The 121,896-nt window shown below is 43.7% G+C and overlaps 5 protein-coding genes, 2 long non-coding RNA genes and 4 other non-coding genes across 22 annotated transcripts; 8 read left to right on the top strand and 3 right to left on the bottom strand.

Moving 5' to 3' along the window:
• Positions 1 to 761: 761 nt before the first annotated feature.
• Positions 762 to 834, top strand: trnak-cuu (transfer RNA lysine (anticodon CUU)). Its single transcript has one exon. It is a non-coding gene; the product is annotated as a tRNA-Lys (tRNA).
• A 295-nt stretch (positions 835 to 1,129) lies between these two features.
• Positions 1,130 to 1,202, bottom strand: trnak-uuu (transfer RNA lysine (anticodon UUU)). The gene has a single exon. It is a non-coding gene; the product is annotated as a tRNA-Lys (tRNA).
• A 195-nt stretch (positions 1,203 to 1,397) lies between these two features.
• trnat-ugu (transfer RNA threonine (anticodon UGU)) lies at positions 1,398 to 1,470 on the bottom strand. The gene has a single exon. It is a non-coding gene; the product is annotated as a tRNA-Thr (tRNA).
• A 551-nt stretch (positions 1,471 to 2,021) lies between these two features.
• On the top strand, positions 2,022 to 2,093 carry trnaa-cgc (transfer RNA alanine (anticodon CGC)). Its single transcript has one exon. It is a non-coding gene; the product is annotated as a tRNA-Ala (tRNA).
• Positions 2,094 to 2,991: 898 nt separating this feature from the next.
• On the top strand, positions 2,992 to 14,645 carry dtx4a (deltex 4, E3 ubiquitin ligase a). Of its 2 annotated transcripts, none has more exons than XM_048971361.1 (9): positions 2,992 to 3,423; positions 4,431 to 4,645; positions 7,272 to 8,187; positions 11,797 to 11,858; positions 12,007 to 12,168; positions 12,254 to 12,315; positions 12,741 to 13,061; positions 13,352 to 13,441; positions 14,349 to 14,645. In XM_048971361.1, exons 2-9 carry the CDS (start codon positions 4,438 to 4,440, stop codon positions 14,574 to 14,576), a joined length of 2,049 nt encoding a protein of 682 aa, XP_048827318.1. In that variant the 5' UTR covers positions 2,992 to 3,423; positions 4,431 to 4,437; the 3' UTR covers positions 14,577 to 14,645. The 2 variants fall into 2 exon arrangements, with proteins under 2 accessions (XP_048827318.1, XP_048827316.1); XM_048971359.1 differs by lacking the exon at positions 2,992 to 3,423 and adding an exon at positions 3,459 to 4,249.
• Positions 14,646 to 25,113: 10,468 nt separating this feature from the next.
• LOC125705324 (uncharacterized) lies at positions 25,114 to 30,095 on the top strand. Its single transcript, XR_007381471.1, has 4 exons — positions 25,114 to 25,183; positions 27,202 to 27,289; positions 28,890 to 29,022; positions 29,752 to 30,095. It is a non-coding gene; the product is annotated as an uncharacterized LOC125705324 (long non-coding RNA).
• Positions 30,096 to 33,139: 3,044 nt separating this feature from the next.
• LOC125705323 (myb/SANT-like DNA-binding domain-containing protein 1) lies at positions 33,140 to 37,110 on the top strand. The gene is made up of 3 exons (XM_048971826.1): positions 33,140 to 34,227; positions 34,823 to 35,110; positions 36,458 to 37,110. Exons 1-3 carry the CDS (start codon positions 33,974 to 33,976, stop codon positions 36,747 to 36,749), a joined length of 834 nt encoding a protein of 277 aa, XP_048827783.1. The 5' UTR covers positions 33,140 to 33,973; the 3' UTR covers positions 36,750 to 37,110.
• A 1,152-nt stretch (positions 37,111 to 38,262) lies between these two features.
• On the top strand, positions 38,263 to 43,505 carry LOC125705321 (myb/SANT-like DNA-binding domain-containing protein 1). 3 transcript variants are annotated; one of them, XM_048971825.1, is made up of 5 exons: positions 38,263 to 38,619; positions 38,931 to 39,033; positions 40,125 to 40,313; positions 42,145 to 42,432; positions 42,808 to 43,505. In XM_048971825.1, exons 3-5 carry the CDS (start codon positions 40,144 to 40,146, stop codon positions 43,091 to 43,093), a joined length of 744 nt encoding a protein of 247 aa, XP_048827782.1. In that variant the 5' UTR covers positions 38,263 to 38,619; positions 38,931 to 39,033; positions 40,125 to 40,143; the 3' UTR covers positions 43,094 to 43,505. The 3 variants fall into 3 exon arrangements, with proteins under 3 accessions (XP_048827782.1, XP_048827781.1, XP_048827780.1); XM_048971824.1 differs by having other exon boundaries at positions 38,265 to 38,619; positions 40,060 to 40,313; XM_048971823.1 differs by lacking the exons at positions 38,263 to 38,619; positions 38,931 to 39,033 and having other exon boundaries at positions 39,373 to 40,313.
• A 3,900-nt stretch (positions 43,506 to 47,405) lies between these two features.
• Positions 47,406 to 76,247, top strand: rgs12a (regulator of G protein signaling 12a). Of its 7 annotated transcripts, none has more exons than XM_048970321.1 (17): positions 47,406 to 47,476; positions 59,371 to 59,392; positions 59,732 to 59,863; positions 59,977 to 60,069; positions 60,570 to 60,713; positions 61,994 to 62,185; positions 64,499 to 64,649; positions 64,735 to 64,820; positions 65,328 to 65,519; positions 66,049 to 66,122; positions 66,273 to 66,399; positions 66,698 to 66,794; positions 67,455 to 67,528; positions 68,625 to 68,736; positions 69,468 to 69,884; positions 74,522 to 74,768; positions 75,609 to 76,247. In XM_048970321.1, exons 3-17 carry the CDS (start codon positions 59,771 to 59,773, stop codon positions 75,655 to 75,657), a joined length of 2,148 nt encoding a protein of 715 aa, XP_048826278.1. In that variant the 5' UTR covers positions 47,406 to 47,476; positions 59,371 to 59,392; positions 59,732 to 59,770; the 3' UTR covers positions 75,658 to 76,247. The 7 variants fall into 7 exon arrangements, with proteins under 7 accessions (XP_048826278.1, XP_048826277.1, XP_048826273.1 ...); XM_048970320.1 differs by lacking the exon at positions 47,406 to 47,476 and adding an exon at positions 53,366 to 53,699; XM_048970316.1 differs by lacking the exon at positions 47,406 to 47,476 and adding an exon at positions 53,368 to 53,699 and having other exon boundaries at positions 59,732 to 59,850.
• Positions 67,903 to 74,674, bottom strand: LOC125704584 (uncharacterized). The gene is made up of 2 exons (XR_007381186.1): positions 74,554 to 74,674; positions 67,903 to 68,688 (listed from the first exon to the last, which is right to left on the bottom strand). It is a non-coding gene; the product is annotated as an uncharacterized LOC125704584 (long non-coding RNA).
• A 565-nt stretch (positions 76,248 to 76,812) lies between the features above and the next one.
• On the top strand, positions 76,813 to 88,349 carry LOC125704583 (hepatocyte growth factor activator). 3 transcript variants are annotated; one of them, XM_048970325.1, is made up of 14 exons: positions 76,813 to 77,018; positions 77,451 to 77,517; positions 77,657 to 77,738; positions 78,296 to 78,369; positions 78,473 to 78,592; positions 79,752 to 79,883; positions 81,686 to 81,796; positions 82,182 to 82,383; positions 82,562 to 82,659; positions 83,959 to 84,205; positions 85,449 to 85,588; positions 86,071 to 86,211; positions 87,323 to 87,465; positions 87,788 to 88,349. In XM_048970325.1, exons 1-14 carry the CDS (start codon positions 76,950 to 76,952, stop codon positions 87,950 to 87,952), a joined length of 1,791 nt encoding a protein of 596 aa, XP_048826282.1. In that variant the 5' UTR covers positions 76,813 to 76,949; the 3' UTR covers positions 87,953 to 88,349. The 3 variants fall into 3 exon arrangements, with proteins under 3 accessions (XP_048826282.1, XP_048826279.1, XP_048826281.1); XM_048970322.1 differs by having other exon boundaries at positions 76,814 to 77,018; positions 77,645 to 77,738; XM_048970324.1 differs by having other exon boundaries at positions 76,815 to 77,018; positions 77,645 to 77,738; positions 83,962 to 84,205.
• Positions 88,350 to 121,896: the final 33,547 nt, after the last annotated feature.

The raw sequence follows: 121,896 nt of genomic DNA, 5'->3' as shown, positions 1-121,896 counted from the left end.
TACTTGTTACTCCGCTCCCCATATTGCACTCTCTGTGTCTTAAGCAGTCTAATCGCTTATTGGACTACTGTTTGCCCTGTTTGCACTGTTTTTTTGTCCTACTGTCCCCTCCCCTGCAATTTTGGAGCAAGAATTTCAGCCTCGTTGTCTTTCACAGGTCCCTTTGTGTATGGATTATGTTCTACGTCATCTATCACAGGTCCACAAGTGCCACAATTGGTTAAGTTACAATCATAGCTACAGTTATCTTATATTGAGTTTGTGGCGACCCCTGCTGGCGTATTGCTATTTATGATTGCAGAAATGACATTGTTGCATTTCTTGCTCATTTTAACTTTACAGCAGGGATTTTATTTTTGGGGTACAGCATCTATAAAGACGTTTCAAGGTATTTAATCAAACTAGGGTTTATTAGCGTCACGATGACGTGGTTTTGTGGTAATGGTAGCTAATGATTTGAAATAGGAAAATATGAAATATTCTTAGCACCGTCATACTTACTAGTAATCCGGTTGTTCATGAAGACCTACATGTCAAAGTTTAGGTTCGTTTTGTTTTATGATGGTTGTTTTATCGGTTGATGCTCCGATGAGAGTGTTTCAGATTGCAAACATGCAGCCACGACACCATTGAATAAAAAGGTAAAAAACTAAACGTCTGTCTACATGTCGGATAAAGTTTATTTATCACCTTATCCGACACCTTTTTAATAGATATTATCTAAGCTCTTATATATGCAAAACAAAACAGCTTTCTCAGCAGCCCGGCTAGCTCAGTCGGTAGAGCATGAGACTCTTAATCTCAGGGTCGTGGGTTCGAGCCCCACGTTGGGCGGTGTTGTTTTTGCTATATGTAACTTCACTTGTAACACTGTTATGAAATTAAATGAGATTGGAAACTATGAAAAATAAGCTCAGGTAAAGGTAAATTCTTTATGAAACATATTGTTTCTTGCTGTTCTGCAACACACGACTTTTGTGTACAGAATTTCAATTATGTACTTGGCTGGAAAACAGACCACTCTATGCAAGTCACTGCTTTCCATGCTAAATACATTTCTTTTTAGGTACATTTAATGGCTGTGTAACCAAGACTCCGGTTTCAGCGGCGTTCATCGCCAAAAAAGGTGCGCCCGAACAGGGACTTGAACCCTGGACCCTCAGATTAAAAGTCTGATGCTCTACCGACTGAGCTATCCGGGCTCTTGCAGAAGAGTTCTTTTGCTGTTGTCATTACCCTACTGAAAGTTCATTCAAATACTTAACTACAGAGAAATGTAGTGATTCATCCAAAAACTTGTAGGTTTTCATTTAAAATATAGTACTTACGTACTATTCACATGTACATTGCTATTTGAACCCAATAGAGAAAGTATACCAGTTTTGGTCGAAAAGCTAAGGCCCCAGCGAGATTTGAACTCGCGACCCCTGGTTTACAAGACCAGTGCTCTAACCCCTGAGCTATGGAGCCAACATGCATATGGCTTTGGAATTGTATATTATACAGTTCAACATACATACGTAAATAACTCATGCGCTAAATTTAAAATTGTTCTATTTTATACACTTATCGAGTATAGAGTCGCACAGTCTTATAAAATATATAAGATATATGCCTTTATATGATTTTGAAATTGCCAAAAGGCTGTTATAAAATGTGGTAGAAACAGGGTCATGAAAATACTATCTGTAGAAATCAGCAGATGTTTTCTCAAAATATATGTGATTTCAGTTATCTTAAAGCTAAGCATCGGTAAGAAAAGAGGATACTAAGTGACATTTTAACTATAAATTTATTTACAGTTGTTCATTTAAGAATGAGAACGCACTTTATCGCCAGTATATAAGAACATACCAGAATTGTATATGATGAAATGCCAGACATGACTGTTTTTTTCGCATGATTGCATTTACGTCGTGGATACTGGTGTACAGTTTAAACGACAATAACAAACAAAAACGAACAAAGAAAATGTCCTTCGGACCTATTATATAACTTCATTCCGATTTTATATCGTTGTGGGGGATGTAGCTCAGTGGTAGAGCGCATGCTTCGCATGTATGAGGCCCCGGGTTCAATCCCCGGCATCTCCACGTATTTTCCTTTTATTTACAACTGAAACGATTCAAAGTTTACTTATTGTGTGAGAGAGTACCCATGATGCATCCGATCAGAATACGAAAAAACACTCCAAGACTGCGAATAGTTCCCCCAAACTGATATATTAAAATAAATTCAGTATTTACATAGTGTATGGTGTGTTTTCTGTAAAAACAACTGATACAGTACAAAATACAGACATATAAGTATGAGCAATAACATTAGAAAAACTAAAATCTATATCCAAACACCTTACAGTCCATTACCTTTGTTTATCATTCTTATTTTAGCACTTATTCTTTTTGTATTTAAATGACTTTTTTACATCTGCCACAACTTCCTTATCCCATTTGCCTGCTTTTCATTGCGTGTGGGGGAGGGATAAGGAATATGACCCGTGAGGTTTGGGTGATCTTGTTACTTATACCAGTATATTATGACGTAAATTATGGTTAGAAGCCTTTTCTTCTGACAAGTAAATAATTTGTCTAAAAATTCGATTATCTAAAATAACACCATTTAGGCCCAGCTAAATAGCCTGTACACTTCCTTTATTTGGTTGCGAGTGGATTGAAGGTTGGGAGTGGCTGGTAATTATTTATCATCACGTCTTATCCTTATATTGCATTGTCTGGTCTTGCACTGTCTTGTCTAGGATTGCTGGGCTCTTTGTCATCCCCCCTCCCCCGAAACTGTGGCAGAAGAATATATGTTTCCCGAATACACGAAACAAGAAAAAAAAATCTGGAAACTTTGAAGAAACGGAATTGAATTGGCACCCAGCCGAACTCGCTGTTATAGGCGATTTCTTAATTGAATTTTAATTTAATGCATGGGCGGGGCTTCTCCGGGGCGGGACTCCAGCTATTGGCTGCTTGCTGGTTTACGCCGGCGGTGATGACAAGGATCTCCGGTCACTCTCACTTTCATTGACCAAAAAAACATGTTCAGGGACCTATGCTAAATCCACTGGCCATTTATTATACATCGCGATGCCATTTTTGCTTATAGCATTTGGACTTTCCCTAGTCCACGATCCCTTTCAATATCACTGGCAGTGAAAGAAGAAATCGCTGGAAGACACAATTGCAGTTTTTTTTCCTAATGCGTGTTGCAGTGCAGTGGCAACAATATACTGCAATAACAAAGAGAAGTATTGCAGCAAGACTGGATATAGAAATCATATATGGAGCAGGCTGACGGAGTAACAGAGAATCCGACATATTTGGTTGTATTGCATTGGCTTTGAGTGGGGGCACAACTTGGACTGGAGCAGAACGCGGTCCCCTCCCCCGCCCAAAGAGGATCTGGTTTAAACTACGGGTGAATATGTTTACTTGTATATGGTGTTTTTTTGGCTATGAGTATTTTAACCCGATGTTACAGCTTGCGTTTCAGTGGCAGATTGTTGCAGATGAGGACAGCTAGGGACACAAATGCGTGAAATCAGCGTTTCTCAATCCCCCCAATCTGCGTTCTTTCACATCGTCTTTTTCCTCCCCAGATTCCCATCGCTGGCAACTTTGCCTGCTTGTTGATGCGCTTCCCCTGTATTGGGTAATAAGCATCGTTTCGCTTAATATAATGCGGAGTCGGATGTATGGCTGATATTTAATAGTTAACCGAAAAAAGAGCCTCTCTTGACACGGTGCCCCTTTTTAAACGGCTGCCAAATAGTTTAAAACCAGACAAACGTGTTTTCATACGTGAGTCACAGTTAGATGCGATGTGGTTTCGCTCTTTTCGCTGCTCCCTCCACCCAGATGACCGAACTGCTGTGGATTTTGGCCGCATCTCTGAGCCCGATCGCGCTTATTGCTGTTTGATGCCTAGGAAATGTAGCTGGCATCGTAAAAAAGAAATAGAATCGCATGTAATAGTGATACGCGCTTACCGTATTTGTGATACCGAGTTTCATTCTTGTCTAAGGCTACGATTGCCGAACAATTAGAGAATATTTTAAAGCTACAAAAGCCAGATTTAGTGTTTTTCTTTGTTGGTATATGTGCAGCTAGCCGCTAAATTCACGTGTGCCCTTTATGCACTTTCTTGCTTATTCGCTGGGGAAGCAATTTTTTGTTTTGTGCGTTTCAACGGGGGTGAAAAGGGGGCGACGTCCAAAGCAGCGGTTCCGATCCCTATCCTAAATGTGAGTCTAATATCATTTCGGCTTTATTAGCACGACAGCCTGAGATACTGGGAATCAGGTTGACCCTGATGTGTGCCGATCGGGGGATGTTTGCAAAAATGCAGCGAGGCACCTTTCATTAACCGAGGCGATCACGAGCAGGAGTCCCAGCTAATGAAGGGGAGGCCGACGTGTCTTGCAGGGACGGCATGTTACTGGCGTCCGCCGTGGTGGTGTGGGAATGGATGAACGAGCACGGCCGCTGGCGGCCTTACAGCCCGGCCGTATCTCAGCACATCGAGGCGGTGATTCGGAGCGACCCCCGCGGCGGAAGCGTGGTGCTGGGCCAGGTGGACACCCGCCTCTCCCCCTACATCATAGACCTGCAGTCCATGCACCAGTTTCGCCAGGACACGGGTAAGCCGTTAAAATGTGTTCTTTTATTTTATATATATATATATATATATATATATATATATGTATATGTATATGTATATATATACCATTTATTATGCTTATGTTTTATGACGTTGAGCTGCTGTTTGTGTCATGCACTGATTGTACTCCTGTATTACATATGCACACCTATGCATTATCACTGCATCTGTGTGCCGGTCAGGTTACGGATTGATCCCGTAGATTGTTACGTTGTTTAATTGCCGAACAAATGTTTTTGATCCCGTGACTTTCTAAAAACTTATTGCCTTACCTCGGTAGAACTACAAAAGAAAATGCATGTCAACTTTTTATAAACTTTATTGATCCCCCAAGTGAGAGTGAATCGGATGATGTAAAAAAAAAAAAAATAGTAAAGAATGATCTCAGGCGATGGAAGTGAAAGTAGTCATCTGTACAGTGGGCTTTAAACGGCTTGAATGTGACGGCTTGAAGCAGATGGTTTGTGGGTTTTCAATAAAGGAAATTCTTTCCAGATTAGAGGGGAAATTCCAAGTGCAGCTGTTCTGCTGGACGATTGGAATGGGAATCAAGAGAATGGATAGAAACAGTATTCCCTAAATGAAACTGACACCCAATTATACCTTTGTTTTGAATTTCATCGTTTTCATTTTTGTCTTATCCGTACTGCAGCACTGGCCTCTAGCCTTTGGTTAACAGTGTTGTTGCAGAAAAGTAGATTTCTAATTCTTGAAAGTATTACGAGGATCCATTTGTCTTAAACCATTATTATTCTGTCGGTTGTGTTCGCATTTTTATACTCTTAGAGGCTCTGAGATTTAGTGCTTGTTTTTCCCAAGGCTGATGGTGCGGTGACTTGCGAAAGAAACAGGGTTTTGCTTTTACGACCTCTCTCATTGTTGGGCTCGTCAGACAGATGTTGGCCCCTCGACAGTGATGAAAGGGCTTCTCGTCTTCGAGGGAATGACGGTGGCCCCAGTTTAGGAGATGGGCAGCCAGGGCTGTCGGCTTTGGGGGGAGTTAACGGGGGCCACCTACACCCACGGGAGTAACGCAGAATGCAAGTTATGGGGAGCCGGGCTCGGCCTGTGACCCCCGCAGGGGCCAATGGTGCTGCGCTGAAGGGAGCAGGAGCAGGAGAACATACACCCACTGGTCCATTGTGTTTGCTTGGGATCATTCAATGTCCCAGCTGGCCCAGCTGTGTGTGACAATCCCACCCAGACAAATGCTTGCACAGATGAGCCCCGGAAGAGGTCAGGGGGTGACGGCCAAGGGCCCAGGGCTAGCTCCGAGTGAGCGGAACCACGCTACGTGTCGGTATCGCCGAGCGATCATGTGGCGTGTGCAGAACAAAGAGGGAGCACATGCGAGCGTCCAGTGGATGGAAGTGGGGGGGGGGGGGGGGGGCATTAACTTGTAGGTCTTATGACATGAGACATTTCATCAAATTTCATCAAATTCCATCAAAGTTGGAGAAGTTTGCAGGATATTACTTTGTAGATAAGGAATTAAATAAAATATTAAATAGAATAAAATATTAACACAACTTTCCTGCAAAGATCTGAATATCTTAAATATTTCTTAACTTTTAATGTGGAATGTGGAGGGGAAGAAGACTTTAGTTTTGGCCCATGTTGGCTGTAGGGGGGCACAATATGGGGGGGGGGTGTGCACTGCAAAGCCTGGGTTAGACTTTTTATTACAAATGAACGTCTGGGTGTCTGTGAAAGAAAAAAATGTTAATGGGGGCCCAGTGAATGGACGGCTTTGGGGGGTGTCTGCAGTTCGGTGCAGAACACACCTCCCCCCACTCGTATAAGAGATGCCATTATAAACATCCCCTCCCCCCCCAGCCAGCCAGAAAAGAAAATGGAGAGAAAGACCAAGACTGGGAACAGCTGACTAGCTATTCATGGAAGGTAGAGATCTAGCTTAGGGGGTAGGTTAGGTTGTATGTGCGGAGTATTAATGAGGCTGTAAAACTTAGACACAGAAATCGTATTCCGGGGTGTCTGTACGAAGATGTGCTCTTGTTGCACAAAAAAAAACATATGGCAGAAGATTTAATGTTTCGTAGCTCTGAGATTCCTCATTCGTTGCTGTTTCTTTGTCACTGGGGACAATTTCCCTAGAAAACAAATAAACTTTTCTGCAGCAAACTCCCATCAGGGGGGTTGGGTGATGCACACCCAAGCATAAAAGTCCCAAACAAACCAGAATCAGACTGTTTAAACGGGGCCAAAAAAATAAAAAAAGTGGGACCTTCAGTTGTCAGGCCAATGGTTAGAAATTGTGTTTCGTAAGTTTGGAGCTACACTAGGAATTACAACGTTAAGGGCTGTTGGAATTTCTCCTTAATGTGTAAATACCTCTCTTCATGTTTATCCATTTACGTTTCACTTATTGTGTCCTCATGTCTCTAGTACTTTTGAGAGTCCTTAGGGTAACCAGCTTAAACTGGACACAGATCTCTGGTCTCTTGATCTGTGGGCCTAAAGTATTTACATTTTGAAAGGATTATCATGCTACGAGCCGCAAGTGTGTTTGAGTGTGAAAGTATGTATAAGCTCCGTCCTCTCCCCCCACACTCCTTTGTTACCGCTGCCTGCACCGCCCCCTGCAGGTACCCTGAGGCCAGTGCGGCGTAGCTTCTATGACCCCACCTCAGCTCCAGGGCACGGCTGGCTATGGGAATGGGAAAACGACTCGGGCTCCTGGACGGCGTACGACATGGATGTGAACATCGCTATCCAAGCGGCGCGGGACCGGCAGCAGCCGTGGTTGGATCTGACGCCCCTCGGCTTCTGCTACCTCATCGACTTCCAGAGCATGACCCAGATCAACCGGCAGACGCAGCGACGGCGGCGCATCCAGCGACGCTCGGACATGGCCTACCCGCTGGTGTCCGGACCCCTGCCCCGGGCCTGGGGGGCAGTGGCAGGGGCTGGTGGGGGCACGGTCTCAGCCGGCGGCCTCCTGGGCGTCGGCGTGTCAGGCGTGCGAGGGAATGGCGGCGCCGGATACCCCAGTAGGACCCTGCCCCAATCCTCCCTGGCATCCTCGCTGGGTCGGGCCTGCACTTGCCCCCAGTGCATGCTGGTCCTGAGCATCAAGACTGGGTCCATGGCTCAGACGCTGGGCCGTCGGCCCTCGCAGAAACCGCCCAGCCCCAAGTCTGCCACAGTGGGGCGCCTCAGCATGGCCAGCAGCCACGCACACACCTTGCCCAAGCCCCTCCCCCACTCCAAGTCCCCATGTAAAAGCTCCACTCCGGGCATGGACACCTCCGGCTCTGCCGCCCAGTCCTCCGCCCGGCCGCCTCCCCCTTCTCTACCCCCTCCCCCGCCACCACCTCCTCCACAGCCAGCCACATCTGCCCCCGTGGTGCCCACTGCCACCCTCATCACCACTGCCACCAGCTCCTCCGCCACTTCGGTCCTCAGCGCCCCCGTGCCCACCCGTGCCAGCCTGGCAGGGCTGAGCCGCCCCGCCCTGCAGCGCATCGCTCTGGCACAGTCCCGGGCCCTCATCGCGTCCGGGTGAGTCCCTCCATCTCGCCGCTTTAGTCACTCTTCTGGGTGATGGGTGTTCGGGGGCAGGGCGCCAGGGCTGGTGTAGAGCTTACGCTACGCTTGGCACTCAACCAGAACCAGAACCGGCTCCCTGTCGCAGACTTTCACTGAGCTCTGGCATGACTGAGCAAGCGTTTACAATTATGGGGTGTGTTTTTCAATAGGTAGGACAATATTGACATGCCCGGAGCTGTGTTGTTTGACATGTTTATGACCGTCTCCATACGCTTAAACAGGTGTGTGGCAGTCTCTATGGCGATGTGTGTTTCTGTGGGGGGTGGGGTGCGGGTGGTTCAGGGCAGGGCCATTGGGTGGGTTAGCGTGGGAGACTGAGGCAGTCTGGGGCAGATAGCTGGTTTCTAAGCAGTGACCATCTGGGAAGGATGGGCCGTACGAGTGAAGGAATTGGTGTGAAGCTGGTGTACGGAGGAAGATATGCGGGGGGGGGGTAGGATTTGGGGTCAGTGCGGTTCAGCCCCTCCCCGCTCCGCCCCCTGCCTGCCTCTTTTTTTTTTCCTTCTAGTACTTCGTTCCCATGATTTCTCATTCCGGGGTGGGGGGGGGGGGGCTTCTGTGATTATTGTGTGCACAAGTCACGTTTCCGTGGAAACCTTTGTTGGCATGCCGACGCCTCATCTGAATTTGCAACACAATGCTGCTCCGCTTGGGTGAGGGGAGGTCGTGCTATTGGGTGGGGGGTGGGGGTGGGGGGGGGTGGGGCGGCCAGCTGGGGGAAGCAGTATAGACAGAAGGTGAGGCAGAGTCCTCATTGTTGGAGCTCCTCCACAGGCATTCGTAGAGGGGTAGGGGCCGTGTTTTCGGGGGGCCGGTTGAGGGGGCTCTGCCGCACGGCAAGCAGCAGGACCTGTGCGTGAGCAGTGGGCTTCGCCAGATGGGAAGGTGGTCGCCACGACAATGCGCTCACACTCCTACGACAAAAACAGACCGACACCGGCCGAGAAAGGTGCCTGGCATGAACAAAGAGAGAAAACAGCAGAAAAAGTATTCAAAAATATATATATATATGTGTCAGGCAGAAATTCACCAGGGATGAACTGTGGGAAGATGAGAGACGCAGGAATGTAAACTCTGGCAAGAGCCTTGACATTAGGCCACTGCCCCTTAGGGTGGATTTCAGACTCTAGCTATAGCCTCAGCTGGTTGACCCGCACTTTGGCTGATGGTCACTAGGAGGCGCCGTCAGGCTATTGTTATTCAGTACCCTGCTCTTCCTGGCATTTACTGTTCACGTGCTGAGCTCCTGGTTGTCCAGGCAGCAAATGGGTGTTTCGAAAATGCAGAGATGTTTATTTGTCACGTGCAGTCGGACTGTAACCTGCAGTGAAATGAAAGGTGACCAGCTGCGCCGTAACAAAAGTAGGATTTTCAATAAAAGGATGAAACGGGAAAAGAATAATAATAATATATATGTGATAAGGAATCAAAAGTTATACTGTAAAAGAAAAACCGGAGAGTGCAATGAAGTGCATGGGGCATATGTATGGAGCAAGTATTAGTATTAAATTATAAAAAGTTTTAACGTGTTTATACGTATAATGTGTGTTGCATAAATGGGGGGGAGGGGGGCATCGCAGAAGTAGAGGCCTAGATATATCCCCTCCGCATGGGAATGGAAAAAATTTGTGTGGGGGTGTGTGTACATAAAGTCAGATTTTTACTGCTGATCTCATAAACCAGAGGCCTGTGTGTGTGTGTGTGTGTGTGTGTGTGTGTGTGTGTGTGTGTGTGTGTGTGTGTGTGTGTGTGTGTGTCTGCGCACATTTGCTCTGGCCAGACCCCTCTTCAGATCATCATAATGTGAACATGGTGACTATGCTTAAATCCAGTCACTCATGGGAATAATCCTGCTATTCTTTCTCCGGAGCTATAGCTCATATCTACAGTCTTTGTATTAGTTTTGCTCATTTTCAACCGAGTTTGAAACGGAGCCTGAGTGGGCATTTAAACGCTGACATATGGGGGTTTACGGGAGCCAGCAGGCAGGTGTAGGGTGAGTGGTCCGGCTTTACTGTGACGACAGCAGGCCCAGTCCCTGCAGCTGGCGTCTCCCCTTCTCCTTTCAGAGCCCCCTGCCCCCACCCTGCCCACTATGTGTGTCAGTAAGGCAGATGAGGCATGTGTTAATGCAGATAGATTAGCTGGGCTCAAATGTGATTAGGCTCTGTCACAGTCTGGCTCCCCTCCACCCCCTCCTCTCTTGTTTACACTTGGGATTGGGAGACAATGTAACTTCAGTATGTTTCCATTTAGCTTTAGTTTGTTAGCTGATACATAACAGTTAGCTAATGCATTTTAATCAGTTTGCTTAGCCGGATTGTCTCACTGAATTAACTTGAAACTAGGGTCAAACAGCAGGGTATTCATTTGACGCAGGTAATCTTCAGGGTACAAGCCACGGCCCTTAACTGCTGTGTGACGTACCGCCGTGAATTTTGTATCCTGGTTGCGAGCAATGCTTAGGGAAAACACACACACGTGCCTGAACACACCGCCAACGGTCACGCCACACTCACAGAAGGGGCACATTCACGAGAAAGACTGCGGTCACAACAGAAACGGAAATATCAGCGAGCTGAATTAACCGAAATGAAGTTTGTAGTTTCTAAGCTCTAAAGTAGATGACACCAAGTACAAGCCTTTAAGAATACATTTTTTTTTGTCTTTCATTGTGATCCCAGTGTTCAGTCTTCCTTCATGGGAAAGTTTTGAGATGTTTGCCCCTGACTTTCAGCAGTAATCCCTGATAAAAAGCTTCAGTAAGTGCAGAGAGCGTATGACTTGGGGCAGGCACGTGCAGCCGTGTGATGCCATGCAGGTAATTCCCCTTCCCAGTGGTGACGCTCGCCCAGCGACTCGACAGATGGAGACCCACGGATTAGCCGTTTAAGAGCCGGAGGCAGTGGCAGGGAAGAGCCATACCGCCTCTAGATACGGTCTGTAGAGATCACAGGCAGCGGCGAGCAGACAGGAGAAGCGGACAGCAGCCCGATGGAATAGAGAGGAACTTCTGGAAGTCAAAGTTATTTATGTGATATTTGGTTCTGCCAGAGAAACAGAAGGGTTTTTATTCTACTCTACGCTTGGAAGAATGACTGTTCTCAGATCATGCCAGTGAGTATTTAGGTTTTCCATAAAGCTCTGATTATGACTGTGAGTTAGAGGATTCCCTGTTTGCTTTCCATCTTCTCCTGCTAACGTGGCAGATAGCGGTGAACGATGATGATGTCACCGGGAATGGCAGACTGGGTAACCAATCATGAGCCTAGGGAGGTGTTACAGGGTTTCCATCACTGCTGAGGCTTGTAGTGTGATTTCTCAGAAGTCAGGCACAGCTTCAGCTTCTGCTTGCAGTTAGTCTGGGTCAATTAGTCATTCAACCCGATGTTGAAGATGTTCAGCTTCTGACCTTCTGACTTGCGGTGAAGATCTGCTTCGTGACAAACGTGCCTGGATGAGCCGTGTGTTATTGTGTTAGCTAGCCTTGATGGTGGTCTGTGTGTGTGTGTGTGTGTGTACATGAGACTCCATTCTGACACTATGCCTGCTGTGTTTCAGGGTGCCCACGGTCCCTGTGAAGAACCTTAATGGCTCTAGTCCCGTCCATCCTGCCCTGGCCGGTAAGAGGGGGCGATGAAATTGGCTGATTAGTTAGCTGACAGAAACGCACTCAGCTGAAAACATGAAATACACACTATAGAAGTCATCGGTCTTAGCTGTGCATGCATGCGTGTTTGTCTCACAGTCTCCCCCTACTGTCTCTGTCAGGTATCACAGGTATCCTGATGAGTGCCGCCGCACTTCCTGTGTGTCTCACCCGCCCCCCTAAACTGGTGCTGCACCCGCCGCCTGTCAGCAAGAGTGATATCAAGCCCATCCCTGGGCTGGGCCACTGCTGCCGCAAAACCACCAAGAAGCAGGCCCGCAAAGGTGAGGCGCCGCACGGCGCCCCCTCCAGGCCGCGACGTGCCACGCGTGCGGCCAGCATGCCGTAACACTCCTCTCTGTGCTGCAGGTAGGACTCCGGAGGAAGTGGTGAAGAAATATTTGCAAAAGGTGCGGAACCCCCCTGAGGAGGTGAGTAATCCTGTCCCAGCTCTTTACCGGAGTGTCTTGCAGGAAGCTGGGAGGGAGCAAAAATTGTCTGGGGGGTCCCCCGACGGTCCCCGACGGTCCCCGAGGACCAGGCTGAGAAACACTGACCTAGGTTACATACAAAGTTTCCCAGTTAGGCTATTATTTAGATAATTATAATGACGAGGTAGAAACTTACCACACAGACGGCATTAATGACAGTACCTGCAAGACACCCCAAGAAGTGCACACATTGTAACAGTCACTGTGGATAAAAATCGTTTATATAAGTGAATGAAATGTAAGTTATGAAATTCTGAATACGGTGCTTCACACTGCCTTGTTTTAAAATCTGGAGCTGCCTTCCATTTAACTTTGGAGAAAGTTCTGAGTCTTACACCCTGTGCTATCACTCTCTCTCACCCCAGGACTGTACCATCTGCATGGAACCCCTGGGGGGCCCCTCTGGGTATAAAGGCCCCGGCGTGGGAGGGGTGTCACGGGGAGAGTCGGTGGGCCGCCTGGTGCAGTGTGGCCACCAGTACCACCTGCAGTGCCTGGTCGCCATGTACAGCAATGGCAACGGAGACGGTAGCCTGCAGTGTCCCACCTGCAAGACCATCTACGGCGTGAAGACGGGCAACCAGCCGCCCGGCAAGATGGAGTACCACGTCATACCCCACTCGCTGCCCGGCCACCCCGACTGCAAGACCATCCGCATCATCTACACCATCCCTCCTGGCATCCAGGTACCAGGCCGGGCTTGCTCGGTTCATTTAAGGAGTACAGGCGGTAGTAATAGGGTGAAGCAGAGTGGGAACGTCTAGATGGGCGGGGCTATCATGTGCTGTCGATTACTCTCAGGGCACTAGCCAATTGGAAGTGAGTCTGATCTCCTGGTGATTGGCCGCCCATGATAATCCCACTCACTGGGTTGTTGAGTGGGATTCTCTGCCTCTTTCACATGCACAGATTCTTTGAGGGTTTGTGGTGGGTCTTTAAAGCTCAATATCTAACATTCCTGTCTGTCCTTCCACAGGGTCCGGAGCACCCTAACCCAGGAAAGCCCTTCACAGCCAGAGGGTTTCCTCGACACTGCTACCTCCCTGACAGTGAAAAGGGCCGCAAGGTAGGACCCCCTTTCATGGGCGTCTCTCTGTCACGCCTTCCAGCAGGTTCACACGTCACTGTTCTGCCTGTGCTTTCGGGCCACGTCCAGTGTGTATAACTTAAATTTCACCATCAGGGGTTTGCGCCGGGTGCATCTATAGTCCATATATATTTTTTTTGTGTACTTCTCATGTGCAAATTAATTGCCAGTGGGTGGCAGCATTGACTTTGAGTGCAGAGGTCAGCCAAGTAAGAGTAGAGGAAGAGTACTTGCTGTTGTAGTAGTATTTATGGCAAGGAGATGTATGGGGAGGAGTAGAGATACCCGCTTATCTAAATATTTCATATGGTCCAGACATTCTACCTGGGTATTTTTAAAAGCAACACTATTACAGAATCTTGGTGATTTACAATTGGCTGGGGGAGTCCTTGGTGAATTTTGTCGTATTTCAAAGAACAGCGGTATGCCTTAATGGGTCTGGGTCATTATCTCCTAACCTAGAATAACATACAAAGTTTACCTGTCTTAATACACTGCTTATATTTGTGTTCGTCGCAATACATCTGCCCTCGGCTGGTCTGGTGGGGTGTCACTGCTGTGTGCCTGTACCGACCACAGCCATCCCTGCCCGGCAATCAATGCCGTATGAATACAAACTGTCCGCAGCCTGAAAAGCGCACACAGAAAAGTGAAGTATGAAACAGGCTTTAAAGAACTGGATTTGTGGACCATCTAGATTGCTCAGTATTGCCTTCAGAGGCTTTCAACTAAAGTGAAGCTGAAAATTTGATTCTTTTATGGAAGCTCCTTGGTTCTTTAACCGTGACTCCCCCTGCTGGCCCAAATTCTAACCATTTATAATAGTCTTAAGAGTGCATTTAAAGCAGTGTTTAGTTTACTGACCCCCCCCCCTTTTTTCTCCTAGGTGCTCCGCCTCTTGCTGGTGGCCTGGGACCGGAGGCTGCTGTTCTCCGTGGGAACCTCCAGCACCACAGGCGAGTCCGACACCGTCATCTGGAACGAGGTTCACCACAAGACCGAGTTCGGCTCCAACCTGACGGGCCACGGATACCCCGACCTGGGATACCTGGACAACGTGCTGGAGGAGCTGAGGGCACAGGGCATCACAGAGGAAGACAGTCTCAATGACTGAGGAGATGCTTATTGATCTCAGACTCTGTCGCTCTATGTTAATGTCTGATTGACGTTCTCGGGGGTGGGGGGGGGGGGGGAGGGGTCACTACACTACACTAAAACTGGCATGCAGGTGATGCAACACCAGTGTACCGGGGTAGGAGGAGGGAGGCTCAGTATAACCACTGCTTACATGCAATAAATGAGCACCAGAGTGGGTGGGATTAGGTTCCAGTACTAACTAACAGTTAGGGTGGGTACTACGGTTATTAGTAATAACGATGAGATGATAGAAAATGGTATGTAGAGAGATGAGGACAGATTTCAGGTAAGAAAGGACTCGGGTGGATGTGAAGGAAAGGGGATTATGAATCCCGGTGAGAAGAGAGAGGGTAACAGATGGTGAGGGAGTGAGAAGGTTTAGGGTAGGTTAGAGACTAAAGCTTTAAGGTTTGTTACTACTGAGCCAGAGACTTAAACTATACTGACCAAAACTCTTTTACTCCAAATGTTGCGAAAGGCCATGGATTCATTTCAGCATGTCTGTTTCTTCGATAAGTACATTCCTTTTTGTTTAACACAAGTTAATTATTATGATTTGTAACATGTAACCGAGTCGTACCATGAATAGTTAACTTGTCTTATTTCTTTCGTTTACTCTAATTTGAGTCAGGTAGAGTGATGTGTTTAACTGCGGGAATCCTTTACTCTCGGTGCTGCGACGGACAGGATGTCACTTTGCAGGCATTGAGGTTTATGAAGGGTGTTAGACTCTTTAGTATTGTGTCAGATGGTGACAGTGCAGCGGGGGTTGGGGGGTGTGAGCATCGGAGGTGCGTCGTCAGAGTTTTTACGTGGGAAAAACCGTCCGTCGGTCCCATTCGAGGCTGGGATGAGGCAGCGTGTGAGGCTGCGTCACAGTTTAGACACAAGATTGAACAGGTGACTCGGTTGTGGACGAGGACCTTGCCACGTGCGTGTGGTACGGCAAAATACGGGCAGGCCTCTAAAGCCGGTCCGGTGCTCTTATTGGCATTTATAAACCGTGCTGTTGAACTGAGGCATGAGCTCAAAGCTGCTTTTTAATTCCGCCTCAGAAGATTCAACTAAAAAGGTATTTAACCGTGTAAAATGTTCTAATTAGTCAGGTGCCTAGGAAAAGCTTTTCGAATGCTTCCCGCGTGCTGACACTGTCCCGTGCCAAATCTGCCTGTAGTCACCTGTCCAGTCTGTTCCTGTTGGGTCTTTTGAAGGACCCGCTTATGAAGATGTACTGCGGCCAGTATGTGTGTGTTTTGTACATGCATATGTGGGCGTACATTTATACACAGTGTATCTACACCAGTTCGCATGAAAACCATGTTTTTTGAGGTACACATTACATGATATGCACTCTTATCATTTATCATGATAAACTGCTTTTTGTAGAATTCTTTTTTTAAATTGTGTTTTGAGTGTAGGTACAGCTCTTTATAACTGTGAATAGACTGTTTCTGTAACGTCATCTCATTCACAACACTTCGGGAATTTGGCAGCAGAAACAGCCAAGACTGGTTTTTGCACCTTTTTTTGTGTACAAAATGACTATAGTTATGTATGTGACTTTTCATTGTGAAAAGGTTTTACTGCTGAGGGTGTGAGGCACCCGACCCATTCGGACTGACCCCGACAGCCCGCAGCGGTTTACCTGATCCCTCACCTCGGGAAGGGCTCCCAACTCGGGCTTCTCATCGTTTCTCAAAGTCTGTTTTTAAATGGCGAGGTTGGCCCTAAAAGGCCAGAAGAGTATGAGCAAACGGATACACTATGTAAACAAGAAGGACGTGTAAGTAAAATATTTGCTTAATTATTCAATGAAACTATGGGCAAAAAATAAAATGTTAGAGGAACGTCTGAAGAACACTTGTCCTTTTGTCTTGAGCACCAAAGGAGGCCTGTGCAATGTGTAAACTCTTATTTCAAACAACTGTTCAGCTGTGCCTGCTGTGGAGCTCAGTTGTTACCTGGAAAGATGCAGAAGTGGAAGCATGTTCTCCTAGGCTATGCTCCTCAAGAAGTTTGCGTCAGATACTTGAAGCTGTCACTCCGTCGGCGGTTGGTGCGCTGCAAGACTGTCTCGATTTAAAGCCTTCTCCCTTAGTAATTCATGTAAATCTGCATACAACACTTTTATAACTGCACTAAGATACCTATGGAACTGAGTAACTTGATACCATTTGCAAACCCCTTAAAAATCCTGATGTTTAATGACACCAGATTGCAAATGCTTCATATGATGCTTTTTAAGTTGAATATTAAAGAGCCGGGTCAGGGTGCATGCACTGGTGCAGCACGTTGCTGCACCCACCACACAAAGAAATATCTCGCCCACCCCCTAGACTGACATGTGGTCTATTCCCATCCTCTGGAAAGGACCATCTACCTGCTGTGTTACGTGGGCGTCCCCTTGGTCTGGTCCAGTTGCAATGGGCCTCAGTAGTTAGGATCCTGCGGGCCGGATCGCCATACGAGAATTGCGGCACACGGTCGCAGTGCTGTAACTGACACTCCCTCACAATGTAGGTAATGTGTCTCTTTCGGACTCCCTGAACAATCACCCCCATACTCTCCCAATGTATCTACTGACTTCATAGGAAGAGTCACCAGAGACATGAATGTCACTGCCGAGGTCAGTGAAACGCTCCATGACATTGACATCATCTCCGCTGACAACTGCCAAAGAGGTCATTGAAGGTCTGGATCTTGCTTTTGATCCAGGACAATCCCAAACAGACACGTAGACTCTTCACTCAGGCTCTCAAGAGCCCAGATCAGAGCCTTCAATGACTCCATGAAGATCACAGCATCACCGCTATAGTCAAGATCAGTAAACCTTTTCTCATCAACAGATGCCTCACAGCTGATGCACCCCATGATCCCTCCCAAAACCCAGTCCATGCAAGCATTGAACAGAGTAAAAATACACTCCTGACAAACCCCAGAATCCAGCGGGAAGAATGCAGAGGTTCTGAATCCACTCTGCACAGAACTCACAGTACCATTGTATGGGCTGTTATGACGTCCAGCAACTTTGGGGGGACCTAGCGGAGTTTCAGGATGTCCCACAGGGCAGCTCGATCGACTGAGTAAAATGCATTACGGAAATCAACAAAGGCTGCAAAGAAACCTTGATGATATTCCTGTTTGCGCTCGATAAGAACCCTCAGTGCCAGGATGCAGCCAGTGGTAGACTTCTTTGGCATTAAACCAGACTTGTCTGGGTACTGCTAGGCGAGCAAGTGATCACAGATCCTGTTGAGGATGACCCTAGCAAGGACCTTGCATGACACTTACACCCCTGTAGTCGCGGCAATCTAGGCGATCACCCTTTCCTTCCCGAGTAAGGACAGCAAGTCTCGTTTGCCAGTCATTTGGGATGACATAATTAGATAGGCTCCGGACCCCCTCCACGACCCAGAAGGATAAGCGGTTTGGAAAATGGATGGATGGATGGTGAAAAGTCTCTGTGGCTCCTGCATGCTGTAACATACAAGGCTTCTGATTGCTGGAAAAAAAACATGAATCGACTGGATACAAGGTTACCAACATTAATGCTCATTGTAGCCTAGTTAATCATTTGTGGGTCAAGTTCAAAAAGCAACCGATATCTTTATTAAGATAGAGAGAAACCACTTAGTCATTATTTTTTAAACTTAATTTGGAGCAAATATACCTATATTAGTTTAGAACTATGATTTTAATGTTGGAAAATTCATTTTAAAGTAAAACCACAGGCCAGTACATGGACATCCGTGTGGTTCACTACTTCTCCTGATCAGGACAGAGATCTAGAAGAGGTGGAGAATAACGCTAAGATTATTCCTGTTCACATGGTACTTAAAGATTGCATATGTATTGTGTTTACAGATATATACCCCCTTTCCTTGTACCTATGAAATCACAAAGGCACAAAGAAAGTATCTGGATTTAGTCTTTGTACGTAAATCATCTGTGGAACAAGTGAGCGATGGAACCTTTGTGTTGGTCCATAGAAACAGGCTGTCCAAGGCCCAAACACTCTGTAATTCTCTTGCAGGTATACTTGTCAGAATTGCTCAGGGTCCTGTTCCTTCCTGTTGAAGGAGGGATCAATAGCATGGTCATCCATCCATCCATCCATTTTCCAAACCACTTATCCTACTGGGTCACGGGGGGTCTGGAGCCTATCCCGGAACCAATGGGCACGAGACAGGGAACAACCCAGGATGGGGGGCCAGCCCATCGCAGGGCACACTCACACACCATTCACACACACAGGCACTCCTATGGGCAATTTAGCAAGTCCAATCAGCCTCAGCATGTTTTTGGACTGTGGGGGGAAACCGGAGTACCCGGAGGAAACCCCACGACAACATGGGGAGAACATGCAAACTCCACACACATGTAACCCAGGCGGAGACTCGAACCTGGGTCCCAGAGGTGTAAGGCAACATTGCTAACCACAGCACCACCATGCCGCCCCTAGCATGGTCATACCCGCCCTAACTTATTAGAATGACAATTGTTACAAAGAATGACTTGAATTCTATTTAAAGAGCAAAATTTATGTTTTGTTTATGCTTTGGGCACCATTATTATTATTATTTCTGTTTAATTTGCAAAAGTAGTGAACACACAAGTCTGTAATTTCAAGTTAGCCGTTTAATATTGGGAAGGCAGCATTTGTTGGATCCACTGTACTGGATGTTTGGTTGGAATGACCCAAAATTAAATATTTGTTTTACGGTTTAACCTCAACTTTCATGTACAGATTATTCATTTCCAAGAAAAAAATCTACTTGTAAGCAGGTAGAAGCTGAATTTCAATGCTTTCAAAAGACTCAACAAAAGGATGGTAATAAGAAACCAGATGGTGTTATTATAAGTAGGAATGTTATTTTTTAATCATGCACCTTGGAGATTAATAGTATGTACCTCATGTACATAAAATCCACACGCAGATTGAAACACTAATCCGGACCACATGTTTGATTTAAAATCTATTTAAAACCTATTGGCAAATGGTTCTAAAAACAGAAGCCTGACCACCACCAAAAGCACACTTTGTAACATGAGATATCTTAAGATTTTAAGGTATAAGCCTCCAATAAAATAAAAAATGCAAATTATATTTTTGGGGCCGGCATGGTGGTGCAGTGGTTAGCACTGTTGCCTCACACCTCTGGGACCCGGGTTCGAGTCTCCACCTGGGTCACACATGTGTGGAGTGCACTTCCTGTTCACATATCATTAGCAAACTAATCTGCAAAGTGTTCCTCTGGGAGGGGAAGAGGTTCCATAGTAAACTTACGTTTTGGCGGCAAATGTGATGGAGATCGTGTCATTGTCCGGATTCGGGGACAGCTCCATCCAGAAACTCTGCGCAGTTCTCACCGCTGAAACGAAGCTCTTATCATCTGAAGCTACTGCAAGAAAAAAAAACATTTTCCAAAAACCCAATTAAAGGTAAATTAATATATCAGCGTGAGGTACGGCCATGAAAAGCAATGCCGCTGTGCTGCATACAGGCATATACAGACAGAAGGGGACAAGGCTTTAGGTTTGGACCCCAGTGAACCCACCGGAGTTAGGTCATTGAGTTCCAGTGGTATCAGCTGATCTCTGCATCCAACTGCGGTACCCGATGCAACATGGAGCAACCAGGCTGCAGCGGCGGTAATCAGGAGATTCGTTTTGGCTTTGATGAGAGCAGAACCCTGGAGCAGCGTAGATGGCTGGTTATTCGGATCAGGACCTGTGTTTCCAAACGGCCAATAAGGTTAGCGTTTGTTTACAGAATCATTCAGAATCGTTCACTATTATGAAGCTAGAAATACTGTTACTATCTGTTAATATATAATTGCATATATAATCCATGAAATATATATTTATGCTTTTTCATTTCCAATGAATAACTGTGTTGTATCTCTTACAGTCATAGTTGTTAAAAAAATCACATTGATTGACTACTGATAAGAATATTACTTTCCTACATGTCTATAAAGTTATGCTGGGTCATGAGTTTAATTAAATTACAATGATCTTATTAGATATTTCATTTTATTATATGCCTGAACAGACTTTTCTATTCATTACAACTTTCAATAAAGTGATGGCATTTTGCCACAAGAGAATCGGAAATGGCTCAAAATGTCTCGGCTGCATTTTAAGTAATCGTAAGAAAAAAAACACTGACAGGAAAAAAGTCTTATTAACAACATTTAAAAAGGCTGTTGAATGGCAGACATTTAAAAACTTACCTCAGTCGTATTGTTATCTCTGTGGGTAGGACTTGTAATATATCATTTGATTGTAAAGCATATAGAAAAGCATTATTATTGCAAATGATGCCAATGATTTTGTTTGGAACTATGAAGTCTATACTCAGATATGATATATATATATATATATATATATATATATATATATATATATATATATATATATATATATATATATATATATAGAGAGAGAGAGAGAGAGAGAGAGAGAGAGAGAGATGACTTGTTAATTATTTAAACCAATGGGATCAAACAGCTCTTCATTAATTCTATTTTCAGTTGGATCAGAAGAAAGGTCTAGAGGTGGGTCTGTAACTCGTATCACACACAAAGACTTTAATGCTGAAATAAATGTTGGTGAGGGACTATTTTAATCTACGAATGTAGGAACATATGAGGACTGTCAGCTTATAATGGCTGCATCTGCAAAGACTGTATGTGTCAGAAACACTCATATATTTCTATACATGAATGAACTCCAGTAAAACTGCAAACTGCCCACATGTGCAAAGCTAATAGAGACTTATTCACAATCACTAGCATAATAATTGGTGTGCACATATACAACCGTGGTGTTGTACGTTTTTTTTCTTTGTAGGCGGCAAAACATACAGAACATAAGAACCAACTTCGCAACGTGTGTAGAAGGGGCAGCTCTCAACTTTGGACCGCAGCTCTGCAAACCCGACTGAGTTCGATGAGTCAAGCTAATTATGCTGACTCTCATTGAGAGTGGAGGCGGCTGCAGACATAAGGAGGCTGGCAGCGAAGAGGATGATGCATATGTGTGAAGAAGCTAAGTGTAGCATGGAAATGGAATGAACCGTTATGGCCGTCGGTTACAGGTTGTTTTCAGCCAGAGTCCGGTGTTTGTTTGGAGAACCATAGAATAGAACGAAGTACAAAAACAGGACTGCCGTCGCGACAAACTAGACCCGATAACTCAGCATCAGTAGGATTATTGATCATCTTAAAAATTATCAAGTTATTACTTTTTTTTTTAAACAGTTGTTATTTAAATGTTGACGTTTAGTTGTATATTATTCCATCCACAAAGGTTTATCTACCCATACAATAATTTTCAATACCTGTTTATACCAAGTCAAAATATATTCCTGTAAATGTATTTTAGCAATGTTCGCTACAAATTTTACGTTTCTAAGATTCTCAAAACTACACAGATTATGATAGTACAGCACTGAAACTGTTAACCAAACTATATTCAATTTACCGTATTTACACTAGGTGGCAATACCGTGCTATCCTGCACAGGGGCTATATTGAGTATAAAGATAACCCTTGATCTGAGATCTCATGCAACATTTTTCGCAGTTGTTTTTCAGTGGTTTTAAGCTGAGCATGTTACATGCATTACAAAATTGAAACATTGAAACATTTCCTGTGCTTCTCAGGTGACTCAGACGATGCAAGTTGCAGCTGAACATGCCGCTTGAGGAATGTGGCATTTTTTAGGGACAGAAATGCATTAGGGTGACAGGGGTGAGTGGGACTAGTGTAGAAGGTGTATTTTAATTAGCATATTGTTGATTTACTATAAGGAAAATGTATTCAAAGCATAAATGGGAAATACCATCACAATAATGCAATATAATATAATATATATATATATATATTTGTTTTTAAATCATTATAATTCCTGATGAAGTGTAACATTAGTAAGCAAACTATTTTTCCAGTGTTCTAAGTAGTTTTTATTACTATTTGACATTATGTTTCTTATATTTGCAATGAGATCATTACGAATGGCACTTTACTTGATAATAACATGTATTATAAAGGTACTTTTCATACATATTTATACATATAACGTCCTGAAGTCAGAAATGGCACCGATTCGGCGGAATGACCCTTTAGGATAATGGGTGAAATATTAAAGAATATTTGAAAGGACAAATGTTCTTAAATGATAAAGAAGTGGGCTGTGGTGAATCTGTCCGTAGAATTATAATCTGTTGCGTTGTATCGTAGTCGCGGCACAGCAGTTGCATATGACCCCCTTCCACCCTCGATTGGAGGAGGGAGGAAAAGGCGTATCCAGGCTTAGATGAAAGTTTTGCAGGCTTAATATTACGCAATGGGGGGGGACACAGTTAACCTGATATGACCAACATCACTGGTTTCATTGATTGCGACCATTGGCACAGGCATCAAATTTTGCAGTGAGTAAAATTCCCACAGTCTGAATGGGATCTAAATATTTAGAATGGAGATTGACCAACACTGCACTAGTGAAAGCAATAGAAGGTCAGCACCGATAAGGGAAAGCAAATCCAAATAAACTGTTAATGTAACAACGGCCCGTGTGTCGGTCCACATGCTGTTCAGGGTGGCTTCTGTAAATATTTGCCTTTCAAAAGATTGGCATTTACGATACGGTAAAACGCGATCTGCTAATTGCATTTTTCCCATGTTCACCACGAAAATGATATTGTTTCAAGATATAGTCAGTCACACGCTACTTAAATGGATAGGCCTATTAAACCGGTCACTTGATCTACACATCATGCTATGAAGTGATACAAATCGAGATCGTAAGAAGTAGTTGTGCTTTAATTATGTTTGAACATGATACCTCTGTTAGATTAGGCTATTAGATATGAGACAATTAAGTAATGACTTAAATGCATGTACACTATAGATGAAATGTCATATTCGTAACACGTTTTACGACATAAATCTAATACACATAATTTGTATGACGTGGATTAATATGGCATTCATGCAGCAAGTATTTGCACTAAAAAGCTAAGAAAAGAAAGATATGTTTTGGGAACGTAAGTTCTTATATTTCACTCAGGCCTTGTAAAGATTATGGAAGGCGAAATTACATTAGAGGTACCTCGGTATAGTGGGCTTTACCTTGGGTCAATAAGGCTCTCCTGCAGGTGCAGGCTCGAACCTCATCTACATACTGTTACCTAGGGATGCACCGATCCGACTTTTTCAATTCCGACACCAATACCTGGGTGTTGAGTATCAATCGATCCCAAGTACCCATCCGATACCCATGTTTAACTAATAAGCTGTATGCTTCACTGTGGGAAGGAGGAAAGACTAGGCTTAAATACTTGACTTAAAAACAGTTTTCTTATCTTTGTAAGACAATGTAACAAATGTACACACATATACATGCGCTGAGTTATTATTAACAATCAGGTGGGGGTTCGTGGGAGCGTTTTGATTTGAATTTACGTTAATGTGCACTTGCTATTACAAAATAGTAAATGAACTATTTTCTAACATTTACGTAACCATTAGCGTTCCAAAGGGAATAAACTTTGAGAATGGGATTCACATCTTATAAAGGTACAGTACGGTATGTACATATAAAGGAACCATAAGAAAGCCACGTTTTTTTAAGGCACTTTTTAACTGATTCATATAGTATGTCTTGAACTTTCCCCAAAAAACACAGTAGAATCTTCATGAACTAAAATTTTCTTACCAATTTTACACTTAAAATTATGAAAACTTATAAATTACTACGAAAATTTAACATAAACACTTCTGTAAGGGTTTTTCGAGGATTTCACAGATGTGTGAAAATAAGTTTGGTTCCAATGAAATTTTCACGGATCCGTGAATTCGCGAGTCACGAAGCACAAATGCACGAGGGCTGACTGTAATGCCAAAAACATAAAGACAAACAAAAAGAATTAAGTATCTAATTCAGTTTTTCCCCAACCCAGTCCTCAGGGAACCCCGGACAGTTCGTGTTTTTGCTCCCTCTCAGCTCCCAGCCAATCAGGAACACCGAGTACCTAGTAGAGGTGCGCTGGGAGCTGAGAGGAAGCAAAAACGTGGACTGTCCGGGGTTCCCTGAGGACTGGGTTGGGAAACACTGATCTAATTGTTGCTGCATGGCATGGTGCAAGCGGGAAAGATGTGATCATCCACTGAGCGGCTCCGAGACAAAGGGGTTTATTAACAAGCTCAAATGTGCTGGGGAAAAGTAGAAAATATAGGGACTATGAGGGGTCAAAAAAGAAAGAGGAAAAAACAGAACAAGCTAAAGAAACTATTAAATAATTTAACCAGGGAACAAGGAAACACCTTTTGGGTTTCCACTTCTGCTCCTGACCTGTGAGCTGTATAATCAATTGACTGTCATTAGACGTATTCCACCTTCAGCTCAAAAGCTGCAATACCTTCCAACCTACCGACGCACCTGTGTGCGATTAAGCTGTAATGGTGCCACTTCTCCTGCCTTTTTGTCAGTTTGTTTTACTGCTGAAATTTGTGTTACGTGTCAAGTGGCAGACTCATCTTTTAGAAGGAACTGGCAAATCTCCAGGCTGGTGGGAGGGTGAGAGGCCATGTTCCATTTTGGTGTTAGTCAGCAACCACTTGGATGCAATGCCCTGTGCCCAGGTTTTCTGATCATTTATTTGGCTGAGAGAGCCAGAGAGAGAGAGAGAGAGAAGCTTTCTGCTCACATCATTATTGAACCTCCGCTTTGAATTATATGCCTTCATTAGCCCTTTATAACGCTCTGTATTTCTGTGCAGCATGTTAAACACTGACTCTTCTATCTTCCATTGTTCAAAAGTTTCAGTTCATTGTATGCTGTTGATTAGCTTGTGCTCTTAAAACCTGTGTACTAGTAGCATCCACACATGGAGTGTATCTTGCTATATCTCCTCACGTTCCGGGAGAACCGTGAGGTTCCATTTCATGCGGCAGTGTCCCGTTAGATTTGGATACCTCTGACTTTTCTGTTCACGGTCCTGTGTTATCTCAGAAGAACTCTGACATTTGTCATGTGCCTTGCCTGGCTAACAAAACAGGTACTTAAATTTAATTGGCAACACCATGTATCATTTATTTGACCACACGTCGCTCTTACAGATGTTTGCTGAAGGGTAACGTGTCTGCACCATAAAACTTGACCCATTTATTCCTCATATCCAGCATTGTCACAGCATGTCCTACCTATGTGAGTGTAGCATCCCTGGCTGAATGACGATGAAACTCTCAATTGATAGTTCATAAAGGGGTTTTACTCAGATGCACATAAACGGTGAACTTACCGTAAGAGCTAAAGGAAAAGGGGTGGGAACAAAGATAAAATAAACATTACGTTCCTTTTATATTATGGCTTACAGTCCTATAAGTTATTTAAAGATAACTTCTCACAAAGCACAGTAAATAAGAAAACAATATGAAAACCTCCATGAAACGAACTTATTTACTGAATTAAGTAATACGGAATACATGAAATTAAGGCAAGGCTGTAGTACGGAGCATCGATCCAAAATAGCAGTTTGCTACCGTAACACTCATACGGTTTAAAGTTTAAAACTCGAATGTAAATAAAGAGGCATTTAAAATTACACAAGTACAATAAAATACTGACAGACCTTGTGCCCTATAGGATCAGCCACGTACTAAAGCAAAAGGAAAAAAGGGTTTCTTCTAACTTAGTAAGCGCCCTGTTTCTGCTCCGTTTCACTGCCACTGTACTGTCATGCCGGTCCGTCGCGCTTATGCTATGGGGTTTAGCGCCGCCGTAATTTCTAAAGAGAAGTCTAGACATTCACAAAGAAAAACCACAAAATCGCTCCACAAAGAAAACCCACATGGCAACAGAAATATGCTTAGCTGCGATGGACCAACCCAAAGGTGATTGGGGACCAACAGTGGGCACATACCCAAACCCTTTAAAATACGTACAACATTTCTTGTCTACACATCTGTGCAAGACCATCAGGATAATTAGATTGAGATTTTATGTTAATCAAATGTACTATAATTATGTAGAACTTGCCTAGCAAATATCAGTTTCAGTTAAGAAAGTATTTCTGTAGTGATGGTCAAATGAAGCTTCATGAACCATTTGCTGTATTTTCTGACTCCCACTAGATGGTGCTCTCTGTTCATAAAAGGGCTCACAGCATGCCCTAAAGTAAACCAAGAGCACCATCTAGTGGGGTCAGCAAATGGTTCATGAGGATTTCACCATCACTGGTATTTTTTTGATCAGACCCTTGCATCTCTCATTTTATTACTCGAAATGTTCACTAGACTTTAAGGCAGAATTCAGTAGTTAACTGGGCATTAAACCTAGTATGAGACAGTGGTAACACATTAATGATAATTAGAATAGTTTGATAAGGCAAAGCAAAGTTCTGCCAGTGTGGAACATACCACAAAGTAATTAAAGCTGCAAGTAATTTAATTGAAGTACCGAAGTAATTGAAGTGTTCCACTTCTCCGAGTCCGTCATTCGGCTGTTGTGCAAAGAGAAATTTCGCACTATGGACTGTAATGCTGCAGAATCACACCTTTGTGTCTTACCAAGCCCGTCTCTCCCCTGCCTCTCAGGATCACACATGAGCACCTCAGTGACGCACTGTTCTCCAGCTACCAGGAGACCATCAACTCGCTTCCTGCAGTGAAAATGGATAGAGAAGTGAGTGCGGCGGTGAGCTATCTATCCTATTTTGTTTATTTCATGACATTTTATTAAATTTCTTTTTATTTTTAGATTCTTCTTCCTTCTTTCTACACTTTCTTTGACCTGTACCTGAGTTGCATATTTTATATAGTTTCTCTATCTTTGTTTCCTATTTGAATTCTATATGTGACGCACTGCACTCTATCTATATGTGACGCACTGCACTCTATCTATATGTGACACACTGCACTCTGTTTATATATGACGCACTGCACTCCATGGATGAAAAGTGCTGTTTGTTATATGTTTCTAGGCAACCTGTGACCAAAACTACCTTCAGGCATTACAGAGTACTAGGGAAAGATGGATTTGGAATGTACTCTCTTTGTATTGTGGCTCTGCTCTTTGGTATCTCATTGGGCCTTTTGGTCACAATAGTTTACTTTGAGTTTTCAGGACCTGTTAATGATTTTTTTATTAAATGTCTTGGACATTCACATTTTGTAAAAGTAGTATAAAAGTAGTACCTCTAGCTACAATCTTAACGTCATTGTCTTCGTGTATAGCTATGCAAATAAAGCGTCAAATAAACAATAGATTTCTTTTAGATAAAATCACATGGGCGTCCTTCTGTGACAGGTATTATTTTGCCATGAGGTTCTGATAAAGGGCACGTGTTTGCTGTGTTGGGTCTCTCCAAGCCTTCTTGCCTGCTATTGGCATTAACCCATATGGGCAGTTGCTACATCTTTCTCACATAATGCTTCATGTGACACAGCAAAAGCTCTGCTTGCTAGCAACCCGCTAACAAAGCCAGAATATTGGGGAAAAGTTAGGTATTGCGCTTCGTGGCAGGACCAGCACCACCCTTTCTATTGTCCTCCCTTTATATCTGTGGAGGCAGCAGTTGAAGCAGCCGTGAGCCGGCAGTGGGCGGCTCTAGAGGTCCATCCTCAGCTCATCGACAACAGCACCTAATGCTCGCTAATGCTGTACCCTGAGCTGTTAGCTAAGTGTGTGGAAGGTTCCTCCACATGGATGTCTGTCGGTCCAGCTCACACATGCAAATGTTATGTGTGCTAGACTGACCCCAATACACTGAGTGGGTAGTGAAGTCTGGAGTAAGCATGCAGGATGCGCCCTTAGGGCTGTCTGCTCTCCCTGCCCCCCCTCAGGTTAGTCTGCCTTATGCCAATGAGATTAAGGATGCCCTTTGCTTGGTCCTTACTATTATGGATGACAGAGACTTACGAGAGTAAAATGTGCAAGCGATTCAAAGGGCTAGGTATATGACCACCAAGGCGCATTGCGATCTGATCACTGGAACAACTTGCTGAGGTGGTCTTAGCAGCACTGACTACATATATTTTGTAGCGTAAAAACTAATGACAAGTACATGTAGAAAACTGAACAAATTTTAAGTTTGTAGTTCATAAAGAGTTACGTTGATCAGGTGTAACGTGCCTGAAGTCAGGACCTATATTTAAGTCCAGTGAATGAGCCACTGTATCGTGATCTGTTGCCTCTCTAAATGATGGTACTTCTGAGTTGCAGTGCCAGTGCCGTTCAGCCATACAGCCGGACCACCCACTCTGCTTGCCTTTTCCTTTTTCAGTGCTGTGTACCTCAAACACGCGTTGGGCATTGAGCAGTTCTCAGCTGTTAGAGGAGTAGACCTGGACCCCGCCGACGATGACTTCTACCACAAGTTTGTCACGGGTAGTGTCTCCATCCCCTGGCAAAATGAGGTACTGCACCTTCCATGAAAACTGGTTAAGCCAGTCTTTATAACTATAGTGTTGTTTTCTTCATGGTTTTAAAAATAGTGGATAGCTCATGTTTTCATCGTAAATCCCTTTTGCACTGAATGAAAAACAGTGTTTTGGGAGGTCAGAGATAGTAAAGTTTACTTAATGTTATTAATATCTGTGCGTAGTTGTTTGTCTATGTTTATATTAACTGGATTTTGCCATTATATACATACAGTATAGCCGACTACTCTTTCGTATAGTCAATAGAAATGAGACCAGTTCCTTCCAGTTTGTCCCTCTGTTTTTACTGGTGCCAGTATTCTGGATATTTCCATTTGCTCACGGTGTCCACAACTGTCAGGGCATTGCAGTTCCCCCAGCCTATGGTGCGCTGTCCTCGTGTTGTGCAATTAATCCAGCCTTCTGGTGGTCACAGATGATTGAGACGGTGTGCCTTAAAGAGATCAACATGTTTGAGACAGATGGTGGCCTCAGTCCCGACCTGGACTTCAACTGGACTGACCCACTAGCCAAGAGGGGTCTCTTCCACAGGCTCTTTAGGAGGGGGGTTACTGGGTACTTCAGTTGGTGGGGAGTCTGAATGAACATGACCGTGGCAGAACCAGGCCAGTAAGTTCTTGTGATCTTCTGGCAACTGGCTTCAGGTTCTTCAGACTGGTTGCTCTCTCTTTGACGTCACATGACCTGTTGTCTTGTCTTTCCTAGATTTGCTTCAAGAGAAGCTATAGCAATGATGGAGAGGATCTATGCTGAACCTGAACCACTGTCTGCCAAAGTGCCACTGATATAACAAAGATAAATATTCTACTGTTTTTGTGAACTGTATTGCAAATGTATTAAAATTAAATATAAAAGACATTTAGTTGAGCAGTTTAAGTACATTTTTACTTAAACTGTGTGTGTATATATATACACACACACTAAAAGGCTATATTTTCCAATTAGCCATATAAGTACCACTTGAATCCAGACTTTTCTTTTATTACAGCCAATTTTAAACCGTTTTCTTTTTTATTATTATTATTTTATAAGCACAGTATGTTTTTTTAAGTACCATATGGCTTGTCAGTTTATTTTTGTATATCTTGGCCATTACATCTTGTCAGTTTTGACAGCCAGTTGGCTGGATGAAGGACCTTACTGCCCAATCAGCCCTTGCCACTGTTTCCGTGACGACGCCGTTCAGACACCTTAAATGGCATCTGTGTTGCTTATCTCTGCCTCATACACCATCCCTGGGGAGCTTCCTTTCCACTACCAGAGACTTATTTATTTTCTGGAAGGAAAACATGTCTTAAAATTTTTTAATGTATTTCAAATTAAGAATCTCATAGCAGTGTGATTTTAAAATTAATGCTTATTTAAATAAATGGCTGACCAGTTCTTGCCCCTGAACATTTCGATATGTGCTACGTGGACGGGTAGCAGATTGGGAATCTTAGGTGCTGGCATTTCACTGCTAATTGGGTGTACCCCTGCTTAAGAAAATAAACAGAAGTAATGATACTGGCATATACCAGTATGTAAATGACACTGGTCCTGTGATGGACTGTTGGCCCCCCATCCTGGGTTGTCGTCCCCCTTGTGCCCATAGCTTCCAGGATAGGCTCTGGACTCCCTGTGACCCTGAATAAGTGGTTTCAGAAAATGAATGGATGGATGGGTGGACAGACAGATAGATAAATGATCACACCGCTGTGTTTTCTTTACTTTAATCCCTTTCATGTGAAAGTATGAAAGTATGGATAGGTGTTTTTTGAACTAGAACAATGTGGTTCTTTTGGTATAAGATGATTTGTCAAGCGTATTTAAAGAAGGCCTGATACCAGGCTTCCTGTTTATATGGGTCACATGATTGTGCTCCTTGTTCTGAAGAGGTATTGTGACATCAAAGGCTGTTAGACATGAAGACACACTCGTGTGCCTGCAAAACAAGGCTTCTTCAGGACAGATAAGTTCCAGTGTTGAAGTATTTTACCTCAGTCAAAGAATCTGTCCCTGAAATGGGAGCTTAAATTGTGCAAAAGAAAATATGTCTAGGTCTATGGAAAGCCTATTTCTTGGATGTGGTTGGCAGTTAAAAATGTATGCTTGTTAGTTTATTATACTCATAATAGAGATGACAAACCCAGGAGATGATAGTGGACTTCAGGAGAGCCAAGTGGGCTGAGCACTCTGCCCTCTACATCGACGGAGAAGAGGTAGAAAGGGTGAAGGGCTTCAGGTTCCTAGGGGTAAACATCTCCGCCGACCTCACCTGTTCCACAAACATCTCTCACCAGGTGGGGAAGGCACAACAAAGATTGTACTTCCTCAGGCCCACCTCCCCCGTCAGGCCCACCTCCCCCAAAATCTACTGACGAATTTTTATTGCTGGACCGCCGAGAGCCTCCTGACCTACTGCTGCACAGCGTGGTTCAGTAGCTGCACTGAGTAAGACAGGAAGAACCTGCAGCGAGTGGTAAGGGCGGCAGAGCGGGTAATCGGAACAGCACTACTGGTGCGTTCATTTTTCTCTCGGAAATCAGAAATTCCGAGTTGAGTGACATCACATCCGACAATCTCCCGTTCGAGCTACCACAACAAACAACAAACATGGCTGTCTCCATGAACATGCTGTTGTGTGTTGTTGCTTTATATTTTAGCAGTTTTGGAGTAAGAATATTTTTAAGAGAGACAAACAAACAAGAAACACAAACTAGTCAAACCACATTAAAAGCTTTATAAAATATTTTAGTCCATTCATAGCTTTTTTCGAGAGGCAAACAAACTACAAACAAACCAAAGACACTAACAAGTCTGGTAAAAATCTGATATTGCTGCTAGGATACTGTTTACAGTCACGGTATGCTATTCTCTAAATGGAACACGTGCAATTATATTTATAACTATTAATACGTTTAACAAAATAAACATTTTTAAAGATTTGTAAAATAGAATTACTGTTGAGTGTGTAAGCCGCCATGTTGAAATTACGTCACAGGGGCAACTCGGACAAGAAAATTCTGTCTGTCCGACATCAGCGTCATAAAAGAGGCGTGTTTCCGACGGGAAGTGACGTTTTTCGTGACGTTCCGTGGCGTTTTCATCCAAGTTCTGACTCGGAGAGAAATAATCGAGCGCACCATACCCCCCCTCAAGGATATTTACACTGGCAGACTCGACCGGAGAGCCAATAAAATCATCAAAGGCTCCTCACACCCTGGACACTACCTTTTCTCCCCCGTCCCCTCTGGCAGATGCTACTGGTCAATCAGAGCAAGAACAAAGAGACTGAACAAAAGCTTTTACCTACAGGCAGTCAAATGCACCCATCCCCCACCCCCTGAATCACTGTTTCCGTGAAACAGTATCCACTCCCCTGAATGACTGTCTTCTATGCAGTTCTATGCTTAGGGCAGGTCATTAAGCACACACTACCTCGACTGACATACTGTACACATTGTACTCAGACACTCATACTGTAATAGGATGTCTGTCTCTTTTTGTGTTGTTCTTATTTCTTGTTTATTACTTGTTTATTGCTAAACTGTTATTCACTGTAAAAGTGGCAATAGAGATCTATCTTATAAAACAATTTATTGACTTACACATATAGGAATATTTCATTGATATTATGACATTAACTGCTGGTTTATGTAAAGCCAGTTTCAAAGCGCCATTATATAACATAACACTTCCTCATATATCAGATCATCGAAGTGCCATTACATAGCACTTAAGTTTGCTCTTAAATACCTCAACATCAAAACATTTTCAAGTGTAATAAATCACTGGCTTGAAATGTCAGGAGAGACTTTTATATCTGATGTTACATAATTTTAAGAACGATATACATTGTCACACCTCCTGGGATGGAAGATGGTTGAGTTCTGCCTCCGCTTTGTGTGTGGAGTTTGCATGGTCTCCAGATATCATGCGAGCTTCCTCTGGGTACTTTGGTCTACAACCTCAATCCAAATGGGACTGGGTTAGCTGATGTTTTGAAATTGCCCATGCAAAGAGGCTGCACCCCTGGCTTGTGTCCTTTCCTGTCCAGGATGGGCTCTGACCTGGAATATGAACAAAACACTGCATGCAGATTAGAGTCAGACAAACGATGATCATGATACAATCAAGCAGTGAAACAGATGGGCTGCAGTGAAATAACCAATCAAAGAATGTTACATATATCATATATTGGATGATTAAATAAGTAACTGGAGCAACAGTTGAATAAAATTCTGCAATCTCTAAAAATCGGAAGTGTTTCCACAATTTTGGTCATAGTGTAAAATATTTCATACCCTTTCAAGCCATTTCAAAATGCAAAATTAAAATGAATATCATTAATTCGCAGATCGAGTATCGCAGTTTGTGATCCCATTGATATTCTGTGAGTGATTATCTCCTCCCCTCCACCCTCTACTCCCCTCCTCCCACAGCCGCACACACTGGCTATTGCTAAAAGCTTTTAAAATGTCACATATTGGACACATGCCTGGAACGACGACACGTCACCCCGGCAACAAAATGCCCTGGCGTCTCGATCCATGACCAATCAAGCTCTACATTTTGACTGCTGTCTGCACCGGCTTAGTTTATTGGCTTTCAGCTAAAAGCTTTTTGCTGCAGAGCTAGAGAGAGAGAGAAAGATGGGGGGGGGGGGAGAGTGAGAGAGAGCGAGTGCTCATAGATGGTTGCCAGGGCAACTTGACATCACCATGACGAACTTCCCCACTTAAAAGCTTTTAACCGGATCTCTCCACAGTCCCAGGCCCCATTTCTAGGCCTCTCAGCTGAGCCGGTAGGAAGAGCCTGAAAAGTGGACCTTAGCTGCTTTTGAGGCACGCAGGCAAAATCTTCTCTTCCTTTATTTATACTCTTCCTCAAAGAAAAAGCAATCTGTTTCTGTACAACAAAACAAAGGTCTGTATTTACAAACAAGATGGCCGCCGAGGACAACCTGGGTCTCATGCAGTCAGGTCAAAGCGAGAAGCACAGACGGGCCAGGAACTGGACGGACGCAGAAATGAAGGGCCTCGTCTACGTGTGGGAAGAGTTCATCACTGAGCTCCGGAAGGCCAAGAGGAACGCCAAGATCTACGAGAAGATGGCCAAGAGGTTCTTCGAGCTCACGGGCGAGCATCGCCACAGAGAGGAAATTAAGATGAAAATAACAAATATGACTTTCCAGTACAGGCAAGTGTAATAGTGACCATTACTGTGTGCAGCTGTACGGCTTATTGGGGAGAGCTGCATTCAGAAGCTCCCCCTCCCAGCAGGACTGTGCTTTTAACAATCAAAGAAGGAGATCAATGAATCAGGCCTCTGCTCCAGATCCACAGGGGTCAGCCCATGCACCCATGCAGTGCATGCAGCTGTCGCTCCTGTGCAGCATCTCTTCCTCTGTAACACTGTGTTACAGGTTGAGATGGAATCAGTGAAACAGCTGTTTACATTCTGGGGGGTAAAATATGATGAATGGCTTTAATTACAAGTTTATAGCAAGCTAGCCAAAAACGATTGTGCTTATGAGGTGTGTTTCTTGAATGCATCCTTTGTGTCCTGTGTCCCATGGTCCTAAAATTGTAGCATAAGAATTTCACTGTTCCTCAGAACACGTGACAATAAAACTTGAAATCTGAAACTTGAAAGCATGTCTGGCAGATGCCTGCTGGCTGAGAAGACTGAAGATACAATCTTGTTACACGCCTTATGGAATGACATGTGATCGTGCAAAGTCATGTAACTATGTTTTTATTCAAAGCATGCTGCCCTCTGCCTCCCCTAACAGGAAAATGAAGTGTGTGACTAACGGCAGCACCCCGTCGCCTGAGTGGCCGTACTTCAGGGCCATCGACCGGATACTGTCCCAGACCCTTGACTTGAATGGGCTGCCCAGCTGTGACCTCCAGCCTACACCACCTCCATCCGCACCCCAGCCCGAGTCCAAGTCTGTGCCCACCGAGCCATCCCCCTCAGGCTTTATTCCGGAGTACACAGGATCTTCTGAGGAACAGGAGCCTCCAGAAGAGGGGGGGCATTCAGAGAGCTCAGCCAGCCTGCAGTCACCAGAGTCCAGGTAACCTGCAGACGCTGTATTGCTTTGTTAGATATGTGTCTCTGTAAGGATGTCTACCCCAGTCCAGGTAACACCTGCATGAGTGTGTTCAGCCCTGTTACGTTGTGTGCCCTTGGTAGATGCTTCCTCCATCATCCCTGTTAAGCTGTGTGTCCTTGGTAGGGTGCTTCCTCCATCATCCCTGTTAAGCTGTGTGCCCTTGGTAGGGTGCTTCCCCCATCAGCCCTATTAAGCTGTGTGCCCTTGGTAGGGTGCTTCCTCCATCATCCCTGTTAAGCTGTGTGCCCTTGGTAGGGTGCTTCCCCCATCAGTCCTGTTAAGCTGTGTGCCCTTGGTAGGGTGCTTCCCCCATCATCCCTGTTAAGCTGTGTGCCCTTGGTAGGGTGCTTCCCCCATCAGTCCTGTTAAGCTGTGTGCCCTTGGTAGGGTGCTTCCCCCATCAGCCCTATTAAGCTGTGTGCCCTTGGTAGGGTGCTTCCCCCATCAGTCCTGTTAAGCTATGTGCCCTTGGTAGGGTGCTTCCCCCATCAGTCCTGTTAAGCTATGTGCCCTTGGTAGGGTGCTTCCCCCATCAGTCCTGTTAAGCTATGTGCCCTTGGTAGGGTGCTTCCCCCATCAGTCCTGTTAAGCTGTGTGCCCTTGGTAGGGTGCTTCCCCCATCATCCCTGTTAAGCTGTGTGCCCTTGGTAGGGTGCTTCCCCCATCAGTCCTGTTAAGCTATGTGCCCTTGGTAGGGTGCTTCCCCCATCAGTCCTGTTAAGCTATGTGCCCTTGGTAGGGTGCTTCCCCCATCAGCCCTATTAAGCTGTGTGCCCTTGGTAGGGTGCTTCCCCCATCAGTCCTGTTAAGCTATGTGCCCTTGGTAGGGTGCTTCCCTCATCAGCCCTGTTAAGCTGTGTGCCCTTGGTAGGGTGCTTCCCCCATCAGCCCTGTTAAGCTGTGTGCCCTTGGTAGGGTGCTTCCCTCATCAGTCCTGTTAAGCTGTGTGCCCTTGGTAGGGTGCTTCCCTCATCAGTCCTGTTAAGCTGTGTGCCCTTGGTAGGGTGCTTCCCCCATCAGCCCTATTAAGCTGTGTGCCCTTGGTAGGGTGCTTCCCCCATCAGCCCTATTAAGCTGTGTGCCCTTGGTAGGGTGCTTCCCCCATCAGCCCTATTAAGCTGTGTGCCCTTGGTAGGGTGCTTCCTCCATCAGCCCTGTTAAGCTGTGTGCCCTTGGTAGGGTGCTTCCTCCATCAGCCCTGTTAAGCTGTGTCCCCTTGGTATGATGCCTACCCTGATCCAGGTAGCTTCTCTGTCAGCCTGAGTTAGGAGTCTCAGCACTTCCTCAGTGTTCTGTTACCTGTGGCAGGTCACCTCAGGCACCCATCAGGAGGAAGAAGATCCAGTGCCTGAGCCTGAAAAGGAGGAAGCTGCGTGTCCTGGAAGCCATGCTTCAGGAGCAAAGAAAGGCAGGCCGCAATCTCGAGGAGGTCTGCCGGGAGGTGCGGCGTGTCATGCACCAGCAAAATTTCCTGCAGGTACAAAGCCTGCAGCTCCAGGAGCGCATGATGAACCTCCTGGAGAAGATGATCTCACCGCCCACACAGCCCCCGGCCTGGGTCTCTACTGGAGCCAGGGAGCCTGGGCCAAGCCAAGCCTGATCATGTAGCATCACCCCACCCACATGCACACAGACACACTTCATGACACTAAAATGTCACTTGTTGCATGTACAACAGGCTTAAGTAGCAGTGAGATCTACAGAAATATATATATACCAGTGTTCCCCAATCTGGTTCTCGGGGACCCACAGTTGGTGGGTTTAGAACTTTGCCAGACCGACAGTGAATATTTCCCCCTTGTGCTGAATATATGCACATATGTACCTACATATTCCAACCACACATGCTTAATTCATCTCAGGCAATATGATAGCACTGTGATCATCAATATTAAACAAACTGCAACAAAAATGTCTTATTGCTCTTTGTTTTTTGTGTGAAACACAAGAATGTCTTTTTGTATGTTCGTAGAATCGTGTCTTAACCATACAGGTAAGCACACTGGATTAATTAATTATTACCAGAGCATATCCTGTAATGGTCTTCTTGGTCATTTTGTTTGCTCTGTACTTCTGTTCCACAGGTGTTATTATGTGTGTGGCCTGAAGGAAATGTGAAGTTAAAATCACTTTAAGAGTTTCATTCCTTTAATTCTTATCTTAATGGAACTCCATTTAACTGGTTAACAGCTGTTTCTTGCATTTGTTGACGGTACTGTATATTCATTTTTATTTCAATTTAATCTGGCCATGTGTCTCTGGCATATGCATCTTTTATACAGACCATATTTTGGTTTATTAAAATGAAATCTTTGATTAATACAAACAAATACTGAAATTAAAAACAAACTGCTCTGGAAGGACCATACGCAAGCTTTTTTTAAAAAACTTTTTGTGCCCACAGCATTGCTAAATCTAGCCCAGGACACACAGTAAATAGAGCTCACAAAATCTGTACAATGTGCACAATTTACTTTTGCGTGTTCTCAAGTTGTTATTTTGAGCTCTGGATTCAATCAAGTTGTGTTCACATTTTGATTGCGGTCTTACTTAAAGAAAACGTGCCCAAAAATCCACAAGTTGGTATGAAGTGAACATATACTAATGGTTTTATGATCATTTATTTGCTCAAATCTTTATAATAATGCATAACATTACTCGCATTCCAGCTTGGTCTTATTGTGATATACCTGCTACTTATCCAAAGAAAGTATCAATGAATTCTATGATGGACATTAGTACAGTCTACAGTCGACCCTTCCACAATGCAGGGGTTAATCAATCAAGTCATGGCTCATTGTTGACCTCCGAATTCACTTGTTGCATGCACAACAGGCTTAATGAAAATTAATGATTCAGTGTTCTGTGGTGCATTTTTTTATTTGTATTTTTCCCTCTCAAGAAAAGGCTTCAATTCTTTCCAGTATTTACATGCTTAACTACAGGAGTGTCAACAGAAATTTGTGATGGGAAGGGGGGTAAACATTTACTGTGGGGGGGGGTCTGATTTTTATCAAAAATGTAAAAACTTGCTAGGTACGGGGAAAGAGGAGCAGGAGTTTGGGAAACACGGGGTTTAATTGAGGGTAAATCCAAGCAGGACCACAGAACAGGCAGAAAACACGCACTGACATTACAACGTTAATGACAGAATTGGGGAAATTAACTGGGAATCACTTAAATACGCAGTCTCACTTAAATAAGACTAGGAACAGCTGGTAACCAAGAGGATTCCACACGAGGCTCGGCTTCAGACCCTTAACGATTGTCTCTGAAAGTAACCGTTGATATACTTAACAGATCGTCATTATCGGAAACTGAGAATATAAACACTTTCAGTCTTTTGCAGCATTTAGACAGTAAAAACCATAGAAATATCCAACTATGACCAAGATCTTACTTCTGACACCTTCTGTTTCATCTACCTTACTCGGGCTCAGTAATTCGCTTGACAACGTAGAGAACTCTTGGTAAAAAATAATTGCAGCACGCTTTCACAGTATCATCAGTTAGACCAGGCGTATCCGACTAAAATTTAAAGAGGTCCAGCTAGAGAAAATTTCTTGAAACGAAGGTCCGGAAAATCATAATGTCTAACTATTTAGTGTGATATATATTTAAGTAGCCTATTAGTTGTATCAGCATCGCATATAAGTAATACCTGACTGCTCCAGGTATTTAACCATGTAAATACACTTTTGACGCAGCTATTTTTTAGGAATAATATAGGATTTACCCCAAGATTTCCTGCGTGAGTCTAAAAGCGTGAGTGTCATTCCAGATGCTTGAGATTGAGACGACGTGTTCTTTCAAACCTTGAGGTGTCTGATATTTTACCCTGCGATTCATCCCCTTAATAAGGAGTAACTTGGAGTGCTTGTTGGGTAGGTTTGCAACACATTGCGTTGCATCTGTTTTTTCACCTTGTGTTGGTTTGGAACTATTGGGGGAACATTGCATCCGGTGTTTCAGGGGTGGCTGCTGTGGGAAACCCTGTAAGCAGGATACATCTGGCTGTGAGCGTTAGCGGTCCGAGTGTCGACCAGTGTTACCTATCAAGACATGCTATCGAGTCTTTCTGCGTATGTGCAGTTCCACCATTTTGGGATTAGAGTTAGCTTTTAGGGTTTGTTTTGCGGTTGGTGTTAGGGTTATATCTATCGATTAGCACTACGGTAGCCTAACTCGACAAAGTAGCTCAACTTGTCTAAACACCTGCCTTTTTTAACACCATCCTGATGTTTCCGACAGACCTTGCAAGATACTACAGCTACCGTCTATAAAACAAAGTTAAAGGGCTTAAATTCACCCCTTAACTTGATGGCTAATTTTTTACAGCTATAAAATAACGCATTTGTGCTTATTGAAAATAACACTAACAAACACGACTAATTTTTCACCCCTTAAAACCTTTAGATGTCTGGCCCTCTTTCATCTCTAATAAGAAAAGATCGACGAGTCCAAAACAAACGTTAAAGCGTTTAAAATCATTCTGCTAAAAAAAATATTCCTTAAAACATCTCAAATAGAACATTAACAAATACAGATAATGTTTTTTTATTCTTTTAAAGACCATTGAAACCGTTTTGCGCCGTTTGGTTTGCGACAAGATGTTTTCACATTGTGGTTGTAAGAAACAGACGGTTCTATCCATCATACCACATCGGCCCTATCAGCATAACGGAACAACCCCTCCACAATGACGTCAGCAGATCCCCCAGTACCTGGTATTTCCTCTCATGACGAACTTCCCCACTTAAAAGCTTTTAACCGGATATCTCCACGGTCCCAGGCCCCACTTCTAGGCCTCTCAGCTGAGGCGGTAGGAAGAGCTGCTTTTGAGGAACGCAGGGAAAAGCTTCTCTTCCTTTAGTTGTACTCTTCCTCAAAGCAATCTGTTTCTGTACAAGATGGCTGCCGAGGACTTTCTGGGTTTCATGCAGTCAGGTCAAAGTGAGAATCTCGGACGGGCCAGGAACTGGACGGACGCAGAAATGAAGGGCCTCGTCTGCGTGTGGGAAGAGTTCTTCACTGAGCTCCGGAAGGCCAAGAGGAACGCCAAGATCTACGAGAAGATGGCCAAGAGGTTCTTGGAGCTCACGGGCGAGCATCGCCGCAGAGAGGAAATTAGGATGAAAATAACTAATATGACTGTCCAGTACAGGTAAGTGTAATAGTGACCATTACTGTTTGCAGCTGTACGGCTTATTGGGGAGAGCTGCATTCAGAAGCTCCCCCTCTCAGCAGGACTGTGCTTTTAACAGAGGGAGATCAGTTAACCATACCATCACGTACCTTATTGTAGCTCTGCTCCAGACCCGCAGGGGTCAGCCCATGCACCCAGCTGTTCACATTCTGGGAAGTAAAATGTGGTGTTTGGTAGGGCTGGACGGTTTATCGATTTCAAAACGGAATCGCGATTTGAAACAATACTATTAGCAAATCGAAAAAGGCTGTGATTTATTGTATGCTTTAGCGTATGCGGTCCATTGTTTATTTTTATTATTACTCTGTATTCGTTAATTTACTCGTAAATCGGAAACTTTTAGGTTGAAACATCTATTGCGTAACTTTTTAGTGAGCAATGGCTACCAAAATGATATAAAGTACAGTACATATTACCTGATATTTTCAATAAAAAAGCACCGAGACTGAAGCGTTACCCTTTGTTTTCGCTGAGAGACGTGCCGCGTGACTCATTTCCCCGCGCGTACAGGTTAACTTAGGTCGGCGCTCACGGTTCGACTTCTGAGATTCGGATCGAGTTCTATGTCTTTTTTTCGAACTGGTTGATTCGACGTTTAAGAAATTCGAGTTCTAATGAGTTCGAGTACCGAGGCCCCGCTGTACTAAAAGAACAGATCGCTTTAATCGCTATTACAGTTGGGTATGTGCACGGTCTTATTATTTAGAGAATATATTAACACGTAAATAGTCTGTAGGGTTTGCGAACTGCCCCACGACCGTTTTGATGCAGCTAATTTTAAGTTCACAATGGATTGATTTAGATTTGCCATAAGATTTTTGCGTGAGATTCTGAAAGCTTCTGACCCAAACTGTGAGAGATTGCACCCCATGAACACACTTTATTCGTTTCACCTGAATTGATTTGTATAAAAACTAACCTTGTACAGTTGTTAAAACTTCGACCAACATGAAATCACCAATAAACTGTCTGTCTTCGACATTTTATGAAATGCATACTACGCTTGAAATTTTTCCGGCTTTGCGATTTCAGGACGGAACAGTCACTGTTACGAACATTGTGGCTTTTGGTTGAGAGTGTTAAATTCGCTGCTGATATTAACACAAATAACATGTTAGCGCAAACAAAAGGGTTGCATGCACCAAAATAGTTCTTGCGTGTTCATTCGCGTGGGAAAAGACGGTTCTGGTGTTGTTAGGGGACCAAGCTGTTTGCTATTTTTCTTTTTGCTGCACTTGTTTTCATTATTACTTTTAACTTAACACACCATATCTTTCATCCTTGCAATAGAATATAGACCAGTTAATATTTTTATGGTATCTCATGTAGTAATGCTGCATTATGTTTTAAATTTATTACACACTGAATATTGAACTGAAGCTTGACTTGTAAAAATAGTCACAAATCAAATTGTAATCGCGATGTCTGTCAGAAAAATCGAAATTAGATATTTTCCCCAAGTCGTTCAGCCCTAGTGTTTGACTTTAATTACAGGTTTATAGCAAGCTAGCCAAAAACGATTGTGCTTATAAGGTGTGTTTCTTGAATGCATCCTTTGTGTCCTGTGTCCCATGATCCTAAAATTGTAACAAGAATTTCACTGTTCCTGGGAACACGTGACAATAAAACTTGAAATCTGAAACTTGAAAGCATGTCTGGCAGATGCTTGCTGGCTGAGAAGCCCGAAGATACAATCTTGTTACACGCCTTATGGAATGTCATGTGATCGTGCAAAGTCATGTGACTATGTTTTTATTCAAAGCATGCTGCCCTCTGCCTCCCCTAACAGGAAATTGAAGTGTGTGACTAACGGCAGCACCCAGTCGCCTGAGTGGCCGTACTTCAGGGCCATTGACCGGGTACTGTCCCAGACCCTTGAATCGAATAGTCTGCCCAGCTGTGACCTCCAGCCAACACCACCTCCATCCACACCCCAGCCCGAGTCCAAGTCTGTGCCCACTGAGTCCTGCCCCCCAGGTTTTATTCCAGAGTACACAGGATCTTCTGAGGAACAGGAGCTTCCAGAAGAGGGGGGGCATTCAGAGAGCTCAGCCAGCCAGCAGTCGCCGGAGTCCAGGTAACCTGCACACGCTGTTTTGCTTTGTTAGATATGTGTCCCTGTAAGGATGTCTATCCCAGTCCAGGTAACACCTGCATGAGTGTGTTCAGCCCTGTTATGTGCCCTTGGTAGGGCGTTTACCCCATCAGCCCTGTTAAGCTGTGTGCCCTTGGTAGGGCGTTTACCCCATCAGCCCTGTTAAGCTGTGTGCCCTTGGTAGGGCGTTTACCCCATCAGCCCTGTTAAGCTGTGTGCCCTTGGTAGGGCGTTTACCCCATCAGCCCTGTTAAGCTGTGTGCCCTTGGTAGGGTGCCTGCCTTCATCCAGGTAGCTTCTCTGTTAGCCTGAGTTAGGAGCCTCAGCACATCCTTAGTGTTCTGTTACCTGTGGCAGGTCACCTCAGGCACCCATCAGGAAGAAGATGCAGCTGAGCCTGAAAAGGAGGAAGCTGCGTGTCCTGGAAGCCATGCTTCAGGAGCAGAGAAAGGCAGGCCGCAACCTGGAGGAGGTCTGCCAGGAGGTGCGGCGTGTCATGCGCCAGCAGAACCACCTGCATTTACAAAACTTGCAGCTCCAGGAGCGCACGATGAACCTCCTGGAGAAGATGATCTCACCGCCCACACAGACCCCGGCCTGGGTCTCTACTGGAGCCAGGGAGCCTGGGCCAAGCCAAGCCTGATCATGTAGCATCACCCCACCCACATGCACACAGACACACTTCATGACACTAAAATGTCGCTTGTTGCATGTACAACAGGCTTAAGTAGCAGTGAGATCTACAGAAATATCTACATACCAGTGTTCCCCAATCCGGATCTCGGGGACCCATAGTTGGTGGGTTTAGAACTTTGTCAGTTTGACATTTCAGAGCTTTGTACCTACATTTTCCAGCCACACATCTTAAACGTAGTTCCATTAACTGGTTAACAGCTGTTTCTTGCATTTGTTGACGGTACTGTATATTCATTTTTATTTCAATTTAATCTGGCCATGTGTCTCTGGCATATGCATCTTTTATACAGACCATATTTTTGTTTATTAAAAAAATCTTTGATTAATACAAACAAATACTGAAATTAAAAACAAACTGCTCTGGAAGGGCCGTAGGCAAGCTTTCTTTTTAATTTTGTGCCCACAACACTGCACACGCAGTAAATCGAGCTCACAAAATCTGTAAAACTTGATTTACTTTTGCGTGTTCTCGATTTATTTTGAGCTCTGGAATCAATCAAGTTGTGCTCAGATCTTTATATTAATGCAGAAAATGTCTCCCATTCCAACTTGGTCTTGTGCTAGACCTGCGACTTGACCAAAGTATCAATCAATTCTGTGGTGGAAATTAGGGCTTATGGTCACCTAAATATTAATAGTGCACATGGTAATTGTCACGAGACGCTGGAAGCCGGGAAGGCGAACGGGCAGGCGAGCAGACAGGAAGCGGTAGACAAGGCGAAATCAGGGCCAACAAGGGGTTTATTTAGGGGATCCGGGGCAGGGAACAGAAGACGCCAACTAACATCACGTAACATCAATGACGGACGAAGGACTCGGGTAAGACACGGACTGAAATACATAGGACTGATTGAAAATAATCAGACACAGCTGGGTACAAATCGGGAAAGAACACGTGGGTAATCCGGGGGCGTGGCACACACGAGGAGCCGACGAGCAGGGCATGACAGTAATAACCAATATACGCTATATGGACAAAAGTACTGAAAACACTGCTCAATAATTGGTATATATATCATTAAAACCTATTACCACATGAGTTTGAAATCAAGTACCTAGCCATGCAGTCAGGTTTACAAACATTTCTGATAGAATGGGTCGTTCTGAAGAGCTCAGTGAATTCAAGCGTGGTACTGTGATAGGATGCCACATTTGCAATACGTCAGTTTCTGAAATTTCTTCCCTGCTAGATATTCCACGGTCAACTATAAGTGGTATTACTGCAAAGTAGAAGTGTTTAGGAACAACAGAAACTTCGCCATGAAGATGCAAACCATGTAATGCAAGAAAGCGGGGTTGCAAAGTGCTGAGACGCAAAAACCGTGAAAGTCACCAACGCTCTGTTGACTCAATAGCTACAGAGTTACAAACTTCCTCTGGCATTAACTGCAGTACACAAAAACTGCTCTGGAACCTTCATGGAATGGGCTTCATGCAAGCCTCACATCTCCAAGATAATGCCAAGCATCTAATGGAGTGGTGTAAAGCACACTGCCACTGGACTTTGGATCAGTGGAAAGTGTTCTGTGGAGCGACACTTCGTTCTTCTCTGTCTGGCAGTCTGATGGATAAGTCTGGGTTTGGCAGATGCCAGGAGAGCGTTACCTGCCTGAATGCATTGGGCCATCTGGAAAGTTTGGTGGAGGAGGGATAATGGTATGGGGTTGTTTTTCAGAAGTTGGGCTTCCTCTGCCATTAACCCCAGTACACAAAAACTGCCCTGGGACCTTCATGGAATGGGCTTCCATGGCCAGCTTCAGAAGTTGGTCCAGGCTCCTTAATTCCAGTGAAAGGAACTCTAAATGCTTCAGACATTTTGGACAATTCCATGCTTCCAGGTTTGTTGGAAAGGTTTGGGGAAGGCCCTTTTCTGGTTCATGGTTGGGTGAGTTTGGTGTGGAAGAACTGCAAAATGTTGTGGAAAACCTTGGCTGTTAAATCCTGTTATAACGGAATTCAGGGGACCAGGCAAAACAGTCCGTTATATCCAGAGTTGCAATTAAAGGACACCATTTACTCGTGCCACACCCCAGCAGACACACTTCTGGTATAGATTATTATACTGTACATGTAGTAATCCAACTTTACCTAACCAGATGTGTGACTATTAATAATCCTGACTATGAATCTGCACTGTTGCTAACTCCTCAGCAAGGAGAGTCGCTATTGGCTGTCCTAGAAGTTGCTAAATGACGGCATCACCTTGTTTGCATAATGTGCAATATGTATGTAATTGTAATGGATGCTGTAGGAGAGAGGAATAATGTCGTGGGAGAGACAAAAAATGGTTAAAACACTCTAAATACATTTTGAACTTTCTTCTGTTGATTCTTGTTTTCTTATCACAATTCCAAGCCTCCTCCTTTATCCGGGCTTGGGACTGACAAAACTGACCCCAAAGAGACACTCTGGCTGAGTACATACACACAGGCTGTGCTGGCTCACAGAGAGAGTGGGTCATCATCATTTTGGTCAAGGTTCTCCATGTTTAGGTTCAGTAACTGAGCTGACTTAAATGAACACTGGCTATAGATCTAGCATGTCCTCCCTCCAACTCATCGCGCCCCAGAAATGACACAATTGTCTGCTTGATGTCACTAAAGTACCTTATCACAATCCCCACTTATATCTGTGGACTCATCGAGGAGGAGGCAGAACATCTCCTGCTCTGACTGCAGCTGGGCGGTGCTGCTGCGCGAGGACTGTCCGCCTATGAGCGCTTTGGGACCGGAGAGGAGCCCGCTGCAGCACACGCTGCTCGCTGAGAAGAGTATAACGATACGTAGTTTTACGTCAGAGTCTCCAAAAGTCATCAATAACACCAGAAAAAGTCACTAGATTTGTCACTAGTCGCTTTTTTTGAAAAGCCTGCATGTCCGTTATAGCGAACAGAACTACGCTGGATATCACCGGCACCTTGTAGGCGGAGCCTGCATGTCCGTTATAGCGAACAAAACTACAGCTAAAAGCGGCCCTGGGAACTGAATTGTTTGTCCGTGAGATTTGAAATTCCGTTATATGCGATTCCGCTACATCCGATACTTTTTCTACATGTTCTTAAAGGCGCACGGCCGGGACCAGCGGACCTCGTCCGTTATAGACGATATTCCGTTATAAACGACTCCACTATAACGGGATTTTACTGTATCTGCAAATAGGGGACCAACTCCATATTGATGCCTATGGATTTAGAAGGATAGGAGTTCCTGCACTTTTATGACTGTACAGGTGCCCCAGTACTTTTATCTATATAGTTTATTTACATAACTCAGGGTATATATCTTTATAATAATGCATAATACGTCTCGTCCCAAATGTTTTCTCCTATATTTTTTAATGCTTTTACGTGCTGCTATATCCGAGATCGGGTCATGACTGCTTTTTGGTCATTTAGTTACCACTTTCTTATTTACAAAACATAACTTCCAAAAAAAAAAATCCCATTTCATTTCTTAAGCCGACCCCTCCATGGGAAGAGTCGCGCTGCAGGAGGGTCGACTGCATTCACGCAACTGCAAAGTACATACGGACGGCTAGACTGCGTTCCGACTTCTGGCTTTGCCGGGGTTCTGACGTATTGAGTTACCTACCGAGACGTGCTATCGAGGCTCTTTGCGCATGTGCAGTTCTATTATGAATTAGGGTTAGGGTTTTAGGTTTTTCTTTGGGGGGTTAGGGCTATCGTTTAGCACTACGGTAGCCTAATTCGACAAAGTAGCTCAATTCGTCAGAACACCGGCACGTTTTCTTTAGACAAGAACACAAATCACCAAACCTTAAACACAGCTTAATTACTTCCAGAGCTCGAAATAAACTGAGAGCACATGTTAGGGCATTTGTCAGTTCAATTTAGTATTTTGTGGGCACGATAAACTAAATCGTGTGCGGCATTCAGAACTTCGTGCACACGAAATAAATGAAAACATTCTTCCCGTTGCCCCGTTTTGCATCAGTGCCATAAATCCAGTATGAGGGTGAGTGATGTCTTTCTCCAGGAGAGGGCAGTGTAGTGACATCCTGCAGACACTTCAAGATGCTCTGGGTTTCTGGTTTCAGTGAAACAAACGTCATTCACATCCTACGCATGAGATAATCCTGAACAATGGCAACTGGACTGAAATTTAAATGTCAAAATAATTTCATTTCAGCTGCACGCAGTAATACATGGGCTGTTTATTTGCAATTAATAATAATTCATAACGTAATTACAGGTAATTATACCTTGAGTAAGGAGTTCCACCCTGTTTTCTGTGTTTTCCTGCTAGTTCCAGCTCCAAAGGCTCTGCATTCCAAGGGGAAAGATTCTCATCCATGTATCCTACCTGGAAAGGTGAGATTTTATTTCATATGAATGGAGCCCTACCCCCTTGACAAGTTATTAATCAAGGTCATGGCTCATTTTTGACCTCCGAAGTCTTTTATAGCAGACCTAGTGCAGACTGATATAATCCTGTGGACTGGGAATGTTGCTGGCTGATTCGGCACCAAACAGTGTTTATGAGTCTCAAAGCTGCTTTCTGGCCAAAAGAAAGAGATTCCAAAAAGCCTGGAATGAAGTATATGTGTGCTAGAGAAGTTCTAAAAGTTAATAATGAAAATTAATAATTCAGTATTCTGTGGTGCATTTTTTAATTTGTATTTTTCCCTCTTAAGAAAAGGCTTAATTCTTTCCGGTATTTACATGCTTAACTACAGGAGTGTCAATAGAGATTTGTGATGGGAAGGGGGGGTAAGCATTTACTATGGGGGTGTGGTCTGATTTCTATCAAAATGAATGACTGGACACTATTTGAAATTATTAATGTGCATTTGTTTAGTGGGGACAAAGAATTTTTTTTTCGGGGGGTGGTTAAAGCCCCTCCAAACATGTCCCTAGAGACCCCCCTGTTAAAACAATATATCCAGAATGGTGTTGTCTGGCAGCTAAAGATAAGCAGGTAGCCAGCAGGTGTCCCCATCATCCAGAAAATGTCGCAATTAACATGCAGTACTGTGCAAAAGTCTTAGGCGGTCAAAGAAAATTCTCAAGGCTGTTTATTTTAGTAGTAATTGTATATTCTTTAAGAATTTAGCATTATAACATCTGCTGATGTCTTGTTGAATGGCTAGATAAACTCCACTTTGGTTCCCTAACCTCTCTTTGGGGACGCCTCAGCCTTTCTATGTATGAATTGATTCTCCATTAGCTCTATCGGTTAATCGATTTGATTTGTTAAATAATTCAATGGGGTATTGATTGACCAAGCAGGGTGGGTTGTGGGCGAGTAAAAAACACGTGGGTGTGTTACACGGTCGCTGCAAATACTTTTCTGATTTTAGGAGAGGTTTTGAAATGGCTAAGCTGGCACCTGTTAACAGACACAGTTTTATACCCACATGAAGATCATTTGAACAACATTTTCTGTGACTGCCTAAGACTTTTCTACAGTACTGTATACTGAATACATGTTTTCGATCTAAGTACTTTTCCAGTGCAGGGTTCCCATGAACCTGGTTCTGTAGTACAGGGCAGGGGGCTGGGTAGATCCTAGATGCTTACAATAAGGTCAACCTAGAGAAGTTCCTTTAAGTGATTTTTTTTATTGTTTCCGAGTGGACTGCAAATGGATAGCACCTGTTGGCTATATGCCACTGCCTTTGCAGAACTGACAGCTAAAGTGTCTCTAAATCTTAATTCTTGGCAGAATTATAGAGAATTATTTTGGGTAATTATAAGCTTTCATTATTCATACTGCCAATGAAGAAAACTATAACCTGACTTAACTTGTTCTGAATCTCCTGTCATATACATTATGACTCATTTATCATCAGGAACATTTTTAGAGACTGCGCAGATCAAAACTGATCTCTTTCAGACAGTGTTCAACATTCCACTCTTATACTCCGGAAAAATCCCTGAACACAGGTGATGTTATGCACCCAAAACAGCACGTGGCATATGGCATATGCTGTATGTGTTACGCAGTATGGAGAAGCAGTGTACTATGCTGGGATCCTTTCCTAAAATGTGTTGCTCATCCGCAGAGTATGGCATATTGCTTTGGTGTGTGTGTGTGTGCGCGCGTGTTTATGTGTATATGTGTGTGTGTGTGTGTGTGTGTGTGTGTGGGGGGGGGGGGGGGGATGGTTCTTAAACCAGATTGTAAGTGTTGGCATCTCACTTTGCTTTCATTATGAAAATTTGAAAAAACTGGGCTGAACAGCTGCCCTGCTGCCAGACAGGTGTGCTGATGTAATGACACGTTTAACGCACTGGGAGTGCCAGGGAGCCGCTGGGCTGGGCTGTGTGCAGAGCTACTACCTAAGGCATGCAGGGTCGGCTACTGGTTTATTATGCAGTGTGTAGTGTGTAATATAGTGTATAATGTACAGTGTGTAGTGCAGCATCAATGTGTGTCATATTGCAGTGCGTTGGGAAAAGCGTAGTATAATGTGTAATGTGCAGTGTGATGTGCATGATTTGGTGTGTGGTAAGTATCATGCAGCTTACCCTGCAATGTATTAGGTGCTCGTTACAGTGTGTAATATGCTGTGCAAATTGTGGCATGTAGTGCAATGTATAATTTGCAGTGTGTAACATGCAGTGCACGCCATAGTGCATGCTGCGTATATTGCAGTGTACAGTGCATTGTTTAGCGTATATGTGGTGCATGATCTATAGTGTGCATAATGTGGATCAGGTAGCTGGGATTCCAGCCAGAAGCCACCCACACCAACACAGTCTACCCCGGTATCCTAGCAACCGTGAGGAGAGTGAGAATACGGTGTGTTGTCCGAAAGGAACAAAAGAAAAGATATGAGCAAAAGTCTGCGGTTGGATCACTGGATTAACAGGACTGGAGCATGACATGTCAGAAAAAAATGCCCACACCCCCCCGAACCCCATCCATACACCCTGCCTACCTTCCTGTGTATATGAGCAAGGTTTTCTCAAGTTTGTGTGTGTGTGTGTGTGTGTATGTATTTCTACAGTAAAAGCTCAAACCTGAAATTGCATCCTCACTTTTAGAGAGAGTGTGATTTTTGTAGCAAACATCTGGCAGATGCCCCCTCGTTTGTACAAAAAAAAAAATCAACATTCTGTTTTTCCATCTAGATTGTGTACACATAATAAAATGTAATAGGGCTTGAGGGAGCCAAGATGCATATACTTTGTAAAATATATTTACTTGCAGTGAAGTACGGTGCAGTGTTTTTGCAATTTTAGTTATTATAGATCTTCAGATGAAGCCACAGGAATGCTACAAATTTAATAACCTGATTAAAAATATATTTAAATATTTTAAGTTTATAAATACGTGTAATACATTATATAAGATATTATAGATAAATACAACACCCTAGATGCAAAATATATTTAAATATGGTAATGCACACATTAGAGCGACCAATATTAATCATTAGTTGATGAATTCTTGGTAATGTAGGTGGTCAGTTTTTCTATAATCATAAAGAATGTTCCTCAGAGAGAGTGGAAAACACTGATATTGGTATTCATGTATTTTTTTAAAGGGCACCGACTGTGCTTGTAAGATTACAAATTGCCTAAAGAAATAGTTTCAGTGGGAAGATTTTAATGAACACATTTGCACTTCATTTGTGTGGCTCGAATGTGTCCAAACAGTGACTTACGTAACGTGTGCAAATGCGAAGGTATCAGATCTCTCTTTTTAGCTCGCAACCATTTGAAGGGAAACAATTTTGTGCGGGAGGCAAGGCAAATTACAGGGCAGGACCTGTGTGCTGTCATGGCAATTACCGGTCATTCCTTTATTCTATCTCAAAAGCACAAGATTTAGGCATCATTGTAATAGCAGGGCTGAATACAGAGTGGGATTATTATGACCTATTATGCCTTTTCACTGTAACGTGGTAATAAAAAAGTAAACACACACTAAGAGGTCATAGTGTACATTTTAAGCATGTTCTGAACTATGATTTATGGGGCGCAAAGTGAAAGATATGACTGAGAAAACTGACTTTTTCTCTGCCGTTCTGCTCGACTATGAATCTATGTTTATCTGTGTGCATTTTATCCATTCTGAATCCGTGCGTACTGTGTTTGATTGTGTACGTCTGCATGCGCTGCATATTTCTATGCTGAATTTCAGTGTGTTTGGCGTCTTTGTGTTGAGTCCACGCTGCATTTATTGTTGCATAACTGCGACAAGTGGAGGAAGTTTGTAATTATCTGGAGATTTCTGATAATTGCAGAATTTTTTGTTCCTACGTGTTTCAGCTGCCACGGCTGCCTTTTAGGGATGTATTATTTCTATAAAAAATTGTTAAACGGAACACTCGGTGCATTAAATGCGGAAAACTTTTAGCGAGTGCTGGGAGCAGCATAGTTGGAATGCGCGTGCATATGTGCATGCAAATGTCTGTGCTGAATAAACGCGCTTGTGAAAGAGCTTCTTTGCGATCCTGGAAATGTTTCTCAGCTCAGATAACATCTAAAAACGCTTCGGCGTTTGGCGGCAAACATAAACAAAATGAAATTGCCTCAGACGCAGCTTATGCAGAGACTGATGTCAGGGCAGATTTGGAATCTCCGGATCGTTGACTGTGACGGAGAGACAACAGAGGCGGCCTCCTTTTCTGTACCTCAGTACCCCAGGAAAGTGAGATGAGCTCGTTATCGTGCCAGGATCCAGCCTTGTAATGAACATGGGGTGATGCTTGGCTGCTCTACCTTCCTGTCAGCTTTCCTGTTTCATTTACCCAGATTCGGTGAGAGGCTGGGGCCATTTCCAGCATCGCTGGGTAGTCTTGTCACCGAAAGGCGTGGGAGCTCAGAGGCCTGCTTCGGACGACGCCCTCGCCGGCTGAGCCGCGCCGTTTCATAACTCAGTGTAGGATGAAACTGCTTGCGGTCTCCTGCCCATACTTTGAGCTGTAGATGTAGGAGTGGGTGAGGAAAAACACGTCACAAAGTCGACGTGAGTGCTGCTGGTACCGTAGGAGCATGAGGTCTTCTGACCTTGACGATGGTTTAGATGTGACCCCTACGGTCACTGACATAAATGCGCATGCTCTCTGTAGTTAGAAACCGGTGCCTTGGGACGTGGCTCTGTAGGGTTGGACTCCCTGTTTATGATCAGAAGGTTCTTAGTTTGAATCCTACGGATGATGGAATGATTTCAACATTGGGCCCTTTAATGAGGCCTTTAATCCTAATTGCTCTAGGAATTGTCTAACATTACTATCAGTTGTGCATTTCTTTCAATTGTGAATTGCATTTAATAAAAGCGTACAAATGTTCAGGCAACAATGTAGCTTCATTCCGCCGTAGTTGAAGGTTCCAATCCTGCTCTGTTTGCATGTCGTCTGCATGGATTTCCAGATTGCTCATTCTGTGTGAGTATGTGTCTGGCTTCATATCCAAGGGTATCATTTGTCCCGTGCTTCCTGCGAAGGGCCGCAGGCTGAGAGTGACCCTGTACCGGAATATCAGCTGTGGATGTTTATGTTTAGCGGATACTTTTGTAGTATCAAGTGAAGAAAGTTAGGAGTGAGGGGATATGGTCAGGCAGCATCCAGCAGCCCTGGAGAAGATGGGGTTAAGGGTCCAACATTGTTATGGTTACTCTGCTGGCCAAGGAATTCCAGACCTGGGCACAGATCCCTCAGCAAATGAGCTGCCTCCTGCCATTTTTAAAGTGCAATGTCCAACACGCTTTCATTATATAAGGAACAGGTGGAATGAGGAGAACAAAATGTCCTCTTTTTAATAACTCATTTATAAGAATTATTGACTGAAATGTATATGGGACCTTGTATATAGCTTATATTTCCACATATTCCAGCATTTCAGATCAAGCATTTCAAGGAGTGCGATCTTCAGTTGTTGCAAGCTCAGATGAAGCAATTCATTACGATTCTCGTTGCTCTGCATGCTAGTCCTCAGGAAGGCATTCTCCCGCGGCTTCATCGCGGGGACATCCGTCACTGACTGGGTCCCGGGTGAGTCAGAATGCACCCCGTTAGAGTGTGTGTGGGTGTGGTGTTGGACGTGTGCATGTGCGCCTTCAGCATCAGAGTAGCTGCTGAACGATGGAGTCTAACGGCCATGTTTGTTTTAATGTCTTTCGGAAGCCACCGTCAGCACCATGCCTTGGATGTCGCTTTATTTCTATCAGATCAAAGCAGTCCCTTTACCTCGGGGCAGTCGAGGGAGTGATGGCGCGCAGCACACTCGGGCAGCTCCGGGAAATCCTGAATGACACACTCATGTAACACAGTGAGAGCATTGTGGCAGTATGCCCCCACTGGGCACCAGAGGAACTGCAGGGAGGTAGGACAGAGTGAGGGAGAGAGAGTGAGAGAGAGGAGGATAAGGAGAGACAGAAAGAGAGAGAGAGAGCAGAGGAGCGTGAGAGTAGAGAAAGAGAGAGAGAGAGCAGAGGAGAGTAGAGATGCACTGCTTGGACGGGTAGCCGCACACAAGATCTCGAGGCCGGCTGCTCTTCATCCACACATCGCTGGCTGGTGGCATGACTCCCATGGGGAGTTAAAGGCTCATGGAGCACACCTGTCTGGGCAGCTCCAGCGGAGTGAGTACAGGCACCTCGTCACCACTCCGGTGGCCGCCTTCAACGTGACTCCGAAAGGAGCGACTCCAGGGGCTCAGGAGTCCTCCACGCAATCGATACCTCTCACATTGACTCAGTTCCACTTAAGAATGTTTAACTTTAGTGTTGCGCGCGAGGTCCGTGCGTCTTGGTCTTGCGTCACACAGCATCGATTGACGAAGGGTGTAAATGAACAGGTGGTTCCTGCGTTGCTTTTTAGGTGCGTCGCATCGGCTGGTCTGGTTCCTCCATCACCTTGTTTGAATGGAGGAGTTCCGGTGTGTCTGTTCGGATTTGCTCTTACATATGTCATTAACTTCAGCTGAAGTGTGGAGCCTCATTACCCGATGGATTTTCAAAGGGTTTATCCGAGCTTTATCCTAGCTCGAAGGATTCTATTTCTCTAAAATATCCATATTATGAGATGACATGGATTTTGCTTCTTTAAATGCTTATAAAAATGCTAAACAAAATGCTTAGTTTGGTAGGTGCATTTCATTTTCATTTTTTTGCCAACACTATAAATCTGGTGTGTATAAAGGGCTTCCCCTGTAGTCACAGAGCTGTTCTGGGAGCCACCAGAAGAGGGCAGCATTAGGGTAGAGACGCCACACAGCTTGTAGTCCTGCTGCAGCGTCCTGTTTTAAATGCGTGGGAGAGCAGTTCATGGAAAACGATCTCCCTTGGCAGGAGGCAGGGTATTAAAGAGCGTATGATCCTGACATTTTGAGAAATGTCCAGTGCGTTGGCTCGTCCATCTTCACACCTGTTTCCTGCGGGCTGAATCAGCTGGTCCCACGGACAGGGGGAGTCGGGGTCTCCACACTGACTCCAGGCACCTCGGCCTGACACAGAATGGCCCGCGCCTTTTTTCATCTCGTCACTGTGACAGAGCTGACAAAACCTGACAGGCTGCAGTGACATCTGATATGACACAGTGAATTGTGTCACTGTCTGGGCCTTATTAATTTTTTTTAAAGCTTTGGGCAGCTTGTGATCCATGACTAACTCTAATTTCACATTTCTATATATACTGTTTATTTATACTTGAATCGTCTTTGCCTCGGAGGGGTATGGGATCAAATCCCAGAGCTCCATCCAGCTCGTTTGGCCCCAGACCCACAGAGCTGTCGATTCCCGTTTCCTCTCAGTTGAATGTGTTGCATTTTCTGAAAGGCTATGGTGTGTGTGTGTGTGTGTGTGTGTGTGTGTCATTGGTCATGTATATATTACATTGTGAGGACCAAATGTCCCCACAATGTGATAAAAACCTATGATTTTGACTTTGTGTGGACTAATTTTTTTGGCCCCCACATGGGGAAATTCAGTTTCATGAAAATCTGTAAATGCAGCAAAAACAGTAAAACTGTAAAAAGACTCGCAGCTTGCTTGGTTACTTATGGTTAAGGTTAAGGTTAGGGCTGGGTAAGGGTTAAGGTTAAGGTTAGGGCTGGGTAGGGGTTAAGGTTAAGGTTAGGTCTGGGTAGAGGTTAGGGTTGCCAAAGGTGGGATTAGGGTTATGCACATATAAATGAACGGAAGGTCGCCGCATACATATGAGTACAGGTCTGTGTGTATGTGTGTGTGACCATTTCTGGTTGGCACTGTAATCTTTTGATTTTATCATGCATGTAATATGCATCTTTTTCAAGGGTGTCAGTTTGTGTATGGACGGTAGGGACCGGGAGTTCGGGGCTGATTTGGCCCCTACTAAGGTTGAAACCAAACCTACTCCCTTGGTCTTTTTTGTATTTACAGTCTGGAAACATCTGTATAACTCACAAAACTGAATAGTATTTTGAAAAATCATTTTCAGTGGTTTAGCCTTTCAGGATTTTTTTTCTAGGACTGGTGATGATTCATACTTATGTCTCCAGTTTGTAACTTAAATTAGGAAGCCCCAAATGACACTGATCATTAATTTTAGTGCCTACCTTGGTTGTACCATGACAAACGACAAAAATAAAGCAAAGCGATTAGACTAAATCTAGTAACAGAATGTAGGGAATCCTGTTTACTGTATTAGGCATCAATGTGACAATTGAACTGATAATTCAATTTAGGATAAGAAAATTCTTTATATGTGATGGGGTGTGCCTCAGTGGGTCCATGTGACAACTGCCTGGAATAGTGACGCAAGTCTTGTAGTTGACATTCCACCCTGGGGTGTGAGTGTGGGATTTATGTGGGGGCTTATCGTTGAAACTGTGTGTGCGTGCATGGATGTTCTATAAAAATATCGTCTCGCTGTCAACAATGCTTGTTTATATCTGAATGGAATATTTCATATTTGCGACGGGCTTAAATGGTATCTCTGACGAGCGGCACAAACAGCTCATGACAAATCCGTGCAGCCGGTATTGTTCGAAAATGGTCCTTTTGTTTAGTCCGATCTGATTACAGGAACACCAGCACGAAGACAGTTAGATCTTTAAAGTTGTACTTGTTTTGCAATTCTTTTTCTGAATTGCTGCGGTTTACACAAAACACAAAGGTGATAAAGTTAAATAAAAACATTTACACTGCCACTGACTCAACCCCTTATAAAGAAGATTTGCAAATATTTGCACAGGATTTGTATTAGTCTTCATCTACAGTGTTGGTGTAAATTTTTTTCCCATAATTCAGCTTTTCTCCATCACTGGAAGTGATCTTCTGACTCCTGGAAATGGAACGTGGTTTGTTGCAGTTTGCTGCAGGAGAGGACGAGCGACGTGCAAATATTACAGTGACCAGCACAGACAGCGCAACATGATCCCAACAGAAGATTTTTGGGATGAATCAAATAAAGTTCACAAGATGGTCCATTCCAGAAGAGTGCAAAATCCCCCATGATGCATTGGGACTGACATTAAGGCTAACTGTGGGCTGATATGTTGTTTTCTCATCCTATTATATCTCATGATACTTGTATGCGTCGCCCAACTTTATTTATTGTGTATTAACAGTTACAATTGCAATGTGAGGTTGGCATGGTATTTAGGACTGTTGCCTCACACTTCTGGGACTAGGGTACGAGTCTCTCCCATGACTCCATGTGTGTAAAGTATAAATTTCTCCCTTTGTCCTTATGGGGTCCCTTGTGGGTTTGCTGGTTTCCCCCTACAGTCCAAAAACATGGTAACCTAATTGTCTATAGGGATATCTTTGTGCCCTGTGACGAGCTGGTGCCCTACCTTGGGTTGTTCTCTGCCCTGTAGCTTCTGGGATAGACTCTGGTCCTCTGCATAGAACTAGCTGGTATGGAAGCTGGAAGGATTACAGTTAATTTACTTAGCAGGCGTTTTTATCCATAGTGACGTCTAATTGAGAAAGCAGGATCAGCCAGTCCCTGGAGCATTTGGGGGTTAAGGGCCTTGCTCAAGGGCCCAACGGCGAACAGTATTTGCCATTGATTTATTCATGCTGCTAGCGTGTGTCGTGGGACAATTGTGTGACAGTGTGAATGGCTTTAAGACATTTCAATGACCTTTGACTCGTCAGCCAAAAGTCATTCCACATAGATTACTGCTCTGCTGGAGAATACCGTGTGTCACTGACGTCCCATGGTAGCAGTGAAAGCCGGCCGCCTGAGAGAGAGAAAGAGAGAGAGAGGCAGGATTCATGCGCTAGTGTGTGATGCGTTGGCGGGGATCGCGACGTTGTCGGGCAGGTTTGGGCCTGACGTGTACGGGCACGGCCACCCAATCTCACAGGGAAGTCACTCAGGCACGCAGACGAACGGAGCGGCCGGTCTGTAAGCCCACGGGAAAATGAGCTTCAAAAAGAGATTGTCCTTCAGAAAAGCGTACCCCTCTGTAAGTGACACCGGGTGGTCCGGCTGTTTACGTAGCTTCTCAGTTCGGTTTTCGACGTGTGGGATAAATCTAACGGGCTGGTTCCGAGATGTTTCAGGGCGCTTCAGACCTTGGGCAGACAGAGATGTGTTTGTCAGTGGTTGTTCTGCTTTGTTAATGTACTGTATTTTGAGAAAGGCACCCAGCTGAAATGGTTACTTTCTTTATGCCAGTTTGCTGGAGAGACTTGCCTAAACAGGTGGAGGGAGTATCGAATGGTTTACTCTTACCCGTTCACTGGGAAGTTCTCCCTAATACCCAGTCATTTACTCAATACCAGGTGATTTACCTTCATTGTTAAACACAAAAAAAAGTTAAATAATGTTCCCTATGGAAGCTTTCATTGTATACAGATTGTCATGCTTGTTTTTCCTAACAAGTGAGATCGTTCATTATTGGTCATTAACAAAAGTCAACGGATGTGAGTTTATGAACACCAACAATGCTCCTGAAGTGTTAGCATCTCTGCCCTCAGCAGTTGTTTCTTTTTTGCCAGGCTTTTGCACTGGTTTTTCTCTGCATTATTTTCTACCCTGCTTTCATTATCACCTCTCTCCGGCTAGGAATAGAGTTTACTTTAGAACAGAAGGTGGCTGGGGACAGCGAGTAGTTGGCGGTTGGGTAGAAGTGACAGAGCTGACTATTTTGAGTCTCGCTTTAGAATTTTTTTTAATCTTCTTCTTTCTTTTTTTTTTTTAATCTTCCGCTACACGTCTAGATAATAACATCCATGTAGGAGCTGCAGTAGGGTGTAGTTTGGGGGTGGTTCCTGGCTGAGCCCCTCTGGAACGTTTCTCACAAAGCTTTACCAACCATCTGAGCCCAGCATCTTCTGAGTGCTGTGCATATAGCTCACAATGCTGCGTTGTCTTCTTGTGCTTTTAGCCTGAAGGATGTTGGTCGGAGTCCCAGGAAGTCCCTGTTGTCAACATGGGTATTATATAAAATGAATCTCTATAGAAAATAATATGCTCTGTTTCAGTTACAGGTGTCAGCTAAGTATACGAACAGTAAGAATCGTAAGGCTCCATATCATGTCATTGTAGATCCCTTTGAACCTTTTAAGCTAATAGGAACAGTTCCTCGCCCACAGGAACTGCTAGCTCGCAATGAGGTGTCCATGGGGGGGGGGATGGGGGTGGGGTGGTTTACCTGTCCTTTTCTCTTCTTTGGAGATGCTTTCAAAACTCTAATAGGAGCTTCAGATATACATTCTAGTATCTTGGATTTAGTATGTATGTATATATCTGGCTTTCACATACACTACACGCTTTTAAGAACTCTTTTGTTCCCGTATTTATCAGTATTTGGAACAATAGCCTTAAGTAACCAAAGACGTAATGAGCATTTTTAGTCATTCATTTTATTTATTTGTGCACTTGTTTGTTTGTTTATTTACTGCTTTGGTGTGTTTTGTATGAGGGAGTGATGTGTACGCTTGTCCAGCTTTGTAGAGTCCAAGTTAAATTTCCCTATGCAAAATATGTATCTACATACATGTGAATGTGCAGCAGGACTTCACATATGTTTGTGTCGCTTTTGGTCTTTTGATATCACAGCTGTGAACGAAACAGTGATGTGACTTCCTTCCTCCCCTATTTTATCACCTAAGGCATCTTAAGTGTAGGTTGCTTGTCTCTAGCCCATAGTTTGGGCCCTAAAGGGGAAGGACGGGGTGAAGGAGAGGCTGGTCGTTGCTGAGGAGACCACATGGCTCCCTGACAGCAGCCACTAGAGCCAGCACTGAACCTGGCAGTGCCACGGAAGGATGTCTAGCTCTCGCACTCAGTTCTTACTTGTCTCTCTTTCTCTTGCAGTCTTCTGCGCTCTCTGGAGACGGTAAGTTCATGCGCCATTCAAACACACCAGCCCAACAATGACTATAGTCACTATTTCATGCTTCTCAGGGATTCTTTAGCAGAAGGCAGATGGGCGGGTGATCTTCTTTCCTGTTCAATTTGCTGTGCGGAGTATTGTTTTGAAGACCGTAGGTGGTTAAAGAGCTGCGTGTTTCTGTCACTGTTTGCCTTGAGCAAGGCACCAAACCTGAAATACTACAGAGAACATCCTGATCCATTGGCTCTGCAGAACTAAGTGTTGCGAGTTGCTGTCTTGTGCCTACGGACATGTGCTGGTGTTACACCGAGGCCATTAACACCATCTTGTCACCGTCCCCAGCTGGCATGAAGGTCGGCACCAGTGAGGTGAACCTGAATAATGGGGAGCGTTCTGTGGCCAGCTGGGCAGTTGGTTTTGAACGTCTTCTGCAGGACCCCGAGGGAATCCACTACTTCTCGGTGTGTCCTCAGGGTAGGGGTGGGGTTGGGGGGGAGGCATAGCCTTGCTGACTCATTCGATCAGTATTACAAAACATAGCTGCTCTTTGAAACGACTACATTTGTGCATCTGTTTCCCCCCCCCAGGAATTTCTGAAGAAAGAGTTTAGTGAAGAGAATATATTGTTCTGGCAGGCCTGTGAATCTTTCAGCCATCTCCCTGAAAATGACAAGAAACAGGTGAAGTTGGAACATTGGTATAAACCAATGCATGCTGGGAAAACACTGAGTCCTCCATTATTTATCCTATAATGAGTTTTAATTCAGTCTCACTGTTTAAATGGGGCTCTGCACTCGCCCAACTTTTAATACCGTTGAAAGCAGTTGCTAACGAGTAAGAAAAGTTTGCTGGACCTTGAATAATGAATAAAGCATCGATTAATCAGGACGAGGTTCGATAGCAAGTTATTCTATTGATGAAACTTAACAAACCGTCGTAACAAAATAATTGCACAGAAGTTTGAAGCACAGAATTGACTCAGCTTTTAGAAATTAGATTGTTTTTCTATTTCCATGGTTGTTCATTCAGCAGCTCTTGTAGAGCTCAGATGCCGACACACATCACCAGGAGTAACATCGGTAGATGTAGGGATCCGTGGGGATACATAGCAGCATTTTGCCACTGAGGTCTGTATGATGAGCAGAGACATGATGATCCCCCCCCCCCCCCGTGTCTCCAGCTTTCCCAGAAAGCGTGCGAAATCTACAGTAGCTTCCTGTCCAGCCAGGCCACCACGCCTGTCAACATCGACAGCCGGGCACAGCTGGCAGATGATGTGCTCAACGCGCCACAGCCGGACATGTTCCACGAGCCCCAGCTCCAGGTAGGCAGCCCTTGATGCCAACGTCAACCTCTGTCGCCCTCAGACATGCCTTCCATTTACCCCAATCACTTGAAACTGGTCTCATCTTGATCATATGGTGTCATTATCATTATGATATTTCATTGTGAGATTTCTGTTCCCCTAAACTGAAGAAATTATGCTCACACTGATCTCTGTCCATTCTCACCTCACACTGTCTCCAAGCTCATCTCACACTCATCTCTGTCCATGTCCCTCTCATACTTATCTCTGCTCCTTCTGTACTTATCTCTGTCCACATTCATCTTGCCCTCTTCTGACACTGTGTCCATTCTCCTCTCATACTAATCTCTGTCCACGCTCAGCTCACATTTATCTCTGTCTATGTTCCTCTCACACAAATGTTTGCCTATGCTCATTAATATTTCCTGTGTAATTGCGACACATTTCATAAAAAAAAAAACCTAATCTCATGCCAGTTGCAGTGGTACATGTGCTTTTTATATACCTACCCAAAATACCAGCTCCAAGCTCTGTCCACCCACCCCTCCATCGACATGGTAAATTTGATCAGTCAACAGCCTGAAAGAAAATGTCCCAGATTTCTAAAAAAATGGAATAATAGAATGTTCCCCTTCTTCATATATTAATTCAGATCTTCGTTTTCATGGAAAACTAAGGATCAGGAGCTGAAACTCGGACTATATGTCCATTACCAGAATGTCACTGATTTGAATCCGGTGGCTGGTAGAAAAACTGCATCACCGTTGGGCTCTTGGGCAACGTCCTATTGATGACTTACCCTGTGCTTCACACTTACCTGTCTATGATGTGTGTCTCATAGGAGAGTAAGATGGAGTATGTTAAAACCAAAGAATTCTTGTACCTGTACAACATTTCTTTTACTTTTACTATTTGCTTTTGTTCAAAGTGACATACAAATGAGGTTTGCTTGGAGCAATTTGGTTAAGGGCCTTAGTGAAGGGCTCAGTGATTATGGCCAGTCATGGAAAGTAAAATGTCAGCATTATCATTATTATTATTATGACTATGCAAGCAGTTCATATTGAAAGGTTTAATGGTAGATTAGAAACATATGTGGCTGATATGAGACACATGCACCGATGATTGTCAACATACAAAAATGTTATTTTTTGAAACAGAACAGAAATGAAAGGTCTCTTACTTATATTAAAGGGTCAGTTCCTCAGTAGAATACAGTTTCTGTTGGCTTTACAGAAATTGTCTTGTAATTCTGAAAAATTCAAGTTAACAGAACATTGCACCTTCTTCCACTGCAGATCTTCAACTTAATGAAGTTTGACAGCTACACTCGCTTTCTGAGATCCTCCCTGTACCGAGACTGCATGCTGGCTGAGGTCGAAGGTCGTCCCATGCCCGACCCCCAGAAACCACCTAGCAGTCCTGTCCTCTCCAAGCACAGTGCTGGCTCTGACCATTCAAGCTTCTCCACGTTGACCACACCAAGGAAGGTGAATCATGATCATGTCTTCTTGAATTCCAGCACATTTTCCAACTTTTATCTACCACATACCACAGAATTCAATCACATACCACAGAATTCCACCACTTCCACATAGAATTCTACCACATCCACATAGAATTCTACTACATTCACACATAATTCTACTACATTCACACAGAATTCTACTATATACCACAGAATTCCACCATATACCACAAAATTCTTGCACATCCACATAGAATTCCGCCACATCCAAACAGAATTACACCACATACCATATAATTCTACCACATCCACATTGAATTCTACCATATCCACACAGAATTCCACCACATCCGGCCGCACCCAGATGAATTTCACCACATCCGGGCACATCCCACCGCATTTTCCTTATTTGGCCAGTCCAGCAAAGTTCCCGTGAAGTTGCTTGCTGCCAGTGCTTTTCCAGGCATGTACATTTCAGTGTGTGGGAGGGCCTGGCAGAAGAACAAGCCTAAATGAGACGCCGTCGTGATCCTGATCGCGGAGTGAAGATAAATCACTGCTTGCCAGTTCATTTTCAGAGAGCGATTTCTAAAAGGAGACATTCAGTCGCCGAGTTGTTGCAGCAGTATCCATACTATAAAAGAATAATTTGCTTTTTGGTTTGTGTTAAAGATGTAATATATTGTGGACCATCTATGGGTCCCCGAAGACTGGGTTGGGAAACACTGCAGTACTGGGTAGCTGGTGAGTTTGGATCTTCAGCCTGGCAGTATCGCGCTCAGGTTACGGGATACCCTGGATGAAATCACACGCACTCAGCACGCACACAGTCACATATTATACGCAGTTTTGAGACTCTAATGGTAACACTTTTGGTCAGCTCCTTTACTGTTAATACACTGATACTGATCACTGATACTACGTCTCTATGCCTGTGATCAGAAGGTGGCCGGTTTGTGCCCCAGCCTTGGCAGAACAGTCCCATGTCCATGGGCCCTTGAGCAAGGTCCTTAACCCCCAGCCCCAGGGGCACCGCACATTAGCTAGTCCTGGTCTGTGACCCCCAAGCTACAGAGAGCAAGGTGATCAGTGAAGAGAAGTCTTCCAGTTTACTTGTGCAAATGGCAAATGCAGCATATTTGCTGTTATATTAGTACAAAAACAATTAACTTAGAATCAAATTTTGAAATGTATTACAAAGATTTCATACTCCTGTTTCACAAAGTATTTACTAAACAGCTTGTAAATGCTCGTTGAAAACTCATTTCTGAGTATTTTTACTAACCCATGTCTTAATATTTGCAAGCGATTTACAAGTTGTTTAGTAAATACCAGGAGCAAGATATGATTGTAATACATTTATAACTGGGTTTATGAATGAATATTTCTATCTATTATTATATTATCAAATGATTAGTGACAGTATATTAATAATTAAAAAGCAGACCTTAATTTAAAGTGTTGCAGAATTTCAAAAGATTGCTATTGTTGGCTACCCTCAGGAAGAAAAAAAAATCGGTATTTATCTATGGTAACCTTTCGCCTTCTTGTGCTGCCATACATTTCCTGCGTGACCTTTTCAATTATTTAATGCTCCTCAGTGACGGCAAATAAGGAATCCCCATTTTCACCTGCTTCTCACGCGGAGTACGGGCCACATTAAGCTCTCCGTTTAAGCATGTCATTCATTATGGAGGCCGAGGGTTTCTGGGATCTACAGGTGGGGGGGGGGGCGAGGGTTTCTGGGATCTACAGGTGGGGGGGGGGGGGGGGCGAGGGGGCAGCGAGGCTCTGTCTGTTTTCCTTCCTCTGTAGCTTCTATTTGATTGTCACTCAGATATAACTGGTCTTATCTGTTTGATTGTGTCGCTACACCATCCCCTAGCTCCCTGTGGACCATTTTATTAAACGATGTTGATGGAAGTCTGATTTGAATGAACGAATGAGTGAATGAACTAATGAACTAATGAACTAATGAACAAATGAATGAATGAATGAATGAATGAATGAATGAATGAATGTTACATTTATATAGTGCTTTTCAAGACCCCCAGAACCAATGGGGAGCCTCTTCATCCACCACCACTGTATAACACCCGCCTGGATGATGCGACAGCAGCCATTCTGTACCAGTACGCTCACCACGCAGTAGCTAAGGTGGTGAAGGGAAAGGAGAGAATGCACCAATTAGAATAGGGGATGATTAGGGGGCCAGATTTGATAGGGCCACAGTGGGAATTTTTAGCCAGGACATCGTGGGTATCCGCCCTCACTCTTAAATTTTGTTTTAAAAATGCAATCAAAAGAATAAGCTGTTCTGCTGCTGATCTGACAGGAGGGGAAGAAACTGAAACCGAGCAAAGCAGGAACCCAGGACCACAAAGAGGAACACACGGACAAGAAGAGAGGGATCTTCTCTTCCTGGACTCTGAACACCAGCTTTGGGAAGGGGTCCAAGAAAGCTGACTTGGGAGAATATAATCATGGTGAGTGTCGGTACCTCGTCCTTAACAAGTCCCATGCCTGCCTTAACCTCAGAGCTCATGCCCCCCCCCCGTGTTGTTGGTTTAGCGGATTTCTCCAGCAGCAATGGCCGACGGGAATCACGGGGTTCGCTGTCCTCGGGTACTAGTTTGGAGCTGGTCTCCGGAACTGAGGTAAGTGCCTGTGTATGTGAAGGCGAATAATTACATTGCAGAAACACAGTCATTAATCATTGTAATTGCATACTGTGTTTTCATTTTCAACGTACTTCCCCCATTCAGTTTATTTTTGGGAAACTTTTTGGATCAAACTCAAAGTGATTTTTTTATTTTAAATAATTTCAACTTGAAAGTGGTAAGTGTGTCATAAGACACCTAAAAACATACAATGAAATTCTATCTGGCATAGTCATCCCTACTGATGGCCATCTGTTTGCTCTATATTCAGACCCCATTAGATGGTGTTCTCTATTCAAGAAAGGGCTCAAAACATCCCCCATAGCAAAGTAGCAGCACCATTTAGTGGAGTCAAAAAATACAGCAAATGGTTCATTGAGCTTCATTTGGCCATCACTACTAATCCATGCAATTGTCCGCTGTCTCCCTTCCAATCTGTCCCATTAATCTTGTCCCTCCCATTGCCCCTTACCTGATTGGTTGTCCTGGATGTCACTCATGTAGGCAGAGCCCCGCCCCTCTGGGGCTGTGTGTGATAAAGCCATGGCGCAGTGTACCGTCAACTTGCCGGATGGCTCTCGTTACCCCCTGGCCATCCGCCCGGGTGTTTCCGTCAGGGAGCTGCTGCTGGAGCTCTGTGAGAAACTCCACATCAACCTGGCTTCTGTGGACCTCTTCTTGGTTGGGGGAGAGAAGGTAAAATCTCCACCATCCCCCTTCAGTATACAAAGGTTACAGGCACAGCAGTAGTCATCACTGACTGTGAATAACACTACAAACAGGGTTATTACATACAGTCCCTGGGTTAAGAACGTCTGACTTACAATCAACTCATACTTGCATGGCATCAGCGGTTTGTCTGCTCAATGTACAGTACAATATTGTATGTAGATTTTATTATATCTGTATAATATTATTATTACTAAGTGCTGTATTATTTTTTTCCGACTTTCCTACCAGTTCGACTAGAACACAGATTTTGGGAGCGGAACTCGTTCATAACCTCGGGACTGCCTGTTAGTAGTATAACACATTCAAGCACTGATCCATGCTATAGAGCACTGATGAGAGTAATAGATCTTCTGGTGACTTTAATATAAAATATACCAGTAGAAGAGCATCTGATATAGATATAGTAGGAGGCTGATATATCTATATCTATTCAAGCTAATATATCTAGCAGTTTTCTTGTTTTATGATTTTTTTTTTTTTTTACTTTTTGAAGCCCCTAGTTCTGGACCAAGACTGCATAACCTTGAGCACCAGAGACCTAAGATTAGAAAAACGCACTTTGTTCAGGTAAGTATGTTTGATTAAATGACGCCCTGTTCAATTCCATATCCAACTGCTCTTTTCATTGGTGTCAAATCAGCTGAACCTCAGTACTGCCCTGTTCTCGATGTCCTGACCAAGTCCATCTATGTTTGCTTGGCTTCATTTGCCTTTCAGGCTGGACCTCATCCCTATTAACCGGTCTGTGGGACTGAAGGCCAAGCCTAACAAACCTGTCACAGAGGTCTTGCGGCCCGTTGTAGCAAAATATGGCTTCCATCTGAGCGACCTTGTGGCCAGAGTTGTAAGTCATCCCTCAACACGCCGTGGTTCGAATCACAACGGTCATCTTTTTTCGAGAAGGAGTTGCATCAGATGTTGGAGAGAAATGTGATTGTAATATGACTAATTTTGAGATAAAAAAGTTACGCAACATGTGACTCATTGTAGACAGGGCTCTCTAATGAGTAGCCAGGAAGAGTCATCATCACTCAGCACCTCCAGCCTCTAGGGTTTATGTAAGGTGGCTCCAGCTGGAGGCAGACAGGGCTGTGTTGGCGTGTGAGTGAGGTCTGACATACCCCTATTCCATGTGTGTGTAGAGCGGGGAGTCGGGACCCCTGGATTTCGGAGCACCCATATCTAGTCTAGATGGATGCCGAGTTGTGCTGGATGTGCCTGAGCACGCTTCAAAAAAAGGTATGCACACGCAAATGTACAATATGCGTAAGTATTTTTAGAAGGATTTTGCGTAACACTGGAAAAACTATCCACGAAACAACTAAACGTCTCCACAAACACACATAAAGAAACAAACATACATACACGTAAACACCCTGTCTGATGGATAATTCTCTGCATACATTTAATTCTTATCCATGAGTCACAGGCTGCCTGCAGTAGCTAGGAGAGTGTTTGCGCAAATACTGTGCCATTAAGCAACGGCAGACATAAAAAATGCATGACATGAGGTGATATTTTGCCATAATTTTTTTTGCATGTAATCCTGTCTGGTTGAAGAAAGCTATTGAAGAAGAAATAGCACTTCTGTTTATTATTATACGTGAGAGAAAGGTATTAACTGTGTATGTGTGAGCTGTGTATTCAGGTGTGGGTGATCTAGCAACCAAAGTATACAAAAATGTGAATCACATTCTTGTGAGAAGGCTACACTACGTTTAACATAGCATGCATACTTTTGGAGAAGAGTAAGGGCACATTATGGAATTTTGACACATGGCAGATATGATGTCATATCCTTGTCCTTGTCTGAGGAGCATGTGCCACCCCTAGTGGTAGCAAGTGGTATTGCAGACAAGTCTGACACCCTTACCCCTCCATTTGTTTTTGTTTTCACAGAAGACAAACAGAAGTCTAGTGCTTCGGGTTCTCGCCGTGCACCACCTCTGGCCACAAGAAGCCGCTCCACAGCGGTAAGAGTGTGTGTATATGTGTATGTGGTGTGTCACGTGACGCAGTTATGCGTGTCTCTTCCACTTGTGTCTACGCTGGGGTTTGTATCCTGCTTTGCCACTCCTAATGGCATGCAGTTTCCTCGTGCAACACCCTGCCGCTTCTGATCTCTCCCAACGACGCCCTGTCATCTGCTATCTGTGCTGCCTCTGGCTGGTATAACCTGTCTGAATCTCAGTCTGAATATCTATACACACACACACACACACACATTTGTAATTCTATCTTTGTGAGGACTCTCCATTCATTTATATATGGAAAACTGTCAAAATGAGAACTTTAACCCCTACCCAGCCCTAACCTTGACTACAAATAATCAAACAAAATACAAGACTTCTAGGCTTTTTAGTTTATTGCCTGCAGTCACAGAACTTTGTAGGGACCTGAAAAATGGTCCCCACAATGTCCAAATAACATTTTTTATCACAATGTGTTTTTATCATAATAGACACACACACAGTCGTACTCATATGTTTATGAGGACCGGCCATTCATTTCTATGGGCATAACCCTAATCCCAGCTATGACAACCTTAACCCCTACCCAGCCCTAACCTTAACCATAAGTAACCAAGCAAAATACACATTTTTTTTTTTTTTTTACATTTTTGTGTTTTTGATTATATTCACAGTTTGATAAAACTGAGTTTCCCTTTGTGGGGACCGGAAAAATGTGCCACAAGGTCGAAATAACATGTTTTCATCACATTGCGGGGGACAATTGGTCTCCACAATGTAATATATACATGCCCACACACACACACACACACATGTGCAAAATGCACTAACAAGCACAAATGTACGCACTCATACACCAGTATTGTAATACATAATGACCACTGAAAGTCAGGCAGGAAGTAACTACTTATTGCAACCGTATAAATGTAATAACCACACATGTATACACAGACATGCACACACGCCACTCAGGATGGGGCTAAAATAAGGGTGTGTAAGCGCACGGCATTATGGGAGGCCGATGGTGGTAGCCTGTTTGGATCTCGAATGGCCACAGTCCTGACCCTTAATGTGGTCTGTTTTCATTGTTGCCACCTAGGGGGATGAGAGACCTGGAAAGTCGGGCTGTGTGATGGCCAGAGGGGGCTCCAGCGGGGGGCGACCTTTCAAACACGGGGAGAAAAAAAAGATTAATATAGATGAAGCTGAAGGTAACTCTGCTCTGCTTCCTCTCTCTGGCATTCCAGCTGCTTACAGCTTCATTCTGCTTTTCTCCCCAACATCCCAGTTGCTCATAGCTTCATTCTGCTTCCTTTCTTTAATATCCCAGCAGCTTACAGCCTCATCCTGCTTCCTCGCAAACATTCTAGCTGCTTACCGCTTCATTCTGCTTCCCCTCTCTAACATCCCACTTGCTTACAGCTTCATCCTGCTTCCTCTCTTTAACATCCCACTTGCTTACAGCTTCATCCTGCTTCCTCTCTTTAACATCCCGCTTGCTTACAGCTTCATTCTACTTCCTCTCTTTAACATCCCACTTGCTTACAGCTTCATTCTACTTCCTCTCTCTAACATCCCACTTGCTTACAGCTTCATTCTACTTCCTCTCTCTAACATCCCACTTGCTTACAGCTTCATCCTGCTTCCTCTCTCTAACATCCCACTTGCTTACAGCTTCATCCTACTTCCTCTCTCTAACATCCCACTTGCTTACAGCTTCATCCTGCTTCCTCTCTTTAACATCCCACTTGCTTACAGCTTCATTCTACTTCCTCTCTAACATCTCAGCTGCTAACAGCCTCATTCTGCTTGCTTTCTAACATCCCAGCTGCATACAGTCTTAGTTATACACATTATTTTCCCAGGGGTGTACGTGTAACTGTTTAAAAGACTGATTATTTGTTTCCTTTGCTGTCTGCCACCGGCACATTTCCCTTTGCAGAGTTCTTTGAGCTTCTGTCCAGAGCCCAAAGCTGCCGGGCAGACGACCAGCGAGGATTATTGACTGAGCAGATTCTAGTGCTGCCCGACTTCCTGCGAACTCCTGCTGATCCCAAACCCGAGCCCGAGCCTAAGGCCGTCCACCCCACCCCCGGGTCCCGCCGTAGCACCCTCACCGCCAGCCGGAACTTTCAAAGCCTGGACTCCACCCTGCCCGTCTGCGGCAACGGTCCCAGCAGCACCACACGGCCGCTGCACGCCCCCGCAGCCTCCAGGAGCCCCGCCCCTTTCCTGGCCTTGGAGGAGGAGAGCGAGGCCGACCTGACCCCGGTCGCAGACGGGGATGTTTCAGGATCTCCGCTCCGTTTGCCGCCAGAGGCCCCCTCCAGGAGCGAGGTGGATGCTCGGGGAGGTTCAGGTACCCCAGGATTGTGATGTTTCGGCGTGCGTGTGCATGTGTGCGCAGGTGTGGACTGAGATAACTGAAATGACCAACGTCACGTCTGGCAGATGCACTTTTATTTATTCAAAAACGAACTTCCTAAACATTTAAAACGAGGCGAAGCCCTCTACCTGGGTCTCTTTTCAGATTTCAACCATGACTAAAATAAGACACTTTATATTTTTGATATTTTATTTGTAGATACAGTACATTCTTATTTACGTTTTACTTCCTCATTCATGGGCAATCGTCAGTGTTTGCACAGTACTGCCTTGGGCCCAAAGCAGGTTCTGTGGATGGTTTGACCCAGTGCTTTAGTCCTGACGGGCCCCCATAGGGACTTTGGGGTGATTTTGTCCCACATTCAGGAAGTGAGTACCAGTTACCTGTGGCTGACCATGAAGCCAGCAGAGTAACACACTGCTTTGGCTCCTGACTTTGTATTTCATACAACTCCAACCTGTATGTTGCGTGAACCCAAAATGAGGTCACCAAAATAAGCTGCTATCTTCAACTTGGTCCAATTCAATTAAATATCACTAAAAGTAATGTCGTCTTTCTGTCTTGTTTCCCCATAAAATGCAATTCAACAATGCTTGGAAAACAGGATTTGGTTTAAGTCCACAGTTCGCGAACCGCTTCTCGGGGCCCCTCAGACTGGGAGGGAGCAAAAACCTGCCCCCTCTGGGGGTCCCTGAGGACCGGACTGAGAAATAATGGTTTAAATGAAACATCATTCATGTTAGTTGGGTGCTATTTACTAGTTTGCTTTCATGTATAGATATAAATTCATGTATTCTGAAGAAACAGCAATGATATATTCGTTTTGCTCCTTTTGCTAAATTTCATCACCCGCTAACTTTAGTTATTTAACTTGATCAGGTAATTTTATGAGATATCGATTAGCCGAACATGGTGCACTAGTGGTCAATTTCAACAAATACATGGGTACATATTGGATGGTTCTGACCCGTGGAGAGGTTTTGAAAAGGCTAAGCTAACATACCTTAATGTAATATAAATTTAAACATTATTTCTCTTGGAGGTCTAAGACTTCAGCACAGAACACTGCATGTTTGCAGGCTGTTAACCCCAAGCATTGTTGAGTTACCATCCATTCACTACCATTCTGCTCCATGTTTTATGTTAGCATTTAGTATTTATTTTAGTCTTCCTGTATGCATTTGATTGGACTTAATAAACATACCTGAAATGCCGGCTCTGTCTACCGTGTGTGTTTGTGTGTGCGCGATGCTAAATGCCCTCGCCTCCATCCGTGTGCCATTCTGTATGCCCTCATCTGTATCACCCTGCCAAACCTTTCTATGCAATTTGTGTGGATTCCACGCACAGCCACAGAATTGTCCAGCTCAGTCCTCGACACAGTCTGTCCCTCTTTCGGTCATCCTTCCTCTCGCCAATTGGTATTTCCACCTCTTCTCTGAACGCTTTTAGCTCTGTGAGTTGGCGGTTAGCGAGGGTGGTCGGGTGCAGGAGAAGCAGCGTCTTCTTTCCTGGAAGGTTCGCATCTCCTCATGGACTGTATGTGTGACACATCTTCAGCGAAAACGCAGAGAGGTTTCTATTCCCATGCCTTAAATCCCACCGCCTCTCTGAGGAGGCGTGAGCTTTCTGTTGCCGCTGGCAGGAACCACTGTCAGCTCGTTCGCTTTTGCCTGTGGGATGCTTCTCGGGGTTTTGTTAAAGACTTGGCTAAGTAAGGGAAGGGTCAGTGATAAGTGGAGGTCTGTAATCATTTTTCTGTGCTTTGGGTCTGCTTTCTGGAGTGCCGTGAAGTCATGGTTGAAGCCTCGCTTTTCCATTTTTCACGTGCGCTGTGATTCCTTCAAATCTCATGCATGGTGGGCGGAGCTCACATCAAGCCACACCCCCTCAGAACACACAGCTTGGTAGCAATATCCCCAAACAAAATTAATGTGGTGCTGTTTGATTAAACATTAATGAACCACCGACATCTCTCATGAAGTGGCTGATGCTGCCGGCTGATACTGTCTTCACTGCTGGCAGTAATTACACAGGAAATAAACACACGACTACAGTCTAACGAGAGGGCTTTTTAATTTGTTATGCAATGTTTAATAATGCATTTGTGCTACCTCCCGAGTTTTAACTGATTCATTTCCATTAAGGTGAGACCTTTAGCTGATTTGACTTGCGCTACATCCATTTCCTTGGCGAAGGTGCTATGCAAGTCCACATGGCATTTAACTAGACTGCCATCCTCTGGTGAGCAGAATAATTGCTGCCTGCTGTCATATGTCAGAGGGTTCCACGTACGAACACGATGGGAAGGTTAATGAGAGTCAACCCTCTACCATACCGCATTTTCAGTAACTGGTACAAAACCCATTAGGGTCCCAGCGAAGACGGTGAGTATTGAAAGTGCAGGGTGAAAGGCTAAGTACAGTATCACTGAGTTTTTTTTTTTTTTAAATAACCACCTGCTTATCTAAATCGTCCAGTTTTGGGCAAAATTAGGCAAACATAGTAAGGGCCAGTAGGTCAAAAACATGATTTGATCCCAGATTGTGCATGGTTGAATACAGTATAGATAAGGAGATTGTCCACCAGAGGGCAGCATGTACATTAGAATTACTCTTGATTCGGGTGTTCGGCAACTGATTGAGCTGCTGAGAAATCCTGTCCTTTTCTATTCATTGAGTGAGACCCCTTGCAGGCACAAGGCAGATGATTGTCACTTTATATATTAAAGCACACAGCATGCTTCAGAATTCTCACAGCAAGCGAGCAAGTAATTATAAAACTAAAGCACATACTTTATAACCTAATCCCCGTCTTTCGAGAGCTACCTGTATCCTAGGTGAGGCAGAGAGCTGAGATTCACCCTCTGATACATTACATTTATAGTGATTAAGGGCCTATTTGCTAGCAAATCTTCCCTGTGCCTTTCTAGTGAATGTTCCTAGCTGTGAAAAATAATAGCCAGAATGACACAGAAAGGCAAATTATTGCGTTGAGATGCTTGTGAGTGGGTTAAGGTCAATGTAAGTACCTGGTGTCCTTGGATAGACTGAGGCACCATCGTCCTGCTTCAGATTGCCAGTGACTTGTCTCGGTACATCAATAAACCCAACCAGAAGATTACCAAATCACAGGGCTGGGTTAGGGGTACAGCTTAACAGAAAAGTAAGATCTTAGGCATTGGGAAATACAAATAACTCCTTCTAAGGCCAGTCGATCTGTTTCACTTGCTGACCAAGTGTGGTGAAAACAACACGCCTGTTTGTACTTATTCCGGGCCCACAGCATACCGCTATACAGCTCTATAATTTTTGGCCGTACCACACCTTAGCAGGGTTACACAATCTTAGGTGGCTAACCTTAGACTGCATCACATGGTACCACTCTCCAAAAACCCTAGTCGATGCTAGACCATGCTACGCCACACCACACCTATACAATCCTGTCTCACCACATTTACCCAGCCACTTAAATTACATTACTATCATACCCTGCCCAGTTCTGTCAATTGTACAAACTGCAATTCAAGTGGTACCAGTGTTTAAAATTTGGTCTGGGCTACTGGGACTGAATAGAACACAATATCATTTATATTGGTAGGAACAGAACCAAAAAACACTCAGCGTGCTGCTGGTAGGAACAGAACCAAGAAACACTTAACATGCTGCTGGTAGGAACAGAACCAAGATACACTTAACATGCTGCTGACAGGAACAGAACCAAGAAACACTTAACATGCTGCTGGTAGGAACAGAACCAAGATACACTTAACGTGCTGCTGGTAGGAACAGAACCAAGAAACCCTTAACGTGCCGCTGGTAGGAACAGAACCAAGATACACTTAACATGCTGCTGATAGGAACAGAACCAAGAAACACTTAACGTGCTGCTGGTAGGAACAGAACCAAGAAACACTTAACGTGCTGCTGGTAGGAACAGAACCAAGAAACACTTAACGTGCTGCTGGTAGGAACAGAACCAAGAAACACTTAACGTGCTGCTGGTAGGAACAGAACCAAGAAACACTTAACGTGCTGCTGGTAGGAACAGAACCAAGAAACACTTAGAGTGTTGACTCCCCCTCCTGTGCTACCCACTCCCTCTGACATTCACCCAGTAAAACAGACAGATCCTTTTTACCTACATAAACAGCACATCATAGAAAGGTCTTCTCCATTACAAAGCATGACCCTATCCTCTTAAAACCCCATACAGTAAGTCCTCTTTATAGAGAGACTGAGATACAAATCTCTCTCCTTATTAACTGTTGCTTCGGTTTCCAGCCCCCAAACCTTCTGGAAATGCCCGGAAAGGCTACAAAGAGACTCATTTTAATTTAATTTACTTATGACTATTTTATCAGGCTGATATCCTGATAGCGCAAAACATCTGCTGACCGCCTTGTAATTTTCTATATCTATGATGATGAACAAGCGTCTTCGGAAACTATTCCCTCATCTATATATTATGCGGCTTTTCAAATCAGTTCTTTATATTTGATCACTTTATTTAATCCTCATTTTTTATCAGCACTGCTTGTTTGGGTAAATGTCGGATCTAAGCCCAGATCGGTGCCGTGGATCTTGATGTTGTTTTTTTTTTGTTCCCAGGATGTGAAGACACGCACACGCCCACAACATACCGCAAGGGGGTGTCTTCCCCAGCACGTCCCGCTGGCAGGGTCATTGACGTGGATGGGGTGCGGCTGGAAGATGCCTCAGACAGGAGTTCGGACCCCAGCCTCTGCCTGGGGGGGCTGATGCCAGAGCTGCGAGGACGCCAGGGCAGAACGAGGTCAGGGATGTACCAATCTTCTGACCTGTCCCCCCTCCTGTCCGTCAGGGCTGAAGAGAGCAGGTACAGGCCAAGCTTCCTGTGAGATAAAATGAGATAACGCTACAGTAGATGGGGGCAGAGACAGAAAAAAAATATCTGTAAACACACAAGTTGTTAATTGTCTAGAACTATCAGATGCTGATTTTTGTAGAATGTTACTATTTTGAACAAGTGTAAGTTATTAGTTACGTCATTATAACATATTCTATAGTTTTTAGCTGTAATACAAAACATACATTTGGTGTCCACTTTATTAGGTACCAGGTAAGATCCCCTATTATCTCCAGAAGTGCTTAAGGGGTGGATGACATACAGAGATCTCACTCTGCACACCTCTACTGTACTGACCTGTCCTTTCTTCCTGGTAGCTTTAACAAGCCTGGTCATTCTCCTCTGACTTCTCTCATTAACACAGTGTTTTCAGCTACAGAGCTGATCCTGCCTGGATGGGTTTTATTCATCACACCATCCAGTGATAACTTTAGATACCACAGAGTATGAAAATCACCACCTACGGCACCAATAATTGCACCACATTCGAAATCACTCCTGCCAGGCATCTGGACCATTCTAACGCTGAGCAGTACAGTAACGGAGCCTCTTACTTCTGACTGTTTGCTGTATATAATCATTTTCAGCCGCCTAATTTACTGTTTGCAGGAGCTGGCTGTTTGCATTAATAGGCAGGTGTACCTAATGAAGTGGCCACTACAAGTAGTTATTTCATATTGTAATTATCAAATAAAACTAGGTTTAAAAAGTACATTCTAGCTATAGCAGTGTTAGATTATTGCTCTGCAATATATTTGGGTGATATTTTGGCCATGTTGTTAAATTGTTAAATTATGTCTTTATTTTCAGTTTTTTAGGATCCCCCCATCTGGACAATATAAAGGATAATATTTCCTGAGCCTGTGCTTGTTCCTGTAAAAGTCTGTATGGAAACAGCCTCTTACAAACAGCCCAGGTTCGTTTCATGTTTATCTGTAAGTGAATTATCCATGTTGTATGTAAATAAACTCTTTGATGTTTGACAAATCTACGTGCTATTTCTGCAGAGTCACTCGTGCGTGTTATCTGCCCTGTAAATACAGCTGTTTAGTATCAAGTATCTTATCTGCAAACAACTTTCCCTCTTCTGCTCTGACTAAGACAGTACTGAAGGCAGTCTAATTAGCTGGCTATAGGCCTAGACGAATGCTTTGTCTATCTGTTTTTGTTTTGCCTGCAAAAAGGTCAGCAATGCGATGCTCCTCGATTAAACAGGTTGGCCAGGTCATCCCAAGAAACTCAGTCTCCTTATTTCTGGAAGCTGTCAATGAAAAAAAAGGTTAGAAATCAACAACAATCAGATACACCATTGCACTGTAAAATGTTTCTATATGAAAAAAGGCTTCTGTTTTTGATTTGTGAAATTGTTTGGATTATTACCCCATGGTTGTAATTCCCCCTGAATTTTGTTACTGTTCAGAAATGGGAATAAACGCATTTTAATGTTAATGCAATGAAGTGTGTGAGTTGATAAACTGCATTTCAAAAATAATTAATACAATTTCACTCTATCTATCTATCTATCTATCTATCTATCTATCTATCTATCTATCTATCTATCTATCTATCTATCTATCTATCACCATCATCTTTATCTTTCAGTGTCACAATGAATGTTTGGTCTTTAGATTCAAACACTAAAAGATCTTTAAAAGATGCACACATTACTCAAAACACCGGTATCATCTCGAAAGTACTTTATTATGAAGATGCGTTTTAAAATCTTCTTAAAGGTATATCCAAAAATAATCACCTAAGTTCGTTCTAGTTGTTTTTTTCTCTCTTAATTTTGTTACTGTTCTCTGCCTTTTAAATCCAGCTGTTTAGTATGAAGTGTCTTATCTGCAAACGAATTTCCCTCTTAAAAAAAGAGGTTCCCATCTCCTGTACATTAATCATCCTTAGGGCATGTCCCACAGCAGATCTATTACCTAACCTTCAGAAAAGGTCTTTCCCAAGTGACGCAGCTGTGAAACAAGAATCCCCACTTACTGGATAAATATCACTCTTGCATAGTTGCTTGTGGTTCCTCGGACCAATACACTTCTTCTCCACTCTTGGAAGGAATTAACTTAAGAAGGTGTCACTGGGGACAACAATCTCACATTTGTTATACATACTTCTGGGACCTTGCAGGTTAACAGAGTACAAATGAATCAGCTAGCGAGGGCGATATTCGCTTTAGGTCTTCTTCGTTATGTGTTCAGCGCGAGTACGACGGTAAGTTTCTCTTGCAAAATAATGCTAAAGTTCGCTGTTGCACTGCGTACCATAAAGAGGTTTTAATACCGTCTTGTGGTGCAAATAGTTCATATCATACATCTGTAACGTGTTTTACTGACTCAGTCACATAACTATAGACATGAAAAAAGAACAAAGTGGGTGACTTTTGGGAAAAAGAAGCAAAGATATTCCCAAAGGTGTCTCTACATCTGCATTACAGGGCGTTAAGATACATTTAACTCCTTATTACCGCCCGTAAGTCCCGTAATATATTACGCGCTGATTTTCTACGTTTTCGTGGGATAAATGATAACATGGATTTCATGAATATTAATGATAAAATTTACCACACCACTGGTGTACTTTAACTGCTGCCTAAATGGAGAATTACCAGTTTTGTTTCATTTTTATTAATGCCTATATTTGCAGCGCGGAGAACTTACCGGATCGGAAGTTATCAACACAAGGACCATACAAAAACGGAGTCTCAGTAAAGGTAAAATGTTGTTATAGTTGCAGCTGTAGCCTTACAGTGAAAACCTTTGTTTTAGCTTGTGGGTAATTACAGGTTCTTTTTAAATTGAATATTAGTAAGAGAACTAATAGTGGTGGTCGTGATTCAGTGTTTACCGTAGATGGACAAGAGTGCAAATTCCCATTCCGCTATGCTGGGATGGTGCATCACCAGTGTCTCCCCACCCATTCATCCCGTTTTTGGTAAGACAAAAAAAAAATCGCTCCATCTCTGGTGTGAGGAGATGACCTTAATTCTTCTATTATCAGGATCACATATGAACGAGCAAAAACTATACAAATGAAATAAACCAAAACTATTTGCATAAAAAGTTTAAATTTCTGGGAATGTACAACTTCCAATCCAACAATTACTGTATCTTTCTTGATTTTTACTCAACAGTGATTAATAGAAGGATGTTAATTTAAATTTGGTTAAAGGATTATGTTGAATGTTTTCTAGCATAGGTTTACCATGTTTTAGCTGGTTGGTAGTTGGTTTCACTGACTGCCTTTTCTGAAAGCTGCCAGTGTTGTGGTGATCTTTACAATGAGGCATTGTTTCAGATATCACAGTCTCAGTAATGCTTTCACTGATGGTTTCTGGTGATCTCCATAAATTCCTGCACAGCTTTTCAACTCACATATGGTCTTGCTGTTCTGTACATATATAGGTGTCCACCTCCATATAAGGAGACCTACCACCAAACTCAGCCCCTCTTTCAGAATTAGCAGGATTTTTTTGCGTGTCTGAATTCCAGGTGCTCCACAACCTCCAACTTTGACCGGGACAGAAAGTGGACCTTCTGTGTATCTGAAGAACTGGGCACCAGCGGTAGGTGAGGTTGTGTCATTTTAGCTACTACCCTTTCTGCTCTTACCCTGTCACTCCAGCCCCCGACCACTCCCCTCCCCACGGCTGCTGTTTGCCCATACAGCAGAGGACCCATGCCTGGACCGCCCCTGCGCCAACGGCGGTTTGTGCACCAGTGACCCTGGACGGGGGGCTTTTGTGTGCCACTGTCCCGAGCCCTTCACCGGGAGCCTGTGCTCACAGGGTGAGCCCTGCCCCCCTCCCTCATACTCTCCGCCATAGTAAAAAGTGTACATCTGCGGGTCAAACACAGCCATAAAAGGAACTGAGCAGAGGAACTGGAATACAACAAATATATGAACACAGTGAAGTGTATAAACACAAGGAAGTATCAGGCATTTATTAACACCCTGCAGCATTAGTGTAATATAAACACTGAGGCGTATCAGTGAAATGTGACAATCCTGACAATATAAAACAAATATAAACACCTAGAAGTAACCGGCAAACGTAAACAACTATAACCATCAGACAAATATGAAGAACCTCAAGACAAGTCAAACTGAACAGAATAAAATCGTAACGCATGAACCATCTATACCTGCATCATATAACAGAGCAAGGTCCAGGACTGTCTGTACCCTTGCACTAGTAAAAAGGGACTCAGAGCAAGGTGGATACAGATAGACTAAATTACTATTTACTAATTTATGCAGATATAATGTATTATCTATGATATTATCTGATAATGCAGCATGATATCTCTGTACCATTTGTTGGGATGGTCCAAATGATTTGGTCAAATTAGGCCCTAAATATAGGTGTTATATTGTTTACTGTAAATAAGTACCTAACAGTGACAAAAATTGTGGAAACACCTGGCATTTCTGGCATTACGTTTTAAAAATTACTAGACGAATACTGGCAGTAATGTTTATAAACAATGAATGGTACAAATATCATATATTGGACGATTAAATAAGTAACTGGAGTAACTGGAATAAAATGCTGCAATCTTTAAATATTGGAAGTATTTCCACAATTTGGGCCACTAGTGTAGGATTATCACATTAGTATCAAATATAAACACCTGGACAAACACGCACTGTACTCACAACAGATTCCAGGTTTCAGAGTATTTAATAGGTTCATTTAATCATATTGATAGATACCTAACGTTAAAAAGAGTCATTTAAGACAGAAACAGCAGTAGCGGAACGTACCATTATCAGTGCCATATGAGAGGGGAGTATGTCAGATGTATCGCTTGCCAAAACGTGCAATTCATGTAGCACAGTCCCCCCCCCCCCCCGCCCGGCTCCTCAGCCCACTCTCAGGTTCTTACATTTCCACCTCATTCTCAAGCCTGTACCTCTCCGCACCCCGCCCCCTTCCCACATTAGAGAAGTGTTACGAGGAGGCACACCGGAAGCACTACGACCTGGGGGAGTCATGGGGGAGAATTCACATGCGTGGCGTGGAGCAGTGCACGTGCGTGGGAGGCCAGGCCATGTGCGAGCGTGTCCGATACACAGGTACGGCCGGGCGGCCTGGGGACAGGGACAGTTCTTTTCACTCTTGGGGGGCAGCAAATACTGCCTAGGCTTCTTGCTGTGTTATATAGCACAGCATGTCATGGGTAGCACTCTGCCTGCAGCCCCCTGAAGCTCGGAATGCTGTCAGTGACACGGGCTGACATTTTCACAACCTTCCCAAACCTCTCTACAGGGTTCCGGCTCATCTTATGCCCACCCCAGCCCTAAAGCCTTTAGAAACATCTCATCTGTTTCACCTTAAAAGAAGATAAACTTTGAGTCACTACTAAGGAATATTTTACGTTTATTTTTTACAGCAAGACATAGATTAGTATTTGAAACCATCTTGTTATACCCTACCCAAGTCAAAAAGTTTGTATATTAGGCCTGTCAAAATTAGTGTATTAATAATTGCGATTAATTTAAAATATTTAATGCATTTCAATTATTAATGCAATTAATGCAGCTGCATTTTGTTTACTTCTGGTGTGGGAGCTGAACTATGACACGGATGCTGCAAACCTCATCCTAACCAGACACAATAAGTCATAATGCGCAGTGCATTATGGGGCAACCGGCATCCTCAGAGCCACCATATTGTATAGTCATAAACTAGGATAAGCCAGCGGAATTGTCTCAGTGCTTTTCATTGTGCCACACACTGTTTGTAAGCATGTTTAAAATTAGTAAGAAAGAATAGTGATTGTACAGAGACAAACTCCTACCAAATTCCATAGTTCTGTGCAGAGTTCTGTGCTTAAAATGCTATTGAACAAAAGTATGTGAAATAAACGTCCACAGTGATTATTCTACATTAATTTGGTGATTTACATTTAAATATTCATTATAACAAGCTTTAGTCTTAAGAAGAAAAAAGTTTTTAATCGTGATTAATCGTGATCAATTCATTGCAATTTGTGTGATTAGTAAATTTTTTAAATCAATTTGCAGCTCTAATACAAACATATAGATAGGTTTTGGTGGTGATTTATTGGTGTTAAGTGGCTCTGTGGCTTAGGACTCTGGGCCTGCAATTATAAGGGTGTTGGTTCAAATCCCGTGATTGACGCATTGACATTGTCATTGGTTCCTTAGGCAAATCTGTAAACTCCAGTTATTCCAGGGATTTGCTGATTTACGTTTCTGATTTGTACATTGCTTTGGATAAAAGCACCTGCTAAATAGTTTTAAATGTCATTATACCATTACAGGTCATAGCAGAACAGAACTAGGACATGCGGCCTGACAAAGCGTCTGTTACTACTGAGCTGCCAGTGGAATGACTGCATTCTCCCGTTTGTCATACGCTGGATGTTGGAGCATTTAGAAATGCTTAAAGCAGAGATACAGATAATGCTTAGGGGTGTTTACAGAGGCGGGGCCACAGGGGCACTGGCCCCAGGTGAAAGCTGATTGGCCAACAGAGTGTCCCCAACCATCACTCAGCGATTTAAAACGTATCATTGGTTAAGGGTTGACCTCTCTGTATGAATTATGATCCATCTTTAACCCCCCCCCCCCCAACTTAAAAATCTTAGAACAAGCCCTGTCTATACTGCACTCACATTTCAGCTTCTGAGCAAATTCCGTTTCCTAAACGGTCACTTTGTACTCTGGCCGCCTTATTCATTGAACCTCAGTACTCAGTGCGTGAGTTGACATCCTCGGGCTTACTAGCTAAAACCTTTAATCACAAGTTTTTGCCAGAATAATGATTCACGTAGTATTACAAAAGACACTTTGTGCTGTGAATGCTGGCGAACTGCGTATCTTAACTTCACACTGCACGCTTTGCCGCACAGCTTGTGATGGAAACCCGTGTCAGAACGAGGGGACGTGTCGGAGCCTCGCTTCCACAGGGGCAGTTGTGTGCGCCTGCCGGGCTGGCTTTGGGGGTCCCCACTGCAGTATCAGTAAGTATACCCTCCCCGGATGGTAGTTGGTTTGCTGATGAATGGTGTGACTATAGGCTGCCCAAATTTATTGCTGTTTTAATTCTGGTGTGTGTTGCAACTGAATGCTCAGAACACGCCCTCTGCTGGTCCTTCTGAAGTAATTCAGCATGTTGGTTAGGGAATCGAATATGTTAATGGTTGGGAAAGACTGAAACAATTCCCACGCCCCTTCAAAGAAGGAAATTAGGTAAATATTTACCCAAAAAATACACAAGTACATTTATCTGCCGTTTGCATTTTTTGCCCTACATAGTTTTTATTTATTTGCATATTTGGATAATAATAAACAAAAATAGCTATAATTGCTAATAGTTTATGTGGTCATGTATACACCCCACTGCAGACCTAGAGGAGCGCTGCTATGAAGGCAACGGTGTCGATTACCGAGGCACTGCCAGCACCACTTTGTCTGGTGCCCACTGCCTGCCCTGGAGCTCAGAGCTGCTGCACACCGAGCTGAGCCTCGCCAATGCAGAGACCGCCGCCCTGCTGGCCAATGTGGAAAGCACCATGCAGTTGGGTCTGGGGGATCATGCTTTTTGCAGGTATGGGGGTATATCTGTGTGAGGGTTAGCTTGTGCCATGAGATTCAGGGGCAGACATATTGAGCTTATGCTTATAGCCATTCACTCGACTGAGCTTTTTACATACATTCGAACAGAATACAAGGCTTGACAGTACAACAGATGGTCCCCCTGGAAGCTAAGCAGGTGTCCTTTGCAGGAACCCGGACGGGGACACAATTCCCTGGTGCTACACCCTGAAGAACACAGTCATCTCCTGGGAATACTGTGATATCCCATCCTGCAGGCTGCCCGGCAGTGAGTGAGACTCGCCCCTCTCTCCTTCTGTCCGCATCGGCACGTTTCACGCCCGTCCAGACCTTGCCCGCTAATCTGCTCCACCGTCCGTGAAAGTAGCTCTTTCCATCAGCAGCAGTCAATCGTAGCCCAAGGAGCTGATGGGTCATTCTGCTGGACGACTCATTTCAGACTCAACTGAAAAATCTCTATTACAACTTGGAGGTGACTGTAACCTCAGGCTTTCCAATGTTGGGCTAATGAAGCTATATGAAGTTCGCCTTGAAGGGAGGGTAATGAAGTTCCATTCCCGGCACACAATTTCCTGAGTACAGCCACCTCGAATACCTTCTCCTTACGCTTGGTGCTTGTGCCTGTCAGTGAGGTTGAGCTCTGTGGGCTATACCTCACATCGGTAAGGTTATGGGTTCAAAGCCCTTTGCAGTTTTTTTCTGAAACATGGATGTTATTCCTGTGTTTCAGAACTTTATGTATATCAGAGATTCCCATGTCTGGGGAGGCGAACACAGCCATACAAATACCTGCCACCAAGTCAGTGAGAAACCCAGAAGGTTGCTGGTTCATATCCCATCCTTGGCAGAATGGTAGTATGTTGGTTGGGCCTCTGACCAAGGCCCTTAACCCCTTAAAATACTCCAGGGACAGTGGCTAAATGCCCTGCCACTGTGCTTTGACCCCAAGAATCTTTCTCAATTGCACGTTGTCACTATCCAGTGACAGACAAGTATGTTCAAAGATCCATTATTTCAGCAGGATGAAAGAACGCATTTCCTCTGCAACCTTTTTTTAAAAAAAAACCAAAACAATACAATGACCCATAGATCTATCACCTGTCTTTATATAGCTGTCAGTGAATGGCTTAATGTTTTAAACAGACTTATGCCGAATGTCGTAAGTGAGGTAAATAAGATAACTTCATGAAACATCATTTCTTTGGTTAATTAGATGCTAAACACTATCTGTAAAATACTAGCAATGGAAATTGGAGAAGCGAGAATGATGCAGATGTTGGCTGAAGTGGCTGCTGTTATTTTTCTTATGTTCTTATTTTCTTCTTATGCTCTTATTTTATTTATATGTTCTTATTTTCTTCTTATGTTCTCCTTATTTTCTTCTTATGTTCTCCTTATTTTCTTTATATGTTCTAAGAGGAAATATCATACCAGTACTGCTTTGTTGAAATTCCATGGAACCTAGTCTTGGTCCAATGTTTGTGTGGCACCTGAACAGGTTACTATGGAAATAAAGGTGCTCCTTGTATGATTCTTTAACCACACCCCCCCCATCCTACCCCCCCAGCAGATTCTCGCCTGGTAATGCCAACTGTTCAGCCCACCACAGTGACCCAAACCCAACCCAGTCGCCCCCCAACCTGTGGGACGAGGCACATGAAAAGGTCCGCGCGACCTCGCATCCTGGGGGGTCACGCTGCCCTCCCAGGAGCACACCCATGGATGGCGGCCATCTACATCGGGGAGTCCTTCTGTGCGGGGACCCTCATCGCCTCCTGCTGGGTGCTGTCAGCAGCACATTGCTTTTCTGGAAAGTATGACCATCTCCCCTTTCGTAGTATACAGCTGAGGAAAAAATTAAGAGACCTCTTTATATTTTTAAACAAATCTGCATTTTTAAATCCTGGCTTAATCGTAGTTCTGCTGGCTGAAGGCTATGCCGGAGACACTAGAAATGGCCAGAAACCAGACAAATAAAGAGGGGATGTGACTTTCTACAGCCTGAGATGACCGTTAACTTATCTGACAGCTTCTCATGAATCAGAGGATGACCTCAAGTGACCTTCAAAAAGAATGGGAAGCAAAAAGTGCAGGTGTGAAGTGCACTGCTAGGACAGTTCATGTCAGGCTCCTAGAAGCAGGACTGGAGTCCCATAAAGTAAGGAAGGAGTCCTTCATTAATGAGGAACAGGGAAGAACCAGGCTGCAGTTTGCAAAATAAATATATGTATATATTATATATTCACACACACCCAAACTTTGAGAAATGAGTGAAATAAAAAATCCTGCAGAAGTCTATGTTAGTAGAGTATTATCCGATTATGTGTATATATGCCCCCCATGGTGGGGGCCTGAAGAGGGCCTTGTCCAGCTCAGTCCATGCATCAACCTGACATTGCGGTTCCGCCAAATGCACTGCGTCTTCATTTGGGCGGGTCTGTATCTCAGTGGGTCATGGACTGATGCCTCTTTGGGTTCAGTTCCTGTAACTGGTGGAGTAATTATATCCTTGTTTGGCCCTTGAGCAAGACCCCCGAAACTCCTGAGGTTCCTAGGGTGCCGGACTCTTCTGATCTTGTGCTCTGACACCGAAAACTTGCTCTTGCCTGTAGACACACTTGCGCGTCTGTGACTCTCACGCTGTGCATGATGGGATACGTGAAAACTAGCCGGCTGCCCCACAGGGCTGCTGTTCTATTCTTTGCACATCCAAAGACCTTGACAGGGCTTAATTTATCACCCTCTGCATAGATAAAAAATACAGGACAGCATGTCACACTGAGCAGAAAGCAGCAGGCATACGCTTTCACACCCAGCCAGGCATCAGTTTACTACCTCTCTGTGAGTAATAAACTGTACCGGATCTCACATTGCGTACAGGCGGCCCTCCCTCTGCCAAATTATTATGACATCTTTCACATTTTACCCCAAGCGAAATAATTACATCTCACCATTAATGCAGATGGACGTGATCTTACTGGAGCGATTAAGCAACCCTGTTTTGTGGGCGTAACCACAGATTTCCGTATGGTCCTGTTGTATTCATCTTCCTTATAGTCCTCTGGCATCCCAAGTGCTTGTCATCCTGGGTCAGCACCGCTTCAACGACACGGGACCAAACACCAAGTCACATCGAATCGAGAAGTACATATTCTACGACAAATACTCTGTGTATAATCCAACCGTCCATGACATCGGTAAGTCATCGTTATGTTTCTCTGCGTCTATATGAAACCATTACTGAAACTAGTAATGTGTATTTTGGGATGGGATATTTATTGTCCTAACTGCTCCTGGTGATTATACCCAGCGAGTCACTGTTGGTGATCATTAACAGAGTCCTCAGTCCAAACTCCCTGCTGTGATTAAACCAGGCGAGTCACTGTTGGTGATCATTAACTCAATCCTCAGCCCATACTGCTGCCTGTGATTACACCCGGAGACTCACTGTTGGTGATCATTAACTCAGTCTTCAGTCCTAGCTCCGCACTGTGATTACACTCAGCAAGTCGTAGTTGCTATTCCCCACTTCTTCACAGATGTCCGTTGGCTTTTCATTGCATACAAGAGATTAACAATCAGTCGCAGTATACGGAACGCTGAGAGACTGAATACTCCGGCACGTGCGGTCCTAAGCATTGCATGGAAGTCCTGTGAAAACTCACTGCTTCACTTTCAGTGCTCGTCAAACTCAAAAAGGAGAAAGGCAAGTGTGCCAAGATGACTCAGTTTGTGCGCCCCATCTGTCTGCCTGGGGAGGACATGTCCTTCCCAGACTATCACTGCTGTGACATCACCGGCTGGGGACACATGTATGAGAGTAAGGTCTCCTGTTTTGGCCTTTTATTCAGTTTGTATTATGTTTTTTTTCTGTAAGGTGGCCTGGTTTGCCCCCTTTTGTTATGTGTACACAAAGTCAGCACAAATGACTTTGCAATGTGGTCATACCTTCCATTTGGAGAGCATAAATATCTCAGTCAGAATTAGACTACTTTTGTTATCCTGGAAGCAACTCTTGGATGGCATGTGCCTCAGTGGGCCGCGCTGTTGTTTCATACCTCCAGGGTTGTGGGTCTGAATCCTTGAATTTCACCCCTGGTCTGTGTGTGTGTCTGCGTGTGTGTGTGTGTCTGCGTGTGTGTGTGTGTGTGTACAAAGCTGAGATGTTTTCCTTCTGTAGCATGGGATTCCTCCTGAATATGTAGACCTGACTTCTGAAAATTACCTACTGTGTTTGTGTGAGGCTTGTAATAAAATGGAAGCTAGTGGGAGTTTTACTTACACAAAAATGTTTTGAGGCAGAAGGAAAAATGATTGGCTCAGAGAGATAACCAATCAGACTATAGAGGAGGTGGGCCCAAGCAAGTACAGGAGGTGGGACCAAGACATGTGATTGGTTGGTCTGTCCTCCTCCAGTTGCTTTGATGTACCTCCTCTACAAATTGATTGGTTATCTCTCTGAACTATTCATTTTTCATTCTGCCCTCGGAGCATTTTTTTTTCTATTAGCAAAATGGAATCCTATCCAAAGTGTTCCTGTGCTTCCTGAAATTACCTCCCTCCATGACCCAGTACTTGATAAATGGCTGTACAATGAATGAGTGGTCAGGGGCTAGGAGCTTGGGCGGTGTGTTTTTTTGGGCGGTGAATTTTTCATTTGGATTCATTCACCTCCCCCTTCCCCCAATGAATAGACCTTTGTATTTAAATGATTAAGTTGTGCCCCCCCCCAATAACAGACTGTCCTACACCATTAATTGAGTTTATGTTTGTATTGCATTTTGCTTTGCAATGTGGTACTTCACTGTTTGTTGACTTTTTGCATTTTGTGATGTGCTTTATTTGCACGTGTAGATATTCAGTGCTCCACTCCCCCACTACTGCCCTTCATGCACCTGTTTTATGATCTTCCATTCCACATTTCCTTCTAGAGGCAAACGCATACGCCGATCAGCTCATGGAAGGCGTTGTGTACATTGTCCCATTCGAGCAGTGCAGCCGACCGAATATGTATGGGACAGAGGTCACTTCCACAATGCTTTGCGCTGGCCATTGGTGCGTGGATGCTTGCCAGGTGAGCCCAGGGAAGGGGAGTGGGCAGTATACTGTAGTGAATGAAGCCAAATGAAGCCTTATGAACCATTTGCTGTATTTTTTGACCCCACTAGATGGTGCTCTTGGTTTACTTTGGGACATGCTTTGAGCTATTTTCTGAACAGAGAGCACCATCTAGTGGAGTCAAAACATTTAGCAAATGGTTCATGAAGCTTCATTTGGCCATGACTAGAAACTACCAGGTAAATATTTACCGTAAAACCTGTAATATGGGGACCTGATGTTCTACTCTTACTCAAGGGTGCTGTGTTCATTCTGCCATCACTGTCCACTCCCTGCAGGGTGACTCAGGGGGGCCACTAGCCTGCAGAAGGAATGGAGTTTACTTCTTATACGGCATCGTCAGCTGGGGTGACGGCTGCGGCCGGAGCCGAAAGCCTGGCGTTTACACCAGGGTGACTAAGTATGTGAACTGGATCCAGAAGGTCACCAAGTCCAAACCCTAACAGTCCCAGCATCCTCAGCTTTTACAGTGGCAGAAGAAAGGCATCCAGACATGCTGCCGGCTTCGCCGTTCCACTACGGCAAAGTAGCATACAATAAACAACTGATATTGTGGTTGGAGAGGCCATTTGGAACCAATAACTACTCGATAGAGATAATGTTTTGGGATTCTATGAAAAGAGTGTATTTTATTGATTTCACTCACCATAGAATACGGTCGACCACATGTGTTTAATGTCAGTGAAGGAATATAGCATGTTTTTTTCCAAATATGTCTTCAAGATGTTGTGGTTTACTACAGAGAATTTCCAGTGAATAATGAAATGAAATGCTTAGGATGTGAATGTATGAAATGCGTGAGCACTGAAACTTTCAATAAAAACAAAGTAATACACTGTGCATGTTTGTCTTATTTTCTCTTCAACATGTAATTTTTTTGTTGTGAAACACTGAAAAAATTATTCATCGAGATTAAGTATTTCCTCAAATGCCTGCTCTGGTTAAAAATATTTTGAATGCATACAAGCTCAATTAATTCCTATTCTTTAATCAATATAATCACACTGAAGAACCACGTGACTAAAAAAAAAATCACAGTTGCATTTATGTGACAGTTTCATCCAAAGTGATTTACAGTTAAGGGATGGGTTACAACTTTTGTGTGCTCCTAGGGTTTTAAACCCATCACTTTTGTACTGTTAGCGTAATATTCTAGTTGGTGAGCTATAGGAGTGAGGAGCCAAACAGCACTCACTGTATCCTCACTGCACAACTGGAAAAGTTTTGCATGACTCCATTCTGGGGCTAACATGCTAAAAGCTAAATTCTCAAACTAGTGGATCTAAATCCAGGGTCCCTTAAGTTTAACTCGGATGTTTTTATAAAGTACCTCCTTACAACATGTTGTGCCAGAGCACTTACTGATACATATGCGAAGGCATCCACACAGCGCACTGCGCAAGCAGATAAAGCCAGAAGACAGCAGAGAATAGTAAAAACAAATGTCAGAATTTTCTGCATGCTGAGTCGTAACTGATCAGTTATTCTGGGGTTTGCAGAACTTCGTATTGCAGACAAAGTTGCATCTATTGACCTTTAAAGAAGCCGTTTAGCAGAATGCCAAATTTTCCTGTGCAGCGTGCATCTTTTCCAGATACATTTTTAGTTTTGATTTAAGGTTGTCTTGAAATCAGTCGCAGCCTAAATTCCACTTGATCTTCATCATAACAATTCAGTATTATCTTACGCCGATAAATCTGCTTGTACCTTTGGCCGCATTTGTTCCATGATTGATTTCTTCCATTTGTATCGTTCTGACACTTAGAAACTGAGCCAATATTAAGATTTATAAGTCATCTCAAGCTGGTGAATTGTTACCTGTTGAATCATCTCAAACTTGTGTGTGCGCATATAATGCCACGCTAACAGCTTTTTAAACAGAGATATACTGTATCTTGTATATCTGGTGATGCCTGGTCATTTTCTTGTTTTTTTTTCCTACTGGAGTATCAGCATGAGGAAGTCAAAGGGCCAGAGCTTGCTTATTCACTCTTGTTTACACGGTCGTCAGCAGATTGGTCCCTGGTGGAGCGCTGAACAAATCCCTAGTCTCCCGGTGAGGCTGAATCAGCAATAGTGATATTGCAGGAGGATCACGGGATTATTGATGTCCCGCTGTCAGATTTTGCCAAGTATTTATCCTCATTTAATAGATGGGTTTAGTATGGAGCTTGTGGTCCTGCCTTCTGTGCCTCCTGGGTTATACCTAATAGCTTTGTCACCGCGTAGTAAAGTACAGTATCAGTGGTCATTTTGCTTTCACCAGCTCTTTTGGCTTTAATGTCATTAAGCAGTGACTCTTGTTTTGCTTTCGCTTAACTTTTCTTGCCTGTATGAATGATAGAACTGCATCCCATCCAGGGAGTGCCCCTAATTAGCCTGAGATAAACGCCAGCCCCACCCCACATGACCATAACCTGAATGTATGGTTAGAAGATGAAAGGATGGATCTATTATATGTCATGCATATCTATCGGCAGAAAACTGAAAGTGATTTTTTAAAAATCTGTATACTATATTATGAAATGAAAATAGCAGTACAATTCAGAAATGAGCTCCTAAATTAATATACTATAAAAGTCACTGTAAGTCACTGTGAGTCACTGTAAAAGCACAAGGATCACCTTCACGTTGATAATTTATTTCCACTCCGAATATTTGGAAAATCCCAAATTAGATTAGATTTATATCTGCTGTTTTGTGAAAGCCTTGTATAATGGAAAAGTCAAACCTATTATAACTTTGGCTACATGTGGTTTTAATTCAAGTAAAGGTTACGCAATAGGTTACTTTGCCATATCAGAGAAAAAAAGTCTTATTTTGCATGGCATGGGTCCAAGTTTCAAATAGATTTTTGTTTCAAAACAATAGTACTGAGTAACCATATGGATGATTGTTCTGGCTGGTTTGTAGGAGTCTTATCCAAGAAGATCTGCCCTTTAAATATTCCAAATGGTATTTAAAGTTTGAAGTAGAAGTTTCAAGTTTAATTGTCACATGTGTTCCTTGGAACAGAGTGGCATTCTTGTGCCATAGCTGGAAAAAAAGAAAGGAAGAAAGAAAGAAAGAAAGAAAGAAAGAAAAAGAAAGAAAAATAAAGAATTAAAGAATTAAAGAAAAAGAAATAAAGAAAGAAAGAAAGAAAGAAAGAAAGAATATGGGAGAGGAACTAAAAAGACTCAAGTGGGGAGAAAAATAACCTCTGGGGGTCCAACCCCCCCGGGCATATTAACATTATTGAAAACAACCTTCATATTTCAAAGTTACAAGCTACAAGCTTCATTGAAAGAATGAAGAATTCCAGTCATTTTAACAAGAGTGTCTGCTTTACAAATGAGTAAATAAGCAAAATTTACCATCTGCTAATTTTATGTCCTGGTGATTGCGAAATCGATATTCTCCATTCTGACGCCATCTTCTCCGTCATTCCCCAGCGGTTCAGCTGTGCAACAGCCCGAGGGCTGCGTCAGCAACAGAGAGCAACAGCTGGTCCATGTCAGCACAGGACGTAGCCTCAGATCACTGCCCCAAAGTGAGGAGCCCAATGCGGAGAGCAGGCCAGTGAAAAGGATTGAAGGCAGTGGCTCCACTGCCCATCATAAGCAAAAACACAGGAGCAGTAGTGGTCGATGAGCTGCCCGTAGCCTGCGGATCGCTAACTTGGCGCCCCCTCAGAAGATGGCACCCTGGGAAATTGCCCAAATTGCCCTGTCCAGGACCAACCACGAAGTGTGAAACAAATGGATCTTTACGAAGTGCTTCATCGAATGGGGTTTGCACAGCAGGCTATTAAAGTTTGTTTTGGCGCTAATATATTATAGCGAACTGGGGAGTATCTATGGCCTCGCACGGGTGGGAGACCTCGCTGGATCTAATGGCTGCACCTGTGACTAGTTTGCAGGAATGCCCAATCACTTGGAGTGGAAACAAGAATGGGTCTGATGCACCTCAGATAGGGGGGTGATTTTTGTGAGGGTTAGATTGTGAGTGGTTAGGGTCTCCCAGGAAGGATGATAGATTGTGAGGGAGGTTGTGGTTTTTGTTTGGAAGAGACGATTGGTTGCCTTCTGTAGGAAGGCAGAAACAGGTGTTAGGGATGCTGATTTTTTATTTCCCAGGTGTAAGCACGAGTAATCGTCCTACTGTCAGCTCACTTTCTTCTTCTTGAAGCCAAATTTGCAATCCCCCAGGGAGGTGTGTCACTGGTTCGCTGTTTTTTTAGTTATTACATCATAACCCCTGGGTTATTCCCTTTCTTACGCCTATAGCTTTGCAAAGAGAATTTCCCCAAAGGGATCAATGAAGTATTTATTATTACTATTATTATTTAAATAGGTACTGGACGCCTGTGACCCTGCATAGGACAAGCAGGTATGACAAATGGATGGACGGACTGACAGACGGATGGACTGGCGGATGGACGGACATTACAAGCTTTTTGCAGGGGTAGTGAATGGATCAGTGGGTTAAGTCTCTGTGCCCATGATTGAAAGATCACCAGATATCCAGCCTTGGCAGAGCGGACACAAGTCCATAGGCCCTTGAGCAAGATCCTCACTCCCCAGCTCCAGGGGCTCCAACCCTGTGCTGTGACCCCCCCCAACCTATGGAGAGCAGGATGGGAGAGGCAAAGGGAAGAATTCCAATGTATCTGTGCAACTGGCAACTAAAGCATATAGAACCTTATCATTTATCAAGTGCTTGTTAATGGTATAACTGTAATAGTGGGAAGGAGTTGGGCTGGTTTGGGATAGTGAGGTAGATCAGAGGAATGTACTGGTACACATTTGGACGTCCTACTTTTGCCCTCCCTTAGGGCAGCATATTTATATTGTTGTTAGGGCAGCATATTTATATTGTGCAGTGTGGGATTGTGGGTAGCTGCAGAATAGCATGTTGAGGAAGTGTGGGTCAGTGTCTCAGCCTGTCCTGTACTGTTATCACCATCCTGCCAGCCTGTTCTGCGTCCCGCTTGTGTGGTGCGGCATGTTGGAGTGTGGGGGTTGTGAGCTGGAACTTGTGGGTTCAAATCCCAGAGTGATTTCTCTGACGGGCTCTTGAACCCGAGTTGCTTCTGGTGCTGTTTTCTCATAAACTGATGTCTACGATATCGATCCATCTGTTGTAACCAGTTGTCCTATTCAGGGTCGTGGGGGGTCCAGAGCCTATATATACAAGGCAGGGAACAACCCAGGATGGGGTGCCAACCCGTCACAGGGCACACTCACACACCATTCACATCTACTGGCAATCCAGTAACTTTAAGTTAAGCTTTCAGGTTTTTATATATTTTTTTAAACTGTGTGTGTGTGGGGGGGGGGGGGGGGGGGGGGTTTAGGGGGGGCAGGAAGGAGACTTGAACCCTGGTCCCCATGGTGTGAGATTATTGTGACAGTAGCATTTATTTGAAAGACATTTTGGATTTTGGTGTGGTGCCTTTGAGACGCGTTATTTAATGATGTCATTACACATTCATACCAGAAAATGAGATTCTAACGAAGCCTAGTAAGGCTCTCGGTCTGCGATCTGTTCAGTGTCGAGAGGAGATGCCCTCATTTGTGGAAGCCAGGACCAAAGCATTAATGGATTTGCCAACAAGTCCATTTAGGTCGTCATTGGGGGGTGAACGGCACAAACAGTGCAGAAGAAATAATGTTTACTGTACATCAGCATGAAGTGAAGACTCTTCAGGAGTTTCGGCCAAATGTTTTAATAACTACAAAGCTGAAATGGATCAGTTTTCTGTCCATTATGTGATTACAAAAAAGGAAAGCTTTGGGAATAAACTCTTATCAGCTGGTTTATCTTTGCTCTCGTCTTCCTACCATACCCTTGCATTTCATGCTATATTATTTTTACTTATTTGAGGATGGACACTTGTAGATATGAAAGATGAAATGCAAATCTACACAGTTAATGTCCTGAAGCCAGAACTCCCTGTTCCCCCTCTACAAGCTAGCAGGGAGCAAGGCATGCTCAACCTTGGGACAAGGACATGCTGATACGAAGACTTGTTAAAATCATTCTGCATGTATAAGCAAACAGTTTGCAAGATTTCACATACCAATTTCTCTATGTAAATTGTGCAAATGGAAAGAAAAATGTTTGTTACAACATGCTTGACATCTGAATAAACTCCCCATACAGATTATAAACCAAGAGGAAGCGCCGAGCTACATTCCATTATGACATGAACGGGCCGTGCAGTGGAGACCAGTTGTAAAAGGATTGTTATGGGTGACAGAAATCTCCACAGAAGAACTGCTACCTCATAAGCATTTTTTTATATTGTGATGTAATTGAGGAAGTTTTGTATAGCACATGACTGTAAGCCCTCTGCAGACCAAGACAGCCACTGATGAAGTGGTCATGTGACCTTGATGGGTGAGACAGCCATCGGTTCGCAGGAAGCGAAGAGATGATTCTCTGTTGATGCTTTCCAGAGGTTGGTTGCTTATGCTTCTTGTTGTATGCGGACCATCTGGGCCTATTATGCATGGTTAAACATTGTAGGAAGTCCTACTGGTGCACACTTCTCCTGAGGTAAACAGCCCAGCACACATGAAGGAGGAAGCGTTAATTTGGAGAGCATCATGATATAGTTTCTGTCCCTGCAGAACCTCGGCTACACAGATTTTCCAGAACTTCACGGACTCCTTCCATGGGCGTGTCAATGCAAGCCTACCAAGGACCATTTCCCTACATCTTTATCTTCCGTTCCAGCTTGTTGTTCAATTTACAACACCAGATGGGTGTGTGTGTGTGTGTGTGTGTGTTTGTGTGTGAGAAAGTCTGTTGCAGAACACATGAGGTCCCCACACCTGCAATCCGAGCAGAGCAGATAGCCCTGGTCTCCAGCAGTGCAAAGCAACCATGGTAACCACTGCACTACTGCACTGCACTACTGAGACTATCTCCAATGTGCAAGAAGGATCCAGTGCATAATGTCAGATAAAGGCAGATTCCTAATTGTTCATCAGCTCAATGAACGTATTTGATTTAATTTCATATCTTCAGAGAGGTTTTCGTGTATCACTATTCAGTTTTATTTAAAAAGAATTTTCAGAATTCATTTTTGCTGTGAAGTTCACATTTGTAAATGTTATTTTTATATAGTAAATATTGCGATCAAATAACTGCTTAAGTTTGGTTCATACTGTTATTAACTAAATAAACAAGCCTTGGTCTGCCCACAAATTCAATAGTGGTTTTGGGTATGGTCCTTTCACTGACTGTGACTGTGCTTTGCACCTCTGGATTAGAGTAAAAGTTCAGTACATCTGCTGGAGAGACCTCACATCAGCGGGGAAGTTAAAGGATCTCGGACCCCTACTGCCGCTGTCACTTTGGTAACCGCAGTCACCTCAGGAAAGGTGGATGTTCTTAGGCAAGTTCTTTGGGTATAGAGGGAATCAGTTATTATTGAACAGTCCCAGCACATGTGCCCAATGGCTTAGTGTAGGGTTCGACTGAGGGAATGCAGAGAAGGTTATTTTAAAATAAACAGGATTATTCATTGATAAATCAAGTTTCATACCTTTGAAAGTGCTGCCTTGCTGCCCTCCCATCATGTGAAATAGTCTTATATCTCTTGCTCTTTTTCTCCAGCCAGCACGCAGCGGCACATGTTAAAGCGCAGAGTGTGTGGGGAGTCGTGCAGAGCGAGGCCGGCCTCTTCCCACCCACCCACGCCTACCGACAGCTCCAGCATTCCGCCATCAGCCTTCCAGCGGGAGTCACCTCCAACCTCGGCCCATCGATTCTCCACCCCGGCCTTCTGAAGTGACATTTCAGCAGAGCATCAAAAGGCTCCATTCAAAGTTTTCACAAAATATAACCAGCCCTTGGCAGAGCACGGTAATACCACATTTACACTAGTGGCCAAAATTGTGCAAAATTTTTGGAGATTGCAGGACTTTATTCCAGTTACTCCAGTTATTTATCTAATCGTCCAGTGTATGATATTTGTCACATTCTTTGATTGTTTCTAAACATTACTGCCAATATTCGTTTAGCAATTTTTAAAGCGTAATGCCAAAAATGCCAGGTGTTTCCACAATTTTGGCCACTGGTGTAGAGTTACTTTTTTATGGTAAACAATATAACGGCCTCACTGAGGGCCTAATTTGACCAAATAATTTGGACCATCCCGACAAATAGTACAGAGAAATCATGCTGCATTATCAGATAATATCATAGATAATATATTATATCTGTATAAATTAAAATAGTAATTGAGTCTAACCGTATCCACCTTGCTCCCGTTTTACTAACGAACTGGTACAAAGCCCCAGCAGAGACAGCCCTGGACCCTGCTCTGTTATAGAATGCTGGTATTGACCGTTCAGGCGTTATGACTTCATTCTGCTCCATTTGACCCAGGTCAAAGATCTTCAATTAAAGCGACATGAGTACTGAGGCTATTCACATTTTTGTTCTGAATATCTATGGCTAAGCACAGTTAGCATTCAGGCTAAGTAGCGATATCAGCCAGGCTAAGCAGAAATAGCGCTCTAGCTAGGTGTAGAATGCATCCCGCCAATTATGGTGCACAGAGCATATGAATAAGACAGCATTTTGGATACATTTAAGTTTTGCACTGTACAGATACTTTGAGGCTATATTGTGTTCGTAATAGCTAGACCTAGAATTCAGTCACACTACAGGCAATACATCCTTCCCTGGTATTTCTGGTCATAAGTTCGCTTCCCCGCAGAGCTGCTGTAGCCTGTCCTGTCATGCCCCAAGCCCTCTTTCAGCGTAGTGCAACATAAGGTGCAGTACTAGTTGGATCCCATTACTTACATCTGATAACTTCAGCCCTCACCGGCTTCCACAGTCATGATCTCGGAATATATTTCTTAAGTATCGACTTCCCCATTACAATCCACAACGGACTTTTTGTTCTCTTGCGTAACTTTCACAATAGCCGAAATATATCGGAGATGCCGGGCTGCAGACAGCATGAGGCCAAAGAGTGAGCTGCGTCCCTCGTCAGCCGACGGCTCGCAAAGTTTGAAACTGTTTCCTCAACTAGTTTCTTTAGCTGACAGAAAACATTGAGAAGTACTCGGAGCATAGTTTTTACCTCCAATAGTAAATTTGGAAGTTACCTTATTTTTTAACCATTTTTTAGACCTTTAAAAGTAATAATCTATAAATAAACCTAGGAGGATTATAGAATGTCCAAATAGACTTTCCCGTGCAAACATGATGGATACTTCGGGACATTGGGTGCTGATACAGTATAACGTTCTGACAACATTAATGCAGCTTACAGTACCAATCAAACGTTTGGACTGCATACCAACAGGGTATTCATAGGTTTCTTTGTATTATTCTATATTTTTTGCAAGAATTATAAGGACATTAACACATATAATAATAGATACTTGATCGATCCAATGTGTTCTGGGCAGGAATTGTTTTTCACGCCTCCCTCAACTTGCCCTTTGTAGAGTAAGCTGTCCGTGAAGGGCTGCCACCCATAGCGGCACCCAGGGAGCTGGGGGGTAAGGGCCTTATTCAAGGACCTGCAGTCATGCTGAGGGTGGGTTTGAACTGGTGACCTACTGATTACAGGCACACAGGCATAGCCCACTGCGCCACAAACTGTCCCACATCAGTGCATTTCGCACTGACCAAAAAAGTATCAAACAGAAAAAAGTGCGTTGGGACTCAGAATGTTGCTGGTTCAAATCCCGTAATCAGCAGAGTGATCCCACCATTGGCCCTTGAGCAAGACCCTGAACCCCAGTTGCTCCAGGGACTGGCTGACCCTGCTATCTCCTCTACACCAGTTTCATGAGGTGGCCTCCTGGGATGCTTTTCCAGCTGTCCTGAAGTTGGTCTGATATATATGCTGAGCTTGCAGTTGGGTGCCTAGTCTGGCAACAGCCCATTTATGAATTCTGATGCATGAGGAGCCATTACCTGAGAAAGGAGCTTTGATGGTTCCAAGCCAGGGGTGATTCTAGGATTTTAATGTGGAGGAGCATAAGAGAGTGACAGGTGAGGGGGCACTCAGGGGACGAATCAGCTTTCAGATGGTGCCAGTTGCCCTGTGGTCCTGCCCCTTTATATGAGCCTGTTCCTTGGTTGCTAAAGAAGGTACGACATTTCCCAGCACCACTGCGTTGTCCAGCCATTACTGTCTCCTGAACAAACCAGAGCCACCACATCTTTGTCCCCCACATTTCCCATGATTTAAGAGAAATTTGGATAACATTTTACTTAAGGCAGTCACCATTATACATTACAGTATAGACACTTTCATAATACATTCATGAAGGCTTATAAACATAACTATTATAGCTATAACTATTCATAAGAAGGTGTAACACATTATAGCCATGCCTATTATGCATTATGAATGCTGTATGAAGCTCCCATCTATAACACACTATAGATACCTTCATAATGCATTATAATGGTCAGTATAAGACATAATTAATTATATGTCAACCTCCTTAAGGACAGTTGTGTTTATAACACCTTATGAATGCATTATAAACATGAATGTTTTACATAAAGTGTTACCGAAACTTCATTCATTCACGCGTCTTCTTTCTAAATATTAACTCATCAGAAACGTCTTTTTATTGCTGTCAAACACTAGCAGTGCAGACCGCAGGAAATCCTTTCCGTTCAAGGTTGTCTCATATGATCCCATTGTATTTTTCTTTGTGCAATTTATTCATAGCTGCAGTAACTGCAATGTGGCATCTTTTTCTGCTAAGCAAACATCTTCTGGCATGGCTTATATTAAACAAAACACCTTTGTTAGACTGATGATCCTGCAGGATTGGTTAGTATTTTGGTCATATCAGATGGCGACAATGAGACAGGACGTCAGCATATATAAAAAGTTACGCATATTTGCTGCAAAGGCTTCCCATTTTATTTCATCTCGAATTTTACACGTTTATAAAAAAAAAATTAGTGGTGGGGAGTTTGTGAGGTAAGAGGCCACACTGCGCATATAGTGTGATTCCAACTGCCATCAAAATCCTGTATTTTTACAGAATTTATACAAATTTAAAACTGTAGGAAATGCTATTAGTATTCATTTGTGATAAATTTTGGAACATACACGACTTTCATTAATTGAATTTAGCATCTTTTTTTTCATAATTTCTCTGGGGGTAACTTCTTGGTAATGAGTGGATCCCTCCTTAATAGGCCATATTTTGCTAGGGGTGCACTCCTCCAATCAGGACTGGGGAAATTCATGAATGTCGCTGCGGTTCTCTAATGATCCTCTTTTTGCTAGTAGCCATGGAAACCCCAATCTTCTACCAGGTTAATTGTACCACTCAGGTAGAGAGCAGGTCTTAATACTGAACAGCGATAGTCAGTCATTAACATTGTCTTTGACCTAAATATTATTGGATAGTCTTCAACATTATTTCTAACCTGAAGTACGCTGACCAATCATTAGCTGTTATACAGCTGAAAATGACAAAAACACAACTGAAAAATATATATTGTGCAACTAATATGTCTTGTGTTGTCCATCGTTGGCCATTTTATGAGTACGATTCTCAATCTTCCATAAATATGCATTTTGTAATTGGCTACACTGTTATGCTTTCTATAGATACATGTTCTGTTATTGGCTGTCGTACAAGTCCATCACTCCAGTTTCATGAATGAAGCTTTTCTTTGCGTTCTGCTCAAATTAATTATGTATGAATCTGCTTAAAAGCAATTCCTACCTTTGGAAAGTCACTGGAAAGTTACCTACAACTTGCAGAATTTGTGCTTTGCATTAAATAGATTTTTTATCAAGCTGTGCGGAAGCATTGATTATAGTATTCTCGGCACATATTAAATTAAAATGTCATTGTTTTGGGTGATAGCATGAGACAGGGACATACATATTTAAGTTAAGAGAACAGACTCATCCAGTCTAGAAAGGTACCTATAGGTGAATTACTACCACAAACACTACCACATTTCAGGCATAAAATGTACAAATGTATGATTGCATGTACCCATTGCAGCCGTAATGAGGGTTCAGATATTCTGTTGTGTATTGATTAAATTGAAGAACTGTCCTTTTTTTGTCCTTCCTGATCACATATGAACTACCATAGAAGTCACAGAGACCATGGAGGAATTTTTTGGGTTATTGGCTTTTAACGGATGTTGAGTAATATTAACACTCTGTGGGGGTAGCATATTCTGGGAATCCTCTGTACCAAGCGATGTGGAGGAAGGTGGTGGTCAGATTTCTTCCTGAGAATCAGTGTTTTTGCTTTTCTTTACAATCCCAAGAGTGCCCTGAATGTACAGGTTTTAGATAAAGGATAGAGGAAGAAGAGCAGAAATGTGTTTTGCATCCTCTGATTGTACGGAGGAGATCTGCTCTGACTCCGTACTCTTAATCACCATGGTTACTCCTCGATAGCAGTGTAATAGGTTAGACATACATTTGTTTAAAATATGCCGAATGCTCTAGGAATTAGTCATTCTAGCTGTGGAGGATTTCAGAAATTACAATGAACAAAAAACACACCAAATAACCAAACAGGAATCCTTAAGGAAATAATTAATGGTGCGGTGGCGGCTGGTACTGACGCAAAGGGAAGTGGAAATCACTCAGTCCAGGCAGCAAGTGGCGTTGAATCTGTGGGTTGACGCTCATAATCAAATCCTTACTGGTAGAGTTCTGGGCAGAAATTAATTTACTCACTCCATGTGTCATGCATAGTACATTGTGGTCAGAGATAGTTCCATCGCAGTCACAAATGGACAAAATAGATGAGCTGAATCACGTAAATGGAGAAATTACAGTTATTTAGTTTGCTATGATGAATTCGTAAATAGACATCAAGTTCCAAATAAACACTGCCTGTTAGTATGAGTAAACATACATCTTGAAAGCCGGAAATGTGAGGTCGCTGGAAAATTTGGAAAAGTCAACCCCATCACATCGTAATACTGTCTTTAAATGATGATTATGCATAAAAAAGAGAGAATTTATTGGTGCCATGTGTAGTGGTTTCCCTGTGCTGTGGTCACTCAAAAATCGAGTACCTTTCCAAGGCTAATTCTTCAGGCTATTGTTCTTTAAAGACCTCCAAAGTTTATTTCCATACTGCCCCCCCCCCAAAAAAAAAATAAATAAAAAAACAAATGCATGTGTAGAGCTGCCACCATACGAGGGTACTAAATGTTTTATGTTTCAGGATTTTATCATGAAGGTTAATAATGGCTTCATGTGGTATTAGTACAGCACAAACACTGTAAACCTAAGGAGGAAGCCACTGACTATGCCTTACTTTCTGCTTATTGTGGTGAGAAAATAATCAAAAAGAACACAACCCAAAGAAATAAACCTGGGCTTACACGATAAAAAATGTAAAATTTACTGCAGTGTATGGCTGTATTTAAATAATTGTTTTACTGAGGTAATCAGAAGATGATTTAGTAACTGAGCATTGCTGACCATTTATAAACTTGTTATTTTCCTGGAAATTAAACATCACAGGCTTAGTGGAAAAACACAAAAAGCCCAGTTTCCCAACTTCCACCCAGTAGATCACAATGAAATGAAACATGGATTTTAACCTCACACTCTTTCCAGAGGTGAGCAGCTCACTGTTGAATACACACACAAGCACACACACACACAGGCACACACACACGCACACAGGCGCACACACAGTCACACACACACACACATGCACACACACAGGCACGCACACACACAGGCGCACACACACAGGCACACACACACAGGCGCACACACACACACAGCCACACACAGGCACACACACACACAGGCGCACACACAGCCACACACACACACACACAGGGGCACACACACGCACACACACAAACAGCCACACACACACACACAGGCACACACACACACAGCCACACACACGCACACACACGCACACACGCACAGGCACACACACACATGCACACACATGCACACACACACACACATGCACACACACACCCATGCACACACACACACACTCACACACAGGCACACAGTCACACACATGGACACATAGTCACACACACACACATGCACACACACACACACACATGCACACACACACACACACAGGCACACAGTCACAGGCACACAGTCACACACACACACGCGCACACACACAAACAGCCACACACACACACACACAGGCGCACACACACACAGCCACACACACGCACACACACGCACACACACACGCACACATGCACAGGCACACACACACATGCACACACACACACACCCATGCACACACACACACACACACACACACAGGCACACAGTCACACACATGGACACATAGTCACACACACACACACACACATGCACACACACACACACACACACACAGGCACACAGTCACAGGCACACAGTCACACACACGTGCACACACACGCACACACACACATGCACACACACACACACAGGCACACAGTCACAGGCACACAGTCACACAAACACACACACACGCACACAGGCACATAGTCACACACATGGACACACAGTCACACACGCACACAGACACACACAGCCGTACACACAGACACACACACACACGCACACACAAACACAGACACACACACACACACACACACACAGGTGCACACACACACACACACACACACACACACACACACACACAGTCACACACACGGACACCGACAACCTCTTGCCATCAGCTGGGTCGTTTTCAGATCTCTGTCAAAACAGGGCTTTGGCACATGTGACCTCTTCATTATTCACTAGATTAAATGTCATGTTCCACTCTTTGATGCTTCTACTTCAACAGACGCTTTGAATTGTAAAATAAATTTTTAACAAATGTAATTATAGGTGAAACACTCCAACTGAAACAAAAAAATCAAAGTCAGATCTAACTGCTTTTACAACCACCAATGATCCAAAATAAGTTGTCACTATGACAGAACTGACCCTTTAGATCTTGTTTTTTTTTCCTATCGGTGGAGCACTGCAGCTCTACAGAGGCGTTGTGTTGACATATCATGATATAGTGCAATTAATTCATGCAAATGAGAGACCTTCATTGCTGGTCTTCACACGCCTGCTGGCTGTAGTTCCTGTGCCACTTGGAATCCCACTAAAGGCAAAATGACAACCAGCAATGTGAAAATGGGGGGAGGACACGCTACCATGGAAACGTCCAGAACTGCAAGAACCTACCTCAGTGATAGCTGTGCTCAAACATGCACGCCGTTCCTCGCAAGCTCTGTAAGGTCAGGCCAGTTAGTGCGACTTAGACCACACTGCATCCGTGTTTTCTCTAAACATGTACCTGCCTTAGCAGTTGTTTTTTTGCTGTTGTCATCCTCTAATTGTACTTCAGGCTGACTAAAAACAACGAACTGCATGTCCATTTTTTGCTGCCACTTTTATGATGGATATAGTCAGCATTATGGACTGATGACAGAAATCTCTAGTTGGAATGCCACGTAGGGGACCCTTGAGCAGGGTAATTAGTAACTAATCTGGTTTGCTGCGGCAGAAACTTCCAGCTGCATAAATGGGAAGGATGATAAATCATTTTTGTGAAAAAAAGAGTCAGCATCTGGCTTCCTTCCCGTCTCAGCGAGAGCAGATCAGGCCTGCAGGCTGATAGGAAAATAGGTGTATAAATCAATATCCTCAAACATAAGGGGAAACACAGAGAACTGGGAACATGCATATGGCAAATACTGTGGCTCATTTTCATAGGTTCACTGTGAATCCTGTCCCTCCGGAGTCTGATTCAGGACGTCAGGAAAACCTGTGGGGCCTCAATGAACAGGAAAACCTCAAGGCCTACAACTCTGATGGGCTTCATAAGACAAGCGTCACTCTCACTGCCTCTGGTCTGGATAGAGAATCCCAGTCGTACACCCTGGATCTGAGCTCCACCCTCTGACCAGGGTACCTATCATCTGAACGGCTTGGTTTTCTGCCAAAGGGAACAGAGATCCTGTGAGCAGCTTGAAGTCAGAGCCTTGTGTCAGGTGAGGGGCTCAGTAACTTAACAGGAAAGTGAGGAAATACCAGGGAGTCTCTAGCTGTTTGGGAAGAGTGTAAGAAGGTGAACCACAAAGCCTAAACTCACAGCATGAAACTGACTCCCCCTACCCACCCTGCATTTCTCAAGCTGTGCCACAAGAGGGCAGCGCTGTCACTATTGCCGTTACACCCTGCACACTTCAGAATGGGAATATGAGGGATCAGAACTCGGTTGCAGGCCAGATGGATAGCCCACCCACAGTGTAATGCCTATGTGCCGAGATCCACTAGGGAGGCCATTAGTTTTATAATGTGTAAAAATAAAATCTCCCAAGAAGACACATGATCCACATGCGTTTGTCTCCTACGTTCCGGATACAGGGGTAAGTCTTTCCGTAGGGACAAGTTGCTGTTAGCCTGTCGGGATATATAAAGAGAGCCAATCCACTACTATCCCTGTACAGCTCAAGTGAACTGGCCCATTTCAGCTGACAAGTGAGACAATTCATTTTCATTTAATGCGCTCGAGGATGCTCTGTATTTAGGCGCCAAGTTTACCGCACATAATCTACGGCGCGGCACATATGGAACTGACGTGATATCTGCTGACTGGAGCGGAGTACAGTTTAAAGTTTCTGAGTCATAATGTTACAGACCAAAAATAGTGCGTCAGGTGAATCAAAGGCTGGAAATGGCCGCTAGCTGTATTTTTACTACAAAGCAAATATCTGATCATTTACTTCTCCCGGCGCATACACTCTGGTGTCTACCTGGCCATTGGCTCGCCGTGTCTAAGTACATGTTAGCTTCTACAAATAACCGCTAATCAATTTAGCTGTCAGACAAGATTTAGAGGAAACCATGAAAGCCTCTGGGGACGTGTGACATTTAAAAAAGGGACTCGATATTCTCTGCCCAGTGACCTTTGTACAATGGCCCTTTCTCTCCCTCATTGTCTTGGTTCCATTTAATGCAATAACAACTCTTAATTTTACATTGAATCTAGTCTTTACAAGCAATACCCACAAGGCATTGCAGACAGGAAATGGTTCTCTCACTGTGTGGACATGGTGGCCTCTCAGAACATTCACAGCAGATGCTTCACCTACACAAATAAACAAGTGCAAGCCATAGTATAGTAAATCAGAAATACTATGAATATTCCTATATTACAATGATGTGAAAGTACTCCTAAAACATTACTCCATCCATACATACATACATACATACATACATACATACATACATACATTTTCTGAAACTGTTTGTCTTTTTCAGGGTCGTGGGGGGGGGGGGGGGGGGTATGGAGCTTATCCCGGAAGCTACAGGTGCAAGGCCGGGAACAACCCAGGATGGGGAGCGAACCCATCGCAGGGCACATATTACTCCATTCAATGCACCGTTTATATGGCAAATAAAACCTCTTAACAAAATTTCAGCACCAGCCTTAACGATGATGTGAAGAATTATGAGCGGAATTACTCGCAGGCTTAAAATAATTTGTTGGATGTTTCCTGTGTGGGGGTATCCTCTTATTCCCAAACAGGACCCAGGATTGTCATGATATTGCACTGGATCGGCAGTGCTTAAAACAGCACTCGGGGGTCTTAAATATGGGCGGGGCTTGACGGTACCTAAGAACACAGTGATGACATCAGACTGGGAAGCGCTAAAGGGCAGACGTCCATCATGCTGAAAGGTAATGCAGCCTGACAGCGTACCTCAGAACCTCAGAACCTCATTCTGGTTCCGTGGACTCACACCCCAGGATAGTGACTCAGAACCAGGCAAGTGTGGGGAGGATGGGGGCGGCTGGGGTTGCCCAAACCATTTAAAGTCCATTTAGGTCCTCTGAGCGAGACCCTTAACCCCCAGCTCCCTGGGTACATCCTTGGGCAGCTGCCCTTCGCAGTAGAGTTTGCTCCCATGGAGACCAAGCTGAGGGAGGTGAAAAGTGAATTTCCCCACGGGGATCAATAAAAAAAGTATTTATTATTATTGTTCTTAAACATGCATTAAAAATAATTATTAGCTCATTCTTACAGGCCTTATAGTCAGTGAACGCCCCCCTTTTTTACCTTTGAGCACCTGCCCCTCAAATAGCCTCTGCACAGCGTTGTTGGGATCTTCAGATTAGTACCCTGCCTGTGCGGCAGGAAGCGACTCAACAGTAGCAGGTGGTTAGCTGGGAGTTAGCGGAACATTTCAGCATCTGTTCTACCTTTCCTCCCCGTTAGGTGACTGACTCGTGCTTTTCCATCGCACTTCTGAGTGGGCACATCTAGTCCAGGTGATGTTCTGACGCACACGTGTCTCCAGCCCAACATCTGCCACTGAAGACAGTTAATTAGCTTGTTAGGGTTCATGCTAAGTGTGATTTATTCATGAGGGCCCTGTCAGTTATGTTTATAATGGAGAAATAAATGTCAGACGGGACAGGAAAGGCGCGGTTTGTGTCTGCGAGTATCACAGATAAAGTAGCACTTTGGACGGGTCATTGACTTCAGCCTGGAGATGCCTGCTGACTCGCTCAGGACCTCACTGCTGCTCTGGGAGAGAGGCAGCCTTAAGCTGACTCAAGATCTGTTCCAACATGGGGGTGAGCGAACACTAGCGCCCCAGCCAGAGCGGCTCTGCGCTGCCGTGCAGCTCCGTGTTTGGCCAGCTGGTGCTGGCCATGAAAATGTCATTTGGATCCAAGGTTCCCAGCAATGCTGGCAGAAGCGATGATTGGACCGACTCCGACCTTGGAAGCGGCGCTGTTGGGACGTCTCACCCTCCAGGAGAGAAAATTCTCTGATGCCGAATTCAAAACCAATCTAATCAATTGGCTGAACAAGGTTAATTGCACAACACATTTAACAATCAAGATATTCTCATCTGGGCTTTTCGGAGGAAATATTTCAGAGAAATGAGCAGTTACAAAATACACAATTGCATCACGCAGGACTAAAAACCGGATCTGAGGAAACAGTTCAGCAAAGAGTTGGACTTTAGCGGCTAGCATAGAGGTCATGACCCGGCTCCTGCAGGATACATCGCACTCTGCCCAGTTAATCATATTGCGTGGCAACCAGCCCAACAAGCCCAATCCACCTCCATATCAGATGACTAGCAAACTTTTGAAATTGAAAAAAATCAAGTTTCCCAAAAAACAAGATATTTGTACTTATCTTCACAAAAATCTTAATGAAATTAATGCAGCTCAGATTTTTAGGGTTGGGGGTTCGAGTCTGCATGTCCCAATGTGGATTTCCTTAGGTACACCGGTCTTCTTCTGAAATGCAAAGACATGCAGGTGGCAGGGCTGCCAACGCTCACGCATCTGGAATCGCACTAATGCTTCCTGACTCTCACGCAAGAAATCTGACAGCAAACCTATATTATTCCATTATAAACCTAAAACTAGCTACATCAAAAGCATTGGAGCAGTGTGCAAACTCCACAAACTATTTACAAGGTAATAAAGCTCTTACAGAGAATTAAATGCGTATGCAGACCTGTTGTGAATTGCAAATCTCAAGCCAGCCAGCTGACTAAAGTTGGCAGCCCTGAATTGGCTAACTGGCGTCTGAAAATTTCTCATAGTGCTTGTGTTTGGAGTTGTGAAATCGGCTGGCATCCAGAAACCTGCCCAGGATGTACCCAAACCTTGTGTCCGGTGCTTCCTGAGGTGGACTACAGGCCCACAATAAAACATATACTATTCTTCTCAGGGTTGCCAACTCTGGTAAGTTGGCTGGCATGCGACCTTTAGTTCTGGACAAGTCATTTAAATGTATTATTATTACCTTGTAAAAATCCATCCATCCATCCATCATCTTCCGCTTATCCGGGGTCGGGTCGCGGGGGCAGCAGTCTCAGCAGGGAAGCCCAGACCTCCCTCTTCCCGGCCGCTTCATCTAGCTCCTCTGGGGGGATCCCGAGACGTTCCCAGGCCAGCTGGGAGACATAGTCTTTTACCTTGTAAAAATCCGTAAGATATTTCAATGTAATATAAAAATCCAAAGGGTTTGCAAACTAGCCCGAAGCTTTTGATGTCGCTAGTTTTAGCTTTATAATGGAATAATATAGATTTGTTGTAAGATTCCTTGCGTGAGCGTGAGTGAGTGAGAAAGCGTGAGTGTCACGCCAGATGCGTGAGTTGGCATCCCTGTCTTCATATCCAGCTTCCATATTAATGTCTCACCGCTTATTATCATGCAGCTGGATGCTAAATTAGGACATTGTCAAATTAGCAGCACATCTTGCAGACCCCGTGTACCTTGCATTTGCGCTAAGAAAAGCAACTTTTTTTTTTTTTTTTTACTTTTTTTAATTCCTGGCTAATGTTTGTTAAGCAGACACCCGCAGTGGAAAACTGTGGGCCACAGACTGTGCCTTCAGGCAATTCACAAGCAGGGTTTGTCTATGCTGGTACTGCTTATGAGAGCCCATGAGCTTCAGGACAGCAAAAAATGAACAATATCAATCATCCCACCCTCCCCGCCTGCCATCCCCACCCCCCCCCCCCACACACCCCGACTGTCAAGTTACATGCAAACTGAGCAGTACGAGCAGAGGTGAAGAAACAGCAGGATTCCATCGGTTTGGAGAGCTCCAGAAATGCATCTCTCTCAACCTTTAACCGTCGTTTTAGTAACGAATATTAAAGCAGTGAGTTTCGGAAGTTATTTTGGCTACGTGGAAGATTTTTTGTTTTGTTTCCCAGTGGGGTGATTTATGCAGTAATGAATTTGGTCAGCGAGATGTGGGGACAGCAGAGCTGCTTTCCTTAAAAAAGGAGGATGCGTGCCCACACTGCTGTGCAAACCCACAACTTAGCTTGAGTTTTTATGCTGTTCTTACAGTCGGGCTTTCCATCAGGCAATGCTTAGAGAGATTAGCCACATTTTAATCCTTTATCCTCATTACATTCTTAATATTGATTTAAGAGACATGTTTCCTGCGTTACACAACATGCTTCCATATCAATGATATTAACATATATGTTTGTCAAGGTCACCTGACACAAACAGCATAATAAAAAAGACCAAGAATAAACATACCTGCCACCTAGTGGACAGGAGGTTCAGGGGCACTAAGGCATTTGGCTTTTGCTTGTAACCACCATCCATTCATTTCCAGTTCAAATAGCTTGAATACAGCTCTATTTAGAAATGTCCTTTTTTTTGGGGGGGGGGGGGGGGGGGACTATATATTAATTTAAAATACATTAGTGTATTACCATCCATCCATCCATCCATCCATTTTCCAAACCGCTTATCCTATTGGGTCGCGGGGGGTCCGGAGCCTATCCCGGAAGCAATGGGCACGAGGCTGGGAACAACCCAGGATGGGGGGCCAGCCCATCGCAGGGCGCACTCACACACCATTCACTCTCACATGCATTCCTATGGGCAATTTAGCAAGTCCAATTAGCCTCAGCATGTTTTTGGACTGTGGGGGGAAACCGGAGTACCCGGAGGAAACCCCACGACGACATGGGGAGAACATGCAAACTCCACACACATGTGACCCAGGCGGAGATTCGAACCTGGGTCCCAGAGGTGTGAGGCAACAGTGCTAACCACTGCACCACCATGCCGCCCCATTAGTGTATTACATTAATGTAAATGAAACATAGGCCTATATACACACAAATGCATATTCTAATACACGTATACAATATATTCAGCGCATGCTTACATACAGAAACTTTCCCAGTGCTTGTCTTCTGCTGCTTGGACACACGACATCTAGGTAATTGTATCTCTCTAAATTGCCCGCGGCCTGTTTGCGTGCTGTTTAGGTGCACATGCATCCTCTGATCTACCGACATCCATGATGCCCTGCTCCTTGTGCCAAGAGCAACCTGGGACAAAGTGCTGGATCTAAAATTACAGAAGGAACATGTAAATAATGCAAATAAAAGGGAAAGATTTAAGGTATATAAATAAACAAAAATCTGGATACCTTGCTGCGTATCTCTGTCAGAGAGATAAATGCATGCAGGCGCTGGGCATGTCGGAAGAAAAAGCAAAGATATGCATCTCTTCTTCGTACTGTTTTTCACCGTGATCTGGACGCTGCACAGCGTGATGCCTCGGGGCGGTAAGTTGTGATGGTATAATCACATTAGAAAATGCAGCGAATAAGACAGCATGATGCATTACTGTGGGTCAGCTGCCATAAACCAAAGTGCTTTTCCACTAATGTATTGCAGACAAAAAACAAAGGTCAGTGAAGATCTTCCATGAAAATGTAGCATTGTGGAGAGTTTCCACAGAAGGTCCCAGTCAGTATTATCATGGTTTCTAATAAACACTACAGGTCACTGGACTTGAGTTATACTTTAAGGAGTGTCACCTATAGTAATGATTATTAGTATTGTATATTTTGCATATGGTTTAGGAAAAAACTATGCAAAATGAACCCCAATTGCCCGAAAGTTAGTAATCTGCAAAACACTTTTAATAGGTCCTTTCTAGCAGCTGGTCGTTAAGGACATTCAGGATGGAGAGAGGTACCCCCCCACTCTCAGCGTCATAGTCAGACTGGACCCACACTTTTAAACCACACACCCCCCCCTACACACACACACACAACCCCCTCTGAAACTCAAGGCACCTTATTTATTTAATCTACTCAACAAGCACCTTGTTAATCTTCATATCTAGTTTAGTTTATTTAATTGTGTGGCTGGGCTATAATTAGGGCTATTTTGGGAGGGCTAAAATGTTTATTAGCCCTCCCAAATAAACATCTATTTATTGGCCTAAGTCATGTATAGTTTTCCATCAGCCCCCCCTAGTAAAGACTCAACCGCTTATCCATTCATCTCTAACTACTCCCTTGTTACATCTTTCCATCTTTATGGTAATTTGGTTTCTTGTTTGGTGTTTGTTGTTCTTAAACCTTGACCCGGGAAACATTGTAAGAATTCCAATGTACTCGCACTTCTTTGCCTGTGCAAATGGCAGATAAAGTTTTAATTCAACTCCAAAGTAAGGCTGAGTGTTGCAATAGATATCATTTCCTCACACATTCATGCATCCATCCATCTTCCGTAATTGCTAGTCCCATTCAGGGATGCAGGGGGTCTGGAGCCTGTCCCAGAGGCGGTGGGTGCAAGGCAGGGAACAACCCAGGATGGGGCGCCAGCCAATCACAGGGCACTCTCACACAGCAGTCACTCACTCAATTTCGTAACTTCAATTAGCCTCCACATGTTTTTTGGACTGTCCCGGGAAATGGGAGTTCCTGGAGGAAACCCCGGGATGATGCAGGGAGAACATGCGAACTCCGCATGCAAGGAGCCTTGGTGGAGACTCGAATGCTGGTCCCAGAAGTGTGAGTCAACGGTACTAATCACTGCACCACCAAGCCTCCTGTCCTCACACGTTTCTTCTCAAAATTTTTGAAAAGTCATATTTAGAAAAAAACAAACATTTCTCTAGAGGGATTTAATGAGAGCATGGATGTGATGGTTAACAGCGGAACACTTAAAAAGACGGAGATGGTTTTCGCCAAAAACCTTCCCTGGAGGATGCCATGTTAGATGCCAAATCAAGCAAGAGGGCAAGCAGATTTTAGGGTAACTGAAGACCAACTCCATGAAGCGGCCAGCAGAAGCAGAAGAACCTCCGACAAAGCCTCCATCCTGCAGATAACAGGATCATAATGAGCTTGCACCGCTCCATGGATCCCTCCATCCCCTTAGTGCTTAGAGAAGAAGGAAAAGCAGAAGATGGTGGCGGAGCTAGAGCAGGCGGCAGCTTGATCTCCATGGCGTCATGTCAGATGATGGAGATGTGGCGAAGACTGCAGATGTACTCCTGTGAGCAGTGAGACACACTGGCTGGGGCCAATGAGCGGGAAGCAGACCCCAGCCGTGGGGACAGTGACGATGGCTGACAGCGAAGTGTTGCCTGGGCTGTACTGTGTGTGATTCCCATCACATTCCGTCCACGCAGTGAATATCAGAGGCCGGTAACCTGAGAGGAACTCAGTTACTACTGAAGTACAAATCATGAACAAAATATAGTAGCTACTTGAGATAAATGATGCATCGCGATTCATTAATGATGACAAACTTGAGATCAGTATTTCACTTGGGTCATTCATTTCTTGTTCCTTCAGTAATTCCTTCAGTAGTTAGCGAAGATTTACAGAATTAACAGATAAATGCTTATGATAAAAGATGCGTTACGATTCATTAACGCTGATCGAACATGAGATCAGTACGTAACTAAGACTTAGTTTGTGGTTAATTTATACATAAGTAAGTGCTTAATACTATGTTATTTGTGCTACCGAGAGACCTTAAGTGCATTGTGACGGCTTTATGGTTAAACTTTATGGTCTGTATCCTGGCTCACTGCCTCATTCATTCTTAATTCTTACTTTGATACTTAGTTGCAGGTTATATCAACAGTTACTTATCGATTTTTTTTTGAGTGGCATTGGTGGGTCGGGGGGAGAGGGGAGAGGGGCACAGCCACCCTGATACAATTGTTGACCCCCTCAGTGGAGAGTCGCATATGCATATGTTGAATAACATGCTTCATCTCATAAATTTACATTGATAATGAATAGCTTCTGCAATAGTTCAAGTGAAGGAAAATATCAAGTTGCATTTGAGTGGGATTCAGTCCAAGCATAAATACATGAGATCCAGCTTTAAGAAGCTTCTTCTGTCAATCATTACACAGCTGCAGTGGTAAATACCTTAGAAAAAAAGGCAAGTGAAAAGTTAAAAACACCCAATAATCTCAGAATTTCCAGGCGAATGATATTCATGTCTACTGAAACCAAGATTAATAGATGAAGACAACGATTTCACCTTCATTGTCCAGGAATCAGCTGTAGCTGTGCTTTGTTTCCTAAATAAGGCCGGTGTCATTATCGTCTCCACCTTCCCACAGCTTTTCCTTGAGAGGGTTGCGGCAAGTCTGCCCTAGAATTCAAACCGCATCAACTCATCACTTCATCTGATAAGCGCGTCTCCTGCCAGTCTTCCTGCGCACAGAGCCTCGTTTTGCAGGAAGAGACTTACCGAATAACATTAAATACATTAATGGGTAAATCCAAACATGTGGCATGTTTTATTTCTGTAAGAATACAACCATATTATGTGCATTAGTCATTCTATAATATTGTATATATATATATATATATATATATATATATATATTAATTTTGATATACTGATTGATTTGGTATATTTACTCAGTAGGATCTTTCTTAACGCACATTGAAACTATTATTAAATCATCCATCCATCCATCCATCCATCCTCTAACCACTTATCTAGTGACATTCATGGTTAACTCAAAGATTTTTATTATTATATTTGGGCATTGAGACTAAAATAGCCCTTGCAATAGCATGAACTATTACGCAATATGAATATTTATATATTTATATATGCATCAAGATACAAATCTATGAGTCATTACCGTTAAGTTCCTGTAGGTCAAAGTAGCCCCCCCATTGGCTCAGAAGGCAAACACAAATATATTAGTAAGTCGCGCCGTCAACACCAGTGTGGTACATGTTAAGGAAGTGGCTTCATCGAAAGGAGTACCTCCAGCAAAACATGTTCCAGATGTAAAGCACAAGTTTTCACAGGGGCGGGGGGGGGGTTGCAGGGTGTTCCAGATTAGGAGTATATGGTTTTGGGCCACGTCCCGGGAGAGGCAGGTGGGGGGAGTAGGCGCAGAAGAGAAAAGAGGCGGAGGCTCTGCTGCTCCAAATTCATCATAAACATAATTAAAAGTGCGAGGAAGGAGATCTGTAACACCGATACACTTACGAACGCCGGCACGTCTGTACGGGGACTTAACAGTGGCACAGTTAATGGTTGCTAACTCAAAAAACACATTTAAACTTACAGTGCATGTGGTCCACCAGGAGCCTCCAGATTCAGTCCTGGAGAAGTACAATCCAATAGGGCTTCTATCCTACCTGGCTTCTGATGAGCCACACCTTTTCCTGGTATTTACCTGGGGATGAGAGTTAGAGTCCCGTTATACAGTAAACTGTCCTCGTGTAAGAAGTAGCTGTCAGACTAATCAGACGACAGATGCATTTTTACCAATGGTACTCCTGCAACTAGTGGAGTGTGTTGGCTATTGACTCGATATTGATAGTGCAAAATATGCAAGCAGCAGGGTCGCTCTGCACCTCCAAGAGCGGAGAGAAGTCGGCCATGTGCTCCGTGGGTCAGCATCGACAAGCACGTGCTCTGTGGGTCAGAACGCTGTATGTGGATCAGAGTGGACCATGCATCCTTTGAGTGAGATTTAGCTCTGGTCCCTTTTAACAGAGTCAGAAGATGCCCTCTGGGAACGGAACGAGCGTGACATCAAGGTCACACACTCCCAACGCATCCAAAGTGGAATAAAACTCTTCTCTACAGCCTCGATGGCAATATTTCCTGGAATTATCATTACATCATAACGGTCTTTAACAATGGCGTCTCTGTAAAGGACCAACATGAAATCAAAATCAGTGTGGGAAAGTCTGCTCCCTCTAAGGTTTAATGATGAACTTTTAACTGCAGCAGCTTCACCTAGGACCTTCTTATTGTTCATCAGAACTCAATTTCACGTTGCTTATGCAGCATAAGATGTGACAAATATCAGTATTAATTCGGGCTCGTATCTTGCAATAACCCAGAGTTGGCTGAACACAATTTCAATTAACCTTCAGTCCTTCAGCTTAATCATCGTTTTTAGAGGATCGGCCTGTAATTTCGGAAAAAACGTTTAATTTATTTTAAAAATGCAGCTCAATCATTGCATTCCCTTGTATGTAGCCTATAGCTCACATTCATTATCCGCCCAGACCCTGCCATTATGAGAGATACAAATCAAAAATTTACAAGCATTACCTTGTCAAATAAGCCCAAACATAATGATGAAGACACTGCAGGTAACGCTGTGTGAATCACTGCATGTAGCACAGAACTGTTACATAGCCTGTTGCGCTGTGACACCCATGACCCTGATATTCCACAGTTATTATGGACTTTAACACAATGGATGGCACAGTCACATTTTTAATTAAAAGAATCAATATTGTCCCTTGATGCATAATTTATTGAACATTATTTCTAAGGCAATGGCATATTTTCAGATGCAGAATCGATTCTTATACTACTCCAAAGCACACTCAGCTATATTTCTGATGTGTTCCTAGAATGGCTGTATTTCAGTTTGAATAAGCTGCAAGTTTATAATTGCAAAACGCTTTCCAGACAGACTGTGACCCCCCGAAATGCACACGGAAAACTGAGTATGATTTTCTGTAAATCGGGATGGGCCTTGAGTTCCACGCAGCGGTGCTAGTAACAGTTTCGGTTTTCGCAATGCAGAACGTCTCTCTTTGAATGTTCCTTCCGTCGGCCCTGTTGTGGAGGTTACTATTAACAGAGCTGAACAAACTGAGGGAAACAAACATTAAAATCAGGTTAGGGAACCATACTGTAGCAACCCCAGGATTATTTAATAGATTGTTAATACAGAAATATGGATAAACAAAAAGATTAATAAAATAAAACAAAAATGGAGTCACAAGACAAATACCGGAGGGCTTGCCACAAGCAGATTTACCCTTTTAATTTTACAGCTGACTGAAATATGGCATAATTAGTGTAAACAACTTATAAGCGAATACTCAATTTCAGCAACTTTATATACTCTCCCAGCCTGACAGTGGTGAATGATTTTGTTGGGCAGATGAAAGGCAAATTTTGAGAAAAGTCAGCAAACAGAAGATGTGCAACAGCAGGTGAAAGAACGATGCTTCAGTCGAATTCAGATTTCCTTAGAGACCGACTCAAAATGCATGTTAAACCTCCTCTTTTTCCATCCGTCCAGCTGTCCGTCTTTCACCCACTACTCCCACTCCAGACCATATGGGGGGGGGAGGGGGGGGGTGTACTTTAATAGTCCATAAAAAGCCAGATTTGTACTGCATCAATTATAACGAACCAAATGGACAGAATGACATCTGAAAAGCCCTCAGTTTCATTCCGGAAGGTAAATTACAGTACAAATCAATTAAGGCAGCCATGGAAACAGCAAGGTGTATAAATAAAGTAAAGATCTCCAAGCCGAAGAGGCACGTAAATGTGAGCTGGCATCAGACTGGGTTATGGAGATGCTTCAGTATATACGGTATATTTGTATAGAGAGAGAGAGAGAGAGAGAGAGAGAGAGAGAGAGAGAGAGAGAGAGAGAGAGAGAGAGAGAGAGAGAGAGAGACATTAGTATCTTAAGGTAAAATAAAAACATATTTCAGTTACATGATTTTGCCCATACTGATGTTGGAGAATATTTGACATGCAACGGTGAAGAAACAGGTGATGCTGAGAAGAAATCAATGAATTATAGGTTTTACACACTTTACATCTCAACTTCAGCTCAGTCTTCAGTAAACAGATGTACCACTCTGTTGATACATCTAACATGCTGATACACACACAGACACACACACGCACACACACACACAGGTTTGTAATTATATCTTTGTGGGGACTCTCCATTCATTTCTATGGGGAAAACTCAAATCCCATCATGACGACCTTAACCCCTACTCAGCCCTAACCTTAAGCATAAGTAACCAAACAAAATGCAAGATTTTTGGCATTTGTACTTTTTTGATTGCATTCATAGATCTTTGTGCGGACCTGCCAGTCCATCATAAATTTTGGATTGAAACATACTGTCTCAGGTCAGATTATTAGAACCCTGTTCTCATTTGATTAGTAATCAAAAGCTCATTTTCTTCAGAAAGAATATCAATGCATGTCTTTGCAGCATGGAGAAGATATAACGGGTATGCGTCTTCTGGGTGGAGGAAACCAAATATAATAATAACAATAATACTCTTTGAGTTATAACCATGAATGGATGTTGAGTCCCTGCAGGAGAACGTGAGACCAGGGAGGACGTCTAAGCCGAAAGCGCGACATGCAGCAGGACTGTGATCCAGAAACAGACCAGGAAATCTGTGATTAAATGGCTGAAAGAGAAAAGATTTCGGATTTTGGAATTAAGACAAAATCCAGACCACAATCCTGCTGAAATTCTGTGCTGGGAAGTAAGAGGAGCTGTGAAGAAGCAAATCCCTCCAAAGATGGGCTAACTGTGGGCGGCGTGGCGGCTCAGTGGGGGCTCAGATAATGCCTTTGCTCTCTGCGCCTGTGTGTGTGTCTGAGTGCGTCTGTCTGTGTGTGTCTGTGTGTGTGTGTGTATGTGCGTGTGTGTGTGCTTGCGTGTGTTTATGTGTGTCTCTGCATTTGTGTATGTATATGTGTGTGTGTGTTTGTGTGTTTGCGTGTGTGTGTGTGTGTGTTTGTGTGTGTGTGTGTGTGTGTGTGTGTGTGTGTGTGTGTGTGTAGAGTTTGCATGTTCTCCCCAAATCACACTGGGTTCTTCCGGGCAGTGTCCAAAGACATGCACTTAGGCTAATTGATGTCTCTAAATTTAATTACTTAGATAAATGATAGTATTTAGTTTAGGTTTTGTATTTATTAATTGTTTTGGTACATTGGGCATTTCTCTGTCCTGGGAGAGATGGGCAGTGGAAATGCTTTAATGAGGGACACGGGGATGCAAGGACAAATCACACGGTGTCGTTTACTGGTTGTCACACTGGATACTGGGAGATTCTACCTGGGACCACTTTCTGTCAAAAAGATACAGTCCATTTCTATGGCAACACACTGTCACCTTCGCTGCTGCCAACTGCCATGCTCCATGTTCGCAGAAGAGGGCACATGAGGAATACGTATGTGTCCACACACACACACACACACACACATTTGTAATTCTATCTTTGCGAGGACTCTCCATTCATTTATATATGGAAAACTGTCAAAATGAGAACTTTAACCCCAACCCAGCCCTAACCTTGACTATAAGAAACCAAACAAAATACAAGACTTCTTGCCTTTTTAGTTTATTGCCTGCAGTCACAGAACGTTGTACATGAGATTTTTAGCATTTTTAGTTTTTTGATTGCATTCACCTGAAAAATGGTCCCCACAACTTTAAAATAACAGGTTTTTTTTCACATTCATAATGTAATCTAAGCGTAATCCATACACAGACACATACACATGGACGCAGGCACGCACCCACACCAAAACCATCTGTTTCTGCATTATTACTACCAAAAAGTTGCAAATTCCACTCAGAGAACACTCAACACTAAATCCACAAAATGCGGCTTTTCTGGTTGAGTTTTACCCACTGTTTTTCACCAAAAGCATCCAAGAAGTGATTCATCTCTTCTACCCTCTAACTGCATTAACGTTTTACCTGAGAGAATACTTCTCAGCTTTAATTCCATCTGCTGTACTCACCACTCACTTTGTTCTGTGATGAAATACATGTTTCTCGTGCATTTAAAACTGGCACCAGGGTTTTGTTTTGACAAAATGTTCATTTGCTGCGGTTAAATCGCAGCCAAACACAACACAGATTCAAATGAGCTACTGACTTCTTTAGCAGTGTGCAAATTATTCAGTGATCTTTGTTTTAATACCGTGGGGGTTGGGGGGGGGGGGGGGGGGGGGGGGACAAGCCTATGCCGAGGTTAACTTATGGGGCATCACCAAGAATGCAGTGATGAACAATCACGAAATAATTACCTGGAAATAATTTGATTTGTTCGGTAAAAAGTTCAGTAACCCAGGGTTTGAGATATCGAAGTTGGAATTGGGGCAGGGCTGCCCGAAAATGACTAGTTCCCATCGCTCTTCTAGTCTTCTAATATGTTGTCAAACAACTGCCTGCAGCAGCTGAAGGGTGATTCGGCATGACAAACGGCAACCCTTTCGCAGGGTGTCCGTGATAACTGGGTCAGAAGGAGCAGAGCACCCCGAAAGCCAGCCTCCCTTGAGGTCCTATGGCTTTCAGAAAACTCTGTTTGTATGTTTAATGTAGGCTCTAAATGATTCCGGAAGACTCATTTAACACCCAATTGTAATATCTGCTTTAATAAATATTTACATTCATCAAATCGCCTCAGTGCGCATTTTCTAACCAAAGATTTGGGAAATACTAGAAAGATAGCAACTGATATTAAGCGATAGTGCCAACTTGAAGTTTGTGTCATTTGTAGACGACCCGTTCAATAAACTCCCTCACAGTTCACTGGCCCAGGTCACAAGGAACAGCCTCATCATATGTTTGGAGACGTGAGCACAGTCAGAAAGCTCAGAATCCGCCTCCAGGAGTATTATTCAGACAGAACCTCGTCCATCAAATAAGGAGCGAACCGGGGCTCAGGGGCCTTCCCTGCAAGGCTGGGACCACAGAGGGCTTTGAACATTCATGCTCCTAGGAGGAAGGACTGGAGGCAAAAATACGCAGACGGAACAAGAGAAGATCTGACCAGAAAACAAAACAATCAAGAAGAAGGAAGTGTTGATATGGATTTAACTGGCCTCTCCACAAATCACTTAAACATTGACTAAAATAATTCAAAAGTCTATTAGAAATGTTTAGTAACATAATTTAGTGAAACAAAAGTGGAAGCATCAATAGAATATGAGAATTTATTAAGCACATCTTTTTTCTGTTGCCATGCCTACGCTGTGTGCCTCCCCCCCCCCCCCCCCCCCCCGCTTACAACATTATTGCAAAATAACTGGATACATGCAAAAATATGGCGATGTTAAGTGGAGCTTGAACCACTTTATTGAGAGAAACTATTTGCAGAAATTATTTTGTGGATGGGAGGGTGGAAAAGGCTGAAATTTTGCACTAAAGGGTGAAAACAAATGTGAATGGATCCTTTCACACATTGTCAATATTTTAGTCAGGACATCAAGGCATAGTTTTATCACGTAGATGAAGCAGAAGCCCAGATTGGGACCTCCGAGAAGGAAAAAGCGCCGCTGAGCAGCGAGCTGGATGCTGCAGCCCTCGCCGGGAAAGAGGGCAGCGTTTCCTCCCAGAAAATGCCACGATTAGCTCCCAAGGCACAGCCTGTAAACAGAGACGCAGCCCAGACAGTCCGGGTGATGACCTGCTGGGCTCAGAATGCTAACGCTAATGCCCAGCTTCGAAACATCACACAGCAAGCGTGCTCGGACGGCCTGCGGGGCCAGCATGGCTCGGAACGTGCAGAAAGGCCCTGATTTCTATGGATGCTACAGGCGGGGTTTCTGCCTTTCACGGCGTGGGCCTGGGTTTTAATCGCCATGACAACTGAGAAGCCAGGCCCGCCACGCACATTCCAGGTCTACCTGTACACACCAACAGCGCTTCCAGCGGCAATTAATTCGTGTTTACATTTAATCATTCTGTACATACCACTTGATTTAAATTCATTGTGTTTGCACCCAGTAAATCATGCATTTACTTATTAAGCTTATGCATTTGAACAGTTCTTACTCATGTGCTAGTGAGGTAATAAAGCTAAATTAAATAGAGGCTAAGTTCACAATAACATCTAATATTTATTGGCCGTTTTATATATTCACATTGACAGTAGGCAACCGAGTTAAACTCTACTGACCTTCAGTGTTTTATGGATCGTGTCTGTGTAAATCACGGCAAAAAGGCAAATTTTCTTTTAAAGAGGACTGATGTGGCAGTTTATTGTATGGTCTTTGTCACAAAGTCCCTTATTTGAGTAACACAGCTGTGAAGCCAGCAATCAGTTTTTTAACTGCTGAGCTTGAGCCTGAGTGATTCATTCCCTGTTCCTCCATGGGGATGATGGGCATCATTTAACCAGAGCTGATAGAATTCAGTCAATGCCTCTGATGTGGGAAAAAAAGGCTTTTATGCAACATGGCGCCAAATGAAAAGCAAAACATGTGACTGACCAAGACTCAGATGCTGAAACACCGATCAAAGTGACGCAGAGCCTGTGTGCTGTGATGTGATGTTTTAGCTACTAAGATGGCAGCGTAACAGTTAAAGGCTGGTGCTTTCCGCTGGAACGGGAGAAGGCAGTTGAATCTAAGGGCTTGGTAATGGACCTGAATTACTTCTGTAATAATGCTAGACTCCATGAAATATACTGGCTTGGAAGGACAAACTAACACGGAGACAACCTCCTCATGAGTGTTTAATGAATATAAACCGCTCCATGGAAAAGTTCAGAAAAATACCCCAAATTTATCATAATTAGCAACTTAAAAAAGGACCTCAGGCTACTCAAAAAGCTCAAGTCATTTTATCACTTTATCCTCAATGCACCGCACATATTAAACTGCATTGCAGGGATGCGCCCTGGGTCCCGCACTGTGCAGTGGGGTTTCCCAAGGCAGAGGAAAGGGGGAATCCTGAATGAAATTCTGGGGACACTCTGCTGACTGGGCAGGAAGTGACATAGCATTTTGTCTCTTTAAGGCTCCCATTTAATGACTAACCCTATTGATGCAAATGATGGAGTTGGACATGTTGCCCACCACAGTGTCCACTGGCCACGTCCGATCTCAGGCAGCACAGCACCAGTTTGTCAAATCCTAATGCATACAGTACACAGTGCAGTATCAAAATCAGAGATATTTCACGTTAATTGGAAAAATTCTTGACAGATTTGTCATTTAACTTCATGGAAAATGTTCAGATTTCCACTGAAGCTAAATAAGATTTAATTACATTTAAATTGGATTTTTCTCCACAAGACGTAACATTTTTATATGTCATCTTTTGAATTTCCAGCAGGAATCCAGGCATGTAAATGCAAACTTGTTTGTGTGTGTGTGCGAAGGGGGAGGGGGAGAGTGGCTTTTTTGGCTGGTGAGACCAATGCGGTTTTATTCATATTGATTAGTGCCACCTTCTACTAGTTATGGACAATATGTTTGCATTTGTAGGTGCTGTTATCTTATTCCTCCAGTTCAATGCCCGTCCAAAGTCCAGTAATCTCCCCTGTGGCATTCTTCCTCCATATTGTACATGGTTTGCCGTGAACCGCTCTGCTATATCTCCTAGTATTATACCTTGGTAGGATTACGCCTTGGTAGTTTTACGCCTTGGTAGTATTACATCTTGGTAGTATTACGCCTTGGTAGTATTACGCTTTGGTAGTATTACACCTTGGTAGTATTACGCCTTGGTAGTATTACACCTTGGTAGTATTACGCCTTGGTAGTTTTATGCTTTGTTAGTTTTACGCCTTGGTAGTATTACGCCTTGTTAGTTTTATACCTTGGTAGTATTACGCCTTGGTAGTATTACGCCTTGGTAGTTTTATACCTTGGTAGTATTACGCCTTGGTAGTATTACGCCTTGGTAGTATTACACCTTGGTAGTTTTATACCTTGGTAGTATTACGCCTTGGTAGTATTAAGCCTTGGTAGTGTTACCCCGTGGTAGTATTACACCTTGGTAGTTTTATACCTTGATAGTGTAACGCCTTAGTAGTATTATGCCTTGG

Source organism: Brienomyrus brachyistius, chromosome 12 (genome assembly GCF_023856365.1).
Source record: "Brienomyrus brachyistius isolate T26 chromosome 12, BBRACH_0.4, whole genome shotgun sequence".
NCBI classification, from domain to species: Eukaryota; Metazoa; Chordata; class Actinopteri; order Osteoglossiformes; family Mormyridae; genus Brienomyrus; species Brienomyrus brachyistius.
Note: the sequence above shows the minus strand (reverse complement) of the source record. Positions and strands in the feature narration are given on the sequence as shown.

Bases quoted from the DNA above. Each gene is read 5' to 3' on its own strand.
- LOC125705321 (XM_048971824.1), top strand. From the start codon at position 40,060: ATGGCTGCCGAGGACTTTCTGGGTTTCATGCAGTCAGGTCAAAGTGAG. The intron at 40,314-42,144 runs GTAAGTGTAATA...CTCCCCTAACAG, and splicing joins AATATGACTGTCCAGTACAG to GAAATTGAAGTGTGTGACTA. The intron at 42,433-42,807 runs GTAACCTGCACA...TACCTGTGGCAG, and splicing joins CAGCAGTCGCCGGAGTCCAG to GTCACCTCAGGCACCCATCA.
- LOC125704583 (XM_048970322.1), top strand. From the start codon at position 76,950: ATGAATCAGCTAGCGAGGGCGATATTCGCTTTAGGTCTTCTTCGTTAT. The intron at 77,518-77,644 runs GTAAAATGTTGT...GTCGTGATTCAG, and splicing joins AAAACGGAGTCTCAGTAAAG to TGTTTACCGTAGATGGACAA. The intron at 79,884-81,685 runs GTACGGCCGGGC...TTTGCCGCACAG, and splicing joins CGAGCGTGTCCGATACACAG to CTTGTGATGGAAACCCGTGT.
- rgs12a (XM_048970315.1), top strand. From the start codon at position 57,470: ATGAGCTTCAAAAAGAGATTGTCCTTCAGAAAAGCGTACCCCTCT. The intron at 60,714-61,993 runs GTAGGCAGCCCT...CTTCCACTGCAG, and splicing joins TCCACGAGCCCCAGCTCCAG to ATCTTCAACTTAATGAAGTT. The intron at 65,520-66,048 runs GTAAAATCTCCA...TACTTTTTGAAG, and splicing joins TCTTGGTTGGGGGAGAGAAG to CCCCTAGTTCTGGACCAAGA.
- dtx4a (XM_048971359.1), top strand. The intron at 13,062-13,351 runs GTACCAGGCCGG...GTCCTTCCACAG, and splicing joins CCATCCCTCCTGGCATCCAG to GGTCCGGAGCACCCTAACCC. The intron at 13,442-14,348 runs GTAGGACCCCCT...TTTTTCTCCTAG, and splicing joins ACAGTGAAAAGGGCCGCAAG to GTGCTCCGCCTCTTGCTGGT.
- LOC125705323 (XM_048971826.1), top strand. From the start codon at position 33,974: ATGGCCGCCGAGGACAACCTGGGTCTCATGCAGTCAGGTCAAAGCGAG. The intron at 34,228-34,822 runs GCAAGTGTAATA...CTCCCCTAACAG, and splicing joins AATATGACTTTCCAGTACAG to GAAAATGAAGTGTGTGACTA. The intron at 35,111-36,457 runs GTAACCTGCAGA...TACCTGTGGCAG, and splicing joins CTGCAGTCACCAGAGTCCAG to GTCACCTCAGGCACCCATCA.